Here is a 133,589-nt window from a genome sequence, read left to right as displayed (position 1 = left end):
TGATTCAAATGCTTGTTTGTCACATAACAACTGGAGGAATCGTCGCAGTGTGTGTAGAAGGAAAGTAGCAGATGTTTCAAGATGAACTTCATCTGCAGTTGGATAGTGTGTTGTTGGATCGATGTTCTCTATATCTCTACGAAGAATGCTAGCAGCTTTGTAAAGAATGTGATCCTCATTCTCATCCCAATCTGCACTAATGTTGGCATCAGTTCCAGTTTCAATATTTTGGATTTCTTTCAGTACATGTCCTATAGACATCATTGAACTTTTACATACAACATCTGCTGACCCTTTTTGACTATAAAATGTCAATTCATCACCATACAATTTCATCAACTTTTGATTAAATTATAAAAAATGATCTTATCGGTGTCTTTACATGTGAATCACTATTCACAAGACATTCATTGTAGAAATTTCGCATGTCACATAAAAGAACAATATTACCATTATCTAAAACAGGTTTAAAATGTTGAAAAGTTGATTTAACTAAGCTATCTACATTGTTTTCCGCCTTAATGTTTAGTGTGTGTGTTTTTGTTTGTATGTTACGTTTACATGTGTATGTTTGATAACATCGCTTGTGATATTTTGCATTTAAAACAAAAATATCCTCATGAAAAGAAAGACGCTGTATGACAGCAGTGTCATTAATTTCACTGGCAATTTCTAATATTTTGTGACGTACCTCTTTTGGCTTCACATTTACTTTTGTTAAAAATACACACTTCTTTTTATTTTCGGGCTTACCACATATGAAACACTGTTCATCCCATGAAAATAATGCGGACTCTTCTCGAGATATGCCGTTTCTTTGCGCAAGTGCACGCTTCCGGATATAATATCTGTATATGATGACCTACCCTGAAAGTGGAATTTTATATTTGATATTGGTTGGTATTCCGAATATGTTTGACCCTTTCGGCCACGTCATCCTGACGCTCGTCGCAAGAGTTAAGGAAAGTACTTAATCCTTTGTTTGTTATGTTGAAAGTCAATTCTCTGTCACTAACCTCAACTGTTATACTTTACTAAGTATTTTCTTAAAAGAATGTTCTGTACCACGGTGTTTAAATATAATTTCTGTTGGAGAAAAATATAATAACACATTACTTGTATGCTAACTATAGATATTATTCAGTTTCAGTGGGTTATTAATTGTTTGTTCAAGGAAAAAAAAGTTTTCACTTTTTATTATTTTATATTTAGATCTTACTTTGTCAAATCAATTCATGTACATCTAAATCGATCTTTTAAAAAACTGCTATGTTTGACACTGAAGCATGATCTAGGCTAACATACTATATTACTAAGCACCCCTGAAGCCTAGCATTACAAGATTATCGTCAAGTTAATAAACTTTTTATTTGAGAGAATAAATACTACTTAGCCAATGCGAAGGCTACCGAACACAATGTAAGTCAGTCTAGGCCTAGCTTAAATTGCCTAGGCCTAGATTAGGCCTAGCCTAAAGGAATACTTTAATAACAGAAGGGCCTAAGAATTACAAGATAACTAATTTAAACTTTTAATAATCATAATTAATAATAGAAAGGTAACAATTGATTTACTTGCCTTTAAACACAACTTATTTTAGTATAAATATTAAAAAACAAGATTAATGTAGGCCTAGCTAGGCCAATTGTTCCAGGCCAGCATTGCTGTTACTTCCTGGTTACGCTTTCCAACTTTCAACCAATCATAAGCCTTCATCTTAAAACTATGTAGAGGGCGCATAGTATAATTTGGGGATGGTAACTTTGTAAATAATGAAAATCATTAAAAAAAATCATACTTAATCGAAAATATTGCGATTATTATGCTTTTGCTCATTATTTCAGATGATTTTTATTTATATAGAATGAAACTAGCTGTACAATTTGTAATTTTACTCTGTAGCTATGGAAAGGAAAAATGGATTGTTGTTATGTTATTAAAAAAAATTTTATTTTGACTATATTTAAAAATACTAGTAGATAGTTTTTATTTGAAAATTGATAAAAAATACAATGTTTATTAATTTAAATAAAAACTTTGTCCCATTTTACGGAAAAATTCTGTGTAAAATCTGTAATGTACAAATATGCATAGCAACGGTTGCTATGGCGAATGGATATTTTATTTTTTTAAATGGTTTTATTCGCTTTCTAATACCAGAGTATGTTTTTAGCAGGTTTCAATGATTATTGGTGACTAGTAGTTTTGGAGAAAAGCAATGTTAAATTATCCTAAAACCATAATTCTTATGTAAAAAATGGCGGCCATTTTGATTATGCGATTTGGACATGTTCCCCCAAAGGGATTCTGGGTCATTTTGAATTGTGGCCTTTCCAAGACCTATATTTTCTAAAAATATAAAAATTAGCCGGTAGTACTTCCATTGCTACCTCATCCTTTTCTAGAGGACTTTTTGGCCATAATCTGCCCACCTAATTCGTTGTAGTATTGAGCTGGGATTTGGCATAAATATACTACAGGGGCATGTCCTCAAATCTATAGATTTTTTAATTTCAAACCGGATGCAGCCATATCACGTCTCGAAGATGGTATTTGGTAGCCAGGTTATTGATGTGTATGTGTGACGTTACATCCGGTCTTATGACGTCATTACAGCTTCTTTTGCTCTACTCCGAGTATCGCACATTCGGGCTTGTTTTTATTAGTTTTAAGTGTAAATAGGCTAACTGCACACTACAAACTTGTGGATGAGCGTTTGGTGTAATGGTTATGTATCCAGCCTCTCGCAGTTGAGATCGCTGCTTCAAGTCCCGCTGAGGTTTTTAAAAAAATTTTTTTGTGGACATTGATTTTTGACCCTGACCCTTCAAAATGTAACCACAATTATATGATGAGTCATTGATCATTGTGGCTAAGTTTGGTGAGAATCGGATAAAAACTGTGGTCTCTAGGCAGTAAAATATTTTTTTTTTTTTTTTTTTTTTTTTTTTTTTTATTTCATCATATAATACATTACAAAGGAAAAACATAATCAAATAAAAAATTAAAATAAAAAGCAACAAACAAAAACAACAAAGATATCCATCTAACAAATTAAATAAAGGTTCATAAAAATTATTCTACTCTATAAACCATTTTATATTTGATTTATAAATTCTTCTAATTTTATCCATTTTCTATTAAAAATACTGTCCTCAAAATTCTGATGATAAATAAATTTTTCTGTTTCATAAAACCTTTTTAACTCGTTCATAACCATTTTGATAGTTGGCTTACATTTAACTAGTTTACATTTATAAATAAATGATTTTACAATTAGAATAATTGCATTAATGGCTTTTAAATTAAAAAACTGATGCGCATCTTGGTATCCGAAAATTATGCTCTCTTTACTAAAAATAAATTGCACTCCAGTTTTTTCTGAAATTTTTTCCTGGAGGAGGTTCCATATCCTTTTTACTATTGGACAATTACAGAACAAATGCTGAATGGTTTCAATTTTACCATCTCCAAATGAGCACATTGAAGTTTCTTTTATATTCATTTTAAATAATTGTTCATTTGTTGCAATTATTCTATTTACAATTTTATATTGAAAATATATTAAAGCAATATTCATTGTACACGTATGTGGAGCTAGGTAGATTGTTTTCCATTGTTCGTTATTGAATACAAATTTATTTTCTGCCCATTTCTTTTGTGCTTTCCATGATTTAAACATTGAGTTATTTAAAACATCATAAAAAATACGACATCCCTTTCTTTGTTGAAAGAGTACTTTTATGTGAAATGGAATATCTGGCAAAACTGTTTTTTTAATTTCACATATCATTAAATTGTTAAATTTTTCCCTAAGAAGCCTTTTTAATCCTATTAATTTTATATAATTTATCTTAATACAAGTAAAATATTTTTTTGTTAGTTGTGACCTTGACCTATGACCTTTCCCCCTCGAACTCGTCCGAACTTTTGGGGAATAGATCTTTGTTACCAAATTTGGTGAGAATCGGCTAAAAACTGTGGCCTCCAGGCTGTTCACAGACACACACACACAAACATACAGGGGTGAAAATATAACCTCCTTAGCGGAGGTAATAAACTTTAATACTGTGGTTGTGGATAGGCTCTACTGTTAGAAATATAAACACATAACATACGAATTTATTACTGGAAGTTGTTTCTCAACGTTTGTATTAATGAATAGTTATAAACAATATAAACGTCGTAGTGATGTATCGTTTCATACTTTACTATTTCAATCGACTATAACAGGGATAGTTTTAACAAAGTATTAAATCGCAAATGTTTTACTGTATTTAGTGGTATATTATTTATAGGCCTATAAAACATGAAACAATATTTCGTTACTGACTGGATAAAGAATATTTATTTAACAATACCTCTTTGTATCCTCTTCCCCATCCCTCAACCCTTAAATACAAAACCCAAATTTGGTAGTCCAAATCAAAAATTTGGACTCATTTTATGACAATTTATCTTTTGGAAGAGGCCAAATTTCCAGGGTGCTAATTTTAGTTGACTACATAAATCATCGTGTCTATTTATTCGTTTTGTGTTGACAAAATTAATTTTGTATTGACAAAATTAATTTTGTGTGCTGAGCCTACTCAAGCGTGAGATAGAACGTTTTAACATGCAAATTAGAAGGCGGAGTTTTTAATGGTTCCTTTTTAAGTGGTCAAATCGTACCCAAAATCAATCAATCAATATCAATCAATAATAATTTATTCTCAAATAAAAACAAAATACAGTTAACATTTTCTAAAATAATAAATAAAAAATGAGAAAATGGGTACCCCACTGGAAGCTAGCTTTAAAATGTGGGGTCTGGGCAACATTAAGTAAGGTAAGTAACATGATAATGAACAAAAAAGGCATTTAACTTAAACGAATGCAGTTATAATTTAACTTAAAACAGATATATTATTAACTTAAACAATAATAGTAATAATAATACAGAAGAATGTACCAGAAAAAACTGGGATGTTAAATTAATAGAGCTAGAAAAGACTTTAAAACAATGGAATGCTAGAAATCTCTCAATTTTTGGTAGAATAATAATCCTGAAAATTCTTGCACTATCTAAATTAACATATGCTGCAAATATCACTGATGTTCCAAAATATGTATATACACAAGTTACAAATCTAATATATAATTTTATTTGGAACAATAAAAGGGAAAAGATAAAAAGAAAAACTCTAATTGGTGATGTTGAGATGGGAGGCATTAAAATGCCTGATTTTACTCTTCATGTTAACGCACTCATGTGTGGCTGGTTAAAAAGAATTATGAATGATGATGGTGCTAAATGGAAAAATATTCCAATGTATTATATTAAAAAAATATGTGATGTTAATGTTTTACTTAATATGTCATGTTATAACATTATTGATGTTAATTCTGATAAAATTCCACTGTTTTACAAAAATATGATAAAAGCCTACATAAATTATAACAGAATCTCTAAAAAAAACCCTGAAACTTATAACGATATAATGAATGAGCAACTGTGGGGAAACCACTACGTTAAACTAAAAAAAAAATCGCTTTTCTACAAGCATTGGATTGACAGTGGCATTATCAGTATTAAAGACATTGTTAATAAGAACACTTTTTTAACATCAAACGAAATACTGGTGAAACTACAATGTAAAACAAACTGGTTAAATGAGTATTTGTGCATTATTAAGGCAATACCAATTCAATGGAAACGTATTATTAAGGAGGTAGATATTTTCAATTGTGATGATAATGATGAATTAGTTGGGACCAAGTATGAGATTAATACTACCAAACTAATATACTCATGGTTTGTGAAAGAATATTTCATTATTCCAATGTCACAACTAAAATGGGAAGAGTACTTCAATGATAACAACATTGATTGGAAAACTTCTTGGTTACGGAAAGTATGTAAAATGAAAGATAAGAAACTAGCACAATTCAATTATAAGATGTTACATAGAATACTGCCTACCAACAAACGGCTGTATCAGTGGAAAGTTAAGGAAACACAAACGTGTGACAAATGTGGAGAAATTGAAAATGAAAATCATTTGTTTTTTAGTTGTAGATTTAATTCAGAAATATTGGAGGAAAATGCTTAGTATCTTTGTAAGTTTAAATCACAATAATATATCATTTAAACAATTAATACTAGGAACGGGAGATAAGCTAATAGATTATATTTACACTTTTGCAGCATTTACTATTTATAGAATAAAAATGTTATCTGCACTAAATAAGCCAGTGGGTAAATCTTTATGGAATTCATTTAAAAGCAATATGTTATATAACATTGAATGTGAAACATATAACAATAAAGAAACAAGTATAGAAAAATGGGTAGCTTTAAGAAATAAGATTATGATAATATAATTTCTAATTTGATACGATTAACCAAAAAAGAATTACAGTGATACGGGTTACTGGTGGTACTGAGTTATTATTGTTTTTTTTATCATGTATATAAATATATTGTATAATCCGGGTTGTAAAATGAAAACAAACAAATGAAAATGTGTGAACTATTTTAAAACGGGATAGATGACAATGATGATCCTGTCAAGTGTATAACAAAATATACGAAAATTAATGAAAAAAGGAGTAATACAGAATTCATATATGTAAAAATGTTACTTATGAACTGTAACGACATTTACAAGTTAAATAATACGATTTTATGTAATATGAGATAATATGAATGTGAATAAAAGTGGTGTTTGCGCCACAAAAGAGAAAAAAAACAATAATAGTAGAAATAAGGTATTCATGTAATTTGGACTTAAAACAGGATATAAAATTAATAATTTTGGGTTCTTCTGGTAGAGTGTCCCATATTTTGGGTCCTTGAAAAGTAATATCATTCTTGCCAACCTCCATATTTAAACAATCATAAGCATAATCTAATTTTGTTCTCTGGTATTATAATTATGAACTGAACTTAAAGTTTGAAAATAAGTATAAAAAATCCTGGGCAGTTGATTATGTTTGAACTTAAACATAAATAAAGCAGCATTTTCTGTAAGTCGTACATATTAAGTGTATTAGATAAAACAAAAAGAGAAGCTGAATTGTGGAGGTAATGTACATTATAAACTGATCTGAAAGCTCTTTTTTTGCAAAATATAAATACGGTTTAAATTAATTTTTTAAGTAAAACAACGGTTATACATAAATATAAATTAAATGAGACAAAAAAAGTGATTTATAAATTAATAGTAAAACGGAGGAAGGCAAGGCATGTTTAGGTTTATTAAGGACACCTACCATACACTCTTGATAGTTTTAATGAAATTGAATTAATATGAGAAGTAAAAGATAAGTATTCATCAATAAAAATGCCAAGAAATGTTGTTGCTTTAGTTCATTCAATTTCACTGATGCCGTAATATAATTTAGGAATGTTAAGAGGAATTGGTTTATTTACTGAACGAAAAATAATAAATCTGGTCTTTTGAATATTTAACAAAAGCTTATTAGATTGTAACCAGTTTGCAATTTTATTAAGTTCACGATTCATTAAATTAATAGCTTGGTAGTAAATGTCCTTATGATTAATAAATAAAGTATCATCTGCAAACATAACAATTTCAGCACAGTCACTTAAATAATTTAAATCATTGATAAATAACAGAAATAAAAGCGGACCAAGGATGGATCCCTGTGGCACACCACACGAAACTGGCCACAGCTCAGAGGCAATATCATTGATTGATGTATATTATTTTATGTCTGTTACTTAAATAGTTTTCAAACCACGAAGTGGTACACCTCTTATACCATAGAAACGTAGCTTATTAATTAAAATATCATGAGAAATACAATCAAAAGCCTTTGACAGGTCAATAAAAACTCCTACAGTAAATTGTTTATTATCAATAGCAGACAAAATATTATGGACGGCATGTATTGTAGAATGTTGTGAACGAAAACCAAACTGAGAATTGCTGAGAATGTTAAACTTTGTAAGAAATGAAATAGTTTGATCATAGACTATTCTTTCAAGTAGTTTTGAAATAGTTGGCAAGATGGAGATGAACCTATAGTTATTGATATTTGAGACCTCACCACCTTTATGGATGGGTACAACTTTCGCAATTTTTATTACATTTGGAACCACACTCTTTACTAAAGACATGTTCATTATGAAAGTTAGTGGTATAGCGAATGCCAATGTACATATCTTTGGTATATGGACTGTTGATTTTAAATTATTGATGTATGTTACTAATTCTTGTTCACATACAGGTTTGAAAAATAATGATGAAGGAAAATTACCCTAAAGGAAATCATTGTAAGGTTGAACATTGCCATTGAATGGAGTATTCGAAAAAGAATTTGCAATATTTTATAAAATGAATTAAAAGCTTTGGCCTTTTCTTTGTCATTAGTATATTCACATTGACCATTTATTAGTTTATCTGGGAATGAATTTTTTTCTTTTTCTACCCATTACATTATTGATTTCGCGCCATGTACTTTTCATATCACCTTTACATTTACCAAATACTTTGTTATAGTGCTCTTGTTTACTGTATCTAATAATATTTAGTTTGTTTCTATAACAACAATATTTTTTCCAATGTGAAGGTGATGACGAAGCTTTATATCTAGCATACAGCTTTTGCCTGGTTTTGATTGACTTGGCTATACCTTCAGTTATCCAAGGTGATTTGAGCTTGTTTGCGCAAGTACTCTCTTAATGTAACAGAGTGAGAAACCACTCAAACTAGAGTGAACTTCCACTCTTTCAAAGAGTTAACTGAGGGACAACTCGTTTTGGAGTGAAAAAAAGAGTGGTCACCAAATCACTCTAAAATGAGTGAAACCAACTCTAAAAAGAGTGAACATTTTCATCACTCTTTTAACAAGAGTGGAAATAATACACTCATAAAAGAGTGAAAGTGACCCACTCTTTCAAAAAGAGTGAAAATAATCAACTCATAAAAGAGTGAAAGGAAACCACTCTTTTTTAGGAGTGGTATTTTTAGCATATTCTTTTTCTACTTGTATCTTCTGTCTGCAAGGCTGCTTCTGAGATCCCAAACTTGGTAGTAGCCTTAAAAACATGCATTTAAAACACAATTGTACACAACCAAATAAATGAAACTGACATTGAGCTATATTAATTTGTTTATTTTGAAAAGCAAATCTCTTCTCTATACATAATGCATAATTAAGAGGTAATTTAAATTCATCAAAAACATTTCATCTCAGTTACTCATCATCGCGAATAAGATGGGAATATAACTCCCTAACAGTTGGTTTGATGTGTGTTGTAATTTCGTATAAGAGACCTTCAAGAAATTAAAAAAGGTCACAAGCGGACTGGCAAATGGACATTAAATATAATTATAATGAATTTGAAAAAAGTCGATCAATTGCCTGAACAATTATGTTACCACCAGGAATAGATGTTGCATCAACAATAATAAAAAAACTCTGTAGGTTCTTTAACATCACCCAATGCAAGGATAAATGGCTGGTCTTTTCCTGCTGCAAAGCTGTCAACATCTGTCCCAGCCTGAAAAATATAAAAATACAGTATAAAAAGCTGAAAAATATGAATTTATCACAAATCCTCCGATACTCAAAAGGTACTTTAGTCTATTATTTATCACATAATAAACACTACAATTTTGTATCTTTAATCACCTTGTTAATATACTGATGAATAATGCACGCTTGTTTTTGATCAGGTGGTTTGAATTTCAATTTGGTATACTGCACATTACAAGTTTACAAAATGTGTGAGCTAAAGGCATTTCCCAGTTGCCTTCCTTCTTTTCTTATTTAACTTCCACATTTCCACATATGCAGAAAATAAATCGTTTTTAACCAGGTTTGATCTCCAGATACAAAATTATGCTGCTGTGAAAAGGGTATTTTATACAACAGTAATCTTGTGAGAAGTAAAGGAGAAGATGAAATTTTATTGGGGCTCATTTAATGTATAATCACATACTGTGTTTCAATTTTGAGATATAATATTTTCATATACTAAGAGTATTTTACAAAGAATGAAACACAAATTTTGTATAGATCTATTGCAATTTAATGATGGAATTATAAAAACGTTTAACAAGTACTCACTGGCTTGTGTTGTACAATGTAATGAAAAGCATCGTAGACTTTGCTTTTCCCACCTCTTGATATTGATGGTAATTGTTCTGAACACATCCAGATCATCTGCAAAAACAGTAAATGCACTTAAAGTTACAGTAATTGTTTGTTTCTGTTTTTAGCATTTTGTAAACCATCTTTTTATTTAAAATGTACTAAGATTATTGTATATTTTTTTAATCAATCAATACACTTTACAATGTAAGGTTTTATATCGATGTATAAACAGGGAAGAGTATATTCCCTGACGCAAAAACTTTGTTGTTACAAAATTAACAACAATTATCATCGTTGGTACAGTTTCTGCTGCTTACTTGGGCTCGAATTCAACCCCAGCCATCAGCGCAAGCTCGGTGGTCTAGAGGCCTGATGATCTGGAGGCTGTGGGTTTCCACCCAAGAACTTGCATATTTTTTCGCAATTGTTTTCAAATGTATTGAATATTCGGTACACATTACGTCAGAGTTGGGCAAAACACCTTCCTATTAGTGTAAATAAGTTATTAAATAAAACAGGTAAGAATTAACACTCTTTATAAACTTACTGAGTTTTGATTTATGCATCTGCACAAACTTGAGATGGTAATATGGCTTCAATTTGATTAACATTTTGAATCTGCATCCTGAATACATCAGTTCAAATTCCAAGTTAATCTGAAACATTGAAAATATTACTACTGTAGGGGCCTAGGCTAATCAACCTAAAATTTTCTGAAATTTATTTTGTTAAATATTTATTTTATATCCTATATGAGAAATGATTCACAGAATCAAAGTAAACTTGAATGAGTAAATTAATAGTACCATTTTACTCTTAAAATAATTATTCAGAAACATGAAACATGACATAAATTTCTCAGAATATATGCCTAGTATCCTAGCTACCTAGCCTAGGCCTAGCTAGGCATAGGCCTACTAGAATAGGCTAGGTCTACAACAGGCTCCTAGGAGGGCCTGGGTCTAGTAAATAATAATAAGGCCGCAGCAGAGGGCCATCCGGCCTAGGCCTATCCGCATTGTTCGTTACGGCCACAAAAAAAAACGTTTTATTTTAATAAGTGAAATTTGTAAATATCATGTGTGTAGCCTAGCCGGGTCTACCTATAATAATAATTAATAAAGAGTGGTTGAATAAAGTGAAAACAATAAAGACAGGTCAACTCGTCGTACCGTACCCATGCCAAAACAATTTGGGTATGGGTCCGCCTACTATAGGCTAGATACGAGTTAGCATATGGTGGGGACGAGTTGGTTTGGGTACGCGTTGCCAGCACCCTTCCCACTAGCTAGGCCTAGCTAGGCTAGGCCTAGGCTAGCTAGTACAGTAGGTAGGTTAGCACACCAGGATTCACACGCAAATAAAACATATTACAAAACAATATAATCATTTCTACAATACACGGTAACAAAAGCTACATTTTAAATGTAAATTTACCATTAAATATCCTGATTAAATGTTGATCTTGTTCACCAAATATCTGGTGTAAAAATTCCTCCATCTCGTTGGAATGCGGCGGCGGGAGAAAGAGAGAGAAACAGTCAATCGGCCGGCCCGGGCGCGCGCGAAGACGATGAAAAGTTATGAAATGCTTGCATTTGATTGGCTGCCTCGATCAAAAGTTTTCACTCCCGGGGAGTCGAGTGGTGGGTGTTTACAGTTCGAGCGGGAATACATGCACACTCGTTGAAGGAGTGGTACGTTTTATGCTTAATAATTATGGCAGTCGCTCAAATTGGAGTGGATTACCACTCATTCAAGAGTGAACATCAGTTCACTCTAAATTTGGAGTGGAAATATCACTCGTTTACATTAAGAGAGTACGTTTTGCAGTGGAAAATGTCTGTTTATACAATCGTTAAGTATGTTATTAAAAATAGAAAGAGCTATGTTTACATCACTTTGTTCAAGTACTTCATTCCAGCTTATGTTAATGTAAATTTTCAAAGAATTCTTGCTTAGATCTATCATTGTAAATAAGTTTCTTAATAAATGTAGGTGACTTTTTTTTAATATGGAAGGACGAGTTAATACAAAATGTGGGAAAATGATCGGATAAATCAACAGTAAATATTCCAGAAGTGAAAGAAGGATACAAGGATTCAATATTACAGTAGATATTATCAATAATAGTAGAGCTATGCAAGGTAATTCGGGTTGGATTAGTAATAACAGGCTGAGAAATGAATAACTGAACATATTATCAACGTGATCCTGGACATATTGATCTGTACTAAGAAGGTTGATGTTAAAATCACTAGCTAAGTATGCAATTTTTTTTTATCTTCATGAATAATTTTCATTCGTTGGTGTCAGGTGAACGGTATATAAGTCCAGCAATAATGTTTTTACCAGAGTCATTCTCAATTTCAATAAATTGATTCAGCTGACGTAATTAGGCTTGAGAGATCATATCTCCTTTTAAAATCAAAATGAGTTGAAAGTGCACCACCACCACCTTTTTTATGTTCTCTGTTATTTAAAATAAGGTTGTAATTTGGAATGCTTAAAAGATTGATGTCGGTAGAATCCTTAACCCAAGTTTCAGTTAGGGCAAGTAGAGTAAAACTATGATTTAAGGACTGAATAAAGTTACAAAATTTATCAAACGTATTATTTAAACTTCTACAATTAAGGTTAAATATTTAAAAGTTAGATGACGTTTCTGAACAATATTATGGTATTAAACAAATCTATATCATAATAACTTGAGCAATGAAAATAACTCGTACCTATTCCCAACTTGGCGAGTGGGGTTGGTGAGCATCATGCCAAAATACGCCAAAAAATTGACAAAATACGCAAATTGAGAGCGCTATGCATAGGCAAAATCAGAGCCATAATTAATTAATTAAATTTCAGTATATCACCGGGCGGTTTAGAATTAATGTTCTTTGCCTGATTTGTTTATATATATAAAAAGTATCTCTTCGGAGATCCCGCCTCGTGAATACCCCAGTGGTCTAATGGTTAGGACATCTGCATATTAAGCAGGCGGTCCGAGTTCGAGTCTCGGTTGGGGCGACTTTTTCTCATTCTCACAGATTTCCTCATCTTTATCGTTTCAAATTAATTAATTAAATTTCAGTATATCACCGAGCGGTTTAGAATTAATGTTCTTTGCCTGATTTGTTTATATATATATATATACACTTGCACTGATGAAGGGCAAATTACTGAACAAAATGACAATGCTGTGGGTATCAGTGGCTGGATCTCAACTGAGATACAAAAATAAAAAGCGAAAAGCTAAATCAAAACGATAAAGTAAACAGCCAGAAAAGTTAGCAGAGCTTTCGGGCAACATCAGTGCAAGTGTAGGAATTTGGATAACGTCATAGTATAAAGCTGGCAAGTGCTGCCTGGGTGGACAGGAATAAAAGAAATATAACAAAGGGAGCCAGGTTGGAGTCTGAATAAGAGTAGAAAACAAAGAAGGTAGCTTGGTAGAGATATAAACAATTTTGGAATGAGACTAAACAGCTTAAATGGTGGTTAATATTGAAACTTAAATTTTGGTAGTCAATGGAATAATTTTACCGATCTGGGAGTATGTTCCTAATGGTAAGTCCAAAAGGTTTTGTGGTTTTAAGTAAAAACATTTTAACTTAGAATATGCTAATAATTGGCTTAAAGGTTTCAAAGAAAAAAACACTATAAGAGATAAGATGAAATGGCTTGAGAATGCTAAGAATTATAAACCATCACTAAGTAATTATATAAGGTATAAAAATGAACCAAAACTAGAAAAATACTTATTAGATAAGTGTAACTACAATGCTTCAAACCTAAAATTTAAAATTCGCTCCAATTCTCTACCACTTGAAGGTAGAAAAGTCACCTCAAAATGCAGGTATATGTTTATTGTGTAATTGTAATGAAAAGGAAACTGTATATCATTTCGTATTTGAATGCAAACGACTTGAGTACGTTAGACATCCAATACTCATGAACCTTAAAGATGAGCTAAACAACAATAATCTATCCATGTTCTGGGAATTGTTTACTACTAGCTCTCTAGATCTTAAATACCACTTATTCTTCGATGATCTTGAAATCCATAATGAATTTAAAATTACACCAAATCAATTGACCCATGATGTATACGAATTAGCAAGTATTATTTTCGACAAACATTGTAAAATTTTTCTGACCATGGCTTGGAACACACGAAATGATATATATATAATACAATTCCTTCTCAAACTTAATTTATTCATTTTCTTAGTATTTAATCTGTTTCGGTTTTCTTAAATTTTTTTCTTAAATTTTTTGTTGTTGTTATTTTGTTCTTATGTCTAATTTCTTGTTTTGTATTTATATTTAAGTGTGTATGTATTATTTTTCACTGTAAACTTGTTGCACATCTCATTGAGACTGTGAGATACAATAAAAGTTCAGTTCAGTTCAGTTCCCAGTGGTTTTCTTTGTCTTTGCGAGTTTTGTCGCTTCATATTTGACATCGTGGTCTATTGCAATAACTCTGAAATTTGCAATCGAGTGACCAGCTGAATTAAAATGTTCGGCTACAGGTTGATCAAGCTTTAATGTTTTGATAGCTGATCTATGTTGTGTCATTCTCATACGGAGAGTGTTTTTTGTTTCTCCAACGTACTGTTTGCCACAAATATTACAGTATATGAGATAAATGACGTTTTTGGTTAGACAATTAAAAAAAAATTTAATATGCCAATAATGATGACTTAATCAACGTTTGTTCTCTTAATTTCATAATAAATCATACATATGATACATACACTTCAAGAAAATGAAATAAAAAATAGGGATATATATATGGCTCTGGCAAAATACGCAAATCATGCCAAAATACGCAAATTGAGGGCGCTATGCTTTGCCGAAATACGCAAATAATGCCAAAATACGCAAATTAAGGGCGCTATATACTTTGCGTATTTTGGCAAAGCAGTTGCGTATTTTGGCATGATTTGTGTATTTTGGCCAGAGCCATATAATATATAATTATATGGCTCTGATTTTGGCAAAAGCATAGCGCCCTCAATTTGCCTATTTTGGGATGATTTGCGTATTTTGGCATGATTTGTGTATTTTGGCAAAGCATAGCGCCCTCAATTTGCGTATTTTGGCATGATTTGCGTATTTTGGCAAAGCAAATTTGCGTGTTTTGGCATGATTTGTGTATTTTGGCAAAGCAGATTTGCGTATTTTGGCATGATTCATTTTTTATATATACATATAGGCCTAATATTCAATTGCCGTTTTACATTTAGCGTCTTCACAACCCAATGAGAAAGAGCTAGATCTTTCATAATTATTTTTGTATTGGAAGCCCAGTTGGCATCAAAGTTATTATTACCATTTCGAATATCAGAAAAAATATCATGTGTACCACAATTATCAATGATATTTTGAACACATAATGGGATGACCAGAATGGAACTAGGCCTAGAAAACTGCAGATATTGATATCTGAGTTTTCTAGATCTGGAAAAGTCAAATATCTGAGTTTTCTAGATCTAGTCTAGATCTAGGAAACTCAGATATATCTGAGATCTGAGTTTTTCTAGACACCCTAAAGATAGTCCCCTTTCATGAATATGGGCCATTGATGTTAACACATTTAATTAACACACTAAATTAATAAAAGGGACACCCCTATTTCCCCATCTTTTTTATAATGGTATAGTCCATACAAGTCGCGGCGCCGGAAACAACAATCCGATCCGATCATCATTTCAATCGCTACACACTAACAATCATCATATCTCTAGGCTTTTCTTGGCCAGGCTTGACCCACCAAGTTAGTAGGCCTAGCTCCGATGAACGAATTGCTGTTTACCAACCGATATTTCTTTTAACTCGGATAACAAGAAAGCAACTCGGAGTCAATGTCGTCTTCAAATCGAGTTGTTGAAGAAAAAACAGTGGAGGTAAGGCCACATCATATAAAAAAATAAAAAATGGTTATCACATCAGGCGATCGGGACCACGGAATCTCCCGTGCTCAAGACGATCGGGCCCAGAAAATGTGGTCTCGTATGTTGGCCCGGGTCGGGACGATTCGGCACACTTAAATTTATCGGCTTTAGCCTTTGATAGGCGCTAATGCACTTTCGTACCCACCCACCCCTTAAAATTACTCAAAATTGTTTCAATACTTCATCTAACCTTCACGAGTTGTCTACAGCATTCTGCAAGCATAAAATTGTAAAATATCGATAACTTTTTTTTATTTATAAATATTTTTAATCAATTAATAATTGAGCACCCTTCAGAAATCTGTAGTGAAAACCTCCAAGGGGTGACCCGAGGTTACGTGCGTTACTGACCGGTGCCGTAGCGGCCTCTTTGAACTCATGACATTGGATGGAACGGACGTAAATCGTGACTATGCTGGATTAGCATCAGCCCTACGCACGTTCCCTGGCCTGGTGTTAGAGATACATTAGTCTATAGGCCTAAGCCAGTTTGTACGGTAATATTGGTGGAACAATAGGTTATAGGCCTATATATATATGTAGTTAAGCCTCATAGTAATTGACTAGTACTGAGGGATTGCTCACCGGGTAGCCACACACATACAGTACACAGCAACGGAATTCTAGTATAGTGATAACATTTGAGTTTGCTTGGAGACGACATAACGGATCAAATCTCCTGCTGCACTTTCACAATTGTGCACGGTGTGGGTTCACCGCGGTTAGTTGATAATTAACAAAGTGCAAGGATTTTTGTATCGACACTATAGGCGCCGTCGTTCATCAAGTGGTACCATTAAGAAGTTAAACTTACAGAGGAAAAAGAGCTTAATTTATTTTCATTATTATCAAATTATTTCAATTGTATTTTTGCATTGCTGAAGTTGATTTACTAAGCGTATCCTCCATTGTGTGATCTTCTGAATTCCTAAGACACTTGTGGGCGGACTTAGCACGTTTTTTTAGCTTCATTTGCATATCGTCTTAAGCAACTGTGATTTCTATTAAGCAGGTGTAATTCGGTTTTCTTTACTATTGCCTTTTAGAGAAAGTTGTAAATTAATTCTATTATATTCTATATATTTTTGCATTTTTTCTCTGGTAGTTTAAGAAGTACAATCCTCAGTTATACACAAGTCGATTTTATATTGTATATTGGTATAGTATTGTTGGGTAATTTCTTGCAATTTGACTCAATTTATTCTTAATTAGGTTATATGCATTATCATGCATATAACCTCTTGATTCTGTCAGGATCTTTATTTATTTATTTATTCTTTCCTTAGCACTATTTTGTCTGTGAATTATCTTGCATCAGTTTCATCTAGCTAAGTCAATTTTTTAGAGTATATTCCTTATGGCCAGGAATCGATGTGGTTATGTTTTCACTGTGCGCAATCAAACATTACGCGGTCTGCGCGCGAATTTAACGAAATCATGTTTGTAATCATATCTTCACAAGCATGAATCACTTTTAAACAAAATTTGGTACTCATAAATTTCAGGTCATATTTCATCATATGGCAATACATTTACATGCTTAGCGCATATAATGCATGCGTACGCGCGCTTAAAATGTTCAAAATTGTCAGAATTTATTTTCGATGAAATTAGAGTACGTTTCAGGCAATTTTAAGCGTTTAAAAAATTGCCATGAGTGCGCAGATTTTTGCACGCGCACTGCGCGTCAAACGTTAATGCGCACTGTTTTTGTCCGATTACTGTTGTATAACCTTTCTTTAATAATATCATATTGTATTCACTTTTCAACACGAAACAGTGTTATACGAGCACGTCAAAAGTGACAGGCTACGCACGTGTAAGTTAACAAAATGGTGAAAATACAGTATGCTAAATTTTTTAATTAATATATATCGTTAGAATGCTCGGGAACATCTATTTCTTATTTCATTTTCTTGAGGTGTATGTATCATATGTATGATTTATTATGAAATTAAGAGAACAAAATTTGATTAAGTCATCATTAATGGCATATTAAATTTTTTTAAATTAATTTCGACAATCAAACAAATTATAACAATTTCTTATGCCGAAATAACAAACTCAACATTAACTTTCTTCCTTAAGAAGTTCATATTAAAGTTAAAATATATAGTTTGACAGTGCATCATTTAAAAAAAATTTTTAAAATGTCATCATAGTAAAACATTATAATTCATTGCGGTATGTAATAATCTATCTGCACCAAAGTGGTTACTGCATAGTAAATACACGAAGGAATCTTTCCATAATTTTTAGTCAGTTGTGTATGGCTCGGTGGTCTGTGCTCGTGTCTATAGCATTCAAGGTACCGAGTTCGAGTCTCACCTTGGGAAACGAAACGAAATAAGATTTTTTTTTATTATCCGTATTGTTTGTTCAATTGTATTTCTTAGTGTATAGATTATACACATGATTTATAATGAAATCTAATAAAAAATATGTTATGTCTTTATTATTATGTAACAAATGTGGTTTATGGCATTATATACGCAGAAGGATCTATGATCGGATTGTGATACCGTTTATAGATTTGTGTATACTGCATTGTACTATATTACTGTACTATCTTTTTGATTCCCGAACATTAAAATCAATATATTATAAGATGTTTGTCGTCCATTGGTCGGGTACCTGCTAGTACAGTAGTATGATTGAGTTGGTTTGAGCATTTAAAAATACATCAATTTTGTGCGCAAGCACGTAATTAATGCAAAAGGTCAATTTTTACAGTTTTTTTAATTACACTGTACATGAAACTGATAGATTATACACATGATTTATAATGAAATCTAGATAAAAACACAAATGTGGTTTATGAAATTATATACGCAGAAGGATATTTGATTACCGGCTATTGTATTTGCGTTAGCAAGATCCATATATTATAAATAACTAAAGATTCTGAGAAAATCAATCAATCAATATATCTTAAATCAATCAATTATCAATTATCTTTATTTAAATCAATGCATATAACCTATAATTCATCATAGTGACGAATTAAATCTAGTTCTCATTTAATTTTGTATTTAATGTTTTTGTAAATGTATAATTGTAATTATTTTTAATTGTCTGAAGTCGACTGATGAAAACCTTAATTAAGAAATTAATGTAAATACTGCAACTTAAATTTAAGATTATATTTTTATACTTTAATTAAGCAATAATGTATACTATATCCTTGCAATAAGACTATATTTTTTATACTTTATGTTTACATTTACATATATTTTGTAATTGCAATAATTTTGTTTAATGATGACTTTTACTTTACTTTCAGTATATTGTCCCTTACCATGCAATTCAGCAGATTTGCTGCCAATTGGTTTGTTTTTTAATAAAGAATAATAATAATCAAATATACGATTTAGTAGTGATTTAATAATTTAGCATGCCTCCAAAATCCCGATTTGTTTCTAAACTATTAATTTTTGCGACATGTTAGACCTAAACCTTTTGCCTGGTATAGGTGCCTCACATGCCCAAAAACTGATAAATGGAAGGAGTGTTATGACAACATCACCCCAAATAACATTGGTAATATAATAAGAGGCTCGGGAAAAGCCAAGTTTATGAAATGGATGGAATTCACTCCAAACTTGAGATGGGAAGGGGGAGATGGAGACCCAACGATTTACCGTGAGCTTCGGGATACCAGCACATCACTTGAGGTTGCTTATCCACCAGACCATTCTGGGTTAGAGTCAAGCTATTCTTCTCTACATGCTAAAACATAGAATTACAATCATAATTACGATACAAGAGTCTCTGATATACTGTCTGATTTACCAGTAGATAATATCGTACAATTCTGGGAGGGTTCCTAAATCAAGCGCCAACAGTCCAATTGCGTATCATGATACCTGGACAACGCTTGTACGTCGGGACACTACTCCAATATCCTCCTACCATGGTACCCGGGTAACACCACCTCAACCGTGTACTCGAGAAACATCTACCTGGCAGGATAGTTGTGGGACGCATTTTAATTATAAAACCGGTGGTATGCCAGTCTATTATCTAAGCCACATCAACATACCAAGCACCACAAGATAGGCCCACTATCTATGATAGGGAAAGAAAAGATTTTTATAGCTCCTATAACACCCAACAGACTCCAGTCTCTTATGAACCATGTTATGATTATAGGGAATCAAGGTATAAGAGATTTCAACCCTCCACAAAGCGTGCCTCTAGAGGTGAACCGCAGACACGACATGTTGGTTGGGCCTGGGATGATGACTCTGATAGTGAAAGTGAGCATGATGCATATTTACAGTAGCTGACTTTAGGGAATTCTTGAGGAATACTGAATGTAGAACCCTTAGGCGGCAGAAGCATTTCAGGCCCAAGGATATTCCCAAAAGTCTAGTATTTAATGGCAGAGATAATTGGGTTTTCTTTAAAGGCCAGGTGCGGGCAAAAAATTTCTATTGATCATACATTCCAATAATTATCGATCTATAGTTTCCCCTATGTTTCATAATTTTTGGGATTTTATTTGTGTTACACAAGCTTGTTGAAAATAAGCACTTTCTTATCAGTGGGGGGATAGTTCAAATTACACAGTAAAATCTCTATTCTTTTGTACACACATTTTGTAAATAGAGAGGCATTTTAAAAAGCTATGAAAAATAAACGGTGTGGTAAAAAATGTTATCAGTTGACTAAATATAGGTAATATAACTTGAATATTACATTTCTGATATTTTTATTCAACTTCAGCTTTTTATTTTCATGCTATAGCAAAAATTATCCACTGTATATCCACCATCTTTTTTCACCGTCTAGGGAGTCACCAGACATGTTTTACATTAGGTTAACTACCTAACTACTGAAAAAAAGTATTTCTGTTTTTTATGGAAGAATTTTGCCAAATTTTGTATTTGACCATATTAAGGGAAATTCATGTTTTTTCATCTCGATTTCTGTTACAAATATTTGATTTATGTACAATTAACCAGATATTATATTTAAAATTCATGCCTGTACCTGAGCTTTAAGGAGCGCTTCCTCAATTACGCTCACGAGCAAGACCTCAGCAATAAGGGGATTGCGCAATGCTTTCAGTTGGTGCATTACCGGCATAGTTGCCAAGTATTTTATTAATTTAACTGACATGAATGTAGATATCTCTTTCAGACACATCGTACAAGCTTTTGATGAACACTTTAAGGCCGAGGAGTTACCCGAGGTCTTGCAAGTGAAATTCGAAGCTGCTGTACAGTATGAAGGAGAATCTATAGAAGATTGGGGTGACAGAGTTCTCACACTGACTAGAAAAGCCTTTAGCAATCTCCCGCAAGGTTGGATATACCAAAGGGCGGTAGTGAAATTCTGTGTGGGTTGTCTTGACGCTGACGCTGGGCAGTATATACTTCACCAGAACTATACCACCCTGACTGAAGCAATGGCAGCCTACGAGAAGTACACTGGCCTGAGAGAACTCTGCATTCGTACGAAGGGTAGACAACAGAAGCAAGTGATGCCGCATGTCCGGTTTACCACCATTCCTAAACATCTGGAACACCCAACCACATCCAGGTATAGAGCGGAATCTTTCGATGGTGGGGCAGAAGTAGAGGTTCGGAAGGTAAGTAAATCTAGCAAGGGTTGAACTCGCCCGGCGAGCCAGCAAAAACCTACCGTTCCTAAGCTAACGAAGAAGCCTGATCCCAAGAATCGCCGGTTACCTTCACAGCCAAACCAAGATCCCACTGATGGAGCCGTCGAGTCTAAAATAGTTCAACGGGATAACAGGTTCACTCAACTAGTGAGTGAGTTGTCAAACCAAATCAACCAGTTGACAAACAAATTTGATATTCTGCTATAAACTACACTACAACAGCAACCCAGGGCAACACCAACACCGGTTAGACATCCCCACCCCGAGTGTGCGTTGAAGGCCAGAAACCCAGTCAACAGGTTTGCCAATTTGGGTCAGAAGGTAAAGCAGACGTCAAACTAGAGCAGGCTGGGAGCGTAGCCCAGCTTCTCAACCTGTCATCTTCTATGGGCTCTGACTCAAATGCTGAAATACATAAAAAGAATAATGTTAATAATAATGTCAAAAATGATAATGTTTCTATGAGTACTTTTTCAGAGAACACGCTGGCACTACTCCCAGATTGCAAAGATTCATCTGTAGGCGCTACTCCGACCGACGATCTGTTGGAGCCGAGTGCAACAAACAGAACTCAACCCGTAAAGGCAGAGACCAAAGCAGATGAGACTGAAAAAACCATCATTATCAACAGAGTACAATCCAACCGTGCCTTATACACCACTGTCTACATAAATCAAACCGAAGTGACAGTTGTTGTGGACACGGCTGCGGAACGGACAACACTCTCAGATAATGTACCGTATACTCACGTTTTTATTGTCTAAACCACCTATTGTAGCCAAGCTTAACTTTACTCTAGCAGGTAGAGGTACATCAATGCCTGCTTACAAGGTGGGACCTGTAAACTTTAGATTGGGATCGGATGCCTACACTGAATTCTTCTATGTATCACCGATTCATGATGAAATGATTTTCTGGTAAAAAATAAGGCCAGGATAGACTGCGGACAGTTGCTGTTAACAATAGGCTCAAGCACGGTGTCTGTGAGGAAAAATCGGGAATCCGAATCCCTGAGAATCGCCCATGTCCTTGTTGCCAGACGTAGAGTGATACCACCACACTCAGTAATGCATGTCCAATGTCAACTCGTACCTAACAATTTACCATTACTGGATTACATCATAGGTCCAGCGATGAAGTCTTCGTTGGAAATTCCAGTTACCACACACCAGGGTTTGCGGAAGTCGCACCTGTGTGTGGTCAACACTTATAATCAGTACATCACATTGAAGAAGGGCAGGAACATTGTCCCAGCCACGGAGACCAAGCCGATGGAAGGGGGTGCCGTTAACGCTGCTGACGTGTGTTCAGTACCCAGCAATGATGTGCCTGTTTCGGCAGAACCCTGTCATCTGGTCAACATACTCAGCGCATTGTGTGCCCATCCCGCCTCCATTAAGGATGCAGAACTGTCTTCTCTTTACCATTACTGGATTACATCATAGGTCCAGCGATGAAGTCTTCGTTGGAAATTCCAGTTACCACACACCAGGGTTAGCGGAAGTCGCACCTGTGTGTGGTCAACACTTATAATCAGTACATCACATTGAAGAAGGGCAGAAACATTGTCCCAGCCACGGAGACCAAGCCGATGGAAGGGGGTGCCGTTAACGCTGCTGACGTGTGTTCAGTACCCAGCAATGATGTGCCTGTTTCGGCAGAACCCCGTCATCTGGTCAACATACTCAGCGCATTGTGTGCCCATCCCGCCTCCATTAAGGATGCAGAACTGTCTTCTCTTGCCACTCAGGGGAAAAGTTCAAGCCTGAATACAGTGTATTGTCTGGAGGAATCCGAGCACCGCATTGTCACTCTGGAAGTTGCTCAGATTCGACACACAAGTGGCGAGATAGGGAGTGAGGGTTTTGTTTGGGACCCAGGAGGTTTAAGGACCATTACAGAAACCCGGGCCCCAAATGGATTAAATTACTTTTATATTCACAGGACGAAGGTTGTATGGTCATGGCAGTTCAGCCTGAGATACCGACTTTAGGAGCTAATTCTTTCCAGCCCAAGTTTGAAATTCTTTTGGTTGAATAAAGCCGGCCTACACTCGTCCGATGATGGACTCTCATTTCGTATAAGTTTATTAGATTTACCTGTGGGGAGACGCAGCGATGCATGGAAAGGGATAACGATTTCCGTGTCCTCACCTGACAAGGGCTATGTGCTATACCTTAGCCAGCCACAACAAATCCACGAAGCTGTGTCCCCTATGGACCAGTACTGTTATCAAAGTAATTAGCCGAGGACTGTTTGTCTCGCTGAGAAGAAGGGTGAAATAACTCGAACCATGCGACTGGCAGCCCTGGGTAGTTAACTGACCGTTTACCACATTCCTATCCTGAAATGGATCTGATCCACTGTGGAGGATGTATAGGATGGTTAACTTCGCTTTGTTTCTTTGCAGATTTTCAATTGGAACGGACTTTTCCTCAAATCCTCATAATTAATCATCAGTCTCAATTGCTACCAGGCACTGGACTACATCAGAACACTGGGCTCGGCCTTTATAAAATTGGGGAGAGTGTAGTGAAAATCCCCTTATATCATAATGGGTCGACCCAAAGGGTGACCCGAGGTCACGTGCGTTACTGACCGGTGCCGTAGCGGCCTCTTTGAACGCATGACATTAGATGGAACGAACGTAAATCGTGACTATGCTGGATTAGCATCAGCCCTACGCACGTTCCCTGGTGTTACATTAGCCTATAGCCACCAGGGTTTCCTGTGTAAGCTTCCCAGCCTCGACTGAGCGATATATAAGCCAGTTCTACAGTAATATTGGTGGAACAACAGGTATTCACTGTGATTGAATAGGTTATAGGCCTATATATATAGTTTAGGCCTCATTAGTAATTGCTACTATTACGAGGTACGAGCCACAAGGGGTCAAGCTCAACCCTACTAGCCTAGCTAGTACTGAGGGATTGCTCACCGGGTAGCCACACACATACACAGCAACGGAATTCTAGTATAGTGATAACATTACTAAAACACTTAATTTGTCATAAGCTCCTTGTTTATTGTGTTATAACAATAACAATGTAGCTCAGGACTGAATGAAGTAAAAAACAGAGGAAAATTGGTCAGTAGTACTTAAATCTTGAAGTCAGCAGTCCCATACAATTTATCTTCTTTCCTGTGTGAAATTCTACTATTAAAAATGAAAAACAAATTAAAAACATAATATTTGGTGATACCCACAATGATGAATACAATAATTGTATATTATTTCTTTATTAAAAATTCGAAATTCATGTCGGAAATAATGCAAAATGCAGTGCTTTAAACATATAGTAACTACACCCTCTATAGAATGCAACTGTGTACTCTATCAAGAGTTGATGTCCTGTGAGGCCTCCGTACTTTTATCGGCAGGCCTTGCGATGATTTTCGCGAAGCTTAGCTGGCGATGTATTTCTGAAGAGTGCTCAGTAAATTGATTAAAAATTAGTTATAAATAAAAAAAATATCGAATTTTTACAATTTTGTGATTGCAGGATGTTGTAGACAACTCGTGAGTAGGTTGGATGAAGATTTAGAGTAATTTTAAGGGGTGGTTACGAAACTGCATTAGCGCCGCTTTGATATGGATAGAATAAGCATAAAATAAGCTTTTCCCCCCAAACTTTATTTTCAGAGAGACTATCTATGGGTTAGTACTAACCTGGTCCGGTTTACAATAAAATCAGTCCCGTCTGAAATCAGTCCCGTCTGAAATCATTCCCGTCTGAAATCGGTCGCCTTTGAAATCGGTCGCGATAAAATCAACTTCCAGTATTTTGTATGGCGCGCCGCTACAGCTATACTTTTGATGATATCGGTCGCGTTTAAAATCGGTCGCATTTGAAATCGGTCGCGCTATTTTGTATGGAGCGAGATGCATGCTACAGTAGCGGGATATACATTTTCTTCGTTTATATAGATTTAATTGATATTTTTTAGGAACTAGATTATTTATTTGGATATTTTTTATTTGGTTATTAAATATTTATTATCAATCATTAATTTTAGGAGAAGGTGTCTTTTCAAAATGGCTATTTATAAACATGTTTAAATATTATATTAGTAGGCATATTATAATTTACCTCTATTTATAATATGTACTGTAATTAATATATTATATAGAGAATATACGTCTGTGTCTTTTATTATGCAAACAATTACGTAAAAGAGAACAATTTATTTTAAAACAATAATTGTTACAATGTATAGCCCGTAAAGCCAGCGTATCCATTTTATACTATGCATACTGTGCGATATCATATCCATGTCTATTCGATCACCTTATTTTTATTAGGTGATCATTTAGAATAAAATGATCACCTATTGTTATTGTACAAAATCTTTATTGTTATTGTTATTAGTTATCCGCTTAGTAGCGGATAACTCCTTGTAATTGTCCTGTTTCATCAAATTTTTTTTTTTTTTCTGTATTATACTTCTTTCTTTCTGTCATTTTTGTGCGTCGCGTTTCTCTAAAACGTGTAAACAGAACATATCGTAACTTTGTCAACACATCGACATTTACGTGAACTTGTGCACCTCCTATTTTTGAATGACGTCAGAGTTGCGCAACGTGACGTACGCGCGATTTTATGAATTTCAATGATTGATCATAGACTAAAAACCAAACATAATTTTGTTTTGACACTTTGTGAAAATTTAAGTCATATCAAGCGCAAACTTTCTATGGATTAAAAATAGCATGTTTCACAAAAAGTTACGCGCGTACGTGCGTTTAAAATTTTAGGATGCGAAAAATCAACTTCTAATCAACTTTCTATGCGTTTCATGTCATTTTGAGCATGTCAAAAATTCCCACGCGCGCGAAAATTTTTACGCACGCGGTGCACACGTAGCGTTAAAAACATATTTTTTTCGCGTGATTTATGTTTTTTCAGCCTTTTCTAGTAATGTTACCAACTTTTAAACAATTTCGACTTAAAATTACGTCATACGAGCACGTCGAATTACATAATTTGCACGCGTTTTTGGTGAAAAAGTTCAAAAATTTGTCAAAATTATGCCTATTTTTAAACAGTCATAGATTCTAAACTACATGGAGAACTTTTTTTTAATTACATATTCTGGAAGTTGATGAGTTGTAGATATCGGATCATGCATTAATATGGGTAACCGGACATTGTGACGTCATCGTATGGCCACGCGAATATAAAATGTAGGATTTTTGTCTCTTTCGTCATAGCTCATCACATTTAATAGAGCGCATCTCCACTTATTCGTTGTCTATTTTCACCCCGATTTTAATATATTCTAGGTCAATCAACTATCTTTTGCATGAATTAAAATTTTTTTAATTTTTTTAACGTCATCATGCCTAAAAATTTAAATTACGTTGGTCATTAATTTCATCTTTACAGTAAATTTTAATCTGTTATACCTCGTAAGAATAAAATGTGATAATCACGATTAAAACGTTTTCAGGAAGCTATTGTATTGTAGATACAAAATCATGTGTAAATTGTGCCAATTGAATGTTGTGACGTCATCATATGGCCAGTTAAATAAAAAAGTCGTATTTTCATCTTTTGCATTATATTTCATTACATTTAAAAGAGCGCGCATCAATATTTCACGTATTCAAATTTCTTCTACACGTTAATATGTTGTTGCTGAGATAATTTCATTCTGAAATTTCTACTTTTGCATTTCATTTTGAAACCGTCAAGATGTTAAAAATTACAATAAAATACGGGTCCCGTAATTTCACCTATTTTACACTGTTTGTGATATGTATACAGATTGTACTGTGTATACTATATGACACAAAATAACAGAATTCAGAAATAACAACATATCATATTCTTCAGTTCAGGTCATAATGCCTTAATATTTTTCTGTGCGCAATATTGTAACGTATGACGTGCACGTGGCGTTTGTCGAGCGGATAACTAACTCGTCAAAGTGACGAGTTTCATGTCTAGTTATTATTCTTCTTTCTGTACACTTTTTGTTCGTCAAATATCTCAAAAAGTTGAATAACAATGATCACAAAAATTTCACAATGTCTTTCAAATATTTTAACTTAGCCATAATAAGCTTTTCAGCATGATCACTCAACCGTGACGTCACGTATACGCGATTTTGTGAAATCACATTATCAATCATATGTCCATAATTGATTATCACATATTTATGAAATTCACTACACGTAAACTTCAGGTCAAGGGTAAAAATATTAGCAAATAAAAACGCACGCGCACGTAGGGTCAAGCGCGTGGAATCGCGCGTTAAAAATTTAAAAAGCTCAAAATTAAGTTTTGATCAATTTAGAGCATGAATTAGGCCATTTGCGTGTTTAAAAAAATTACTGCGCAAAAAAAATATTTTGCGCGTGCGATACTTACAAAGCGTAAAAATTGCAATTTTTTTTACAAATCGCATTCTACTCACCATCCTTAGTACATTCACCAAATTTGAGTCAGTTCCGACTTAAAATAACGCTATACGAGCAGGTTAAAAATGACAAAATGCGCACATTAATTTCACAAAAGTTCTGAAAATGGTGAAAAATATGTCTTTTTTAAAATGAAAATAACTCTTCAGAATGCACGATGACCCCTAAGTTTTTTAACTTATTCGGGAAGCCATTGAGTTGTAGATATAAATGTATATAAACATTAGACGTACAAAATGGTATTACGTCATCAAATGGCCACTTGAATTTAAAAATTAGGATTTTTTTCCGTTTTGTGTAGGTTATCACATTCAATAGACCGCATCTCCGCTATTTGAGCTCGATTTTTGCACAAATTTCAGTGTGTGCTTGCTTAATTATTTATCGTTCTTATAAGTTGTCATTATTTTCAATTTGATGACGTCATCACGCGTAAAATCTTGAATAACGTAGATCGTGTAATTTCACCTTCGCCGTAAATTTGAATATCTAACAGCTCTTCAGAATTGAAGGTTACCTTGATGATTATAATTTATTATGAAAGCTGATGAAATGTAGATATGAATTCATATAAAAACCAAGCCTATCGGATGTTGTGACGTTAACATATGGCCAGATGAAGTTAAAAAGTAGTTTTTTCATCTTTTTCGTCAAAGTTATACAAATTTCAAAGAGCGCGCACAGCGCTTCTACGTGCCAGATTCTCTTCCAATTCTTATATTTATTTGCTCAATTCATTATCTTTCGAAATTGTCATCTTTGAGTTTATTTTGATAATTCCATCATACCAAAAATTAGAACTTGATGTGGGTCCCGTAATTTCACCTATGCTACACTGTATTTAGATATACAGTATATACTGTACATATTGTGTATGACACATAATACGTACAACTCAGCGCTATAAGTGTATATGCATCATGTCATAGGATGGCGTACATCAACTTTTTACGATCGTATGTTAACGTACGTGCATGTTTCAAAAATGTTAATTTCATTAAAATGATAAAAATGATCACCTATAATTCGTCAAAGTGACGAATTAAATTCTAGTTTCTATTTTATTTATGTCCGTACGTTATGTAGGATAATATTAAGTATATAATGATTATTGTTGAGGCAAATCACATGTTTATTTCTAATGTTTAAAATAGTTTTTAGTAAACATGATTATTATATGCGGATTGTTAAAAGGCGAGTTACTGAAATAAACCCCCAAATAAGCTATATCGGAGATGCGCCTTCTATGATCGTGTACGTTATTTTTTATTTTAAAACAACACGCACAGTGTGTCAAATCATGCAAAAAACACGTACGATTGTTGTCCATGGCCACTAATAACCATACGGTTGAAACATCTATAGGCCTCCTGCACGTGTTTTTGTGAAACGATGTATATAATTTACGTATCCCTCTGCCCCCCCCTTGAAATATTGGTTGGTTCGATTCACAAGAAACAAGTGGAATACGTATTAAATCAGACGAACATCTTATACGTCGGCGATACTAGGCCTATAGTACAGTATTTAATTTGAATATCTTTTATTTCTTCATTTATGATAATCATGTAATGTAAATACAGTAATTAAGTACAACTCAGTGTCTCACATCCATATGCCGTTCGTATCTAAATGTTTAAATATCAGTGCAGATTACCTTATTATTATTCTCACATATATCATTGTATAGAGCTGTATAGACCCGGTAGATTGATTTATAACGGCATACTTTTATCTATATAGTTTAATTTTATTATTATCCTAAAACCATGCTCACGTCAGAGTGGCAGATATCGAACGTAAAAATCATCGTCATGCATCATCTTCCTTTTTGCATAAACCTCATTGAGCTGGTATCCACTTGCAATGTATAGAATGAGTTCCGTAATTAACTGTGATTAAAAAATACGCAATAGGCGCGTCTACTTGTTTAACTATTAAATTCAACATTTTCAAAACTTTAAACAGTGGCAGCCAATCTTTTCAAAAATTTAAACAAAATTCAATAAAACATTTTCAAAACGATTTTTGATGAACGAACACATTACAATTCATTGACATCTGTAAAATAAAATGAAAACACAAATTATTTATAAATAATGAGATAAATATTTATATTTACTGTACTTAAAAAAACGATTGAGGTAAACAAAATGTCAATAGTATTATTAGAAATTCTATATTCAAAATTAACTAAAAACATAATTAGCGTTTTCATTAAAAATGTATCTACGTGTGTCCCATACAAATTAGCACGACCAAAATAAAACGTGATCGATATCAAACGTACTGTAACTAATATGATAAAAAGCGTATCTAGCAGCGCTTCATACAAAATACCGGATGTTGATTTTATCGCGACTGCTTTCAAACTCGACCAATTTCAAGAGCGGCCGATTTCATCTGACACCCCTGGTCCTACAGTAAGGTCCTACTAGGCTAGGGATAAAGATGCAATAAAGCAAACAATTTAAAATATTGTCAAAAATGATCATTTTTTAGTCATGCGAACGATGTAAACAAGTTTTCGAAGTAATAAATTGAATATAAAATTACGTTTTTTTTTGTAATTTATTTTATTTATATATTAATTATTATTATTAATTAGCCTATATCAACAATTTCAATATCAATAAAATACGGATTGTTAAATACCTTTAAAAACTTTAATAAAAATGAATATGAATTTGATCTAAAGTGAGACGTTTCGGCCCACAAAGTGGGATGTTTGGGCCGAATCGTCCCGGATTTGATCGTCTTAGCGCAGGTAGCGATAGTCTTGTGTTCAATATGGTAAATTGATTTTATTTTGGCAACGATAAAAATCAACATCTGGTATTCGGTATGAAGCGTCGCTGATACGCTTTTGCGGTTGTAATTGGTTCCGTGGTCAATGTTTGTTAGTTTAATAAGGGATGGATGTTTATTTAGGCCTAATGTATATAATGTTTGTTTTCAATTTATTTTACAGGTTGCAAGATGTTTTATGAATGTGTGCTCTTTGAAAATCATTGTAAAAAATGTTGTTTCTGAAAAAAAGAAATCGGAAATTAATACAGTAGTTAAAATAGTTTATAATTATAATGAATATAATATAATGAGTATTTATTACCAATGGGGCAATCTTTCAATGCCTACAATACAAGTGGAATACCATAGTACATGTTTTAACCGAATATTATAATATGATACTGTTTGATGGAAAGATGAATGTACTGTACTGTATCGTAGCATATTGACACTATGGATATGCATACGTGTACATGCTACGTTTTATTTAAAGGGGAATCCCTGGATTGTATCACAGTAAATTATACGGTCATTATATTAAAATGATTACATTTAAGCAATGTAAACATTTAATTAGTATAATTATAAACATATTTTTACAATAACGGTAATTTGGAAAAGCACATCCTCTCCTCGCCTGTAATAAAATAAATAAAATATATAATTTGCATAACAAATACTCATCGTCTAAAAAAATAAATCTACAGTAGGCATACCTAATAATAATAAAAACGATCACGCAATGTATAATAATCACGAAAATGTATTTAGTGCGCCAAAATGGCGCGACGCAATAAAACCCAATCGATTTTAAAAAACACGAGATATGATAAAAAAATGTATAGCCAGACTGAAGCGCGGCATAATGCATTCCAAAAGTTGGTTTAATTGTAACCAAAATAAAACGTGCCTGATCGTTTAGTTTGTTGGGCCCAATCATCTCACACTTTGGGCCCGATAGGCTTACAATGGGCCCAATCGGCTGGGCCCAATCGTCCGTGGTCCAGATCGTCTGTTCCCCTAAAAAAATACTTGTTGCCTGACCAAGCCCCCCCCCCCAATTTTTTTCGGCCAATATACTGTAACAAAAAATTGATTTGTATTGATATACGGTAAAGGAAGCATTGTTAACATAGTTTTCTAGAGGGTGCAGGTAACCCCTTTCTGGCTCCCTAAACTAGGCCTACCTTTTTAGGTCAGTAGTTTTTATTATTGTTTTTTACTATTATTGAAGCCAGTTCTGTAACTTCTCGAACACGCTTTACCGAGTTCCGGTAGAAATAATATATTATATGTTAAAGTGTCATTGACTTTGTCCATATATGTACCCTTGAAAACATCCTTCATTGCCAACTCCAATCTGTGGGCCATACAGTGAATGCTGATCATCTAGGGTGAGCTTTCCTGTAGTGTGCTCACACTCCGATTTCTGACGAGGTTTACTGCAGCACCATCTACTCCAAAACCAAAAAGGTTTTTTCTGTACTCATCCGATGTGAAGCCATATGAAAGATACGCTTCATCTATTGCAGCTAAGACTCCATTGGCCTTTGCATTCTGTACGTCAATCATTTAAAAAAAAACCAGATAAACGATTTCTTTCTCAGATTCAGTTCTATCCGTGCTACCATCAGACAGTACACTAAAATAGTGACATCCATGCATTTACTCTTTCATGTTGTCCTCATAAACACCTGCAATATGTTTAATAAATTGTCTTGCTGCTCTGCCATTTGTGTATGTTTCGCCTAGACTTGTTTTAATAATAATAGTCTGTTCTTATATGCACTTTACATAAAAAATGCAGCAAATGTTAAATTAATGAAAAGGTTGTTGGAAAAGGAATGTCTTGAGTCTTAAATAAGTTAACGGAAGTGCACTGTCTGATTGTGATTGGTAGGGAGTTCCACAAAGTTAGCGCTGCCACTGCAAACGCTCTCTGACCGTAGGTAGATGTCCTTGTCCTAGGAATCACAAGCAGGCATTGGGAACCGGACCTAAGAGATCTAATGGTCTGGTAACTCTGCACAAGCTCAGATAGGTAGCCAGGTGCCAAATTGTGCTAAGCTTTGTAGGCCAGGATTAACACCTTGTACTGTATCCGTTGTTGTACTGGTAACAAGTGAAGATCTGCAAATACTGGGGAGATGTTGTCAAATTTACGTGTCCTTGTTATGCGGGCAGCAGTATTTTGTAGATGCTGCAAAATTTTCAGACCAATGAAAAGCGCATTACAGTAGTCAAGCCTGGATCCAACAAACGCATGCACAAGTTTTTCTGTGCTATGTTGATCGAGGTACTTTCGCAGTCGGCCAATGTATCTAATGGAAGCAGATACAGATCGAGCAATGGTTTTCAGGTGAGCGTCCATTGTCAAGTTACAATCCAATTGTACACAGAGATTCTTTACCGTCTGCGAAGAAGTGAAAGTGATGAAATCAGTCTACTCTTGCTATCATTGAGCTTAAGCTTGTTTTTTTTCATCCATGTTTTGATGTCACGGAAGCAGTTCTCAATTCTTGTGAGCGAGTCATGCTGCATGGATACATAAATCTGAGTGTCGTCTGCATATGTACCTACTGTAGTTTTGTAGCAATATGAGATATGGGAATTTAGAGAATGGTCTTTTCATTATGGCCAAATACATGGCTGAATTAAAAAGTTTCTCCATTTTTTCATAGGAAAGTTCATCTAGTTTTTGCCAACCTTTTTCTAAAGGAGGCAGTTTATGTTTCTGTATCTTTTCTGCAACGCTTTGTGATGCAACAGCTGCTTTGTGGGTTTTGGTCTTCTGATGATACAAGAAACATTCACATTTTTTGTCCCCACCACGTACTGTGCTGTCTTGTCACTTGAATGCAGTTGACGCACACTACACCATACTTTTTCTACAAATTCTTGCCGATTTTCAGAAGTGGCATAACATAACCAATCTGCAGCATGCAACTGATTCATCCAACCCTTCACTGTCCACACATGAGCTGTATGTGGTTTGCTGGTTCTTTTTTATGCAATGACATGAGGAAGAACATCGGGTTCAAAATCAGGTTGATCAAAAGTATCATCGATATCTATAGTGTTGTTAGTGCTGAATTCTGTCTATTTTGCGTCATACAGTATAAACCATATACAGTATAGGTGAAATTACGGGACCCGCCATTTATTCCAATTTTTAACATGGCGACGGTATCAAAATGAAACACTAAGATATTCAGAAGGCTACTACTAAGCGGATAACTAATTATAATACATTGCTAGTAATTTGGGACTAAAATTATAACTTTCTGACTAGTGGTTGCTAAGATATTTATATGGCCATTTTGTTGACCAATGGTCAAAATTTAAGTTTCACGGTCGTCATTTTTGGCAAAAGTTGAAATATGTATCTTCTCTGAGTATTTTGACACCAACTACTGTACGACCATATCCGCCCAACAATTTCTGAGAAGTGTGCTCTAAGCCAAAAATGTTTGTGCCGGCTACAGTATATGTCAAAGGTCAAAATTAAGGGTTTATTGACCGATTATGATTTTTATTACATTAAAACAAATACAAACATATACTTTGCAAGTAATTTGAGACCACAATTGAGATATACTGAGATATTCATATGGCCAATTTCTTGACCAGTGGTCAGAAAGGTGGATTCCGTCCACTTTTGGCAAAAGTTTCCGATTAAGCTTGGTTCCCACTTGAACGTAACGCAAGGACGTAAACGCAACGCAAGCGTTTTAACCAATGACAAGCGAAGTTATAGACAGTTAGCAATCACAAGCAAATAAGCCATCGCTTGTGATTGGTCAATTCACTTGCGTTGCGTTACGTCCTTGTGGTGCGTCGCTAGTGGGAACCACGCTTTAGTGTGAATAGAAATATGGGTCTTCTGAGTAGTTTGGCACTTTGGCAATATTCCAATACACCCAGTAGTTACCAAGTTGACGCAAAGTCTTAACCTTGACCATATTGACCTTTTGGACCCTGTACTAATCAAGCATCCCAATTTTTTTCCGGCCAACAGCATCAAATTTATTTGTACTGTATTTATATACTGTAAGGAAGCAAAAAAACATTGGCATAGTTTGCTAGAGGGTGCAAGTATACCCATTCTTGCTCAACACAGTAAATATCATAGTAATGCATCTTTTCCATTTAGCAGCTAGTTCACCCAATAGGTTCAGATCTATTATTCTGAGGAATCAGGCCTTATCTGAGGTCAAAGGTCAAATTTTAAATGTCCTCAAATATTAAAAGTTGCAAATTTTTTTACATGTTGTCATACCAAAGTTCATGCTTACTAACCAAATTTGAAGTATTGACCTTTTTTTGGAGCTAAGGAACCCTACTATTTAACTTTATGTACAAACAATACCTCTATGGTACAAATAAAGTACTATTATTAATTAATAATTATAAATTTGCAGAGCCTGTCTGAGGTGTTTCGATGTTTCATCTGTATGGAAAAGTTGAGAGACGCTCGTCTGTGTCCACAATGTTCCAAGCTTTGTTGTTTCATTTGTATTCGGGTAAGTTGTTTTGGTTCGTCATTTCTTTTAATTTTTGTATGTATGAAAGTAATAAATGAACAATTAGCATTATAATAGTACTGTATGTAACCTTAGATTTAAAATGATTTTTGTTACTCAATTTTTTTTTAGATTTACATGTTTTGTATCTATACTTATACTGTTATTTTTTAGAGCAGGTCATTATTTAAAATAATTGTTCAATTGTTTTGACAGAGATGGCTTTTGGAACAGCGTCAGTGCCCTCACTGCAGGTCAGTCATTTCTTTATAATATAGCCTAGTCCAGATAGTCATAGACCCCATTTACACTTTTAGCGAGCCCGAGGCCGGCTCTGAGCCAACAGTGTACAAGTGTAAACACTCTGGGAACAACCAAGCCGACCTCGAGCCGGCGCAACTTTTATCCTAGTCTAGAGTAGGCTTTGGGCCGGCCGGCAATTGTGGGCTTCGGGCCGGCACTTTGTATTGTGTAAACACTCGCGGTCATAAAATGAACGTTCCTTCCTACTTCTTCTCACTCGAAGCCAGGCTTCATCTACTAGGCCTATAGGCCTAGTTTCTTCGTTGAAATTAGATACTATTCTTCAGAAAACAAGATGCAAACATTAGTAAATCAGTAATCATTTTATTTTCCACACACTCGTAAAATACATGGATGGAAGGAGACTATATAAGTTAAAACAATAACTTTAGGTCATAGCCACCTTTAACTGAGTTGAAAAAAATTTACGAAGCATGACTGAAAGAATAGTTTGAAGACAATCTAAATCATAATTCTTAAATAATTAAATTAAATTATAAATAAAAATATCAAGTATTAATTACAACATACACACAAAGTAAGTGAATAAAAAGATTGCAGAATCTTAATTGACCAGAGATTTCTTTACGCAGTGTTTAAAGCTATTTAAAGAGAATTTGTTTTTTCAAGTTATCGGAGAGTTTATTCCATATAATTGGACCATAATAAAGAATAGAACGACGTTTAATACTTGGTACATAATTTTTAAAAGAAAATCTAGTATTATAATGGTGACGTTCAGAAGCTCTGTTAAAAAGGTTAATAATGTGAGGAGGTAAAGTATTATTAGACAATCTGAACAATACATAAAAGCAGCGGTTTGTAGTTTGTTTATATCAAATACATTAAGAATTTTAAATTTGTGAAAATAATGTTTTGTGTTTGCTCTATTACTCTAGCGCATATACGAAGAGCCCGTTTTTGAAGACGGAAAATATGATCAATATTGGTTGTTTCAAGGCTTGTCCAAGGACATAAAATATTAAATATATTCTGAACAATTTACCACCAAACTTTAATAACAGTATATTTGGAATCCTCACAACATATACAGTATACACCATTAAATCCTGGCTGGTTGTGTGAAGTGTTTAAACTGAAATTATGGGAAAGTGTGGAAACATGTTTATATTTGTGTTTAATACATTCTTATACCAATTTCAAGCCATTTTGATTTTATGCAAATTAGGCCACTTATAATTTGCAGATAAGGGTAGATTTTAGATACAGCATTCTCTTACATATTTTGAACATATTTCAACAATAAAGCAAATTTTTGCAATTTGTTTGACTCACATGCTATTTTTGAGCTATTTCCACCCATCTACTGCCTCAATCTGGAAGTGGTGGTTGTAATAATTTATTAAAATGTTAGTGGGAAAAAACAGACCATTAGGTTATGCTGTGTATTTAAAAAGCTCTTCATGGTAGCGAGATTTTAAAATATTTCTGTGAATCTTTGTGTATTCCCACACTGTAATAAGCATCTTTGAAATCTATTATTGAGGCCGTCATCAGAAATACTATGATTTGTGGTGCCTATAGTGTTTGCCTCCTGTGAGGCTGGTGTGTATGCTTCCATATAGAAGGCCGGTGGCATGATGATGAGGCTGATGTATTAATACAGTAATTTTGTATTAAACAGTAACAAGAATTGGTAGTGCATTATTCGAATATCAAATCCCAACATACAGAATACAGAAAGATAAATATTCCTTAAATCAAGTAAAATCTTATTATTGTATATATATATATATTATTGTTTATACTAGAGCTCCTCTACAGATGCACCAGCTTGTTAATTGCAGATGGGCCGAAGATGTGACCAATCAACTGGATACATTGCAGCTATGCACACCACAAACACGACCAGAACAACCTGCCAGGGATAAGTATGTATTACAACATTATAAATATAGCCTATGTAAATATGTGAACGTGACTGATTGAAATTGCATCACATGTCTACAGAGGAGCATAATGTCCTTACGGATGTTGATATTGACACTGTAGTGTTATTTTCTAGTTTCTTCGTGTCCTCGTCATTAGACATATAAATTTCAGCGAATTGAAGAGGAGTTTGATATTGACTGTTGAACTTTTTGTGTGGCAACTCACGTGACAATTAAAAAATCCAACATCAGATTCATGGGGTTTGAACTCAACCCTCGAAGACATGACTAAACTACTGTATTCATACATGGCATTTTGTTATAGATGCGATGAAAGACCGTTTTTGATTGGTCAGTTTGGTAAGTGTGGTGCCCTAAACATCCGGCGATTCGGCTCGAAGAAGAAGACGAATTATTGTATCAGTAATTTAATTCGGGCTACAAGTAATATTACTGGAAAGTGTAGAATTATTGATGGAAATTCCTTTGTTCATGTACAAGGCATAGGCCTAAGTGAATATTTTATTGACTCATTAATTAGTTATTACTTGCCTTTAAATTATACATTCATTCTTTGCAAGGTAAGGTGAATTCTATGCCTAACTAAGGCTGGCTTAGTTACTTTTAATCATTCATGAATGAATGAGGCATCTAGCCGATCCAGCAGATATTCTACAGAGCCATTTCCTATGGGATATTGTCAAATCTTATATTTCAACTAGAAAGCCACTCCGAGAGGGCATACCTCCGCCTACTGTAAAATTCTCCTACATAAGATTTCTCCGGTAAAAAAAAAATATATATATATATTTGTGTGTGTCTTAATGCTCTTTGTGATTTAGGCTAATTTCATTACAAGCATGTGTATGGGTCATTCCATACCAAATCACCCAAAAAAAATGACATTTTAAACCCTACTTTCTTCAAATTTGCTCAAATTTGGTTTTTGGGTTATTTTTAGCCAAAAAACCTGAAATTTTTAATTTGAGTGCCATACGACCAACGGTTCGCGCGCTACGCGCCGTCGTTTCTTTGCGATTTTGCGCAAAATCGACGAGGCGGGCTATACTTAAATGACCGTATCTTCGTAACGTGTGGACCGATTTTGTTTTGACAGGTATCTTTGAAAAGCTAATTGTTAAAGCTATCCAAATCTTCTATTTACTTTTGAGATAGAACTATTTAAAAGATGTATAACTTATTCTATTCCATTTGACCTAGGATTTGACCTTGTGGGACAAATTTTTTTTAGATGAAATTTTGTGAAAATTATCTCCTACATGTTATTTACATAATATAAAAAAATTGGAGATATATTATTTTTTGTTTGCTTTCTAGCTCATTTCAAAGTTGGCTTACTTCAACAATTCTGGTATTTCTATACAGTGTAGATGTATTGTCGACATTATATCACTACCAAATTTACCTCTTAATACTATGGGTTTCACTGTCAGATTATTTAAGACTATAACAATGCTTTAATTATATTTTCATGCTCCATACAAAATAATTATTACTTAGGTAAACATCTGTACACCATTTGACTACCCCATTTGGTTAGCCAAGGATGTACCATCAGTTTATGGCACTCTTTTCACACTTTCAAGCAAATTGAATCTTGAATTTTTTTTGTTTGATGATATAAACTTTGAAACATTGATTGTTCTTTGCTGTTAATCATTATTTTACATTTTTGTTCATTGTATTTTGTTCACTTATTTCTTCACTCATAATTAGGCTATAATTACGTTATAAACGGCATGGACCGGGGTGACGATACGTGGGTTGGGGCAAGTAGGGTCCAGTAATTTCAAGTAAAAATACCACTTGCCCTGGTCCATGCCGTCTAGCTGCCATTTTATGCAATTTTACAACATTACTACAATTTTAACATTTTTTATAAAAAATGCAATATAACCACATCAATTTATAGGGCTATAATTACGTTATAAAACGGCATGGACTGGGGTGACGATACATGGGTTGGGGCAAGTAGGGTCCAGTCATTGCATAAAAATACCACTTGCCCTGGTCCATGCCGTCTAGCTGCCATTTTATGCAATTTTAAAACGTTACTACAATTTTACGTTTTTGTAAAAAATGCAATATAACCACATGATTTATAAGGCTATAATTACGTTATAAACGGCATGGACCGGGGTGACGATACATTGGTTAGGGCAAGTAGTAGTAGTCAATGCATAAAATTACCACTTGCCCCAACCCATGTATCGTCACCCCGGTCCATGCCGTTTTATAACGTAATTATAGCCCTATAAATTTATGTGGTTATATTGCATTTTTTATAAAAATGTTAAAATTGTAGTTATGTTTTAAAATTGCATAAAATGGCAGCTAGACGGCATGGACCTGGGCAAGTGGTATTTTTCTGAAATGAGTTTACCCTACTTGCCCTAACCCATGTATCATCACCCCGGTCCATGCCGTTTATAATGTAATTATAGCCCTATATATCATGCATTTATATTGCATTTTTTATAAAAAAAATTTAAATTGTAGTAACGTTTTAAAATTGCATAAAATGGAAGCTAGACGGCATGGACCAGGGCAAGTGGTATTTTTATGCAATAACTGGACCCTACTTGCCCCAACCCATGTATCGTCGCCCCAACCCATGTATCGTCACCCCGGTCCATGCCGTTTTATAACGTAATTATAGCCCTATAAATTTATGCATTTATATTGCATTTTTTATAAAAATGTTAAAATTGTAGTAATGTTTTAAAATTGCATAAAATGGCAGCTAGACGGCATGGATCGGGGCAATTTTTACTTGAAATGACTGGACCCTACTTGTCCCAACCCACGTATCGTCACCCCGGTCCATGCCGTTTATAACGTAATTATAACCTAATTATGAGTGAAGAAATAAGTGAACAAAATACAATGAACAAAAATGTAAAATAATGATTAACAGCAAAGAACAATCAATGTTTCAAAGTTTATATCATCAAACAAAAAAAATTCAAGATTCAATTTGCTTGAAAGTGTGAAAAGAGTGCCATAAACTGATGGTACATCCTTGGCTAACCAAATGGGGTAGTCAAATGGTGTACAGATGTTTACCTAAGTAATAATTATTTTGTATGAAGCATGAAAATATAATTAAAGCATTGTTATAGTCTTAAATAATCTGACAGTGAAACCCATAGTATTAAGAGGTAAATTTGGTAGTGATATAATGTCGACAATACATCTACACTGTATAGAAATACCAGAATTGTTGAAGTAAGCCAACTTTGAAATGAGCTAGAAAGCAAACAAAAAATAATATATCTCCAATTTTTTTATATTATGTAAATATCATGTAGGAGATAATTTTCACAAAATTTCATCTAAAAAAAATTTGTCCCACAAGGTCAAATCCTAGGTCAAATGGAATAGAATAAGTTATACATCTTTTAAATAGTTCTATCTCAAAAGTAAATAGAAGATTTGGATAGCTTTAACAATTAGCTTTCCAAAGATACCTGTCAAAACAAAATCGGTCCACACGTTATGAAGATACGGTCATTTAAGTATAGCCCGCTGCGTCGATTTTGCGCAAAATCGCAAAGAAACGACGGCGCGTAGCGCGCGAACCGTTGGTCGTATGGCGCTCAAATTAAAAATTTCAGGTTTTTTAGCTAAAAATAACCCAAAAACCAAATTTGAGCAAATTTGAAGAAAGTAGGGTTTAACCCATTGGGTGATTTGACATGGAATGACCCGTATGCGAGTTTGGTGTAATGGTTATGTAACAAGCCTTTCAATTAACAATAGCTTCAGTTGACTAACAATAGAACAGCAACGCGAAAATCAAACGAGTGAATTTGAAAAGAAATAGGTTTTTTAAACTACTCGCATCAAAAAACGTGCACATTAAAATCAAATTATGTTTTAAAATTACAAATCAAAAATTATAACTCTTGCCTCTTGTTCAAAAATGAAGTTTTTTGGACAAGTAGTTCTCAAGAAAATGCAATTTCAGTTTACTTGTTACTTTAAGACTGCTCGCCAGCTTTTGAAAAATTCTGTCCTATCTTTTAACACTAGCAGGTCTAAAAAAGTATACTAAAAAGTGGTCCAGAATTGGGACTGTGGTCCCAAAATTTAATGGAATGGTCCTTGACCACATATCTATCTGTCTATTCATTTTGGTAAAGATCTTGTAATTACTTTTTGAGTAATCCTGCTAACAAACAAACAAACAAACAAACACACGCTACCGATTACATATACCTCCTTGGCGGAGGTAAATAAGCAGGCAATCTGTATATGATAATAATAATTCAGATGATATAGTTGTTTTAATTGGTTGCTATTTGTAGTTTTCTAAAGAAGAACGTTTTTTCTCTTAGATGTGATCTTCACAAGGAAAAGAAAAGTGTGTATTGTTGGACTTGTCGTGCTTGCATCTGTCATCAATGTGCTCTATGGGGAGGAACGGTAAGCTTCAATCTAAATACATATTTAGTAAAACATTTATATACATATTATATTTAATGATTTATAAGACATCTGATTGGTTAATTAGTGATAAGAATCGGGTCATAAATAAATGTATTAAACTCTTTTTATTTATATAACCAATAAAACTCAATAATTGACCATTAATTTAACTGAAATGCATTGTACTATATTCTCAGAATGGTTTGTCTTAAATTGTTTGAGTGGCAAAAAAGGGTGTAAATCGACACCTATCAAGCATGTATAAAACTGTGTCATGCTAATAAATATAAACAATATTATCTAGTTCGTGATGATGAACACATGAACATCAAGATAAAATGCAGTAGCATCAAATAATTATAAGCAATAAGATGCAGAATAACATAATTAAACACCGATCAATACATATTATGAACAACATCATGTAAAACTAAATAAATAAACTAGATTTAATTCGTCACTATGACGAATTATAGGTTATATGCATAAAAAGATAATTGATTTTTAAAAGATATATTGATTGATTGATTTTCTCAGAATCTTTAATTATTTATAATATATGATAGGACCTTGCTAACGCGAACACCATAGCCGGTATCACAATCCGGTCAAAGATCCATATGCGTATAATGTCATAAACCACATTTGTTGTTACATAATAATAAAGACATAAGTTAATTTTTATCTAGATTTCATTATAAATAATGCGTATAATCTATACACTAAGAAATAAATTTGAACAAACAATACGGATAATAAAAAGAAATCTTATTTCGTTTCCCAAGGTGAGACTCGATCTCGGTACCTTGAATGCCATAGACACGAGCACAGACCATCGAGCCATACACAACTGACTGACTGAAAAATTCCTTTGTGTATTTACTATACAGTAACCACTTTGGTGCAAATAGATTATTACATACCGAAATGAATTAAAATTTTTTACTATGATGACATCTTTAAAATATAAACAAATGATGCACTGTCAAACTATATACTTTTAACTTTAATATATGAACTTTTGAAGGAAGAAAGTTAATGTTAAGTTTGATATTTCGGCCTAAGAAAATGTCATAATTTGTTTGATTGTCAAAATTATTTTTTTAAAATTTAATATGCAATTAATGAAGACTTAATCAACTTTTGTTCTCTTAATTTGATAATAAATCATACATATGATACATACACTTCAAGAAAATGAAATTAAAAATAGGTGTTCCCCAGCATTCTGACGATATATATTAATTTTAAAATTTAGCATATTTTCACCATTTTGTAAACTTATACGTGCGTAGCCTGTCACTTTAGACGTGCTCGTATAACGCAATTTCGAGTTGAAAAGTGAATCAAATATGATGATATTATTAAAGAAAGACTGTAAAACAGAAATCGGGCAAAAAAAGTGCGTATTAACGTTTAACGGCAATTTTTGAAACGCCTAAAATTGCCTGAAACGTACCCTAATTTCATCGAAAATAAATTTTGACAATTTTGAACATTTTAAGTGCGCGTACGCAGGCGTTATATGCGCTACGCACGTAATTGTATTGCCATATGATGAAATATGACCTGACATTTATGAGTACCAAATTTTGTTTAATTGTGATTCATGCTTGTGAAGATATGATTACAAACGTGATTTCGTTAAATCGCGCGTAGACCGCGTAATGATTGATTGTGCACCGTAAAAACATAACCACATCGATTCCTGTCCATAAGGAATATACTCTGAAAAATTGACTTAGCTAGATGAAACTGATAACAAGATAATTCACGGAAAAAATAGTGCTAAGAAAAGAATAAATAAATAAATAAAGATTTTGACAGAATCAAGAGGTTATATGCATGATAATGCATAACCTAATAAGTTTTGAGATGAATACAATAGTTGTAACTGCTGAGCTTCCATACAGTATCAAACATTGGAGACAAACTATAGAGGGTGGTATGCATACAGAAAAAAAAAACACAATCCACAAGAACATTTTCTGCCATGACTTTGGTGCTTTGGTGCATTTTTGAAGTGTTATGAAATAAAAGAAAACCTTATCTGAGCCTAAAAGGGGTTAGTTGGTTTGTCAAAAACTATTTAAAACCTTTCAGTTACCAATATGTGGCAAAAGGAATAATATATTACAAAGGCAGTTTCCAATAACAGTAAAGACTGCAATTATGTATGTTTTTTTTCCATTATTTAATGTTTGTTGTATTTTCATAGCATTCTGGCCATACATTCAAACCTCTTGAAGAGGTGTATGAACAGCATGTTTCACAGATTACTGAAGAGGTCGCTGCTCTCAGACGCCGCTTAATGGAACTTATTAGCCTGGTTCAAGAAGTGGTAGGCAAATGCCATTATAAATCAAAAATCATTTAAAAATTGTATTTAATTTTAAAGGTTCTTTTCTCATTGACTATTGACCAGGCAGTTTGAGTGAAATGTTTATGAAATTTAATTATCAAGCTTAAAGTTTCATTTTCATGTGTATACAAATTTAAATAAATGCCAATTCAATTAATTTTAAGAAGAAATCTACTATTTATCTACTGTTGTGTACTAACACCATTTAAAGATGTATTGTCCCCCTGAAATAATTTTAAACAATATTTTTGTTAAATAGACCATTTTAATGATACATAAAAGTTATTCACTTTGAAAAAAAATTTGATCGAAAAATGTTTTTATTTACCTGAGAAAATTGTAATTTAAAGTAAAAAATAATCAACCGGAAGTCGGTTGGCTGGCAGCCAGCTGGCTTCCAGTTTAATTTAACCCTTGACCTGAATTAGCTTATGAATTATGCATATTGTATGATTCTTGTGCATGTATGTGACCTCTAGGTCATCACCAAAAAAATACGACGTGATATGGCGAGACGACGATGCGGGAAAGTTCTGTAGTTTAACAACAAAAAAAACACTCCTAATCCTATCTTGAAGAAAAGACTATGGCTAGGCCCTAGCAGATTGGTAAGTAAGAACTGTAGTTTCTATTGTGCAGCTTTGTTAGTTAGTATAGGAAGCCTAGCTAGCCCAGAGTACAGCTGTACTGGCTAGTGTACTATCCTCTATCTATGATGGGCTAGGCCTACCATAGAGTAGGCCTAGCCTAGTAGTAGCTAGTCTACTAGTACTAGTTGTAGGCCTGAGTGAGTAGTAGGCCTAGCTAATACTAATAGATACAACTTGTAAGCCATATTAATAGTTATTGCCATCCTAGCTTTAAATAGGATTAGGCCTACAACATTACATTCATCTGTGAGCATGGAGTAAAGAATAAGGTTTTAGTAGTCTGAATTTTGACACCACCACCTCGTCTTATTTTTAGTATACAACTCCCTGGTATAATAGGCTACTATAATAATAGTCCTTCATCATTATTCATATCACTTTTCATTCATTTCAAAACATTTAATTTTCTTTTCTATGTAGAGTTTGTGATTAAAAAAAATTATACATAAGAGCAGCGAAACCCAAAAAGCAAAAACTTGTGAATGACTGCCAAAAATAAAAAATAAGGTCACCACTAGAGCTAGGAGAGATTATGGTGCTTGGTTTTTCCTTCATGATTAATTAGATTTTAATGCTAATATAAATTTGTGAAAATTGTAACTAGGCCTATACTGTACATCCAATAATGTAATTATTTAGAGAATATGACCAAATCATCTAAGTTAAATATTTTTTGGAATGTGTACTTTACATAGAGTACTTTAGTACCGTTATGTTGAAAATTCTTCCAAAGCAATAACGTTCAAACCAACATTCACACAATTAAACTTTTTATGTAGATATTTTAATAAAAATGTCTTTCTTTTAATAGGTATTAACACACTAATTGAATGAACAATATGAGCAAGTAGTGGAAAATGGTGAAGAAATCAACACAAAATGTGGTAGCAACATTCACAATATTTATTTGAACGTTTCTTACTATGAAACTTTAAAATGGATGAATTACAATCACAGAAGAAAAGCTATTGCTGTAATGCCACAATCAACACATCAATTAATAGTTGAAAATAAATTGTCAACAATAATGCAGAAATTCAATGACATATCTATATATAAATTTACGTAAGGGCAAAATTCGGTAAATCGCGCCTTACTTCTAGAATTTTTACTCGATGGTATATAAAGTTGGTTCGTACTTTCGGTACTGATTTTAACCACCTGATGTAACCCTGTTTACTAATTAAATTGAGTTAGATAATTAGTTATTGACAATTAAAACGAATTTAGGTTCAACGATTTGCCCCAAATAGGGGTGTTTTCCGATCGTGGTATACGCTGTCTAATGGTTGTCCAACTTGAAAAATACCCGCACACAATAATACGAGGACTCTTCGCATTTTCCTATCTCCTCCTACGATAATTGTTTTTAATAGCCGAAAACCGGTTGAACTGCTCGAGTACAGCATCATTATGTTGAAGACAGGCCGATTTTCTTTAAAAAATACTATTTTGATAGATTTAATTTACGTTTTTACAAATGTATTGATTTGCGATGAATGGAACATTCCAATCTCTCAGTCTGCCAGTTTGGTTTAACACAAGTAGGTAAATTTATGAGCCCTTGGAGAATAAACTTGCAATACTTTGACAATACAGTACTGCAAATACCTATTAACCATTTTTGGTCGTCATTTGAATCGAACATTTCTTACTGTAAATAGATGTAAACAAGAAATATTTCTTACAAAAAACCCTGCTCGCTTATTGAAAAATAATTTTTATTTCAACTGTTTTTGAATGTGTCATTTTATTGTCACATAGGCCTAATAGTTATTTTACCTGAAAAAATGTAATTTAAAGCAACAAATACTGAAATTGTCTGTCAGACAATGGTTTTTGGGTTTCTTTTCTTTTTTTATTTGTGAATAAATATTATTTTTTTGTTACAGAAGTGAATACTCAATTTCTGTCACTTTAGTTATTTTATTGCTAAGGTCAAATCTGGGGGTCACTTCATCACCCTAGATATTTCAATTGTGAAGTATCTTATTACAAACACAAACTTTAATAATAATAATAATTCAATGAATATCTGACAGTGAATATACCAGAAATGCTTAGGGATTTGTAATTTTAGCATGACATGTCCTAATAGACTCTTTCCCAGACGTTTTTTGGGTCTACTGTAGCAGCTGGAATCAATAAATCATAGTGGAGTTTCCATTTTCACAAAACTGTCTGTCCTTAGAACTATAACTGCTGCTTGCTTTAGCTTCTGATTGAGTAGTCCTAATGGGACGTAGCGGGCTAGAGCAGCAGCGTGAAAAAATATTCAAACATTTCTTACTGTGAATACTGTTAGATGTAAAAAAATATATACAAATAAACTTTATTACTGTGATTATGGGTAGGCTCTACTGTTAGATATATATAAACACGTAATATACAAATAAACTTTATTACTGACAGTTGCTTCTCAATGTTTGCATTAATTAATAATTACAAAAAATATAAACGTCGTAGTGGTGTATCGTTACATGTACTTTACTATTTCAATCGACTATGACAGTGACAGTTTTAACAAAGTATTAAATCGCAAATGTTTGACTATATTTAGTCACCGTTAGTGGTATATTATTTATAGGCCTATAAAAAATGAAAACAATATTTCGTTACTGACGTGGATAAAGAATATATTTAAAAATTGTTCCTCTTTGTAGTACCTATCCTCTTTCCCATCCCTCAACCCTAATTGGGTTTCTTTAAATGAATAAACAATTTGGACTCATTTTGTGGTAAGTTTCTCTTTCGGAAGTAATTCCCAGGGTGCTAATTTTGGTTGACTACATAAATCATTGTGTCTACTTATTCGTTTCTGTAAACGACAATGTATTATAGTCCTGCGGTACGTGCTTTTGAAATCGCCAGATTTTTTACCCTGAAAGTACTGTGTATTCGAGAACCATTTGTGGGCACGACCTAGATGGTACGCAAGCGAAGCGAGCGTACCATCTAGTACTAGTAATTAACTCATTTTTTACTGTACTGTACTGTAAATCTTCACACATTAAAATTATGGAGATTTTGTCTCATGTACTGTAGTAGTATTTTTTATTTATTTAATGCTGTTGCTATGTTTGCAAAATAATTTATACAAATGTTATTGCTTTTATAGGAAAACTATACAAAATTTTAAAAGCTGGAAAACAACACATTTGCCGAATGCTTTATGATAGTCATCCAACATTTATCTTGTGTTCCACTACCGAGTATTGCCAGTTGCCTTTATGCAGTATGGGGTCTAACCAGTCTTCATTAGCTTAAGTCTATAAATTTAAAAACAATGATGTATAAATACAAAAGTCAAATAGAAAAGTTAATATTTCACAATTTATTGCATACATATAATTATTATTTCTGTACATGAATCTGAAGTTTTCAATTTGGGGTACTAATGTACAGTATAGGAATTCCTGAAAAGTGCATCTCCTCCCTCAAAAAGGCCTAGTCTAATTACTAATTTTTTTAGTTTTCGTTTTGGTTGATATCAACAACAATCTATTCTACCGTCAACTTCTTTGGGTACTGTATCCTGATCATTTTCCAAATGTTTGTTTTTTGTCATCATTGTTAGTCTTTTTTTACACTTTAAAATTAATTCTAGCTCCAAATGTATATCAATGGTATAGCAACATAGTAGGCCTATTTCCTGTAGCTAGTTGTGGAGTGATAGCCTAGCTACGATATATAGGACCTAGCTAGGCCTCAAAGTGGGTTCCCGTCTACTTTTCTGACCCGATTATCTGCCTGCCTACAGCTGCTACACTACACCGTAGTAAACTTCTAACTAGGCCCTAGTGATAGTATTAGTAGGCTTATATTATAGCCCTAGTCTAGATAGCCAAGCCTATACGCCAAAAAACGTAATACTGTAACTTTTATAGGAGGATGTGGCATTCATCTGAAATAAAATTATACTTACCAGCAAATTAACGGCAGAGCTTTTTACATCATGATCAGGGAAACCCCAGCACTTTCTTCTGTTTGTCGCACCATGGAACTATAATATATCATATATATGTATTATTTTTATTTTATTTTATTTTATTTTATTTAATCGAAACCAACAGCGATAATTATCGCCACTAACAGGTTTGATACGTACAAACAAAGCCAGAACTGTTTAAAGCACCTTGATTGGTCCTAACAATGATACTAGATGCAGGGGCTGCCATAAAAGTCAGCAGTGCTGATTTCAAATGCCTAACCCCAGCTCCCTATACAGCACCCGTTATTCCCAGATGGTCTCCCATCCAAGCTCTAACCAGGCCCAACGTCGCTTAACTTCGGTGATCTGACGAGAACCGGTGTTTCAAAATGGTAAAGCTGTATTATAGTTCCATGGTCGCACATGCTTGTTTATGTGGTGAAGATAACAGATCGGATCTCCCCTGTTTGGATGCTCATTAACATATCATGCATATTTATGAGTTGTAGCTAACCATCAAATATTTCTGAGCTTATGAGTTCGAAAATATGGTAAACTTATTTTGATTTTTTATAAGCGAAATCAATATTTTTTTAGGATTTCTTTTTCGGCGAAAGTGAATAACTTTATTATAACTACAAAATGGTCTATTCAAAATTTGATTTTTTCATCTTTATTTTTCATGTTTTGGGGGACAATACAACTTTAAGGTAGAATATCCGAACATAAAAGCTCATCAAGAAAACACACATAGGCCGAGGTTTAGTCATTCTCCATCTTCCCCGCAACCGGGGCTTTATTCATTCTCCACAACACTATACATATAGAGGGCAGGTTACAGTACAAGTAATCAGTATGACATCCCTCCAATCTTAGATAAATCATAACAATGTAGTGTATCCTAAACATAATTACTTTCTCTTTTCATTTAACAATTGCCTCTTTCCTTTTCCTTTAAACAAAAGTAAACACTAACTACTATACTTTACTAATAAACTATTAACAATGTTTAAACACAACTGATCTCACTGAATGCATCTATTGGTATCTGTCTGGAGGGTGTCTTGCTCGATGTGAGCGCCTTACGATCGGAGGTGCGTTTTTTGCTGTCTCATGGTTAGTATTGCTCAAACTAAAAGGATATGATAAGACGTTGTTTCGCTCGTTTCCTTTGGTTCATCTGCTGTTTGTTTGCGAATGTGGTCTACTGTACGTGTCTTTTAAATTTCTATTGATCATACATTCAAATAATTACCGATCTATAATTTCCCCTATGTTTCATAATTGTTGGGATTTTATTTGTGTTACAGGAGCTTGTTGAAAATAAGCACTTTCTTATCAGTGGGGGGATAGTTCAAATTATACAGTAAAATCTCTATTCTTTTGTACACAAATTTTGAGGCATTTTAAAAAGCTATGAAAAATAAACGGTGTGGTAAAAAATATAGGTAATAACTTGAATTTTACATTTCTTGTATTTTTAATAAACTTCAGATTTTTATTTTCATATGCTATAGCAAAAATTATCCACCGCATATCCACTATCTTTTTTCACCTTCTAGGGAGTCACCAGACATGTTATTACATTAGGTTAAACTACCTAACTACTGAAAAAAAGTCTTCCTGGTTTTTATGGCAGAATTTTGCCAAATTTTGTATTTAACCATATTAAGGAAAATTCATGTTTTTTCGTCTTGATTTCTGTTACAAATATTTGATTTATGTACAATTAACCAGATTTTATATTTAAAATTCATGCCTGTACCTGAGCTTTAAAACTCGGCCATCATTTAACTTTAAATGATATAAAACCAGAATAGATTGTTATTACACCCGGTAACCATACACCTTTCACGATGTCTCGTACAAAAATTTTCTCTGACACACTAAATACTCGCTCTTTCGCTTTTGAATCATGTCGCTGTTTCTGCCTGCCCCTTTCTCACTTAGACTCCAATATTTAGCATTAACAAATGAGTTTTAATAGGTCTTCCGAACATGAGCTTGGCTTGTGTTTCTCCTGTAGTTTTATGTTTTTTTCGGTAGTTAATTAAAAATGTTTGTCTCCATGTTTTCAGTCGCCATTCTTCTAAGTCCTTCATTTACAGTCTCTACAGCACGTTCCGCTTGTCCATTTGACGCTGGGTGATAAGGCGTAGTTTGAACATGTTTTATACCGTTACGCTTGAGAAATTCTTCACTTGTAAAATTAGATCTATTATCTGAAACTAACAGTTCAGGGATTCCAAAAGTTGCAAACATATTTCTTAACTTTGCTATCGATGCTTGAGAAGTGCTCGTGTCCATTGCTACCGCTTCTATCTACTTAGAATTTGCATCCACTAAAATCACTTTGTTCATGAATGAACTGGCACAGTCAATGTGAATCCTGGACCATGCTTTTTCTGGCCATGACCACGGATTTAGCGGTGCAGCTGCGGGCAATTTTTTATGACACTGGCATTGCGAACAAGCTTTTATAGTCTCTTCAATTTGACTATCCATATTGGGCCACCAAACATATGTGCGTGCAACTGATTTCATTCTCGCAATCCCTGGATGTCCTTCATGTAATTGTTTTTTCCCTTCCTGCACTTGGCATAAACAATACATGCACCCCAAAGAACAATACCATTCTCCGTACTTAGTTCATTCTTTCTCTTATAATATGGTAACAAATCAGTCATTTCCCACATTATCTTTCCATTCCATTTGAACATACTTATATATACTTTACTTAATGTAGGATCTCTACGACGAGTCCATATTACAACATCTTTACTCTTGATTGGTGAATTGTTAATTTTCTCTAGCAACATAATATGTCCCCATGTAGGTATTTCACCTACAGCTCTACTCAATGCATCAGCATTTTGGTTATCTTCCACTGGTTTATACTTTAAATTGTAATCATATCTGATAACATTAATGCCCACTTTTGCATTCTGGGGAAAGCCATTTGTGGAATACTTCCCTTCACCAAAAATCCCTAACAACGGCTTATGGTCTGTCACAATAATAAATTTACAACCATACACATACAGTTTTTATGAAACTTTTTTACACCAATACAATTACAATTATACAATTGCAACTTCTTCTTTATCCAACTGTGAATATTTAGATTCTGTTTCCGACAACCTTCGTGAGGCAAAAGCAACTGGTTGTTCAACATTATCAATGATATGGGAAAGTATGACCCCTACTCCATAGGGTGACACATCACATGTCAACATTAGAGGTTTATTTCTATCATAATGTACTAAAACATTTAGATGACGTCAGTAGTTCTGTAGATATACGAAAGGCATTTTCCTGTCTCTGACCATACCCACTCTGTACTGTTATATATATATATAATTTGAAACGAAAAAGATGATCCCGCCTCGGGAATAAAAATACTGTAAGATGAGGGCGTATCAATTTGATCTCTGGTGCGCGTGCGTACAACTGAGGACTAGTGCTGTTCTGCCGTACCACGCCGAGAATGTTAAAGAGTCGCTATCCAATCGAGTTCGAACAATACCATGTCTAATGGTTAGGACATCCTGCATATCAAGCAGGCGGTCCGAGTTCGAGTCTCGGTTGGGGCGACTTTTTCTCATTCTCCCAGATTTCCTCATCTTTATCGTTTCAAATTAATTAATTAAATTTCAGTATATCACCGGGCGGTTTAGAATGAATGTTCTTTGCCTGATTTGTCATGCTTTTTTTAAATCAATCATTGCAATGCCTATATACTTTCTCTTTTTTAATGGATTCAAGCCACTCTTAAAGGCCAGGTACGGGCAAAAAATTTCTATTGATCATACATTCCAATAATTATCGATCTATAGTTTCCCCTATGTTTCATAATTTTTTGATGTTCAGACTCCAAGATAAATTTATTAAGTAGATGAGTGGATACAGAATAGAATCTTTTGCTACATTTATAAGGTGCTGTAGGCTGGAAGCATATCATTTCCAGTCACCTTTTTTTATTGAGATAGAAGTTAATAGTTTGTATACATATTCACAGTCAATATTTTCAAAGTAAAATTTTTCTGGATTTTCAAAACAAAATAAGAAAATCATCATTATTAATACATTGGAATTTTTTTAGCAAGGTTTGGATCCACATTTGAAAAATACTCATTTAAAGCATTAGCTATATCACTAGAATTAGACTGTGTACCACTCTCACTTTTCAGATTTGTTATATCAGTATTTTTACTTTTATGTTTTCCAAGATCTTTTTCGGGTTTTTAGTATTAAGTTGATCTGAGAAGTAATCCTGTTTGCATTGTTTAATTTTTAATTAACTTAATTAATTCTTTTTGCTCGATATTCATCCCATAAGGGTGCATTGTTCTTCTTTATGGCTTTCCGTTTTAATGCGTCTCTTTCTTGCTTACTTTTTATCAAATCCTTTGTTAACCAAGGGCTTTGTTTATGCCTGACTCTTCTTTTTCTTAGGGGTGCATGTTTATTAGCCACTTTTATGAACTTCAGTTACCTTCGCTGGTGCCAGTAAATCTTTCATCAAACGGTACATTTTTTTCCACATACGTCAGCAACACTGCTCGTTTCTTCTTGTCGTTGTCGATATTGTTCACAACAAAATACTGTTCTGGCCTCTCAACATAATTAGACCGGTTTTCTGCTTCTACATATTCGTGTAGTGTTCCTAATTGAGCCATCCCAAAAGTATGATATATGATAATCCCACTACGTCGCCAATTTGTTGTGTATAACCATTTAAAATGGACCTGAAACGGATTAGGTGACGTTACTTTGCGAATATATTCCTATCCCTCCAATGGACAATTTGCAGTTTTTTGGCTATAACTCTTGAAATCTATGGATTATAAAAACGTAGGCCTATTCAGAATTTTTTTAGATAAAATTATTACCGTATAAACGGTTATTAATCGAGTAAATGACGATTTAAAATCTTCAAATCGACGTTTTTTTTCTGGCAATACCGAAGTTAGCCTGGCAACGTTGTCCGGGATACAGCGTCGTGTGCAATGATGCGTATCCATATTTTCCATTCATGTATTTTGTATATACTGCTAAAATGTGTTAGTTTCTTTAGTTTTTAGTTTAGCAGAATTAAATTACCGTAGTAATATGATAATTTATTTGTCACGAATCAGGCAGTTCTAAAACGAATTTTATTCATTTTACTTTGGCTTGACAATGAGCAGCAAGTTGTTGATATCGCTTTGGTCCTTGGATGCACATGAAACGGAGCCTCGCATGTTATGGGTGATGGATCGACTCCGTGCGCTGGGGGCCTAGTAAAAGTTTGGGAGGTAGGCCTAGGCCTTCTAAATTTGGGTTTTAGAACAAAGTACATTTTAGGGACCTATATTTCAACAACATTAGATATTTAATAAATTAGTACTAGTGTCAACGCTTCGCGTATCTTTCCAGGCCGTCGATCATTCACTGACATTCGGGCGGCATACACGCTCTCGATAACGTCGTGTGTATATGTGACGTCCATTAGGTGTACATCCCCATTAGAACTTTTTGGTCAAAATCCTTATCAGATAAATCAACTAAGCAGGTGATTAATTACCTGAATCCTATTATACCCCTGTGATTTTATTAGCTCTCTTGAAATTGATTGATTAGGACAAGGTACATTCTTCAGTATGCAAGGTCAATGGTCAGGCAAAAACTAGCAGAATTCGGCAATGATCAAATAGTTTAATGACCTGCCTATCAAATATATAAACACATGTCACAGTAGGAGGTTAAGTGACATTTACCCTAAGTTGGGTAAAATTAAACACATTCTCTAATGGGGCTGTACACCTAATGTCGTGAATATAGAGGCTCCCGACGGCCGTTGAAATAGAATATTGCAATGGCGTGAGTAATTTTCGCTAATTTACCAAGGTATCTTAAAATTTCGTTTTTTCTCAAAATACTATACATTTTGTTTTTATTTGTTTAGGCCTGTGTTAATTTGATACATTTTAATAACATGTGTGAATTTCTTGAAAATCTAAAGTCCATTTCAGGTCCATTTTAAGGTAGAATATCCAAACATAAAAGCACAACAAGAAAACACACGTGGGTCGAAGTTTAGTCGTTCTCCATCTTCTCCGCATCGGCGGCTTTATTCATTCTCCACAACACTATACATATAGAGGGTGTTAGACCAATACAATCGGTTACAGTACAAGTAATGTACAGTATATGACATCTACTGTATGTCTTTTTTTTAAACGATATACCATTGCATTCTGAACTAGAAAGACACTCCGAGAGTGCATAGCTCCGCCTACTGTAAAATTCTCCTACTGTACATAAGATGGTTATGTAACAAGCCTTTCAATTAAGCTTCAGTTGACTAACAATAGAACAGCAACGCGAAAATCAAACAAGTGAATTTGAAAAGAAATAGGTTTTTCAAACTACTCGCATCAAAAAACGTGCACATTAAAGCCCCCTTCCCTACGTTTTTTAGATCTAATTTAAGATCACAAACTATATTTAATGTAAAAATAATACTATATGGTCCTATTGCGATAACTTTTTTCGTTTTTAAAGGGTTAAAAATGTGAAAAATAAGTCGATTCTAATAATTATAGCGGCCCGCTATAAATCCCAAAATGCATTGCGCGCGGATTGATATTTTTGTTTTTGTAATTCGCCCATTTTTCGATTGATCGTGAGGCCAAAACAAATGGAAGACTCCTAACTTTTCAGCGAAAATACCGGCTTTTCCCCAATTTGTATCACCGGAGTCTGGCAAAAATAGAAAGACAATTAATGCAGCAACTATACAACGTCAGGCTAGGTATATAGCTAGCGTATGATGTTCGTACGTTACCGATGTTTACCAGCTAGGCCTACAAAACTAAGCCTAGCTAGGCTAGGCCTAAGACCGTCCACGAGAGGTCGACCGCCGCGAGCTACTTAGGTAGTGCATTGTTTCTCACTTTTTATCATAATTTACCATAAAACGTACATTTAAGACAAGGAATGACATGGTTTAATGTTTTTAAAGTGATATATATGTATTATTTTCCAAAAAACGTCCAAAATTGCAGGGAAGGGGTCTTTAAATCAAATTATGTTTTAAATTTACAAATCACAAATTATAACTCTTGCCTCTTGTACAAAAATGAAGTTTTTTGGACAAGTAGTTCTCGAGAAAATGCAATTTTAGTTTATTTGTTACTTTAAGACTGCTCGTCGGCTTTTGGAAAATTCTGTCCTACCTTTTAACACTAGCAGGTCTGAACAGTATACCAAACAAGGCCAACAGCCATTAAGTCGCGTGCTACAATACAATGCATAGTGATACCGGACTGACAGACCGACCGACAGACCGACCGACAGACCGACCGACATAGTGAACTATACTGATCGAAATTACTGAACATGTTTAAAAATGTTGAAATGTTTAAAAACATTTATATTTTTTTAATTTACACGTGCGTAGCCTGTCACTTTTGACGTGCTCGTATAACGTAATTTCTAGTTGAAAAGTAAGTTAAGAAAACAGAAATCGGGCAAAAAGAGTGAGCAATAACATTTAACGCGCAGTGCGCGCGCAAAAATCTGCGCACTCATGGCAATTTTGTAAACGCTTAAAATTGGCTGAAACGTACTCTTATTTCATCGAAAAAAAATTTTGAAAATTTTAAGCGCGCGTACGCATGCGTTACATGCGCTACGCATGTAATTGTATTGCCATATGATTTATGCCCTGAAATTTATGAGTACCAAATTTTATTTAATTGTGATTCATGGTTGTGAAGATATGATTACAAGCGTGATTTCGTTAAATCGTGCGTAGACCGCGTAATTTTTTATTGCGCACCATGAAAACATAACCACATCGATTCCTGGCCATAAGGAATATACTGTGAAAAATTGACTTAGCTAGATTAAACTGATATCAAGATAAGGTCAGAAAGCGATAACATGCATAGTGATACCGGAACGACAGACAGACAGACCGACAGACAGACCGACAGACAGACCGACCGACAGACCGACAGACCGACCGACATAGTGAACTATAGAGTCGCGTCTACGCGACTAAAAAGGGTTCTAGGACACCTACCCCATAGACAGTTACCCCCCGGATGTTTACCACCGGGACAACTACCCCCTTAGGACAACTACCCACTTAGGACAACTACCCCCTTAGGATAACAACCTCCCCAGACAACTACCCCCCGGACAACCACCCCCTTAGGATAACTACCCCCGGTCAACTACCCCCCACCCCCCAATCCAAAAGTAGACAAATATATAAGACCGGTTTCTGTAAAAATGAAATCATCTGTTTTTAACGGGTGTTTCGAAACTAGAGACCCGAGACCAGAGACCTGACACGAGACCCAATACGACCCTTTTCGTATATTAGGGTCTCCCTTTTCGTATAGTGTGGTCTCTCTTTTCGTATAGGGGGTCTCCCTTTTCTTATAGTGGGTCTCCATTTTCGTATATTTGGGTCTCCCATTTTGTATATTTGGGTCTTCCTTTTCGTATATTTGGGTCTCCCTTTTCGTATATTTGGGTCTCCCTTTTCGTATATTTAGGTCTCCCTTTTCGTATATTTGGGTCTCCCTTTTCGTATATTTGGGTCTCCCTTTTCGTATATTTGGGTCTCCCTTTTCGTATATTTAGGTCTACCTTTTCGTATAGTGGGGTCTCCTTTTTCGTATAGTGGGGTCTCCCATTTTGTGGTTATGTGACCAGTGGTTATCGAAGCATTGTCCTGACGCAAAAATTATTATTATTATTAGCGAACCCAGTCTTTACAGTAAATACAGGGAGTACTACTATATAATACGTTCGACTATCCTATGATCATGTGTGACAATCTTCAGTTTATACCAGGCTATATTTATGTTCAATCTTTTACTTTTGTTTACAATAATCTATATATAAATTTACGTAAGGGCAAAATTCGGTAAATCGCGCCTTACTTCTAGAATTTTTACTCGATGGTATATAAAGTTGGTTCGTACTTTCGGTACTGATTTTAACCACCTGATGTAACCCTGTTTACTAATTAAATTAAGTTAGATAATTAGTTATTGACAATTAAAACGAATTTAGGTTCAACGATTTGCCCCAAATAGAGGTGTTTTCCGATCGTGGTATACACTGTCTAATGGATGTCCATCTTGAAAAATACCCGCCACAAAAATGCGAGGAGGCTTCGCATTTTCCTATCTCCTCCTACGATAATTGTTTTTAATAGCTGAAACCCGGTTGAACAGTTCGAGTACAGCATCATAATGTTGAAGACAGGCCGATTTTCTTTAAAAAATACTATTTTGATACATTTAATATACGTTTTTACAAATGTATTGATTTGTGATGAATGGAACATTCCAAATTATTTGGTTTAACCATACAGGTATAGATTTAGATTTATGGGCCCCCTTGGAGAATAAACATAAATCGTATTGCAATGCTGTACAATACTGTTAAGGTATTAACCACTTTTGATCGCAATTTGAATCGCAAATTTCTTACTGTGAGTGTTGGTACTGTTAGATGTAATATAAAAATATATACAAATAAACTTTATTACTGTGTGTGAGTGTGGGTAGGCCCTACTGTTAGATTGTAAACATATAATATACAAATAAACATTCCAAATTATTTGGTTTAACCATAGAGGTATAGATTTAGATTTATGGGCCCCCTTGGAGAATAAACATAAATAGTATTGCAATGCTGTACAATACTGTTAAGGTATTAACCACTTTTGATCGCAATTTGAATCGCAAATTTCTTACTGTGAGTGTTGGTACTGTTAGATGTAATATAAAAATATATACAAATAAACTTTATTACTGTGAGTGTGGGTAGGCCCTACTGTTAGATTATAAACATATAATATACAAATAAATAAACGTTATTACTGACAGTTGCTTCTCAACGTTTGTATTAATTAATAATTTAAAAATATATAAACGTCGTAGTGGTGTATCGTTACATGTACTTTACTATTTCAATCGACTATGACAGTGAGAGTTTTAACAAAGTACCGTATTAAATCGTAAATGTTTTACTGTATTTAGTGGTATATTATTTATAGGCCTATAAAACATTAAAAACAATATTTCGTTACTGAGTGGATAAGAATGTATTTTAAAATGTTTCCTCTTTGTACCTATCTTCTTCCCCCATCCCTCAACCCTTAATGTTACATACAAAACACAAATTGGGTTTGTTTAAATGAGTCCAAATAAAAAAATTTGACTCATTTTGTTTCTCTCTCGGAAGTAATTCCCAGGGTGCTAATTTTGGTTGACTACATAAATCATTGTGTATATTTATTCGTTTCTGTAAACGACAATGTATTATAGTCCTGCGGTACGTACATTTGAAATCTCCATTTTTTTCTCGCTGGAAATACTGTGTATTCGAGAACCATCTGTGGGCACGACCTAGATGGTACGCGAGCGAAGCGAGCCTGCCATCTAGTGAATAGTAATTCGTCAAAGTAACGAATTAAAATATAGTTATTAATTCCTATTATACACTGTTGCAGAGTCAGGTTGTTGAATGGTCTGGGTGGTAGCTGTCCGTCCGGCGGGTAGTTGTTCTAAAGGGATAGTTTTCTGGGTGGTAGTTGTCCAGGGGTTAGTTGTCCTACGGAGGTAGTTGTCCTAAAAGATTATTTGCCCTCGGAGTATTGTCCAGGAAGTAGTTGTCCTACGGGGAGTTGTGTCAGAGGTAGTTGTCCGCAGGGTAATTACCCGGGGGGGGGGGGGGGGGGTGGGTGTAATTGTGCGGGGGGTAATTGTTCCTAGGGGGTTATTGTTCCTAGGGGGTAATTGTTCCTAGGGGTAATTGTTCCTGTGGGGTAGTTGTCCAGGGGGTAGTTGTCCTAAGGGGGTTGTTGTCCTAAGAGGGTTGTTGTCCTAAGGGCCTAAGGGGGTAGTTGTCCGGGGGGGTAGTTGTCCTAAAGGGGTAGTTGTCCGGGGGGTAGTTGTCCTAAAGGGGTAGTTGTCCTAAAGGGGTAGTTGTCCTAAAGGGGTAGTTGTCCTAAAGGGGTAGTTGTCCTAAAGGGGTAGTTGTCCTAAAGGGGTAGTTGTCCTAAAGGGGTAGTTGTCCTAAAGGGGTAGTTGTCCTAAAGGGGTAGTTGTCCTAAAGGGGTAGTTGTCCTAAAGGGGTAGTTGTCCTAAAGGGGTAGTTGTCCTAAAGGGGTAGTTGTCCTAAAGGGGTAGTTGTCCTAAAGGGGTAGTTGTCCTAAAGGGGTAGTTGTCCTAAAGGGGTAGTTGTCCTAAAGGGGTAGTTGTCCTAAAGGGGTAGTTGTCCTAAAGGGGTAGTTGTCCTAAAGGGGTAGTTGTCCTAAAGGGGTAGTTGTCCTAAAGGGGTAGTTGTCCTAAAGGGGTAGTTGTCCTAAAGGGGTAGTTGTCCTAAAGGGGTAGTTGTCCTAAAGGGGTAGTTGTCCTAAAGGGGTAGTTGTCCTAAAGGGGTAGTTGTCCTAAAGGGGTAGTTGTCCTAAAGGGGTAGTTGTCCTAAAGGGGTAGTTGTCCTAAAGGGGTAGTTGTCCTAAAGGGGTAGTTGTCCTAAAGGGGTAGTTGTCCTAAAGGGGTAGTTGTCCTAAAGGGGTAGTTGTCCTAAAGGGGTAGTTGTCCTAAAGGGGTAGTTGTCCTAAAGGGGTAGTTGTCCTAAAGGGGTAGTTGTCCTAAAGGGGTAGTTGTCTTAAGGGGGTAGTTGTCTTAAGGGGGTAGTTGTCTTAAGGGGGTAGTTGTCTTAAGGGGGTAGTTGTCTTAAGGGGGTAGTTGTCTTAAGGGGGTAGTTGTCTTAAGGGGGTAGTTGTCCTAAAGGGGTAGTTGTCCTAAAGGGGTAGTTGTCCTAAAGGGGTAGTTGTCCTAAAGGGGTAGTTGTCCTAAGGGGGTAGTGGTCCAGGTGGTGGTTGTCCGGGGGTAGTTTTCCGGGGGTAAATGTCCAGGGGTGAATATCCGGATTCGCAAAAAAGTGGTCCAGAATTGGGACCATGGTCCCAAATGGTTCCAAAATTTAATGGAATGGTCCTTGACCACATACAGTATCTATCCGTATATTCATTTTGGTAAAGATCTTGTAATTACTTTTTGAGTAATCTTGCTAACAAACAAACAAACAAACACACGCTACCGATTACATATATACCTCCTTGGCGGAGGTAAATAAACAATTTCTTTGATATATACCATTATATTTCCAATTCTAATGGGAGGTGACTACTATCAAAACTTTCATTTGAATAGGAACGAAATGTTGAAAGTGTCCGTAGTGCTAAAGATGAACGAGTACGGGAGATTCGAAATGCAGTAGAAATGATGATTGCTAGACTGGAAACACAACTTAAATCAAAATTAATTACATTAATGGGTAAGTCCAAAGAGGGATATTTTATTATTCCAAAACAAATTTTTGCAGGAGTGTATTGTAATCGCTAGGGTAATAAAGTGTAGTGTTGATTTTCATTATTTGTTTTAATTGCTAAGTGTATTCTGTTTTTTAATGACTATTAAAACCAATTAGCATAAAGAAAACAATTAATCTGACATTAGAGAACTTTCCCATCTTCAAACAATTAAAGAACAATAGCTTTTAAGCACAGATTTGATGACTGATATCGATCATTAAGATACCTTAAGATACCATTAATCAAGCCCTTAAAATGTACCTTGATCAACTTAGGACCAATATACCCTCCAGACTTAACAGCACACCTTAAAGCACTTCCTCAGAAGCTCACCCACAGAGACCCACCTCATTCACATCATCATCTATCCTCTGTTCCTGTGATATCCTGTAATATTATCTTATCGTATTGTATAAGAAGCACGAACCTGAATAAATAACTCTGATATTGTAAGAATGCGAGTAGAGTCTCAATACAGTCTAAAAACCTCTCGCATTATATTACAATAAGTTCAGATAAGAGAGTATGTGGTGCAGTGTGTTGGTCGGGGGACTGACAATCCTCGTCTCATTGCTGGTGTCCTTAGGCAAGACACTTTACTTATGTTTGCCTCTCTCCACCCAGGTGTACAAATGGTCAAACAAAGGTAAAAACATGAAGCGCTATACAGTATAAGAATGACATATTATTATTGTTATTAAATGAAATAGTAGTTTTAGTACTTGAATTGTTTTAGGTCAAAAGAACTCTTTAACACAAGAGACTGAGCTACTAGAATCCTTGCTTCAGGAGGTAGAACATCAATTACGACTTTGTACTAGAAGTGAATTAATCAGTAAAAGTGGAGAGTTATTACAAATGTTTACTCAAGTACACAGAAAGCCAATGGCATCTTTTGTTACTGCTCCTGTTGCTGCAGACTTTACCAGGTTTGTCTTAATTTGTTTAGACTTTGTTGAGTTTCATTCAATTCATGATGACTTTTGATTGATAAGAGATATTTTTATTATGTTTTTTCCAGTGAATTGGTACCATCATATGACAGTAGTCAATTTGTATTGACAGGATTTGTGTGAGTGAATCTTCTCATTTTTATGCCACCTCTGTACACACTAAGCACTAAGTTTTTTTGTTAGCCTACACCATTAGGTAAAATAATTGCCAGTGCACATTTACTGCAACCTCAAATCCAAGATGGGTCCAAAATGGCTGTCATTTCATATCACAAACCTATTATTGTTCGTAACTCAATAAATATTATATTTTTCTGAAGACAAAACAATTTTGTTGAAGCTTCAAGAGGAAAATGAATCATGTAAATATAGCTTTTATCAGTTGAGAAACGAATTCTATATTTTTATTAAAAATTATATCAAGGGATAGCTATTATTAACATTATCTTTTCAATAAAATATGAATATTGTTTTCATATTTTTTTAAAAACTCACCTAGTATGTGAGAATAATATGTAGATTAAAGTTAATATTTTCTTGAGGTTATAAGATAGTACATGCCAAAAAAGATGTTGATTTTTTGCTAAAAATTCAAATTTTTTGGTCAATAAAAGCCATTACTCTAGAGCTAGATCAATTAGTGTAGAGGATTAGTTTAATGGAACCTGTGACAGTGTCACTTTTATTCTAGAAGACAGAAACATTTCATTAAAGCTTCAAGAGGAAAACGAATCATGTAAAATAGCTTTTATCAGTTGAGAAAAGAATTCTATATTATTATTAAAATTACCATATTTCGAATGAACCCCTGCTTTGAATAAATTCCCACCCCCCTCCCCTTAAATAAACGACCCCATTCCAAACATCATTTGAAATAAACAATTAAAAAATTTACATAATGTAGGTAGATAATTTTTATATATTATATATTGACGATTAAAACACATTTTGGTTCAATGATTTGCCCCAAATAGGGGTGTTTTCCGATCGTGGTATACACTGTCTGCTGAAAAATACCCAATACAACAATATGAGGATGCTACGCATTTACCTATCTCCTTCCAGGGCGGACGCAGCGGTGTTGCCCTAGGCAACACACTTAATTTCATACTAAATGTTTTTTCTGCCACTAAATTGAAATTTAGTTCCCATTTCATCGTATTCAATATCCATATATCGTTATAGAAGTTCAGGGCTGGAAGAGAATATTCGTAAATTGGCAGACTGCATCGTAAAATATAAGAGTCACCAATACTGTATATGTTTCTCACCATGCACAGAATGAATTTCTGACTGGCTACTTATGGTGCATCCTGGCATGAGACTATAAAAGGAGGCCAAGACACCGCGTGTTCCGGAAAATCCCTTCATATGGGGATCATCAATTTGTACATAATGATTGCGTTTTGCTGTCCAGAGGTTTTCTATAATTTAAGGCCAAAAAAGTAATAATTTTGCATATAGTTTTGTGCTTCCGTGTAGTAGTACCCTGTTTATCTTAATTTTCGTACGTCCGAAATATTAGGCCGAATTTCCGTAGTAACTATGAACGTTCCGAACTTTGAAATAACAGTGTTATACCGGTAGCAGAGTAAAGTTTGGTGCTTTCTGCAGTTGAATTTGGTTTAAGCAACACTATAGTATTGTACAGTATAGTGGATAAATGAAAATTAATTTTGAATTTATTTTTAATTTGTGGTTTTAACTGCTGACTTCATTGATAATAATAATAACAATAATTAATTTGCATTAATTGATTACAGTTATTAGATTTTATTACCGTACCGGAAGTTTCATCAGGGACTTTCCCCTGATTCGCATACGCAAAAAATGTTATCCTTTTGTTAGTTATGTGTGTTTTATTAGGCTACAATCGTATTGGAAAATAGGCTATGATCGTATTGAAAAATAGGCATAGCGCACTATGGAGTGACATTTCCGGCGATCAAGAGGTACCATTTATCATGAATTTTACGTGCAAGAGTTCACAGCCCTGAACTCTTTGGGCAAACCCCTTAAAATAGTTCTGCGATCGGAGATGCCTTTCTACTCAATTATTGTTGATTTGATTTGAATTTATCAGGAAAATCATAATTATAATATAATAATATTTATTCATTTATTTTTTATTTATTCATTTCCCAACCAACAGTGAGCTCATGGTTCACCACTTACAGGAGGGAACACAGACAAACACGAACATATACAATAACAAACATTAAACTAAACTACTAACAATGTTACGAAACTTACGGAAATTATTACTAAAGATATCTAACTCAGGGTTTCTTAAAGTAAAAGAATTATAAGTTTGACTTAATCTACTAATAAAACCATTTTTTAAAACATTTACTCTACTAAAAGGAATATGAAAAGTAGTATTTCTTCTAAGACGACGACTAGGGACTCTAAGATAAAAATTACTAACTAAGTTACAGTCAAATAAAGAATTAATACATTTATACAAAAAAACAAGATCAAAAAAGGTTCTACGAGACTCAGGAGATTGGACATGGAAATGAAAGTCAGCTGATTCTGGTTGTGGCTGATGTAGCGTAAAAAACGGTTATGCAGACGCTGAATGCGCGTAGACTGAGTTTTCGAAATAGAATTAAAAATAACAGAACTGAAGTTGAGAATGGGATGGATAATTGAATAATAAAGGTGGATTTTGGTTTGCCTGTCAAAATGTTTACAATTACGCCACATCAGCCCAAGCAGTCTATTGCACTTGCCAACAAGATAATCAATATGAAAAGAAAAACAAAGGGAACTGTCAATAAAAACACAAAGATCTTTTTGCGATTGCACCCTATTAATGGGATTGTCATTAATTAAATAATTATAAAATAAAAGAATAGGATAAACTTAAAAATCTACAACACATAACATTAATGCATGGTGCTGTTTAACACTGTTCTCAACTTTAACTTTACAAAACAAAACATATAACACAAGTAAAATTCACAATATACAGCAGATAACATTAATGTACGATCCCATTTAACACTGTTCTCAACTATAGTCATTTTGGTATACTTGAGCACAATGATAAAGAATAGGATAAACTTAACAATATACAACAAATAACATCAATGTACGATCCCGTTTAACAGTGTTCTCAATTATAGTCATTTTGATAACAATATACAACAAATAATTTTGATAAATTTTAATAAACTTAACAATACACTAGATGGTACGCGAGCGAAGCGAGCATACCATCTAGGTCGTGCCCATAGATGGTTCTCGAATACACAGTAATTCAGCGTAAAAAAACGTGCTGATAATACATTGTTGTTTACAGAAACGAATAGGCCTAGACACAATGATTTATGTAGTCAACCAAAATTAGCACCCTGGGAATTACTTCGGAGAGAGAAACTTGTCACAAAATGAGTTCAAATGTTTGATTTGGACTCATTTAAACAAATTCAATTGGTGTTTTGTATCTAACATTAGGGTTGAGGGTTGGGGATGAGGATAGGTACAAAGAGGAACAATTTTTAAATATATTCTTTATATTTTTTTATTAATAGGGAGGTTTTGCAACCTTACGAATACGATAACGAAAACGGATACGTCATACATTTGTGAAACTTTTGAGCTGATCCCCATTTCATATTCGTAAAGCGTATTCGTGTTGACGAATATCACCAGTCATATTCGTAACTACAAAACGAGTATAGTTTTTGATCTATTTTGCACATTTTGAATTTGAATTAGGAATGATTCATGATTATGATATAATTATAGATTTATTGAAAGTAATTTACTAAAGTAATTTACTAAATGCCAGGTCAATTTTGATAAAATAATAGCAGTTTTTAAAGTCCTCACCGGGGTCCTCACTCGCTTTGATGTTACGCTAGGCCTAGGCAGCCAAGCACCAAGTACCTTCGCTTCGCTCAAATTTACCGCAGTCATATTTTGGACGCGCCTCAATATTTTGTTGCCATGCGAAACAGATTTGTTTATGGCTTACGAAAACGAATACGTGTGCGTGACGTATCCGTTTTCGTTATCGTATTCGTAAAATTGCGAAACCTCTCTATTATCCACTCGGTAACGAAATATTTTTTTAAAGGGCCTATAAAAATATACCACTAAATAGAGTAAAACATTTGCGATTTAATACTTTGTTAAAACTGTCACTGTCATAGTCGATTTAAATAGTAAAATACACATCGATACACCACTACGACGTTTATATTTTTTGTAATTATTAATTAATACAAACGTTGAGAAACAACTGTCAGTAATAAAGTATTATATTATTATGTGTTTATAATCTTAAAGTAGGGGCTACCTACACTCACAGTAATAAAGTTTATTAGTATATTTGTTTATATTATATCTAACAATACCAACACTCACAATAAGAAATTTGCGATTCAAATGGTGATCAAAAGTGGTTAATATCTATTTACAGTATTGTATAGCATTACAATACTATTCATGTTTATTCTCCAAATTTACCTACTTTTGTTAAACTATGAAATTATGCAACCATGGTTAAACCAATAAATCTTCCATTCATTGCAAATCAATACATTTGTATAAACGTGTATTAAATCTATCAAAATAGTATTTTTTTAAAGAAAATCGGCCTGTCTTCAACATTATGATGCTGTACTCGAGCTATTCAACCGATTTTCAGCCTTTAAAAACAGTTATCGTAAGAGGAGATAGGAAAATGTGAAGCATCCTCGTATTATTGTATGCGGGTATTTTTCAAGATGGACATGCATTAGACAGTGTACACCACGATCAGAAAACACCCCTATTTGAGGCAAATCGTTGAACCTAATTGTCAATAACTAATTATCGAACTCAATTTAATTAGTAAACAGGTTACATCAGGTGGTTAAAATCAGTATCGAAAGTCAGTGCGAAAATCGGCAAACGTAAACTGAATTTCCAAATGAATTTACATAATTGTGATGAATTTTCATAGAAAATTGACTTTATAAATGGGAAGACTAAAATTACATCAGATAAGTATAATTTTACAAAAGTAATTGATATCGTCGGAAGATTGACTATTTCACAAGTTTCGTATTCTGTAACCACAGTGTGATTTTGCCGTAGCTGCACTTGTTCTCTGGCCTCATTTCACAGCCTTCGTTCTGCTTCACTGGGCGTGTAACGCGAAATTTGGTCCGGGGCCAAAACTGGTCCGGTCGGATTGATTTTGGCGTTGAAACAGCCGCTAAAACAGGTCCGGCTAGGCCAAAACTGGTCCGGCCTTCAAAATCGCTTATTTATCCTTAAAAATGTCATAAGAAGCCTGGATAACGTCCAAATGGTTGAAGTAAACTATGCTTAGACTAGAGTATATACTAAATATTACCGTAAAATCGAAAAGAAATTATCGAAACGGAGAGATTAAAAATATGAGAATAAATCGGCGCTCGGTTCGGAATCTTCCATTATTCCATTGTAAAATTTGTAGGGGAAAGTATTTTTCTTTGTGGGGGTTAGCGTAGTGAAAAAGGAGTTTTCATTCATTGTATTCATATATTTTGATTAAATAAGGTTTGATTATATATTCTCACATATTTCCTCATTTTATCGTTTCAAATTAATACATTATCAGTATATCACCGGGGGGCGGTTTAGAATTTGTTTTTGATAATATATAACTTTAACTTGCAATGAATTGGGTTTAAAAAAGGGTTCTCATATAATTTTTTTTTTTATATTCCATTTGAATCGATTTTGAATTTGTCATCTTCATGTTTGATTTTGATAACGTTATCATACCAATGATGTGTTTCGTAATTTCACTTATGCTACACTGTATATAGTAAATACTGTATATATTGTATTTGACACTAGGCATAACTCAGCACTATAATAAGCGTATGCATCAGCTCATGGGATAACATACATCAACGTTTTGCAATCGTATTTTCACGTACTGCATCTGTTTTAAAATGAAATGTCAGTAAAATTATAAAATGATCACCTATTTATTCTTCAAAGTGAGGAATTAAATTTTAGTTATTCTTTGTCTGCATACATATTACAAAATTTAGATTTCAGAAATACCCATGGTTTAAGCCGATACGATAGTAAATGAATTTGACAAATTTAGACTAGCATGACATAAAAGAACACTTTTGTTGTTTTTTTAATTGATGAGGACTACTGAGCCTGCCTTTCCACAAAAAAAAAAAAATGTTTTCACTTATATTTATAAAAAGAAAAAACAAACGGTTATATTAAACCAAAAACCCATTGGCTGTTGGTACAGTTTTTGCAGGAAAACCAAATTGTTTTGATACATTTTTGTCAAAGTGAATAACTATTATGGAACATTACCATTTTTTTCAGTGGACAATACATCATCAATACATCAACAAATGTCCCTCCTAAAACTTTAGGGTTTTTTCAAAATTATTTCGCATTTAAAAATAGCTAGATTGTGTCGTTAATATGATTAAGTTTGCCAATGCGCCATCTATTTCGTGTAGAAAAGTACATTAGGCCTATATAATCATCTACATGATAATGCAAAATTACATTTTATAAACATTATACTTTGTGTAACTGCATAAAGTACTTAATATTTTGTATATCATTTATATGATACAATAGCAATACGTCGCATTTATATACAAACATGAATAGAAAAAAATGAATTTACCATGTGTGCCGTTGTTTGGGTAGAGAGGCTATAAACCCAGGGGAGGTCGGAGCCCCCTTTTTCACCAAGACATAAAAATATGAAGTGATCGTAGTAGAATGAAATAGAAAGAAACAAGATATTAGAATAACAGCATGGGATGATAATATAAATGAGGGTTAGGGCCCACGCACGGTGCAAGCTTATAAATTGGCTCTGTGTTCATGTGAGATGCATCGTACCCAAAACTTACATTATTATATTTTATTTGACAATACAGATTTATGTGTTATAGCACGTCCTTTTAATGAGGCAAGGTATGAGAGTTGTTTTCTCTAAAATGTTCTCCTAGAAATGTTCGACATCGCACGAAGATATTTGGCTCAATTTCACAATGTTGTACATCATACTGATTGTCGGTAAATTCGCTTACCAAAATGACAGCATGTGAATCCAAAGCTCGCAGTGTAGCTTCATCTGCGTAATTGTCCACAAGAGCAGCGTTTAAGGTTTCTTCGGTGATAGTCTCAATATTTGCGGGCGAGATATTTGCGTATTGGATGGATGGTCTGCAGATGTACTTTCGTTCCGATGTGTCGAGTAACCCTCCTTGTTTTTCAACGTCCAAAACTGGCTCAAAATGAGCACAGACATTTGAAAGAACACATTTCTTTTCCCATCCATGTTAGATGTGCGACAGCTTTTTCCAGCTGCAGTCCTGGGTTGCGGTGTAGGCCTAAAGATTTTTTTTTTTACATTAAAAATACTACCAGTAGGCCTAAATAATGATATTAGAGCGTAATAATTGAATTCTAAAAAGTTCATATTTTGGATAATTTTGAGCAAATTTAACCCTTATTTTTCGCTAAAACTTGATTACGACACTATAAGATGATGACGCAACCCACCACGCGTACACCAATCAGTGATATTATTAGAGCGTAATAAGTAATTGAATTCTTAAAAGTCTTTAATTTGGGGTGATAAAAAAATAATATCTGTACTATAATTGTTTTACCCTCTTTTTTTTGCTAAGACTATTACGAAACTTGTGTTCATTCGTCGTATAGCCAAATTCGTGAATGTGGGAACCGGTCGTTCCACTGTGGTGTCGTTTGTCGATTTTTTATCTTTATTAATGCTAGTATTGCTACCCATATCGATTGTTATTATCGTTGTTGTTTTATACCATTAATAATAAGAGGCCCTTGGTGGCCACTTGCGTCCCAAAATGTGGACTGGGAAAAAATAAGGCAGGTGTAATTTCTTACAAAGGAAAAAAAAATGATACTGATAGCAGTAATGACAACAACCTAAAATAATAATACTAATAATAATTAACGTTCTATATTTTATTATTAATCATTATTAAATACGCCCAAGACGTATTCAGTTTGTACATAATATCTAAGATCTTAGACGTGACATAATATAAAATTACTAGAGGGCACTATTAGTTTTAAACGAACTGAACAATAGAATATCCCAAAAGGCGATTAGAGTTTCTTTTTAAATTAGTGTTTCAATAATTTCTTTTCGTTTGTACGGTAATATTTAGTATATTTACTTTAAGCATAGTTTACTTTAACCATTTAAACTGTTTGCAGGCTTCTTAACACATTTTAAAGAATAAATAAGCGAGTTTAAAGGCCGGACCAGTTTTGGCCTAGCCGGACCTGTTTTAGCGGCTGTTTCAACGCCAAAATCGATTCGACCGGACCAGTTTTGGCACTTGATTACGACCAAAATCCAATTTTGGCGTGACAGACGCTTATATAAATTGAAACTTTTACCGTTCAAGAGACAAACAAATATATTTTATATTTTTTACTATTCATTTTACACCCGGAACCCCCCTTTAAGTAAATACAAACAAAAACAATAAACAGCTCGAGTACAACATCATAATGTTGAAGACAAGCCGAGTTTCTTTAAAAAATACTATTTTGATAGATTTAATAATAGGTTTATACAAAAAGATTGCTTGGAGATGATAAATGAAAAATTCCAATCTCTCAGTTCCCCAGTATAAGTATTTGGTATAACACAAGTAGGTAAATTTATGGGCCCTAGTGGATAAACTTAAAACCTTTAGGTATAATTGGTTATCCGCAACGAAGTTGCAGGATAACCTCTTGTGATTGTACAAAATCATCATTGGTTATCCGCAACGAAGTTGCAGGATAACCTCTTGTGATTGTACGAAATCATCATCATCTTTTTTGTCATCTTCTTTCTTTCTGTATGATTTTTGTGTAACGCTTTTCTCTAAAACTTGCAAACATAACATTTAGTTAACTATGTTAACATTTTGACATTTATGTAACGTCGTCAAGCGAAGCTTTTCATGATGTTTACAATTGCGCAACGCGACGTACGCGCGATTTAACGATTTTCTTGTATTTAACATATGTCGAAAACCAAATAACATTTTAAAGTGAAACTTTGCAAAAGTTTAATTTATATCATGCGCTAACTGTCTGTTGAAAAAAAATTGCGTGTTTTACACAAAGTTACGCGCGCACGCGCATTTAAAATTTCAAAATGCGCAAAATTAATTTCTAATCAACTTTCTACGCGTTTCATGTCGTTTTAAGCATGTAAAAAATTCCCACGCGTGCGCAAATTTTTACGTGTGCGGTGTGCACGTAGCATTAAAAACAAATTTTTTCCGCGTGATTTATGTTTTTCCAGCCTTTTCTAGTAATGTTACCAACTTTTAAACAATTTCAACTTAAAGATACCTCATACGAGCACGTCGAATTGGACAATTTGCGCGCGTTTTTTATGAAAAGGTTAAAAAATTCGTTTAAAATATGCCTTTTTTTTAAACAGTCGTAATTTCTAAACTAGGCGGTCAACTTTTTGTGGATGGCATATTCTGGAAGTAGATGAGTTTTAGATATCGGATCAGGTATTAATATGGCTAACCGGACATTGTGACGTCATCGTATGGCCACGCGAATATAAAAGTTAGGATTTTTGTATCTTTCGTCATAGCTCATCACATTGAATAGAGCGCATCTCCACTTATCCGTTTTCCATTTTCACCCCGATTTTGATATTGTCTAGGTCAATCAACTATCTTTCGCATGAGTTAAAAATATTTTAATTTTTTTGACGTCATCATGCCTAAAAATTTCAATCACGTGTGGCATCAATGTCATCTTTACAGTAAATTTTAATCTGTTATAGCTCGTAAGAATAAAATTTGATAATCACGATTAAAACTTTTTCTGGAAGCTATTGGATTGTAGATACGAAATTATGTAAAAATGTTGCCAATCGGATGTTGTGACGTCATCATATGGCCAGTTAAATAAAAAAGGTCGTATTTTCATCTTTTGCGTCATAATTCATTACATTTAAAAGAGCGCGCATCAATATTTCACGTATTCAAATTTCTTCTACACGCTAATACGTTGTTGCTGAGATAATTTCCTTTCGGAATTGCTACCTTCCCGTTTCATTTTAAAACCGTCAACATGTTAAAAATTGCAATAAAAAGCGGGTCCCGTAAGTTCACATATTCTACACTGTATGTGATATGGATACAGATTATACTGTGTATACTATATATGAATTTATATATAGATAAAATTCAGCAATAACAACATATCATATTCTTCAGTTCAGGTCATAATGCCAACGTGAACACTTCCTTTTGTCCTCAACCTATCCCCTTAATGTTAATGTTGCACCACTTGCGCGGCGGATAACCAAACTCGTCAAAGTGACGAGTTACATGTCTAGTCATCTTTTTTGTCATCTTCTTTCTTTCAGTATGATTTTTGTGTAACGCTTTTCTCTAAAACTTGCAAACATAACATTTTGTTAACTATGTTAACATTTTGACATTTATGTAACGTCGTCAAGCGAAGCTTTTCATGATGTTTACAATTGCGCAACGCGACGTACGCGCGATTTTCTCGTATTTAACATATGTCAAAAACCAAATAACATTTTAAAGTGAAACTTTGCAAAAGTTTAATTTATATCATGCGCTAACTGTCTGTTGAAAAAAAATTGCGTGTTTTACACAAAGTTACGCGCGCACGCGCATTTAAAATTTCAAAATGCGCAAAATTAATTTCTAATCAACTTTCTACGCGTTTCATGTCGTTTTAAGCATGTAAAAAATCCCCACGCGTGCGCAAATTTTTACGTGTGCGGTGCGCACGTAGCATTAAAAACAAATTTTTTCCGCGTGATTTATGTTTTTCCAGCCTTTTCTAGTAATGTTACCAACTTTTAAACAATTTCGACTTAAAGTAATGTCATACGAGCACGTCGAATTGGCCAATTTCCGCGTGTTTTTGATGAAAAAGTTAAAAAAATCGTCAAAATTATGCCTTTTTTTAAACAGTCGTAATTTCTAAACTGCACGGTCAACTTTTTGTGGATGACATTTTCTGGAAGTTGATGAGTTGTAGATATCGGATCATGTATTAATATGGCTAACCGGACATTGTGGCGTCATCGTGTGGCCACGCGAATATAAAATTTAGGATTTTTGTATCCTTTCGTCATAGCTCATCACATTTAATAGAGCGCATCTCCACTTATTCGTTTTCCATTTTCACCCCGATTTTTATATTGTCTAGTTCAATCAACTATCTTTCGCATGAGTGAAAAATATTTTAATTTTTATGACGTCATCATGCATAAAAATTTAAATTACGTGTGGCATTAATTTAATCTTTACAGTAAATTTTAATCTGTTATAGCTCGTAAGAATAAAATTTGATAATCACGATTAAAACGTTTTATGGAAGCTATTGGATTGTAGATACGAAATCATGTGAAAATTTTGCCAATCGGATGTTGTGACGTCATCATATGGCCAGTTAAATGAAAAAAGTCGTATTTTCATCTTTTGCGTCATAATTCATTACATTTAAAAGAGCGCGCATTTATGTCACGTATTCAAATTTCTTCTAGATGTTAATATGTTGTTGCTGAGATAATTTCCTTCCGAAATTGCTACCTTCGCGTTTCATTTTAAAACCGTCAACATGTTAAAAATTGCAATAAATAGCGGGTTCCGTAATTTCACCTATTCTACACTGTATGTGATATGGATACAGATTATGCTGTGTATACTATATATGAATCGAAATAATAGAATTCAGCAATAACAACATATCATATTCTTCAGTTCAGGTCATAATGCCAACGTGAACACTTCCTTTTGTCCTCAACCTATTTCTTAATGTTAAAAGGTACGTTGTTAAACGTCCATGTTTCACCACTTGCGCGGCGGATAACCAAACTCGTCAAAGTGACGAGTTACATGTCTAGTAGTAGATTTAGTATTGCAGTACTGTAGAGTTATGTAGTGTTTAACAAATTTTGACAATATACTAAGTTTCATAAACCATTTTTGGTCGCCATTTGAAGCAAATTTCTTATTGTGTGGGTAACTGTTAGATAATATTAACATATACAAATAAAGTTTATTACTGACAGTTGCTTCTCAATGTTTATAATTAATAATTACAAAAAATATAAACGTTGTAGTGGTGTATCGTTACATGTACTATTTGAATCTACTATGACAGTGACAGTTTCAACAAAGTATTAAATCGCAAATTGTTTACTGTGTTTAATGGTATATTGTTTATAAAACATGAGACATATTTAGGCTAGGAAATCTATCATTTTGAGTGAAACAAATTGCAAACAGAGATTTTTCTTTTTAAAATGGTCACATATGATGAGATCAAAATTTGAGCATCACACTTCTGTCACTCATGCCGATGATATGCAAATTAAGGTGAAATTACAGGGTTACCATATCTTAAAAACTACTAGTCCAAGAGAGTTAATTTTTTCACTGATTTATTCAGAATGTATATTTATATTTGGTCTAATAAAACATTTTACGAACAAATGACTGGAATACAACTTTTGAACCTTGATCCCATTTCTCAATGTTTGTGACTAAATATCTGTAGAGACTTTATTTTGCTCTCAAATGACCCAGATACAGGTTTCCGAATATCCAGAGACCACTTTGTAATGCCCAAAGTCATACCTACACACCTCAAAAGTATGTAAAATAGCAGTACAAGTTAAATGTGCAAATAATGGGTGAAATTACAGTCGTCCCATGTATATATTTGCTCTAATAAAACATTTTACGAACAAATGGCCGTTAAAGAATAGCACGGGCTATTCCATTTTACTGTGGGTAATTGCGGTCAAATTTATAATAAATATTGAAAAACTGCAGGTATATACAAACGATTTCCTGATTGCTGCCCTCTATATATTTTATTCCGTGGATTTTTAACTGTATTCAATAGATACTATTTGCTGTATATTGTAGAAACCTACTGTAAAGTTTGTTTTCTTTTCTCTCTCGTGTTTTCTTTCACATTTCTACTTTATAAATTACGGTGTATTTTTGTAGTATGATTTAAGGTTTTATTTCAATTGCCGTATACAAGAAATAACACGAGGTCAAAATATGGAGATATAAATTCAAAATGATCAAGGCAATTTTCCATCGACGGTATTAAAAAGAAAATACCCGGCACGGGTCATACTATACTAGATAATTTTTTTAAAGCATACCATGGCACAGGCGTACATGCATAGGCTATAAAAGTGTTTAAATTTCATATAAATATTATTTTGATGATTTGCATCTCTAAGTATGATTATTAAGAAAATCGGTTTTAATTCAATTTAAGTTTCATCTTACTCAATGACAGATTCATCTTTTTAACATGCTCTTTTTATTGCTCTAATTTTGTTCCAATATAACAAACCTAAAATTAAACATAAACAAAGTCCCAAGTTAAATATGCAATTTTTGTTATTTTTAAAGCGAGTTTGTTTTGTTGTACTTATTTTAATACATACAATTAAATACTTAAAAGTATTTAATTGTTGTAATAACAGCCAATTTAACGATGACCACCATACTTACCAACCTGAGAGATTTAAAATGCGTGATCGGACACAAAGTATTTACAGCCCCCACCTCCTCGTGGCGACTTGTGACGGAAACAAATTTAGTTCACTGGCACTCCTGGCCGGAAATATTACTCTCGCACGTAAAATTTATGATGAATGGCACCTCTTGTATTCCGGTACGGCGGTAAACGATGCAAATATTATTAGATTGTATATTACTCTTTTTTTTGTTAATTCAACGTTTTTCATGCTGATTCATGAATTTATTTTATTAAAAAACATTTTTTGGAGGGTAAAAATTGAACTGATCCACCAACCAATAGCAAGAAAATTGGGTTTACCTTTTATAAACGCACACAAAATCATGTCATGTGTAATTGTGATCATGACAAACGTCAAGTGGTTATAGGCCCATCCTCGTCACGGCGAGCGACCACGGACACAGTAATTGTAACTTTCCCTGATATTACGTATTTTATTGATGTGTCATGATGTAATAATATAAATAGGCCTACTCGTGTAATGTTCTATACTTTTAAAATATACCAATTAATTTGAATGCATTTTCCTCTCAAATTGTGTTAAAAAATGATAACGCATCGTATATAGGCCTACTTAGGTTTAAACGCGTGTTTCATTAAAATCACTTGAAATGCGGGACCGTCCCGAACGATGCGAGACGGTTGGTAACTATGGACCACATAAATAATTTTAAGTAGCCCTACCATTTGTTTGTTGGAATTAATGGTATCGATTAATTACAAAACTATTGCATATTATGTAATACAAACAATACGCATGCATACAAACATAGCGGATTAATACAATTTACAGCTTGCCCAGCTTGTTTAAATGGACCCGAACTCATGGTGGTTACAAAATGGGGATTTGAATTGAATGTTATTTAACTAAAAAAAACACGCTCTCAGGGAAAAATCACAGAAATTGCATAACTGTACCTTTAAATTTATTTTTATTGAATGAATTTATTAGTGTTCATCACATAGAACTAAAGTAAAGTCAAACAAGATAAAATCAAGTCTATTTAAGCAATTGAATGCTGTACATTTAAATTTATTTTTATTGAATGAAATTATTAGTGTTCATCACATGGAACTAAAGTAAACTCAAACAAGAAAAAATCAGGTCTATTTAAGCAATTGAATGCTGTTTAATTAAATAAACACGCTCTCAAGGAAAATCACAGAAATTACGTAACTGTACCTTTAAATTAAATTTTATTGAATGAAATTATTAGTGTTCATCACATGGAACTAAAGTAAACTTAAACAAGAAAAAATCAGGTCTATTTTAGCAATTGAATGCTGTTTAATTAAAAAACACGCTCTCAAGAAAAATCACAGAAACTACGTAACTGTACCTTTAAATTTATTTTTATTGAATTAAATTATTAGTGTTCATCACATAGAACTAAAGTAAACTCAAACAAGAAAAAACCAGGTCTATTTAAGCAATTTAATGCTGTTTAATTAAAAAACACGCTCTCAAGAAAAATCACATAAATTACGTAACTGTACCTTTAAATTTATTTTTATTGAATTAAATTATTAGTGTTCATCACATAGAACTAAAGTAAACTCAAACAAGAAAAAACCAGGTCTATTTAAGCAATTGAATGCTGTTTAATTAACACGCTCTCAAGAAAAATCACATAAATTACATAACTGTACCTTTAAATTTATTTTTATTGAATTAAATTATTAGTGTTCATCACATAGAACTAAAGTAAACTCGAAAAAGAAAAAATCAGGTCTATGTAAGCAATTGAATGCTGTTTAATTAAAAAACACGCTCTCAAGAAAAATCACATAAATTACGTAACTGTACCTTTAAATTTTATTTGATTGAATGAAATTATTAGTGTTCATCACATGGAACTAAAGTAAACTCAAACAAGAAAAAATCAGGTCTATTTAAGCAATTGAATGCTGTTTAATTAAATAAACACGCTCTCAAGAAAAATCACATAAATTACGTAACTGTACCTTTAAATTTATTTTTATTGAATTAAATTATTAGTGTTCATCACATAGAACTAAAGTAAACTCAAACAAGAAAAAACCAGGTCTATTTAAGCAATTGAATGCTGTTTAATTAAAAAACACGCTCTCAAGAAAAATCACATAAATTACGTAACTGTACCTTTAAATTTATTTTTATTGAATTAAATTATTAGTGTTCATCACATAAAACTAAAGTAAACTCAAACAAGAAAAAACCAGGTCTATTTAAGCAATTGAATGCTGTTTAATTAAAAAACACGCTCTCAAGAAAAATCACATAAATTACATAACTGTACCTTTAAATTTATTTTTATTGAATTAAATTATTAGTGTTCATCACATAGAACTAAAGTAAACTCAAAAAAGAAAAAATCAGGTCTATTTTAGCAATTGAATGCTATTTAATTAAAAAAACACGCTCTCAAGAAAAATCACATAAATTACGTAACTGTACCTTTAAATTAATTTTTATTAAATGAAATTATTAGTGTTCATCACATGGAACCAAAATATATATAATAATAATTTTTCCTTGATAGTGTGTTATATTAATATTTATAATATGTGAATAAAAGATACTGTACATAAATTGACCCGATTAAATAATACTGTAGAGTAACAGACAAATATACAACATCTTGCACCTTGATATTTTTGTATCTTTGCAAATTTGTTTTAACAGATGCTGCAGTTTGTTAAGGAGCCAACAAGCTATGGAAGACAAAATAATTCAGCTACCATACACTCTAAAAAGAACAAACAAATATTAAATGTCAACCAGGAACTAGATTGAGCACCAAAAAACAAAAGTATTATATCAGCCACAGTTTCTCTTAATATCATATAAATAAAACTAAACATTCTTATTCACCAGGTTTTATTGTAGGACATTTTGATATTATAAATCCATTTACCTGAAAATGTATTTAAATTTCTTGGGTAAAATCACAAGTCCTTACGGCATTATCAACTGCAAGTCCAATCAAGGTCAGGAAAGTGTTTTGGTACAGCAGATTTTTATTACCCTATGGTAAAAAGAAAAAAAATCATAAAATATTCTATATAGAAGTCTGCAACATGTATACAAATAACACACCTATGCACTTGTTCTGACCAGTATGATGATGATATGAATATTAATTATACCATAATTAATTTTTTTTTTTTTTAAATACAACACGACCAATAATTACTTCACAATCTATTTTATAGGTCTAGTAGTAGGTAGTTATAACACTATTTACAGTAAAAGAGATGCTACAATGGTCACATTAATCTTCTATGATATAAATAGATATAGTATCTAGTACATTAATATTAAAATTTAACTTATATACATTTTTCTTTCAAGAAACAAGTTAAAATAAATATTAATATTGTTAAACTTTTTAGTAATCAGTATTTTTACAGTTTTTTACATTGTAAAAATGTATTTATAAATTAAAATGTACATGTATTAAACATTGATTAATAATTGAATGTTAGCTAGCATTTACTTGCTTGCTTCATCCCGCCTAGTAGTACTAGAGTAGTAGTAGTAATGTATAGTAGGCTACCTGCTACTACTAGGGCCAGGCCTATTTTACTATCTAGGCTTACTACTAGCCTACTGCTACACTCTTCTATTTCTAGCTAGTAGGGCTACACTATAGTATAGGCGTAGCTAGGCCTAGGCCTAGGCTAGGCCCTATAGGCTATATAGATAGATCTAGCCTCTACTAGAGAGGCTAGTAGGCTTAACATTAATTAACCAGGCCTAGCCTAGCTAGGCTACAAAAGTTAAAAACTACCATGAATGAATTGAAAAGACAGCCTAGCCTAAACGATCCGCCTAGACTAGGTTTCTTCGACGTTAAGTCCTGCCCATCCAAGCCTTCCTCTAGTCTAGTACTAGTAGGCCTACCGCCTAGGCCCAGGGCTAGGCACTCACCCATTCCTCGAAACACACGGCAACAGTTGCTGCTGTCGCGTTCCTCTTCATCACACACACGATACGAAGAAATACTGTAATCAGATTTATATGACGGTTTGCGGGAGTTACAAACACAAATAGCGACAATAGGAGATGCGGAAATTCACCACCTGATGGAATGTTTAGGGGGCCTAGCGCTTTCTTGTCATGCTTAATTGTTGTATTTCCAGTCTTTCTTTCTTAAAATGTTTCATTTCCAGTCTTTCTTTCTTAAAATGTTTCATTAGAATATAAATATGTACAGTCTGAACAAGTTTTTGAAAAAATCAACTCTCTAGCCTTAGTGGTTTTCGATATATACGAACCTGTAGTTTCACCCCCTAATTTGCATATTTCATGTAACTTGTACTAATAATTTGCATACTTTGGAGGTGAGTGATATAGGTGTGATTTTGAGATTTACTAAATAGTCCTATCTTGGCTATTAGAAACCTGTATCCGAGTCATTTGTGAGCCAAACAAAGTCTCTACAGACATTATAGTTTAGTCCAGCAGCCAAATGTCTATTTTTTCCATATTACTCCGCAATGTTTGCGATATTTTTTTTGTTATGGATTTTTATTCCATTAGAATGAAGAATTCTGAAGGCTGTCAGCATTAAGCAATTTGCATAATGAGCATAAACAAAATTGATTGTAACACTTTGGTATTGTATGAAGAGTCCACATCAAAAATAATTATGTACAGGAAAGGGTCTCCATATGAAGGAACCTATAAAGTTTTTCCGAATAATCTCACATCTCACAACGATTTTAACTTCTATATGAATTTTATATAATCAATGTAAATTTATAGGCCTATGTCATTTGAATATTTAATAAATGGTTTATATACAAGTGACCCCCCCCCCCCCCCCTGGGTTCTTTGTAGAGTAATCAAGGTAAAAACACAATTATTTCAACAATATTGTTATATAGAAAAGGCCTGAATTATTATAGGAATGCCAGAGATTTCAAAATTTATATTCACTTGGTTTCATAAAGAATGTAGACTATACAATTGAACAAAATCGGCAACCCAAAGATCTAAAACCAATTAATACAAATGTATTGTAAACAAATTCTTACACTCTTAGAACCAGTATACTGATTAAGTTTAGTTAGATAATAAATTATTGATTATTGGTTAAATGATTTACCCCGAATAGGTGTTTTTGTCCGAATGTAGTACACATCGTATGTTGTTGATGCTGAAACATACTGCACACATAATACTGTACAAGGATGCTTCGCTGCGGGCTATCTCTGTTTACAATCATTGTTTTTAATTGCTGAATCTCGGTACATAACTCCATCACAACATCATAATGGTAAACTGTTCAAAGAGTTATTCAAAATACTATTTTACTTTGTAAAACCTCTATTCCAAGTGCCAATTTCCCTCAGGCGTGATAAATCAGTGCCCGCCAACAAACATCTATACATATGGGGTATACCGAGAAGTTTCTAAACTATAGTTGAACATTATCCGTCATCTTGGATCCAAGTTAGGTGCCAAAATGTGGTCAAAATGCCCCACTTTCTCTCAGTTTTGATGGGCTATCAAATTGACCAGAATTGTGAGTCGGAAATTTTAACAGAATTTTAATTATCTCTGGAAAGGGGTTGGGAGTTTTAAACGTCTTAAACACATCATCCAGTACAGGGTGTGTTGGGAGGGGGAAGGGCGGAGATACTGGTATTTGGGGATAATGAAGTACAACATAAATGGAATTGCACTAGAAAAAGTTACTACAGGAGTTAAGGTTTGTTGATTGTGGCTGGGATGGGGAAATTCAGCTGTATCACAATTAGATATTTTAATCATTAGCCAATATGACACCTATTCATTTACACATTGTGCAAAGTACTTAAACCATGATGCCCATGCTAATTTCAATTATGAAGCTTGTTGAATTAAAATTTGTACTGGGAAGAATTTATTTGTAACAAGTCACCCGAGTATTGAAGAGGATTGGAGGTTGATGAGTATAGGGAGATACTGGCGTCCAGGGGTTATGAGGTACATCAAATTAAATGGTTGTATACTAAAATTGAAATCTGCTCTGTGGCTAAATTTTAAATTCTTTTCAATTTCTTGAGTGCAGATCATTTATTGTTTACTTTGGTATACATTATTCTTTTTTTCCACAAAAAGTCCTATTATGGACAATTTCAGTTTTTTGGTTAGTATCCCCAGTGTCCATCAACACTTTGACTGGCAGAGGCATATTTAGTGAATTTCAATGTTTTTACTAAGCTGATTAAAACTACGTATGTGATCTGATTGATATATAATTTAGAATAAAATTAAGATAAGATTTTAACTTTACATTGGTACCAAGAACGTTTTTCAAATCACAATATATAAATCGTAACAGTAAAATTAACCCACTTTTTTAGTCTTTTGTAGTTTCCCACAAGAAAGTCAAGATATTCGCGATTTTGTGCAAGACATCACAATATGAAAATATCGCCCGGTTAGGTCAACAAACTGAGTAAACATACTTACCAACAAATTTTATAAATCATAAATCTTAGGTCAAAAATCCACATAGTAAAGACACCAGGCCTAGCCATTCCTAAAGTTGATCCGGAATCATTTAATTCAAAATTTGTTCATATTCAAAATAGCACCATTATCTTTTTATTCAGCCGATACACAATGCGCCTCCAAACCATCGCTCTATGTGGGGTATGTTGATGTTTCGACAGGTATTGTTTTTGACAGTCGTTCGTAACCAGATTATTTACTTTCAAATAGTAAAATATTTTCTGTCCAGACCGAATACAGTGTCAACATTTGTAGTATACCAATAATTACGGTAACTTATCCACCGGATTTAGTAAAAAAACATATTTGCATTAAAGTGTTAGGATTCTAAACACAGAGATCTCTGTGTTTGGCATTCAAAGTGTTAATAGAGATTCTAAAAATGTATTTGAGAACCATCTAATAAACAATAATTGTAATTATAAGTTATAACTCAATATTTGTTTTTAATGATTTACAGTGCACTACAGCATAAAGCGGATCCTGTATACAGTAATGCACTTAATGTATGCGGACTGAGTTGGAGACTTAAAGTTTACCCTGTAAGTTATATTTTTCTTTTTCAAATGACAAGTTTAGATTTTTAATTTGCTTCCTAATGTACAGTATATACCATACATCAATAGAAATGTAAAAGAAATAGTTGTACAGTAAAAACCCTCAATTACGAACCCCAATTTTACAAATTCTCAATTTATGACGTCATAATAAAACGTACATAAATATTTTCATAATACTAATTGCAGAAAAGTTATTTTTTATTATTAGGGAGTTTTCGCAACCTTACGAATACGATAAGGAAAACGGATACGTCACGCACATGTATTCGTTTTTCGTAAGCCAGTAAAAATCTGTTTCGCATGGCAACGAAATATTGAGGGCACCATATGACTGCGGTAAATTTGAGCGAAGCGTAGGTACGTGTTGCTTGGTGCTTGGCTGCCTAGGCCAGCTATCGTAACATCAAAGCGAGTGAGAACTTTAAAAACTGCTATTTATCAAAATTGACCTGGCATTTTAGTAAATTACTTTATAGTAAATTACTTTATAGTAAATTACTTTCAATAAAAGTATAATTATATTATAACCATGAATCATTCCTGATTCAAATGCAAAATGTGCAAAATAGATCAAAAACTATACTCGTTTTGTAGTTACGAATATGACTGGTGATATTCGTCAACATGAATACGCTTTACGAATATGAAATGGGGATCAGCTCAAAAGTTTTACGAATGTGTGACGTATCCGTTTTCGTTATCGTATTCGTAAGGTTGCGAAAACTCCCTATTAAATACAAGATAACTAGATTTGAACTCGTCACTTTGACGAGTTAGTTATCCGCACAACAAACGGCATGTAAGAAAATGTACACATACAAAGATGTTATTATTACGAAAGATAATTGATTGAGCAAAAAATATTAAATCTGAGAGAGATTGGGTTATGGATAAGCAAAATGCTTATGTTATGGCTAAGCAGTGGTTTCTTCATAAATCTCCTTAATTATCAATGTGATTATATTTAATTGTAGTGCCTGGTGATTGGCTAGTGGTAATGTCATGGCAAAATTAATGTTTTTTAAACACAAAGGGTACTACAATTTACAAACAATTTGTATTTATTCTTGTAATTACATTTATTATTAATCTTGTAATATTTCTGGGAGATCGTTTAATTTGAATTCAGAAAAGTTATATTAAATTCGTCGCATAAAGTTTGTTCATCGCCATAGCAGCTAGCGCTAAAAATATGGAATATTAATCATGCCACCAAGATACGACCGCGAAAGCATAGCCAACAAGGTTAAAGGTTGTTGAGCATGTGTAGTAAACAATATATTAGGCACGTGACCGTTTGGTTGTTAACAACGTTTTAAACTGTGTTTATTTTAACATTCATACAACAAAAAAATACGGAACTTTTGCCAATGAGCTATGCTCGATGTGATTATGAGATCATGTTCCCAATATGAGCACTGTTTTTAAAATTTGACAGTATGATTTAGCGGAAAGATCTTTGATTGGATTGTGATACCGGCTATTGTATTTGCACTAGCAAGATCGTATCGTTCATATTAAAAAATAATTATAGATTCTGACAAAATCAATCAATCAATATAATATCTTTTAAAAATCATTTATCTTTATTTAAATTAATGGATATAACCTACAATACGTCGTAGTTACGAATTAAATCTAGTTAAACATTTATTTAACATTTTTCCTTTTTATTTTAAGGATGGAAATGGGGTTGTTCGGGGAAATTATTTATCTGTATTTCTGGAGTTATCATCTGGTCTTCCAGAAACATCTAAGTAAGTTTAACAAACTTTAATTTTTACAGTGTGACAAAGTTTTTCACCTTTTTTGTACACTTTTAAAGTCTGATATTTCAAAATAAAAAGTGTAAGTCTAAATTATTATTATTATATATTAACTAAATTATAATATAAAAATAATATAATTTAATATTTGTCTTTAGTGTAAGCCTAGATTAAGATATCAGTGAAAACATGAAGCAGCAAAACCCGTAAACTTTTCAATTTTCACGCAGCACTTCACATTCGTGTGTCTCAGCAACACTCAAAAGAACCAAGAAGCCATTAACGATTGATAAGAAATGTGTAAATATTAGTGACTTGATCATAGTTTATTTTCAACTTTAACAATTTGAAAATTTAAAACTGAAAAAAAATGCCGTAGTAATTAATTAATTTGTGTTAAAACTAATGTATCTGTTTGAGTTTGTTTAAATGTGGTAATAGTTAGGGGAGATATGGCAAAATCAACAGTGTGGTCCTGTTACAGAGTTGTCAAAACAATATAGATTGTCTGATAAAACTCCTTAAAGTAGGAAGACTTTTGCTATTTTTCAGGAGAGACCCTTATTAAAAGGACACTTTCCTGCAAGACTAGGGAAGATATATGTTGTAACACTACGGCCAACCCCTAATAATAGGACACCCGTATTAATGGGACAATATTTGTTATCTCATCACAATATCTACAAAAAAGAAATATTAATGTTCATTTAAAGATGTATTGTCCCCCAAAAACATGAACAATTAGGGTTAATAGAAACATTCTTTTTGCAGTTTTAATAAAGTTAAAAAAAAATAAAATAAACGGTTAAATTCAACCAAAAACTCACCGACTTCCAGTCAATTTGAATATTTTTTGCTTTAAATTGCATTTTGTTTAGGTAAACAATTTTTTTTTCAATCCAATTTTTGTAAATAACTATTATGTGACATCAAAATGGCAACAAAACGAATAATTTAGGTCAAATTATAATAACTTTTAATCAATCGCTCAAACACAAAAGCAAACAAAATAAAGAAAAAAATTCAAGACCATTTTTAGGATCAAGATTATTCGACTTTCCTCCAATTTTCATAATCTCCATCTACCGCTAGATGGCAGTATCATATATTCTTACCACTACATTATGCACTGAAAATATTATCTACTCTAGATATGAATACCGTGTTGAGATGATACACCAAGCTTCTCATGATGATAGTAAAAACATAGTACGTGAGTTCGCCTCGGACTTTGAAGTTGGTGAATGTTGGGGTTATAATCGTTTCTTTAGAATTGATCTTCTTGCGAGTGAAGGTTATCTTAAGGATGATACCTTGATTCTACAGTTTCAAGTAAGTTTTAATTCTGATATTTCTTTTATGGCTTAAAAATGGGGATTCTGGGTTTAAAATTGCTTTTAAATATCGTCTATTTACTACTGTACATAAAAACTATTATAACAATATACCGTAAAATAATACCCCCCTGGCGGATTTTACCGGGTTGAGAAGCGTTCGATCGGGCTGGGTAACAAGTAAAAAAATACAATAAAATAAAATACAAAGAAGGGATAGAAGAAAGAAAAAGAAAGAAAATATAAGATAAGAATAAAATATACGATATATGATATGGCTTCAAATGAGTCACAGTACAGTATGATATTCAAGTAAGATGATATGAAATACACAAAATCCTGACTGACAACTCGTGGGAAGACGCACTGCTTATCAGTACATTAACATGCGGTCAGTTGACTGTGGTTTTTGGCGTCTTTTATCTAAGCCGCCATGCATTTGCCGAATTGCCTACCTGTAAGGGCATTACAGCATTTCATTCACTCCCGGACAGGCATTCACTTTCTTTTCGCATAGAATAAAATTATTATATTCATTCCGCGATGTTTTCAAAAGAACGAACAATGTGTTTTTATTGTAAAAAAACATTAAGAAGAGATAGGCTGCTAAGCCACATTTAAACTGTCCACGGTGCAAAGTTTAGGTACAGAGAGTCAGTACCACCAGGAGGAGGGTTGCACAGACTTACAACAAGATCAGACAACAGGCCTACGACTAATCTTAGAGAGGAAGACCAATCTGTGACTCATTTGCAGCCCCAAACTATTGTGCCAATGGAAATTGAGGTACTGTATAATAAAGCAAATTGTATGATAATATTAAATAGGCCTACATCATTAAAACAAAATTAAATAATAAATTATTGTAGGAAAAAACGGTTAATGTTTTGTAGTCAGTTGATAGTGAAAGTATGTAAAGTGACGTGTATAATCTATGGGACGTAAGATCCGCTTATCAGAACGATTCTCAAAAATGTTAACAATAATATTATATTATTATATTTTTATACAGGTCCAACCAGAGACGCATGCGCATGACTTCGGGACAGTTGGGGTATCGTATTTTTCAATTTCTATACACTAGTGCCAATAATAACAATACAGTATTGAATTGGTTATCCGGTCTTTTGATAGTATAGTTATTAAGTTAAGATAAATGTATAACTCTTCTCGATTCATCATTCGTCACATCACATATCACTATTGTAAGGTAAATATCTGAGCATCGGAATGATTAAATTCAATAAGTATACACCTTATTACTTTCAACAGGACCTGGACCAGCGGAATGATAGCAGTGATGTAGAAACCGACACTTTAAAAACATCAATCGGAAACGTTTCCAAACTACAAGACGACAAAGATGCACAATTAAGTGAGCCAACAATCGAGCCTAAGACATGAGCATACTTTAAATAGAAGAAATCCAGAAAGAATCGATTTCACTATTGCTCGATCTTACAAATTCGTTTCCAACAGATCCAGCACTGTTTGTGAACAAAATAAGAACACCAGTGTTTGTTCGGGCAGTATGGAAAAAGGTCCTAGTCAACCAGGACTACATGAACCCTTTAAATTTCCTGAAAATAAATTAATGAGATCATTCCGACCGTCCTGGTATTACAGGGATATGAAAAATGGCCTTAAATCTGTTAGAGATTGGCTAGTATATTCAGTAATAGTAGTAGTTGGCTGTTTGCAGATAGATTAGATAGTCATTTCAATCTATCATTTATAGAACCTGCGCATGGATTCGTCAAGTGGAAGAAAGCTACAGAGAAGTTTCGCGCTCACGAACAGTCATCTATTCATCACGATTCTGTAAGACAATTTGTAGCGAAAACGTCTTAACATTGGCATGACTGTAGACAAACAGCAACTCAGAGTGTATGAGCAGCAAATTGCGCAAAATAGAGCGGTGTTGCACCGTCTGCTTGATATAACATTCTTTTTGGCCAAACGGAACCTTGCATTTCGGGGACACAGAGAACTTCGATTTAGTAAAAATGAAGGCAACTTTTTAGAATTAGTTAAGCTTCTTTCCAAATACGATGGGGTATTGGCAAAGCACATAGCCACAAGTCCTCGACATGTCATGTACATGAGCCCTAAGATTCAGAATGACTTTATAAACGCACTTTCTGAGGAAGTTACACGAATGATACTGTCGCATGTCACAAGTGCTCACTTCTATGGTGTTATACTTGATAGCACAATTGATGTTTCACACAAAGACCAGTTATCGTTCTGTTTGCGATACGTAGATGATACCTTTGTTATTCAAGAACACTTTTTGCAGTTTGCAGATTTAAAGTCTAGCAACTCAGAAAATGTGTTCAAACAATTAAAAGTGCTTTTGGAAAAACATGGATTAGATATAAAGCGGATTCGTTGTCAGTCATATGATGGAGCCAACAACATGTCTGGTCATTTAACTGGTTTGCAGGCTCGCGTAAAAAAAGAAAACTCGTCTGCTACATATTTACACTGCTGCATGTGCACATAATTTAAACTTAGTACTGGTACACGCGTGTAATGAATGTGTTGATGCTGTAACTTTTTTTGGGACAGTGCTAATTAAAGCTCTATACATTTATCACCGGGAGCCACCCACGACTGGATATCTTTCAAGATGCTCAAGACGAGCTTAAAATGAAAAGAAAAACTTTGCAAAGGTTATGCGAAACTCGATGGTACTGTAAGTACAAAGCAGTAAAGGCTGTTCAAGATACTTACCCAGCAATGTTATTAGCTTTAGAGAAGATTGTAGGAAGGGAGAAAACTCCTGAAAATGTAGGGGAAGCACAGGGCCTATTAGATGCCATCAGCAAGTTTTTGGTTCTATTGGAAATGTGGATAAACATTTTAGCAGACATCAACATTCTTTCTCAATACCTTCAGAAAATTAAGATATACGTGGTTACTGCGTCAGCTATGATTACAAGCACAACTGAAATAGTAACTAAAAGACGATCAGAAGAGCATTTTAGGGAATGCATAAATACACTAACGTCCATTGCTGCAGAAGAGGAACTCGAACTGCGACATTCACAAGGCGAAGACTTCGTAGACGAAAAAGAATGCCAGGAGAACAAGCTACTGATGAACCCCATGAAGATCCAAAAGACAGATTCAGAAGAGACGTATTTTATTTTATATACGATAAGATTATTAATGAACTTTAAAACAGATTTGCTGATTTCCATAACCGGGTTAGACCTTTCGGCTTCTTAATGCCTGCTAATTTGGGAAAGATGGGCATGTTCAGTGATTTAGCTAGGTCATACTCGGAAGATATTGATATTGGACTAGCTGAAAAAGAATATGAACAGTTTTGCTTGCTGTATAAAGAACTTATACCTGAGAAAGGAACTATTGAAACTTTGCAAGATATGCTGCATTGGGTTTTCAAAAATAGTTTACACACTGCATATCCAAACATGGGAATCCTTTTTCGCATATTTGCAACAATATCGGTGGCTTCTGCCACAGCAGAAAGATCATTCAGTAAGTTGAAACTCGTTAAAAACTACTTGCGGTCAACCATGGGAGAAAAACGGCTATCATCATTAACCCTAATATCAGTTGAAAGAGACCTTTCTGAAAATGCAAACTTTGACAGCGTTATCAACACATTTAGTCGCATGACAGTTACAGGAAGACGAAATGTTCAACTTTGAATGCTTATAAAATTCAAATCATCAGACAAAGTGGACAATACTAGTACATGTATCACTTAATGTTTATAGATTACTGTATAGTTTATTATTTAGTTCAAACACACAAGTATATGGCTAATCTTAATATACATTGCGTTAATATGTCGTATTTGTTTTTTTTATATACTTTGAAGAGACAGATCTAGGGGTGTCATTTACCAAAATTCGCTTTGCCACTGGGGGGCTGTGGCTCAAGTACTTGGTGTCTGGAAGGATCAGTCCTGTTTGCCCCCCCTGACAAGACCCCCTTGTTACGTGGCTGCATACCTTGATTGCATTTCTGGCTAGACTTTTCTTGTTTTCAGGTTCCAGTTTACATATCATTTCTTCGTTTATTTCGTAATTGTACTGAAAAACATGGTGTCCTTTAATCCTAGATGAAACAATTGCCACTTAGTGGTGTAGCCATTTTCGTTTACTGTATTATTTGTTTTTATATTATGCACACCAGCTATAAAGCAAAAGTATAAAACCCCAGTAAAAAATGTCTGGGCCTAGATGATACGCGGTACGCACAGCGCATAGTGACGTGCCTGCACTGCGTATTTTTTTCAAACGTGACAGTAGTTGTGTGTGTATTTGCTATTTTTCTTTGCTTTTGCAAAATAGTAAAGACGAGGAAAGTGTATACTCGGAACTATAAGCTTAATGTTTTGCAGTGGCATAGCACTATTATGGCAATTGTGTCGCAAAGACTGCAAAAGAATTTAGAATTGATCGTAAGCTGGTGCGAGAGTGGAAAAAGAAAAAGGACGCTATTGTTGCAATACATTCACTGTTCATTGGCGTGTGAGAAAGAAAGACACCATATGAGACACTTGAAAAAAAAAAAAAAGCTTCTTCAATAGTTCAAAGAAAAGCGGAATAATGGTATTGAAGTCAAACGATGGTGGATAGAGTCTAGAGCTAAGTAAATTACAGTAGAAGAGGGAGCAGTTGGCTTTAAAACCTCAAATGGATGGTTTATGAATTTCAAGAAGAGGAATAAACTAAGCCATCGAAGGAAAACGCACCAAGCACAAAAGCCAAAGACAGCTTTGAGTCCAGCCATTACTTTCTTCCACCAAGCCGTCCGAAGACAATGTTTAATGCGAGACTTCGCAGATAGTGAGATAGCTAACATGGATCAAACACCCCTGCCCTTTATTATGTCTGATGGAAGGACGTATGACGTAGAAGGAAAGAAAGAGATATGGGTGGCGAGTGGCTCATCTGGTCTCGAGAAACGACAGTGTACGGTTCAGTTGACTATATTAGCAGATGGAATCCCTAGGGTACGGCCGATGGTCATATTTAGAGGAATGGGATTAAGAATTTCACAAAAAGAAAAGGTCAGTTAAAATACCGATATTATACTATCTTGAAAACGGATTTTTAATAATAATTATAACTGTCACTAGCAATCCAATAAAATGTAGACTATAATAAATGCTTAAAAATGTACTTCCATTTGTAGAGTGAATGGGACAAGAGAGTCAGGCTGGAATTCAACCTAAAGCATGGTGTGACGAAGGCATTATGAAGATTTTGATAGATGAAGAGTGGGGAAACCGATTTACCAATCCTGTGGCCCCAAATCATAAGCACATGTTGATCGCAGATGTACATAATGCACAGCAAAATGTACCCCCTGGTTGTACCAGCAGAGTACAGCCCCTCGATGTTGTATTCAACAAGCCATATAAGAATGCGATAAAAGAGGAGTTTGAAAAACATATCAATGATGTGTTGGGTAAGATATGCGCAAGCGATAGGCGAATTCTTATAACAAAGTTGGTTGACAATGCCTTGTCCATGATGAACACAAATCCATCGCTGCAAATTTGGTCGTTCAGAAAGTGTGGGATAGATGTAGCCCTTGATGGTTCTGAAAACAAAGAAGTAAACGTAGAAGAGTTGGATATGAGATGCCATCATCGACAGACGACACTCTTGAATATTTCATTGTGAATGATGACGACGATGATAACGAAATGATTGTTTTTGACGTGAATCATAGAACTGTTTTTTGCTTTTTATATTGTTTTTTAATTGGTGTAATAAACATAATTTCATGGTTGAAAAAATGTCTCAAAAGTCATATTATTGTAAAATTTACAGCATTCATTTCGAAAAGAAGCCCCTCTCTACAGTTTGTAAAAGTACTCTCGAAAAGAAGCCCATCTCGAAAAGAAGCCCATCTCGAAAAGAAGCCCATCTCGAAAAGAAGCTCACCCAAGAGCACTAAAAAAAGAAGAAGCCCATGGGCTTCTTTTCGAGGTTTTATGGTAATAACGAGAAAAAAAAAAAAAATGTCATATACATTTCAGAGTAAATCCATAGAATTTCTTTTTTCAACAGCTTAGGAAAGCTCATTGGCGTTACTCATTAATATTCATGAAATCAAGTTGATTCTTCCAAACTCGCATCGCGTACGTTGTCAATCATAAGTGATAATTCTGAAACTAATTCATTTTTTGTATTAGATTTTTGTATTGATTTTGAAGGCTTCCCTAAGCGAAACGAAAAGTGCAAACATATTTCATTTTACGTACATTTTTATGTATTTTTACTAGATAATGGGAAAAAAGGTAATTTTATATAAGTAATTTATATAGTTAGCAAGTACGAATCGTCGAAAGATTGGCCATTTTAGTAATTTCCTACTGTGTAACACGGTGTCACTCGGTGTCATAATTAGCGTAGCTGCACTTACAGTTTTTGCTTCACTTTACAGCCTTCGTTCTGCTTCCAAGAGACAAATATATTATATATTTTTTAGTAATTTTAAACCAGCAAGCCCCTCTTTGTTGCATGTAAAATTTAGTGTTTTTTCATTGAATATTAAAAATTATTTTTAGCAAACACCAGACGTAATTTTTTGCCAAGTTTCTTTTGAAGCCTTTTGTTTTATTTTGAACTTTAATATTTTTCCAGGTACGAGCACCAACCTTCTATCAGAAATGTCGAGATCAACAATGGTATATTGGTCAATTAACATCTGTGCAGCAGCAACATGTAGAGCAAATCAATGACCTCAAAGAAGTTTGTTGACCTTTCATATTTTGTTTGATATATTTTTTTTTATTATTATTATTAAATTTTAGGCAAATTGCCAAGGATAACCACAAGTGAACTCAATCACTGTCCTCCTCTCAAAGGTGGCTCTCCTGTTCACACGACAAACATATAATACAAGATGCTCTACATAAACAAAGACTTATTACAAGTCTTTGAGAGTGGGGTTGCAAATTGTCATGAGAAAAAATCCTGAGACTAAGTTTGTATCTCAATGATATCCTAAATTTGTTATTTTTGTATGTAATTCTTTCACTCTAATTTCTGATTGCAGATCTGTGATCCATTGCTCTTTTTAAGACATTTCCTGACCTACCATAAGTTACAGTATTCACGGAGCCTAATACACTTTTACTGCTCACTTTCTTGCATTAGTATACTTCAATTCCTATGTCTTAAGTGTTGTTTTTTTTTCAAAATAGCCAGATTGACCAATAAGCCCATAAATTGAATTATAATTGTGCTTTTAAATTATGCTTTTATTTTATTATTTGTACTAATTTCTATCTTGTCACTAGAGGTTAGCCATAGAGTTATCTAGATCAAATATGAGTCATGCTGAATGTTCAGGTAATTAGATTTAGTTTTGTTTTAACTAAATTGTATTGCTTGTTGACAACCATACCAAGATATCGATTTTAAATTTAATGTAAATAAGTAGTATTTTTAAAACCCACATTTTGATTTGAAGACCTAAAACAAAATATTTGTTATTTATGTTTGCTGTATGTTTTTAGAAACAAGGTTTTATATCTATCCCAACCCCTATAGTGGTGTCTTTACACCTTGCCACTTAATCAAAATGAATTAATTCAAGGCGGCAAACTCATAATTTTCTTATTTAATACGGAGCTTTCGCATCAGGTAGGTAAATAATGGGGACGGTAATGAATAGAGAGTGATGGTTATTTCAAGACAAAGGCAATCAGACCCTGTGCACGCACGCTTGGTTGGTGTGTATTTGAAAAGTTTCTTCGTTAGCCAGGCTAAGGTTAGCGAACGGAATGAAGAATACTGGGGGTATATGCATGCACAGATAAATGTTTTGTATAAATTGCTTTCATATCTACCATCCCCTATCGTCGAACGTCCCGATGCGAACACTCACTAATAGCCTAACATTATAAATACCATGCAGTTTCCAACAATTTAAGTTAACATTGGCTTATGAATTCTTTAGCAACTTCAGACAAAACAGAAGAAAGTTCTAGCCAAGTGATGAGGCGAACATTGGGCTCAAGGACAAACTTTAAATCAGATTGTAATCATCATGCTCAGATCGCAACCATAACAACAGATTGTGATCTTTTCCAAGACAATGGTGAACAAATACAAAATACACAGCATAATGATACAACTGTGGTAAGTTTTATAAACTTTAGGGTAGTCTCCAGTCATTTACAAGCAATCAATATCACTACTGATCAAAACTACAAATACGTTTAAACATTTTAATTCAGGAGGCAGATGAAAATGTAGGTGGTGATGATACTGCAAGTCCGTCTTTGTCATCTTGTTCATCAGGTGATGAAACAGAGCAAGAAGAACAAATGGAGAGTACCATGGAAGAAAATGACATTGATGAAGAAACAATGTAAGTAAATAAAGTTGTAAGAATACTCATATCTGGATATCATGTAAATTAATATTACAATAAAAGTAAAGCAAGAGTCATCATCATCTATTACACTATTCATCGTAGGTAGACATTGCATTCACTAATCGTTTCCGTGATTCTTTTTCAGTGGCCCGATAGGTATTTACTTTTTAAGTTCTGTGTTTATGTTTCCTATACAGCTAGTTTTTGGTTTTCTAAACTGGTCTTTTAACTTTCAGTGAAAATTGTGTGGAAGCCAGATTTGCCGGAGTATCCATCGAATTATTGTTCTTCTTTCTCTTCTATATTACTACAGTATTAGTTTTTGACAAGAACCATATTCACTGAAAATAATTCTGTAACTGAACTTGATATTTTTGCATGCTTTTCAGGTCTGGAGATAATGATGTTGAAAATTGCTCCAATTGGGATCTGGAGGAGGGGGAATTATCTCCCAGAGGAGCGGTTGGAGGTCAAGCTGCTCGTCAACTCATTGACCAATCATATGCAGGCCAAGATGATAACAGTATTTTGATGCAGCTCCTAGATTTACCAGAAAGAGGACAAGATGATAGAGTTGCAAAGTGTCTACCACATCCTCCAAATAGGCTCAAGTCTGGTATGTATGGCAAGTTTTAAGATGTCGTAGCATAAAAACCAAAATGACATTCTCAACCTTATTTTGTAATCATGTGGTGTACGACAAACTTAACTTTTACCAGTGTTTATTCGCCATGGATACTTTAAAAAATAGATAGAAATACAGTATGGGTTTTTATATTTTTTTAATTACTTTAATTATTTTTACTTATGTATTCTTTTTGTATACTTTGTCAAATGTTAAATCAATGAACTGGAACTGTTAAAGCAAATGTTATTCCAGTTTTTAAAGAAAAGTCTAAAGATGATATAAGCAATGGATCAGCAGATGCTATACTTGAACGTTTATGGACGCAGTTTTCAGGATTAAATTCACTAGGAGCAGTAGCGACATCTTCATGTAGTATATCAGCACCATCTACTCTATTAACAACTAGTGATGCACCTGCTTATTCTACTGCAAGTAAATCACAATCTGATCTTGGTAAGGATTGTTTTACCATATCAATATATATGATAATGTTATTCAAATTATCTTTCGAAATTGTCATCTTTATGTTTGATTTCAATGCCGTCATATACCAAAAGATGAATGTGGGTCTTGCAGTTTCACCTATGCTACACTGTATATAGTATATACTGTATATTATGTAACACATAGGCCTATACAGACACAATCCAGCACTATGCTTCATATCACATTTCTGCACACATGTTGTGTTTGCACAGATTTTTATTTATTTCACACGCATCCAACAGCAAGTAACTCACAAATCCAATTTCTTTTTTATAATTTTTTATTGTTGTGAGTTACAACCCTGCATTAGGTCAGAATTGAACCCTGGACCTTGGAATTGGAAGGCAAGCTTAACCCCCAAGCTACACTACAATTTTTTTAATTAAATATAATCTGTCAAAGTGACAGATTAGATTTTGGTTCAAATTATGCTTACTCTTTGTTGATAGAAATCTCAAAACCTGTTGTACATTAATTATTCCATAATCTTCTATAATGTACAGTCAGTAGTCTTTTATAGTCAATCTAAGAATTGCAGAAAATCAAATCAGGAGCACAACTACATACGAGCAGAAAAAAATGAATTCTTGACAATTCCCATAGGCTATCCCTCTACAGAAAGCGATATAGTGATATATCTGAAGTGAGACTTTGTAGGTCAAGTTTCACACCAACAAAATTAAACACAATTTTTAAACACATTTTTATTGTTTGAATAGATTGTAATTTAATTTTATTTTTATTTGCAGGTTTACTGAAGTCTCTTACAGAGGAATTTGCAAACTTGGCTGGGCTGAATGTATCTGTAGATTCATCAACAGTTAAGAAGAAGAGTAATGATAAGAAGAAAAGTCCACGTGAAAAGAAATCAAAACATTATAGTAATTAATTGTTCAAACATTGTTTCAGAATTTACTTTTTGGATTTACAATTTGTTGTACCATTGTCATTTAATTTTCTGCCTATTGGAAGTTTGCTGAGCCATAAAAAGTTCAAAAACTTACATTTGTGTAACAACCACCGTTGGGCAAACTTTATGCCCTTAAATGTGCAGACAACCACATTTATGCAAACATAGCACCCTGTACCAGACATTTATTATAATATAAAATAAAATAAATTTTTCAGAGTTTGTTTTATATTATCATATATCAAACTTTAATATTAGTGGAATTTCTGGTTTTTGATTGTAACAATTATAATTTGATAGACCCAAATGAAAATAATTTTTAAATTATTTAAATGTTTTTGGTTATCCTGGTTCAATTAGTTTGTATACTGTACTGGCCCTACTAATGTTTCACACCTACCTTGTATTTTGACTCCAAATGTGTAGAGTTACAATGACCTCCCAAATTGTTTATCGTTTTCTTCTATGGATATGTTTGCTGATGATACTATTATTTACAGCGCTAGTAGTAAAATTGACTATATTGAAACTAATCTTAATTTTGAATTTGGCTTTTTACTTGGCTGCTTGCTAATAGATTTGCTCATAACACTAAGGAAATTGAAGTTCTGACTTTCTTCACTTCGACCAATCAATGTCTCTATTAGCAACTCCCCTATCAAACAAGTTACCTAGCACAAGCATTTAGGTGTCATTTCCGACCATCATTTTACTTTCATTCCTCAGATTGATAAATTATGTAAAAAATTAAGTTCTTCTATTTTGAATCTCTCCCATACTTTTTTTTCCTCTTTTGTGGCGCAATCACCACTTATTCACATTCATATTATATGTCATTACATAAAATCCTATTATTTAACACATTCTAAATGTTGTTACAATTCATCAGTAACATTTTTACATTTATGAATTCCGTATTACCTCCTTTTTTCATTATTTTTCTTATATTTTTCTATACACTTGACAATGATCGTCATTATCATTTATCCCGTTTTGAAATATTTTACACATAAAGAATTTGTGAGTTTTTCATTTTCATTTGTTTGTTTTAATTTTACAACCCTGACCAATGTATTTATATACAAGATAAAACAAAATAAAAAACATAATACATAGATCAGTACCTCTCTCCCGTACTTGTAATTTAATTGACCAAGCTACTTTTCTTATGTTAATAATGCTCTTGTCTTGCCTCATATTGATTATTGCTGCTCTATCTGGGGCTCACAGCCATTTTCCTACGTCACAATTAGGTCATAAGCAATATCGAGACAGCAGGCCATGTGATCAGCGCAGCTACAGTATACACAGTAGTATAGCAACAGTGCTTGCTAAAGAGAGGCTTCTAATTCCATTATGATATAAAATATTGTAAAGTAAATTATGCTAACATTATGTTTTGTTATTTTTTTGGGAATTTTAATTGTTCGTTGTATGCAATTTATTGTCAAGGGGTGTAGACCTATAAGGAGGTACAAACAAGGAGGATGATGTTGCAATCATATTTACTTCTTTCTAATTAGGCCTAAACCACCAGAAAACTTATATTTAAAGACAAACCTCCAAACATTCTTACCACCACAAATCAAGACATTTAACTGAACAACAGCAAGAATATTCAACCAGATTCAACTAAATCAATATATTTATTAAAATAAATATACAATCTACGATAATTTAATTGATATAAAAAATGTATTAAAAAAATAACATCATTTGAATAAAAGAACAAAGCACACATCTACACATAATCAAACATCGTATACTCTATCTAAACAATTTGTTCAATCTTCTATCGACTAAAGCCAAAGTATAGTCGTTATCTCGAGACCGTTCTATGGTTACCACCAGGTAGGCTTACTTCATTAAAGCTTCTATGAATGGATGTACTGGTTGGGAGCAGGAACGCTAGTAGACCAAACCCAGTACCGTTTTTATTACGATCAATCGGGAAATTACCTCACGACGTTATATGCATATCATGCATATAACCTCTTGATTCTGTCCGGATCTTTATTTATTTATTTATTTATTCTTTCCTTAGCACTATTTTGTCCGTGAATTATCTTGGCATCAGTTTCATCTAGCTAAGTCAATTTTTCAGAGTATATTCCTAATGGCCAGGAATCGATGTGGTTATGTTTTCACGGTGTGCAATCAAACATTACGTGGCCTACGCGTGATTTAACGAAATCACGTTTGTAATCATTTCTTCACAAGCATGAATCACTTTTAAACAAAATTTGGTACTCATAAATTTCAGGTCATATTTCATCATATGGCAATACAATTACGTGCGTAGCGCATATAATGCATGCGTACGCGCGCTTAAAATGTTCAAAAATTGTCAAAATTTATTTTCGATGAAATTAGAGTATGTTTCAGGCAATTTTAAGCGTTTAAAAAATTGCCATGAGTGCGCAGATTTTTGCACGCGCACTACTCGTCAAACGTTAATGCGCACTGTTTTTGTCCGATTACTGTTGTATAACCTTTCTTTAATAATATCATATTTTATTCACTTTTCAGCGCGAAACAGCGTTATACGAGCACGTCAAAAGTGACAGGCTACGCACGTGTAAGTTAACAAAATGGTGAAAATATGCTAAATTTTAAAATTAATATATATCGTTAAAATGCTCGGGAACACCTATTTTTTATTTCATTTTCTTGAAGTGCTTGTATCATATGTATGATTTATTATGAAATTAAGAGAACAAAAGTTGATTAAGTCATCATTATTATGGCATATTAAATTTAAAAAAATTAATTTCGACAATCAAACAAATTATAACATTTTCTTAGGCCGAAATAATAAACTTAACATTAACTTTCTTCCTTAAGAAGTTCATATATTAAAGTTAAAAGTATATAGTTTGACAGTGCATCATTTATTTTTATTTTTAAAGATTTCATCATAGTAAAACATAATTCATTGCGGTATGTAATAATCTATCTGCACCAAAGTGGTTACTGCATAGTAAATACACGGATGAATCTTTCCATAACTTTTAGTCAGTTCTGTATGGCTCGGTGGTCTGTGCTCGTGTCTATGGCATTCAAGGTACCGAGTTCGAGTCTCAGCTTGGGAAACGAAACAAAATAAGATTTTTTTTTATTATCCGTATTGTTTGTTCAATTGTATTTCTTAGTGTATAGATTATACACATGATTTATAATGAAATCTAATAAAAAATATTTTATGTCTTTATTATTATGTAACAATTGTGGTTTTTATGGCATTATATACGCAGAAGGATCTATGATTATGATACCGGCTATTGTATTTGCAAGATCCTATCATAAATAACTAAAGATTCTGAAAAAATCAATCAATCAATATATCTTAAATCAATCAACTGTCTTTATTTAAATCAATGCATATAACCTATAATTCGTCATAGTGACGAATTAAATCTAGTTTGTATTTAAAATTGCTTGCTGAAAAATACAGTATGCCAGTTAACTTTATCTTCCTTCTAATATAAATGCTGTATAATGCACCTCTCTGCACTATACATCCATTTATAGATTTGTGTATACTGCATTGTACTATATTACTGTACTATCTTTTTGATTCCCGAACATTAATTTAAAATCAATATATTATAAGATGTTTCCCGTCCATTGGTCGGGTACCTGCTAGTACAGTAGTATGAGTGAGTTGGTTTGAGCATTTAAAAATACATCAATTTTGTGCGCAAGCAGGTAATTAACGCAAAAGGTCAATTTTTACAGTTTTTTTTAAATTACACTGTACATGAAACTGTAAACCCAGCACATTACAGTGCGATCCGTCAGATGACATAGTTTAGGCCCCTTATGGCTAGTGTAAATTTGCAAACATTGTGCAAGAAACATCTAAAGTATTTATTTAGTACTTATAAGGCCTAGTTTTGTACTATCCACGATAAAGTTTAACATGTTTGGAGTCTAAATAAAATAGGACCTACTGTACCAATATTTTAATGTAGTTTTACATGTTTTTCTATTACTTGAATAAATCAAATTAAATATAATGGTATTATAACACACCGGATTGTAATACAATTTGATTGGTTAATTAGGCATCACATGTCATTTGAAATTATGCCTCTCACAAAAAAGTGTATCTAATGTTGATGATTAATGCGCTCTAATGCACGTTCAGATTTTTATGCTGATTTTTTATGATGGATAAATTGAATAAAAGTAGGTGTGTTATAAAACAAATTTTTGTATTCGACGAATGGAGAGAATATTACATTCGTTGAAAAATTGACTGCTCTAATTTCAACTGGTCTTGTCAAGCAGTCAATTTTTCAACTCATGAAATATTCTCACCATCCCAACTCATAAACATTCTTTATTTGTATACTATTGACATGTGGTTGAACTATTATCATTTATTGGTAATAACACAGTACCTTAAGAAAGGAGTAATATCCTTGTTGTGTTTGCACGTTTTTTATTTATATTATTTTCATTTACTAGATGACGGCAAAGACAGCACAAACGAGCATGGTAATGGAGATCTTGATACATCACTTAACAACTGTACTCTTGACGAATTTCCTTTATCAGATCTAGATGACCTAGAATCATTTAACAACACTGCTAGAATTGGGAGCCGGTAATAATGTTTTTGAAATATTAATTTATTTATTTACTGTATACGGTACCATCTGCTGTTGCTTATCAATTCATGAGCCAAACAAGGGAACTAAAATCCCATTATATATCACCCATTATTATTGTTGGTTATCCACAATTTTTTAACTAATTCTGGAAGCCATTGAGTTGTAGATATGAATTCATGTACATTTGATGTATAAGATGATGTGACGTCATCAAATGGCCACTTGAATTTAAAAACTAGGATTTTTTATCGTTTTTTTTTAGGTTATCACATTGAATAGAGCGCATCTCCGTTATTTGAGCCCGATTTTCGCTCGCATTTCAGTATGTGCTTGCTAAATTAAGTATCTTTATCATGAGTTGCCACCATTTTGGTTTCATGACGTCTTAGGCGTAAAACTTGTATAACGTGGATCGAGTAATTTCACCTTCAGCGTATATTTGAATATCTCACAGCTTTTCAGAATTAAATGTTACCTTGATGATTTTAATTCAGTGTGATAGCTGATGAAATTTAGATATGTATTTGCATACAAATTAAGCCTATCGGATGTTGTGACGTTATGATATGGCTAGTTGAATTTAAAAAGTAGTTTTTTTCATCTATTTCGTCACATTTATAACAGTTTTAAAGAACATGATGTGGGTCCCGTAATTTCACCTATGCTACACTGTATATATATATACAGTATACTGTACATATTATATATGACACATATAGGTACAACTCTGCACTATAAGCGTATATGCATCATGTCATAGGATGGCATACATATTCCGATCGTATGTTAACGTACATGCATGTTTAAAAAATTATAATTTCATTAAAACTATAAAAATGATCACCTATAATTTGTCAAAGTGACGAATTAAATTCTAGTTTTTGTTTTGTTTCTCTACACTATTTTGTGTAACAATTATCTCAAAAAATTAAGTGTCTATATGATCACCAAAATTTCACAATATCTTAAAAATAATTTAACTTAATCCTATAATAAGCTTTTCAGCGTGATCACTCATTCGTGACATCATTTATACGCCATTTTGTGAAATAATATTATCAATCATATCTGCATTACTCGTCATCACATATCAATGAAATTCACTATAAATAATTACAGGTCAAGGGTAAAAACACACGTGTACACAAGGTCATGCGCGTGAAATCGGGCGTTAAAAATTTAAAAAGCTTAAAATTATGTTTTGATCAATTTAGAGCATAAATTAGGCCATTTGCGTGTTTTAAAAAATTACTGTGCAAAAACATGTTTTTGCGCGTACATAGAAAGCGTAAACAATACCAATTGTTTGTACAAATTGCATTCTACTCATCTTCCTTAGTACATTCACCAAATTTGAGTCCATTTCGACTTAAAATAGTGCTATACGAGCTCGTTAAAAATGACAAAATGCGCACATTAATTGTACAAAAGTGCTAAAAATGGTAAAAAATAAGGCCTTTTTAAAATGAATATAACTCTTCAGAATGGAAGGTGACCTCCCTATTTTCGTAACTTATTATGGAAGCCAATGAGTTGTAGATATAAATGTATACACATTTGACGTACAAAAAGGTATGACGTCATCATTTGGCCACATGAATGTTTTAAATAGGGTTTTTTCCCCTTTTGTCATAGACCACCATATTCAAAAGAGCGCAACTCGCTTATCTGTGATTGATTTTCTTTTAATTTTTAATATATCTACCTCAACCAATTATGTTACTTGTTGTTGTTGCCAATATTTTCATTTTGATGATGTCATCACATCTTAAAATTTGAATAACGATGGTTAAAAAAATTCAAATATACGTTGTAGGTAAAATTACAATACCTAATTTTACCTACAACGTATATTTGAATTTTTTTTCTGCTTCATAAAATTTATACAAATTTCAAAGAGTGCGCTTCTATGTTCCAAATTTTCTTCCAAATCTTATAATTTTTGGCTCAATTCATTATATTTCGAAATTGTGATCTTCAAGTTTAGTTTGACGTCATCAGCATATCAAAAAATTAGAACATGGTGTGGTTCCTGTAATTTCACATATGTTACACTGTATAGATATACAGTACACTGTACCGTATAGAGTATATATGACACATAATAGACACCAATCAGCACCATAAGCATATGCATCAGGTAATAGGATGGCATCAACATTTTCTGATTGTATGTTAACATACGTGCATGTTTAAAAAATATTAATAAATAAAATAAAATTATAAAAATGATCACCTATAATTCGTTACAATGACGAATTAAATTCTATTTTTACAAATTTTTTTTTTTATTTCTGTAATTTGTGTGTCTTGTGATCTCAAAATAGCAAAGTGGAATTTATATCATGCACTAACTTTCTGTTGAAAAAAATGTAATGTTGCACAGAAAGTTACATGCGTTTAAAAATCAATTTCTAATTAACTTTATTTGTCTATGTCAATCAATTATCTTTCGCATTTTTTTTAAAGTTTTGATGATGTCATCATGTCATCATGTTTAAAAGCGTGAATTACTTGGGTCACTTATTTTCATCATTACAGTATATTTCAACATGTTATAACTGCTCAGAATGAAAAATGATACTCATGATTAAAATTTTTTCTGGAATCTGTTGAATTGTAAATACAAATTTATTTACAAATTTTGCGCATTGGATGTTGTGACGTCATATGTCCAGTTGAATTATAAAAGTCGTATTTTCATCTTTTGCGTTATAGTACTTCACATATAAACAAATTCTATGTATCCAAATTTCTTCACGTTATGTTGTTGCTCAGATAATTCCCTTTCAAAATTGCTATCTACATGTTTAATTTTGATGACATCATCATGTTAAACATTGGAATAAAAGGTGGGTCCCGTTATTTTCACCTATGCTGCACTGTATGTAGTATGTATACAGTATATAGTGTATACTGTATATACTAGACACAAAATAGAGAGCACCCCAACAACATTTATTTTGTTCAGGTCACAATGGCATAATCGTTTTTCTGTGCGCAATATTCGAACATATGACATGCATGTGGCATTTGCGCAGCAGATAATCTCATAACTCAGCCATAGTGACGAGTTTAAATCTAGTTATTGTTATTAAACTAAATAAGACTAGCAATATTTAGTTATATTACATAGCCTATGTAAATACGTGTACAGGATTGGTTGAAACTGCATCACATACCGCTGCGAGGATCGTAAATCGTATATATCCTCGAGTATGATGATATTGACTGATCTATTTTCGTGTAATTATCGTGTCCCTGTCATTAAACATATTAAATCCAGCAAATTCTCGAGTACGATGATATTGACTGTGTAATTTTTTGTGTAGCAACACTCGCATTTGGAGATAAATAAACAAAAGTCACCTACTGGGTCTTGAACTTGCGATGAAATTGTCACTCCAGAAGCACATGAAGACAATGCTTCCTGTGCTGAGCCAAGGAACTTGCTTGAAGAAATTAATCAACCAAACTATTTAAACTATGCATACATAGCGCCCTCATTTGTTATTAGTCTTCCCTAGATGTGATGAAAGACCTTTTGTGGTTGGTTTATACTCACAGTAGTAACCGGTCCACCCGCGACGCACTGAACATCCGGTGATTCGGCTTGAAGAAGACGAATTGTTATTTATTCGGCCTACCTGATAATAATATTATTATTAATGTAGGCTTATTGATGGAAATTCTTCTGTTATTATTTAAACGACCTAGGCTAGTGAATATTTTATTGCCAAGGAATCATTAATTAGTAATTATCTGTATATTATTCTTCGCAAGGTAAGGTGTCTGGGCAGCTTGTTTACATACAATACAAAAAGGAGGCCTAGCCTAGCTACCCGACCCAGCAGATATTCTACTTGTTGTTGGCTATGTAATATAACAGGTATCGCCTTTTATATCGGTAAAATATAAGATTTTACAACCCCTTGGGAATGATATTTTGTTCGATGGAATATATTTCCCGAAGCGCGGGGATGTCAAATCTTATTTTAACCTCTACACAGGCAATATCTGTATAGTACATTTTAACATATTGCTACTCCATGTTTTTGTGACCTTTTTGCTGATGGCTTTTCAATCTTCTGGTCCTAGACAATTATTTTCTTGAATGGTGAATAGTAAAGAGTATTTTTACCCTCAATACTTTGATAAATGGGTTGAGTGACAGTAATGGAAACCATACCCTTAGTCTTTCTCTTAAAAATTAATGCTGCAGCTATTTAAAAAAATCAATACAACCATGGTATGTAAAATGTAAATCAATGTGTTGCGTAGCACTGTGTAAATTATATATAAACATACTGTAAATTATAGAAACAGTGCTCATATTCGGAACATGATCTCATAATCGCGTCTCATAGCTCATTGGCGAAAGTTCCATATTTTTTTTAGTTGTATGAAAAAATGTCTCTGGCGGGATTCAAACCTGCAACCTCTCGCTACAGTATCATATGTAATATGTTTTTGTAGAAAACAAAAACAAGTATTGGGTTTTTGTGTGTACAATGTATGCATTTTGCATTAGTACATTTTAAAATTGTTTTCTTCTCCAGAGAATCTTCTATTATGAATCAAATCTGCTCAAGGCACACTAACAAACCAGGTAAAAAAAGTAGTAAACATTTAACTGATTTAGTGATCACCTTTTATTTCACTGAAAACATTTACCGTATATCTTCTAGTATAATCCCACCCCCCTAGAACACTAAATTGGGCAAACATTGACGGTGGGACTACACCCGGAAAAAACCTTGGTTCAGTAAAAAAAATCATTGGTAAGCAAATCTTGTAAAATCTCATCTGAACTGGTTAAAGAGAGCCTTTAACCAAAAGTCAATACTGGAACTGTTTGTGAAATCAGACATAAAATAGGGGTGGGATTAGACCTGACGTGGGATTATACCAGAGGATATACGGTATAGTAATATATTTGTCTACTTTAGTTTCTGATAAATTTTAATATTTTTCCAATTTATAGTGAGTTTGCCTAAATCAATTAGTTATGGAAACTTTTATTTAGCAAGGTTATTGAACAAATCTTCTCCTCTTTTCCATATATAATAATATATTGGTCTACTTTAGTTTCTGATGTATTTTAATATTTTTCTAATTTATAGTGAGTTTGCCTAAATCAAGTTATGGAAACTTTTTAGCAACGTTATTGAAGAAATCTTCTTCAGATGCTTGTGCAGATGTTGCTGTTTGTCAAGTTACATCACCATCAAACATTGTAGAGTCTTCCTATGCCAATAATACTAATTTCTCATTAAAATCTAAAAAGAAAAAGGTGGATAAAATGACAAGTGAACAGACATCTACTCAAAAAGGTAAAAATATCTTCGCTTTCTTACTATTTGCAAATAAATCATATTATTTCTTATTTATTGTTGCAGACCTCTTTTTGAAACAAGCGCAATCATGCTGAAGTTCTTCCATGCTCCTAAGAAGAGGAGAGTGAAAAATATAGACTGGCGCCCAGAAAGGTTATTCATGTGAAAAGCCACAAAAGGCTGATTATGTAGATATTTGGCTAAGATTCAATATTGCTGCCGGGTCATATCCTGTAAATTTACCCTGGGGACACCAAATAGGAGGGGTAAAAAATGGATTTAATCATGTGAAAAGCCACACGGATAAAAATTGTTCCCATATGTGTATACAAAACAGCAATGACAGCAACTTTATCCTGTAAGTGGCTCAAGACAGTAGCCCCAAGTTACCACTCAAAAATAGTGTTAATCATGTCAAGAGCCACACGGCTATCTAGCTATAGTTTTAATACCGCATAATATCTATTTGCTGACATGGGATCAGATCACCAGTTGGTCATAGCAAACTTACGTCTGAAATTTAAAACAAAATCAAAGACAATGTTTCTTAAGCGTTACGATGTTTTCAAACTCAATGATGCCACAACTCATACCAGATATAAAATGGAAATCGGAGGATGATTTGCTTCACCCTTGACTGATAATGATACAGATGTTCATACTCCATGGGAAAACATAAAAACAGCGACACATCAAATAAAATACTTGGAAGCAGGAGAAACCAACAGCAAGACCCATGGATTAGTGAAGAGGTCATCCAACTGGGAGGCTTGAGAAGATAAAGGATCACACCAAGAGAACCAGATATAATTTCCTGAATAGGGAGATAAAGAGAAAGGGAGGGAAAGGGATGCAAATGGGTCCAAGAACTGTGTAAGAAAGTGGACAATGTTACCAAGCTGCTAAAACCAACCAAGGAGATTTATTCAACAATCAAGAAAATTACAAGAAAATCAAACATCTAAATTAAGACAGTAAAGAGTAAACATGGTAAAGTCTTGACAGAGCTAAATGATGTGAAAGAAAGATGGAAAGAAAACTACAGTGAGCTATAAAAAGAACAGTAACCCTGCAAATAATATACCACAAATAGCAAGCACAGAAAATGAACAGCACATACTGAGGGAGGAAGTGACTAGTGCAATTAAAAAGATGTCTGATGGAAAAGCTCCAGGCTACGATCGCATAAAAGCAGAAGAATTGAAAGCCTCAAGGGAAAAAGAAATGCAATTTGATCTGGAACAATGACACATTTCCAACTGACTGGGGAAGAGCAATTATTACACCTATATTCAAAAAGAAAGACTGTTAGAAGTTAGACTGTGGAAATTATCAGTCTGCTGAGTCATGCAGGGAAAATATTTGCATTGATTGAAAACAGAAGAAGTTCTGTCAGAATATCAGGCTAGTTTTAGACCAAGGACCAAGGGCAACAGTGGAGCAGTTGTTTGCTTTAGGACAGATTGCAGAGAAGTACCTGTACTGTTGCTAAATAGATTTTGCATTGAGGGTGAACGAAGAGCTGACACAATGGTTTCAAACAACAGTAGGTGTACGACAGGGCTGTTGTACTGTCTCCTCAACTCTTCAATATACTTCTGGAAATAGTAATGCTTCATGGTATGTATGACACAGATAGAGGAATCGGAATAAAAAGACAATTAATAAACATTCTCTGCTTCACAGATGATATAGCCTTATAGCAGAAAAAAACCTACAACAGCTAGTAGACAACGTTCATCTGTGGAGCTCAAACGGTGGTCTCAAAATAAACATTGGCAAAACAGAAGTGCAAGTTATCAGTAAATCACATCAATCACATCATAGAAGTTGTGTATTTTGGAGGAACCATTACCGAGTTGGGTTGCTGTACAGAAAATTTCAAAATCAGAATTTTGAAAGCTCTTGGCGCAATTCAAAAGCTCAACAAAATATGGGCATCCAAAGATAGTTTCACAAAGCTAAAACTCTAGAAGGTCCTCATACTATCCATCCTCATGTATGGATGAGAAACATGGACACTGCAAAAGGATGACGAGAGCAGATTACTCACTTTCGAGATGATCTGTCTGAGAAAGATCTTGGTCATAACAAGACTAGACAAGATCAGAAACACCAAAATCAGAGAAACTCTAGGGCTGAACAACACCGTAATTGACAGGATAGCCAAAAAGAGGCTCCGGAATTTTTGAAATGTTAACAGGATCACCACCACAAGAGGTTGTAGAAGGAAATAGACCACGAGGGAGACAAGCCAAGAAATGGTTAGACTGTTTGAAGGCAGACTGCACATCAAGAAACCAAGTATCCCTAACAAGAACATCACAAGATAGGAGGATATGGCAAGAGGTTATGAAACAGAAGCCATCACAAGTCTCCCACACAGTCTGGACGGCTTAGGTCAAGGTAGGTCAATATCTATTTCACTGCCTCGTGTGGGAACTGAATTTGGGATGTATAACGACGGCCTTGTATGGCCATCGCTACCACTAAACATTGACAGGGGAACAACCGGCAAATGTTATATTTAATGTGATGCTATGAAGCAAATGCAATGAATTATGTGGTCTAAGGAGTCGAATTTTGGTTATGATACAGGTAGTTGTAAAGTATATCATAGACTATGTAAGCAAATCATGAAATGATGATTGGAGCAAGAAGAAGAAGACGATGATAATTAAGACATTTAGTCATTATTCGACATATTAAATCATTTTAGGCATCTCTGTTCTTAAATGATTTATCTTGGAGGGGACGGCCATTTAAGGGTTAATCTGTGACAGTTCTAATACAATGTATCCCGTAGAGTAAGATCTAATGCCACATGTTTTCACATAATTACCATATCTATCGGTAATTATTATAATTTTACATCTCAATGTGTAACAGTTAAAAAAAAGAATTAGACGTTGTCTTCGATATGGTACTGGAAATTTGAGCCATTGCTGTCAATGGTATTTTCTTATATCCCATAGACTAGGGTAATATTTACAATACAAAATGAACTTTGCCTTGTGACTCTTCGGGTTATTAAATCTTGTAGGGGGAAATTTTTGGGATACTGTCTGGCCCAACTTACTTATTTTCGTATATCCTAAAGGGTAGTTACAATGTAAAATGGATTTTGTTGTGTGGCTCTTCATGTGATTAAATCTGTTATGGCCCAACAGACAGTATTTGGCCTGCTGGGATAAAGGATAAAGTTGCTGTCAATGGTATTTTCGTATACCCCAAAAAGTAAATTTTTTTTACCATATTTAATGAGGGTGATCCATCCAGCACTTGCTGATCATTTGGAATCCTCAAGTAAGTCAATGAGATTAAAGCATCTTGCCTAATGATGCAATTAGTATGGTACAGATAACCTTGAATCCATGCCTATCACATGCTAGTCCGATCTCCGGTATATACAGCACCCGTCGCTATTTCTAGACGGTCTCCCATCCAGAACGCGACCAGGCCCAACGTTGCTTAACTTCGGTGATCTGACGAGAACCAGTGTTTCAACGTAGTATGACCGTATATACCGGTATAAGTAATAGTTACAATTAATTTTCTGTGTGGTTCTTCGCATGATTAAATCTGTTATGGCCCAACAGGCATTTTTGGGCTACTGTCTGTGGCATGATTAAATTCATTTTTTATCCCCCATATTGGGTGTCTCCGGGGTAAATTTACTGGATAGAACCAGGCAGCAATATTGGTTATTGAATCTTGGCCATATATCTTCATAATCAACCCATCACAACTTCTCTTGGCGCCTGGTTTAATACCACTCTTTAATTTTTTATATACGATAAATTATAAGCACTGCTCAACTAGACTTCTGAATATATATATAACAAACTTTCAGATCATACAAAATAAAGGCAAATTTTAGACAGTACCTATTTGACACATTCCATGAAACACACCTCTTCTCTGCCTCCACTCAAAAGTTGTTTCTTCTTTAGATTAATAGGTGGTGTTATGCACAGTCGATAACCTTTATGATTGGTTATTGATTATGAACAGCGCAACATTTGCTGGATGAAATTGGTGGTTAAATCAGCAATTACTGTATGAATAAATAGCTATTGAAATACAGTATAATTAATATTATAGATTTCATTATAGATAAATAAAGTGGACTAAAGATCTGTCCATCAAAAAATTGATATACAAAGTGAGTAATTGACTGAATTTATTCTACAGGAGGAAGTGATATAAATGAGGAGCCTTCCAGTGTCAAAGATATGGATGACCACAACGAGGACCAAATCATCTGATTCATACAATTTTTATATGAAAATGTATTTATATAGAAATGTTCTCAATGTATTCTTACTATTGTTTTGTTACTATAATATTAGACATTAATTATCAATCATTATTTAATATGCACATTGTTGGTGCTAGAACACAAATAAGTAATTGTAAATACTCTTTCAGAATGCAAGTAATGCAAGCTTAATTTTATGTAATATAGTAATGTCAAGCTTTTGTAAAAATCCTAGTTCAACCATGATTTTTTCATAGAACTCCTTGAATCCGGGACGATTCGCCCCACTTTTGGTGGGACGATTCGGCCTACTTTAGACCAAATTCATTTTGTTTTGGTATTTATCAAATTTTTAAAGGTGTTTAACAATCCGTATTTTATGGATATTGACAATGTTGATATAATATATAAAATAAATTACTAAAAAAAACGTAATTTTATATGGAAAATATAACTTTGAAAACTTTGTTTTTTTCGTGCATTCGCCAAGCGGCCAACAGAGAGGCAAGATTACCAAAACATTATTCATTCCATTGCGATTAACAATATATTTAATGTGCTGACCTCACAAACTTGAACCGTCAACCCCGCTATTCAGTAGATAAAACCTGTATCCAAGTCATTTAAGGCCAAAACAAAGTCTGTACATACATTTTAGTTGCATTATATGCAAATATTGAAAAATAGGGTCGAGGGTCAAATGTCCTACTTTCGAAATTTTTTTTGTAAAATGTTTTATTAGAGCAAATATAAATATGTACATTCTGAATAAGGCTTTGGAAAAATCAACTCTCTAGCATTAATGGTTTTCGAGATATGGGAAGACTGTAATTTCACCCCCTTATTTGCGTATTTCCTGTAATTTGTACAACTAATTAGCATAATTTCGAGGTGCATGACGAAGATTTTGGGAATTACAAAGCAGTCCTATGCTTACTATAGGAAACCTGTATCCGAGTTATTTGAGTCCAAAACAAAGTCTCTACAGACACTTTAGTCGCATTATGTATGCAAACATTGGTAAATGGGATCGAGGGTCAATTGTTGTATTTCCGGTCATTTTTTCGTAAAATGTTTCATTAGAGTAAATTAAATATGTACATTCTGAACAAGTTATTGAAAAAATCAACTCTCTAGCCATAGTGGTTTTGGATATAATAGGAACCTGTAATTTCACCCCCTAATTTGCATATTTCATGTAACCTGTACTAATAATTTGCATACTTTGATGGTGAGTGTTACAGGTGTGATTTTGAGATTTACTAAACAGTCATATGTTGGCTATTAGAAACCTGTATCCGAGTCATTTGAGGGCAAAACAAAGTCTCTACAGACATTTTAGTTTCATTATATATGCAATATTGAGAAATGGGGTCAAGGGTCAAATGTCATACTTCTGGTCAATTTTTTGTAAAATGTTTTATTGGAGCAAATAGAAATATGTACATTATGAATACAGCTGTGAAAAAAATCAACTCTCTAGCATTAGTGGTTTTCAAGATATAGGACAACTGTAATTTTTCCCCCTTATTTGCATATTTTATTTAAATTGTACTGCTAATTTGAGGTGTGATTTTGGGAATTACAAAGTGGTCCTATGCTGGCTATTAGGAACCTATGTCTGGGTCATTTGATGGCAAAATAAAGTCTCTACAGCCATTTTAGTCACATTGTGTATGCAAACATTGAGAAATGGGGTCGAAGGTCAAATGTTGTACTTCCGGTCATTTTTTCGTAAAATATAAATATTTACCTTTTGAATAAATTAGTGAAAAAATCAACTCTCTCGGACTAGTAGTTTTTGAGATATGTCATATGGAATAGTATACTGTGTGTATAGGTCAAATTACATATCATGTTGTAATTTGTGGTCATGATGACATGTAATTTGTTAAAAATTTGCATGTATGTGGAAAATAAAATTAGATTGCAAGGAGTTTTTATTTGATAATAATAATAATAATAATAAGATTTTTATAGCGCACATACCACTCCAGAGTGCTCAAGGCGCATTTAAAAATAAAAAAGAAATAAATCATACAAATTCCTGAAAAATAAAATGCAATTTCTTTGGAGGGTCCCCATCCGTTGGATACGGGTTGGGTAGGTTTGGCCAGTATGCGTACCTTTTTATGACCAGCGGGCGTCCCGGAAATTGCGCAATATGGCCAGCGGGCGTCCAATTATTGCGCAATATTTGTTCAATGGCAGCGTCCGCTCCTCCGTGCGTGTGAAATACGTACAATGCGACACAGATGGCGCTATAAATCCAATCTATCTGTTCAGAGCAGGCTAGTAGCCTAAGTTAAACTGATTTAGTAAATTATACTACTGTATTTTAGGGCCTAATTAATAACAATTATTAATAGTTTTAACTATTATAATGTCAATCAAAAAACATTTTTAATGAAATTTCACATTATTTAATATTTTTTTTCTGATAAATAATAATAGTACGTGGCCGGCCGGCATCTCGCGCGGAAAATGTAAATATAACGCCCTCTCTGTCGCATTGTACGTATTTTTCACACGCATGGAGCGCGCGGACGCTGCCATTGAAAACATATTGCGCAATAATTGGACGCCCACTGGCCATATTGCGCAATATCCGGGACGCCCGCTGGCCATAAAAAGGTACGCATACTGGCCAAACCTACCCAACCCTGTAGATCCGTTGCCGTTCTGTCGCGGTCCCGGACCCCTACCTAGGTGACCAAACAAAGGAGCAGGATACACATTTGCCTTGCCACAGACGACCGGGTGCTCAGAGACAACAACCAAGACAGAGGCACCCCAAAGATAATGCTGGCCAGGAAAAGGTATACAAAACAATTCTAAGTCTAAAAAACTTTAAGAAACCTCATGATTTCCATATGCCTTAATGAATAAATGTGTTTTTAATAATTTTTTAAAAGTATCAACAGTTTTGCAAAATCTTATAGAGCTCGGTAGAGCATTCCACAGACGAGGAGCAGTAACGGAGAATGCTCTGTCACCCCATGAGTGGTGAGACTTAGGCTGATGTAGAAGCAGCGAGTCACTAGAACGCAGATTACGTCCGGGAACATACAGCCTAAGCATGTCAGAAATATACTCAGGAGCCATGCCATTTATAGACTTAAAAACAAAGAGTAATATTTTAAAAACAATGCGGTACCTAACAGGGAGCCAATGCAATATTTCCAAAGTATTTGATATGTGTCCATATCTTGGTAATTTTTTAACAACTCGTGCCGCTGTATTTTGAATCAGTTGGAGCCTGTGGAGTTGTTTTTGTGGTAGCCCGTATAGCAAAGAGTTTCCCATATCTAGTCGTGAAGTGACAAAAGCATGAACAAGTTGTTTAGCTGCTGTCTCATTTATAAACTTGCGAATCCTTCGGATGTTTCGCAAGTGAAAAGACGACGCAGAAATAGTTTTTGAGATATGGGAAATCATAGTCATACCCACATCCATTTCAACCCCAAGATTTCTAACCTGCCTAGCCGGGTCAATTTGGGTTTCACCAATGTGAATAAAGCTTGGTGGCAGTTTTTCCAACTGCTGTTTTGATCCAAAGAGAACAAATTCTGTTTTTTCATCATTTAATTTAAGAAAGTTGTTTTTCATCCAGACACGCAATTCATAGATACAATGTTGGAGCAATTCCAAAGAAATGTCACTGTGTTTCATAGTAGGTTTAAAAGAAATATAAATCTGAGTATCATCAGCATAAACATGATAGCACAGATCATATTTACTTATGATATCCCGTATCTGGTGTAAATAAATAGTAAACCATTGTGGCCCAAGAACAGATCCTTGTGGTACCGAAAAGTTTAGAAAAGAAGCTTTTGAAATAGCATCACCAATACATACGTGTTGAGGTAGTTTTTCCAAATATGACCGACACCAATCAAGTGCATTTCCTTCAATACCAATATAAGTACTGAGTCTATTTAGCAACACAGAATGATCAACCGTATCAAATGCTGCACTTAAATCTAATAATACTAGAGCAGTTAGCTTTCCATCATCCATCCCACGTAGGATGTCATTATTTACACGAAGTAATGCCGTTTCAGTACTGTGATGCGCTTTGTAGGCAGATTGATACGGATAAAGTAGGCCATGTTTTTGTACATGCGACAAAATCCGTTTAGAAACAACCTTCTCAATTATTTTTCCTAAAAAACTAAGATTCGAGATAGGTCTGTAGTTTTTCAGAATCTCGGGATCTAGACCTTTTTTTTTCAATGTGGGTCGAACATGGGTGACTTTTAGAGACTCTGGGAAAGAACCACTTTCAAGAGACTTATTAACAATATGTGTGATTAATGGAATAAATGCAGAAGTACATTTCTTAATCAGTGAAGTTGGTACCGGGTCAAGTGCACACGATTTAGAGGGAGAATTTTTGACAATTTTTAAAATTTCCTCATCACTTGCAGGTTCGAACTGAGAAAACCGTATAGACCTAGTTAAACCATAAGATATATTACATTTATCAGAAGCAGTTATAACTTCGGCAGTATTTTCATTTTCTAGTGAATCACGAATTGATTTAATTTTATTTACAAAAAACACAGAAAATCTTTCAGCAAGAGCTTCATCGGAGACAGACGAAGGAAGGACCGATGACTTGGAGTGATGTAAAAGTTTATTTACTATATTGAAAAGTTTCTTTTGATCACCTGTGCAGTCACTAACCAGACTAGAGTAATACCGCGTCTTGGCCTTTTCAATCAGTCCATTTACAACGCATCTTTGAACACAGTATTCCTGTCTATCCTTAAGAAGCTTTGATTTCATCCATTTACGTTCAAGTTGACGACGTACTTTCCTTTCAGATCGAATTTCATCGGTATACCACGGTTTAGCTTCCTTTTGCCTAATTGTTTTGTTCTGAACTGGCGCATGTAAATCAAGTACAGCTCTGAGATCAGAATAGCTTTCTACACTGTCTTCAAGAATTACACTTACATCGGTTATATTAGACACACAGGCTTTAATGTCATTTGTGAATTTCTCAATATCAATTTGTTTTAGGTTGCGACTTTTTCTTACAGTTTTGTGTGTTGTGGGCCGTTTAAGATCAAACTTGCAAAATATGGCAAAATGATCTGACAGGCCAGGGTGTATCTTTACATCCGAGAGCAGTAAGGTCGAGGCAGTGCCCACTACAGTGTGTGGGTTCATTTATATGCTGCTGGAGACCAAACGATCTAAGCAGTGTTTTAAATCTATCCGCTGCCACATTTTTTTTATTATCCATATGGATATTAAAGTCACCGCAGAAAACAATTTCAGACGAAAAGAGAATAAAGTCAAACAACATTTTTTCAAAATCATTTAGGAACTCTGTAACAGACAAGGTTGGTGGTCGATATATGTTAACTAAACGAAGAGATTTCGAGTTAGACGTAATATGCACATGTATAGCCTCAAATGATGCATATGTATGTACATCCGTTTTCAAGTTAACAACTAAGCTTGTCTTAGACAGAATTCCAACACCACCCCCAGTTTTGTCCACCCTAGGGACATGCACAAAGCGATATCCTAGTGGAGTTAATTCTCTAATCACAAGATCATCGTCTGGTCTTAACCAGGTTTCAGACACCGCCACTACATCTAGATTATAGCTAACAACTAAGTCCACAAATTCATCACACTTGTTACGCAGTGAACGTGCATTTAGAACGCCAAAATTAAGATGTGCTTTTTCTTTAGACCTATGCTTTTCTGTGGATTTAGTACTCGTCTCACCATTTCCAGATACTTGCTCCACTCCTTTTCTTGAGGCTTTGCGTTGCGTGGATCGAGCATTAAGTACACATAATTTTAATTTAGAAAAATGAGTACTTATGGCGCTGTGTCCTTTTGCAGTCGGCGGACTGTGTCCAGGTACTGGCTCCACTCTTGGTGTATTTGGTCTCTGTGGGGTTTTATTTGTAGAAATTTATGATTCTCCAATGGACGATTTGCTTCCGTTTGTCGTTGATACATATTCGCACGATGAAAAATCGACGACTGTGGCTTGTGTATGTCAGGCACAGGTACAGACAAAGATTCGTCGCACGAATTTCCATTTATGTGGTTTATAACATTTTTGGCAAATGACCCAACTCCAATTTGGTTTAGGTGAGTTCCATCCGAAGACAGGTGTTTTGACATGATACAACTATTGTCAATAAAGCCCCAATTTCGCTGTCTAGCAACTGCTCGTATCTTGTCATTGGCATCGTTTATACGCTTAGATTCTGTAAGAGATTCATGTTTTCGATGAATTATCGAGGAGATTGTTACTCTTCTCGGTTGTAAAGATTCTCCGAGAGATGATATTTTTACTGCAATAGTGGCTGGGTCATCTGAGGAGTTATTAGTTCCCGCGTGTAGAATAATTCTATCCACATTATGTTCTGTTGACAGTACTGCTGCCTTGTGTGCAATGTCATCAATTTTCGCGCCTCTCATTGTCTGACAGATTACGTTCAGATTTGTTTACCTGCTAAGTCGTTTTGGTTTAAACTGTTTTATCATCGAATCTGATGATGGTGAATATACCCATACTGGAATAATGGTGTTATGATGTTATCAAAAGGATCTTGAAGGTTAGAATTGGGTTGATTAAAAACATCAGAACATTCGTATTCGATAGCTGAAAAATCTTTTGCATTTAATCATACCAATGTCGGTGAAGTCGACAATGCATATTTTTATCTTATCATAATTGATAGGCTAAGATGTACAGATTTATCGGTACTTGTGTCAAGACTTTTAGCGATTTGGTAAATAAGACTACCTATGTAGATTAGAAAATTACACACGATCTCGGCAGACATTTAGAAGCCGAACTCTAGAACACATGTCGTCAAAGCGAAACTAATTACATACGCCCTCTCTCGGAAAGGCATGATGCAACTAAAAGTAGGATCAACACACTCCCCTCTGTTATCTAAAGGATACCATTTACAGTATATCAAAAATAACAAAAGAATATGACAAAATATTATAATAATAATGTTCAATGTAACTCTTAACTAGTCGCCATTATCAGCACCAATTCACTGATAGGTCTTGCAAAGGTTTTCAGTTCTCCACCTCTATAAACAGTCACTTCTACTCTCCTAACTCGTCCGTCTGATCCTGATCCAATTTCTTTAACGATTCGTCCCATAAGCCAATTATTTCTGACAATGTCTTTCTCCTTTAAAAGAACAATATCTCTTATATTCATCTTTTCCTGTGGCCACCTGCTTCTGTTCTGAAGTGTAGGGATGTAGTCTCTTTTTCATTTGACCAAAATGTGTTAGCTAAGTGCTGTACCGTACAAATCAGCATTAAAAAACGCACCAGGAGGTGCTAAGAATTGTTGAGACTTTTGAGTGAGTAGACATTTTTGGTGATATTATTTGTGGTGATTCAGGATCAGTAGAGACTTCTACTAAGGGACGTGCATTAATAATTCCCGATACTTCTGCCATTAGTGTTACCAGGACTCCGTGGGTTAGCTTGGTTTTTCCAAGATCTCTAAACATCCCAAATCTTCCTTGCTACTCCAATCATACGTTCCCAACTTCCTTCCATATGAGTTACATGAGGCGGGTTGAACACCCACTCACATTCACGGGTCAATAGATAGTGTTTAATTTTATCTTGTCCTTCTTTATGAATATTTTCTCCCAAGATATTGCATGCACCAACACAATTTGTCCCACAATCTGACCGTTTCGCAGGACCTAAGCAGACGTCGCCAATAACCATCCAGCTTAGATCAAGTTGTTGGCCCCATGGAGAGTGATTAGGTCCATTGCGTACTTCTGGGACTTTATGGGCTTGAGCAGCATCTCAGCCCAGCAGTATGGTAATACTCGTAAAACCTCGAAAAGAAGCCTATGGGCTTAAACCTCGAAAAGAAGCCCATCTCAAAAAGAAGCCCCCTATACAGTTTGCAAATGTACTCTCGAAAAGAAGCCCATCTTAAAATGAAGCCCCCTGGGCTTCTTTTCAAGATAGTATAGGCTTTTTTCGAGATAGACTACTATAGTATATGTATTAACAGATGTGCATAAAGCACAGCAAACAGACACAGGTAAAGAGCTTTTGGCCGCACACACTGTGCTGGTCAACGTACCCCCTGGTTGTACCAGCAGAGTACAGCCCCTCTATGTTGTATTCAACAAACCATTTAAGAATTCGATAAAAGAGGAGTTTGAAAAACATATCAATGATAACCCCGATGATTATGTGATGGGTAAGATTGCGCAAGCGATAGGCGAATTCTTATAACAAAGTGGGTTGGCAATGCCTGGTACATGATGAACACAAATCCATCGCTGCAAATTCGGTCGTTCAGAAAGTGTGGGATAAATGTAGTCCTTGATGGTTCTGAAAACAAAGAAGTAAACGTCGAAGGGTTGGTTGGATATGAGATGCCATCATCGACAGACGACACTCTTGAATATTCCATTGTGGATGATGATGACGACGATGATAACGAAATGATTGTATTTGACGGTGAATCATAGGACTGTTTTTTTGGTTTTTATTTTGTTTTTTAATTGGTGTATTAAACATTAATTTCATGGTTGAAAAAATGTCTCAAAAGTCATATTATTGTAGTAGAAATTCACAAAATTTACAGCATTCATTTCGACAAGAAGCCCCCCTCTACAGTTTACAAAAGTACTCTCGAAAAGAAGCCCATCTCGAAAAGAAGCCCACCCAAGAGTACTAAAAAAGAAGAAGCCCATGAGCTTTTTTTGAGGTTTTACGGTACTGTATTCGAATTTTCATCCAAGGGTGGTATCTGGTCCGCAATATTCTTCAAGTGGGGAAAATTGCTGGTTCCCAGGTATGTCATTACATTTAAGTAGCGATGGGGCTGCTATTCTTGCTTTGCCACCCATGGACTCAATTATCAGCTTCTCCAGTTTTCGGCCTTGAACTTCAGCTGCTCTCTTGGCCAACGAGCAATTGCTTTAGTCGTCTAGTATAATGCAAGTTTTTATGAAAGTGTTGATGGTCGTCTAAATATATTTTTGCTAAACAAATTTTAGCACACGATCGGCTCAGCCCAATTCCACCGCAGACATCCGTACATGTAGTACTTACTACTTTGTCTCTTTCGCCTTCTGCGACTCTTTCACCTGCTCCCCGCCATTTACTTTCTGCTTTACTTCCATTTGCTCCCCGCCTTTTGCTCTACTTTTACTTTACCCGCCATTCGCCTTCTGCGGACGGTCACCATGGAATACAGTCGAGTGACGATCACTACCGCATTCTCCACACCTGACATTTCTATCACAAATAGAGAGAGACATCGGAAACATAATTTAACTTCTTAGCAGCATAAGTCTTGGCTAGAAAGTTTCTACAGTCTACCAACGGATGCTGACCATCTTGTAGCGGACACATCCCTTCAGATTTATTCACCTCAGTCATTCTCACATTTACGGTTGAACGTTGCGTGACCTTAGAACGGTAACCGGTCAGTGTACGGTAGTTTCCCGGTGTATCAGTTTTGAACTCATCAACAGTTCCTCTTGGGACATCAGGATCACGTTGGATGTAAGCCATCTCACTTAGAAACTCTGCGCCAGTTTAGCGCCCCCTATCTGGGTTGACTCACATACCATGGCTGCTGGTTGTTATGTTATTGTGATATTTGGTTTTGACGAATAAAGATCTTATTCTACTTGAGTCCTACGTGTCCGGTCGTCTTTATTGTGGTGTGCCTTTTGCCTTACTGGCATGGTGGCAGCTATACGATTACGAGCCCATCCACCATTAGTCGACTTAGTACTTGTGAGTAGCCTACCCAATCTAGTAGGCCTAGCCCAACAAATCGAGCTAGCATATCATCACATACTCTACGCTTTCACACGTGCGACTGACAACACCTAGACTTCTGTATACATTTCTTACCATGGCCGGTACTAGAGCACCCAAGCAATGGTGCTTAACCAGAAATGAAACTATAAATACCTTCGAAAACTGGAAGCAAAACCCTATCTACACACTCTCACTTGATGCAAATGTTGCCCCATTTCTCCTAGATGGTTCTGTTTGGCGTCCCAAAACCAAAAACGACAATGAGGAGGTACCTGTTGCACGTCGTCATACCGCCCAACAAAAACTCACTATCCTTGAACTCATGCTCGGTCAGATCGCTAATTTGCCCTACAATTTCCTCTCTAATCTCTCTCATCCACAAAGGCCTTCCTAAGTTAGTAAAGCAAAGGTATGGCACTGAGCTCCGCACTCGAACTCTGGCGTCAGTGAAACCGGAGATTTCTCAGGCTTTATACTCTCTCTTAGAAGAGTTACGAACTGCGGATGATGCGCATGTATTTCCGTCATCCACATTTCGCTCTCCTTCAGCTTTCACACCCCGCTCCACTGATTCACGTCGAAATTCCAATCCTCGGCAGTCATTCTTCCGACCACAGTTTTCCCAACACAAGTCCTGTCCTGTCTGTAAACAGAGCGGCCGATCGGACGACAAGCATTTCCTCAGTGAATGCCCTCATTTGCCCGAGTCAGACAGGAAATACATGACTAAGGCCCGACAAATCGTTGGCATCATCGATGATGATAACACCTCGGGATGAGCCTGGTGATAATAGTGCACCGTCGACAGCTTTACGAGTCCAAGTTCGCAAGTCCTTATACCTTGACACATTTCACTAACACCACACAGCCAGAATCACACTCTACAGTGGGGCTACAGGAAACATGATTGCCTTTAATGCTGCCACTGCCCTTGGCGCCACCATTAAAAGTAGCTCTCAGTCTGCCCATCAGGTTGACGGATCTTCCCCACTTTCGGTCGTAGGCGAAACAACAATTATTCTCACAAGGGACGACAGGGAATTCAAATTTGAGGGTCTCGTTGTCGAAAAACTTGACGTCGACATTTATACCGGAACTCCTTTAAATGATATCGTCCTCCGACCCGCGAAGCGGGAAATTAAATTGCGTGGTGGTACTACGTACATCTATGGTTCCCAGGTACAGGGCCTTCACCATAACACGGTTCGTCGTGCGTGTGTGCTTCGTGCTCCTGCTGAAGGGGAGACCACTATATGGCCAGGAGAATTTATCGCGGTAGCCATTCAAGATGACGTGTTTGCTCTCGAACCACATAGTAAGGGTACGTTTCCTCGAACCTGGCCAAATTTTGACTTGGTCTCTAGTGTTGCCGGAAGGGTATGTATCCCAAACTCCACCGACACACCTCAGGTTATTAAACGACACGAACATTTTTGCCAAGTCCGACCAACCTTTGTGCCACTGTCGACCAAAAACGATATTCCCCAAAAGTCGCCATCTAAGCCCTGTAAGCCTCCTTCCTCTGTCGCGTTTTCTGATTATGTCAAGCTAGATCCAGACCATATCCTCCCACAGAATGTGAAATCCCAATTCCAATCCATTCTTACTGAATACGATGTTGTTTTCGATCCTATGATTAAAGCCTAAAACGGCTCTGTTGGCCCATTCCAGGCTGTTGTTAACATGGGACCTGTACTGCCTAATCAGAAGAAGGGTCGAGTTCCTCAGTACTCCAGAGATAAACTGGTTGAGCTACAGAACAAATTTGACGAGCTTGAGAAAGTGGGAGTATTTCTTCGCCCCGAGGACGTCGGTGTCTACGTCGAATATCTTAACCCACCTTTCCTTGTCAAAAAAGAGAGTGGTGGTTACCGTCGTGTTACAGCATTCGCCGAGGTCGGACGATATGCGAAACTCCAACCCTCCCTTATGCCGGATGTCAACTCCGTTCTACGTAACATCGCAAAATGGAAGCACTTAATCACTACTGACCTCACAAAGGCCTTTTACCAGATTCCTTTGTCTCGCGCTTCTATGAAGTACTGCGGCGTTGCCACACCATTTCGAGGTGTCAGAGTTTATGCCCAGTGTGCCATGGGTATGCCTGGTTCAGAGACCGTCCTCGAAGAGCTGACTTGTCGGGTACTGGGGGATTTGATTAAGGAGGGAGTAGTAGCAAAGCTTGCGGATGACCTTTATTGTGGAGGGGACAGTTTAGAGGAGTTAATTTACAATTGGCGGCGTCTACTCGTATGCATTTACAAGTGTGGTCTGCGATTATCTGCTAGCAAAACGGTGATTTGTCCATCGAAGCTTTGGCTATTGGGGCAGCCGTTAAACATTTTAGTCCTTTTATCATCCAGTCTCGACATAACACATGTGTCCTAACTGACAGTAAGCCATGCGTCCAAGCGCTGGAAAAGCTATGCAGAGGAGAATTCTCAGTCAGTGCCCGTGTGTCCACCTTCCTGTCCACCGCTAGCAGGCACCAGATTTCTATTCGGCACCTAGCAGGCTCAGCCAACGTCCCATCCGACTTTGCTAGTCGCAACGCTCCACCATGCTCAGTTGACAACTGTCAGGTTTGCTCATTTGTCAACGGCGCGATAGAGTCAACGGTACTACGTTCATCGATACGTAATTTCATTACTGGAGACGCCAAACTCCCGTTCACCAGTCGGCCAGCTTGGCTAGCCATCCAATCCGAGTGTCCAGACCTTAGGCGTGTAAAAGCTCATCTTATTCAAGGAACGCGTCCATCTAAAAAGTTAACCAATGTCAGGGACATTAAACGGTACCTTAACTGTTGTTGCATTGGAAGAGATGGTCTCTTTGTAGTCAACCGCACTGAACCACTCTCACTTAAGCATGAATGTATCATTGTCCCTCGCCATGTATAAAAGGAATGTTGACATCACTTCACGTCCGGCTAGATCACCCAACTAGTCACCAACTTAAGTTATCCATTCGCCGCCACTTCTTTGCGCTTGACTTGGACAAAACCATCGATCAGGTGTCAGAATCGTGTCATCACTGTGCCTCGATCCGTACTGTACCCACCATCGCAATTGAACAGTCCACTGATGATCCTCCGTCGAAGCTCGGAGTCACCTTTGCCGCCGATGTCCTAAAAGGCGAGCGTCAACTTCTTGTTGTCAGAGAGACGGTGACGTCTTACACCCTTTCGTGTTTAATCAGCGATGAGAAGCACGACACTCTTCGTGATATCTTAATTCGCTTATGCATTGGCATGTGCCCCGTGGAGGGCCCCTCAGCAACCATCCGCACAGACCCTGCCCCGGGCTTCATGGCACTCGTCCACGATCCCGTCTTACTGAAGGCAGAGTAAAGAGCATCAACAAAAACCCGGTTGGAGAGAAAGCTGTACGCGAATTGTCAGAAGAGTTACTTCGGCAAGGGCCAGGTGGCGGTCCCATCTCACCGACAGTGCTTGCTGTCGCCACATCTCGTCTTAACTCCCGTATCCGAACACGAGGATTGTCGTCTCGCGACACAGCGAGATCAGTTCACTCATGACCAAATCCCTATTTCTGACCGCAAGTTGATTATCAGCCAACAGCACCTCAGAGCCTCTAATCACGCGCACAGCGAAAATTCTAAGGCACCCGTCGCGCCTAACGTTTCTATTACGGTTGGTGATTTAGTCTATACCTGTGGACAGAGCGCAAGACCTGTGCACGAGATCGCTATCTCGTTGTTTCTGTAGATCAAGTTTCAAGTTTCAAGTTTATTGTTTCACACAATACAATACAATACAATATGAACAGAAACATAAATTAATAAATACAATTGTGTGAGGAGGACGCATTAAGCCAAGGCTTTAAGTTTGGTCCTCCAGATAAGTAATATATTTAATTATTTAATTTAAGTGAGAGAACAAAAACAAACTTCTTTCTTTCGTCAAATTTACAAATAAAATTAAACAAAAAGGCACAAAAAAAGAAAAAAAAACAGTCTTAAGGCAATTGTGAATTACTAATGTTCTAAATAGTTTGAAATAAGTGTTTGTTTGTATTTTGTTTTAAATTAATATTAAAATAAATATAATTTGTTTTTGAAATATTCAGTGATAACTTATTTGCTTTAAACCAAAGAGACACTTTGTTAAGTTCATTATTAATTATAGATACAAGATTATTTTTGTTTTCGTGAGAAATAATAACATTTGTGTCATCTGCAAATAAGATAAAATTAATTAATTTTGAAACATTTGGAAGATCATTAACGTAAATTAAAAAGAGTAGTGGGCCAAGGATTGACCCTTGTGGTACACCACAGGTAACATGCAAGAGTTGAGAATTGGTTGAGTTTATTGATGTATATTGTTGGCGAAATGATAAGTAGTCTTTTAAAAGTAGTAGTGGAAAGTGTAGATGGTAGATGGAAAGTGGTGCAACGTCCGAAAGTTTACTCACTCACGATTGAGAAGCGCTACTTATCGTGTAAAGAAATCAGAGTGTTTTACTGTAAATCTCTATAATGTTCCCTATTATGTCATAATTATTCATGAATTATTCATGATTTCTGCCCACGTTCGTCCTGGAAAAAAAATTACGCACCCCGGAAGAATCACCAATGGAAGTTCCAGCACAGTTGTCTCATCGCACATCCACACGTTCACGCAGATTTCCTAGTCATCTCTCTGACTACGTTCTTGATTTATAATGTTTCATACGTAATATAAGTTTCGACCATTCAATTTAGATTTTGAGTGCTTTTGCTTTCTTTGTTTTGTTTTTGACTTTTGTTTTTGTTTTATGAGAAGAGAAAAAAAAAATGATTACGCCAGTCTAGCGCCCCCTATCTGGGTTGACTCACATACCATGGCCGCTGGCGATTTTTTTTTCATACATAAGTTGGGGACCCCTCATGAAACGTCACAAAATAAACTATGAATGAATAATTCATCAGTTAAATTTCTTGTTCCGTGTGCACCCAAGCGTATAGCAACAAGTGATTACAACTGCGATACGATTCTTTCTAGGCCTAGGATTCTAGGTCAATTCACGTGCTTGCCTTCGCGCACTCTTCTTCATTTAACACACCACTATGCAAAATGTGTCGAGGCTAATCGACAGCTAGGCAAGACACATTCAACTAAGTAGTAATTGGAAATAGCCCAACGAAAGCTCAGACCCACGAGAATAAAGAATGTGTATAATTTGTGTACTGTAATTTTTTAATTCTGCTATTTTATTATCAAACAATATGCATTTATATATATATTACTCAAAGGAACTTTTAAAATGCGCGTATATGAACACATGAGATGGAAAGATTAGACCCACGAGAATAAAAAATGTATTTTTGTGTAATTTAATTGTTTAATTTTGCTGACTTGTTACTCGAACTGTGTCATCCATAATACACACACACGTCACACACACCCACTACTACTAGAATAGACAGGTAACGGGACGATTCGGCCCTGGTACGATTCGGCCCGGGACTATTTGGCCCGGGACGATTCGGCCCTGAGACGATTCAGCATACTTAAATTTATCGGCTTTGATTCGCATTTATAAGCATTTTTCCCCAAACTTTATTTTCAGAGAGACTATGGGGTAGTACTACTAGGGATAAAGATGCAATAAAGCAAACATTTTGAAAACATTGTCGAAAATGATCAATTTTTAGTCACGCGAACGATGTAAACAAGGTACGCCCTAGTCTGTTGGCCGCGTGGCGAATGCACGAAATAAAGGTTTTCGAAGTAATAAATTGAATATAAAATTATCTTTTTTAGTAATTTATTATATATATTATATCAAGATTGTCAATATCAATAAATACGGATTGTTAAACACCTTTAAAAACTGTATAAATACCAAAAAAATGAATATGAATTTGGTCCAAAGTGAGACGTTTTTCGGCCCACAAAGTGAGACGTTTCGCCCCAAAAGTAAAGTGGGCCGAATAGTCCCGGACCGAATCGTCTCAGGGCCGAATCGTCCCTGAATCAATAGACATGGGTTTAAAGACTAATAATTAGGCCTAATATTATTAATAGAAACTATAATTCTTTAGTATTAAATTCTATTAAAAAACACCATAAACTAAAGGCTGATTATTTCGACAATCCACACAAAACGCCGCTATTCTTTTATGAAATCGCACGCCGCAACCACAGGACAGCGGAGATAGGCCTAGAATCGTATCGCAGTTGTGTAATCACTTCTTGTTGCTATACGATTGGGTGCACACGGAACAAGAACATTTAACTGATGAATTATTCATGTTTATTTTGTGACGTTTCATGAGGGGTCCCCAACTTATGTACGAAAAAAAAAATCGCTGCCCGCTCGTTGTTATGTTATTGTTGTGATATTTGGTTTTGACGAATAAAGATCTTCTACTTGTGGTGTGCCTTTTGCCTTACTGGCGCTGTGAACATTCTGAGAATCTGGATCGTTTTCATTTTCCTTTTGTGTTTTGCGACCTTTTCTCTCCATTTATTAATTATGAAGCCTGTGGTAACTTCTCTACAATTGGTTTAACACCATGAGGAGTGTTTAACGTAATCAGATGGGCGTAGCTCCTGCATTTCCGTCAGCACACAAATCAGCCAGTTCTTGGAGTGCGGTCAAATCACCTGCTTTGAATCTTCTATATTTGTCTTCTATATAAGTCTCACGATGATTTCAGCTGATATTAAGGTTTGGTTCCCGAATCTGTCTTCTAGCCCAGTCCAGGCCTCATGATAGGCCTTGTCAACATCTTGAACATGCCTTAGTCTGAATCGATCAACCAAAACTTTTGCTTCGCCAGTAGTATATATTTACACAGGGAATGACAGCTTTTCAACAGTGTCCACACAGGCTGTTTTCACCATAGCTTCAAAGGATCTTTTCCACGGAAGAAACATTATTGGATCCCCTAAAAGTAAATATCCGGTTCTTGCAAGGGTAATCGTTGATGTGCCAATATTCGAATGTAGGCCTACTCCTGTATATGATTTGGTTCGTAAGGTCTAGCTCCAGGATTAAGATTAGACGTTATGGTAATTCTCTATCCGCTGACTGGGTCCATCTTTGGAAGTTTGTTTAGCACTTCTGCCATTCGTTAACTGGGTATAGGCCTAACTGTATCTTCGGGTGCGCCTTGCACATCTTCCATCTGATTATTGATTTTTTAACTGTGAAAGCTTAAGCCTCAAATTATTAGTAGTAACAGCCGACGACTTAAATCATAAAGACATACAGTATACGTAGGATTTGTAGTCATACTGATCGATAATAAATGATACTACGATTGTTTTTAACGTCTGTCTACGATTTATTCAATCATTATTCTCATCTGCTACACACAGCAGAAACAACGTGCTCTCACAGGAGCAAGGAATTATGGGTACAAATTATGACGTATAACACAAATATGAGGTGACAACAACACTCCCCCTTCACCTCATAATCTGAACAAACATGTTTAGATGAGAAAAAAAAATTTAAAAAAACAAACACACACAGCTACATGCTGTGAGATTCAATCATATTTCAACATTTTCACTTTACCAGTTTCCAAACAAAAACTTTGTGAATGTCTGGAGTTTTGCCTTACTAAGGGGTTTAGTGAGTGCGCCAGCGACCATCTCCTCGGTTCGACAGTATTGGAGATAAATTTTCCCTTCTTGTAATATTTGTCTTATGAAATGGTACTTTATATCGATATGTTTTGATCGCTGTCGAAACACCGGGTCCCTGCATAGAGCAATCGCTCCTAGACAGGTTCCATTTCTCAAAAAACGGCCTAGAAAACGAATCAAGAAGCATTTTTGGGTAGAAGCTGGGATCCACTTGATTTAGAATCAAAATTCGGCCATCTAAGCCCTTAATTTGCATAATTAAAAATGGCGGCCATTTTTTATAATTACCTTATATCTCGAGAACCACTAGTCACAGATAATTAATTTTTGTCTCAAAATGTTTTAAATATATGTTTTTATATTCACTTTAATGACACATTTTCTCAAAAAGTGGATGCAAGTCTTATTTCTGACATTTTGACCTTTGACCTTGATTTATCGTATCTAAGTAACCAATAATCGGAGAGACACGAAATAGGGCTCAAATTGTTCAGAAACTATACATTCATATTTATTATACTGAAATGTTTTTACAAAAAATGGCCAATTCTACAACTATTGACCTTTGAACTATTAGTCAAATATAATAATATAATAAATAATATAACTTTGAAAATTGTGGTCTTATGAATTTTTTTTCTTTTTAAATTGTTTAAAACATGTGTGTTTCTATCCAGTCTAATGGCACATTTTGTACAAGAATGGCCGATAGTATGGTTATTGACCTTTAAACTACAGCATATGCCTACTGTATACTCATTCATTCTGCTTTTATTCAATATTTCTCTTTGCAGTATATATAAAATAAAACTGAATTGCGAGAGATTTACATATAAAATTGGTACAAGCTTTCAAACATCAAAATTTACAACATTAAAAAGTTAAAAAGTTAAAAAAAAAAAAAAAAAAAAAAAATATTTTTAAAAAGGAGATATTACACATGGAAGAAACTGATGAAAGTACTTATTACTTATTATTATTATTATTGTTGTGTTTATTTTGGTTTATTAATTAGTCTACACAGTGCTGGAAAACATGAGTTGTTGAATCTTTTAGTATTGCCATATATTTCACTTTGCTTCTTAGCATTCCTAAGTATCCTGCCATACTAAATATAATATAATTGCTTAACTATGAAATTATTTATACACTAATAATAATTAGTACAATTATAAAATTCACTGCCATCAAATATGATGTGTTATGATTTATATAGATTTAAAAAAAAATTTGAACACGTAAGTTACATTTGTTGAAATTTGAAATTTGAAATTACCTGCCATCAATATGATGGAGTTATAGATTTTTTTTAATGTGAACATGTCAGCTACATTTGGAAATTACCTGCCATCAATATGATGGATTATGATTATAGATTTAAAACAGAATTTGAACACATCAGCTACATTTGGAAATTTGGAAATTACCTGCCATCAATATGATGGATTATGATTGTATAGTACCTGCCATCAATATGATGGATTATGATTTTATATTTAAAAAAGAATTTGAACAGAAGCACTGGTTGAAGTTTACCATTAGATAGCTCCGAACCAAAATCTGTTGGTGATGGCAAATGCTGGATTGGCGATACAGCTTTTTTCCATACGAGTGCTTGGAAGTGTGCTCTTTTTATATGTTGGTGCACTGCATCGCTTGTTGGAGGTAATGCCTCTGGTTTTGTTTTTAGTAGCGTGGAAGCGACTCTATAGTTCACTATGTCGGTCGGTTGGTCGGTCTGTCTGTCTGTCGGTCTGTCTGTCTGTCTGTCGGTCCGGTATCACTATGCGTTTTATCGCTTTCTGACCTTATCTTGATATCAGTTTAATCTAGCTAGGTCAATTTTTCACAGTATATTCCTTATGGCCAGGAATCAATGTGGTTATGTTTTCACGGTGCGCAATAAAAAAATTACGCGGTCTACGCACGATTTAACGAAATCACGTTTGTAATCATATCTTCACAACCATGAATCACAATTAAATAATATTTGGTACTCATAAATTTCAGGGCATAAATCATCATATGGCAATACAATTACGTGCGTAGCGCATGTAACGCATGCGTACGCGCGCTTAAAATTTTCAAAATTTATTTTCGATGAAATAAGAGTACATTTCAGGCAATTTTAAGCGTTTACAAAATTGCCATGAGTGCGCAAATTTTTGCGCGCGCACTGCGCGTTAAATGTTATTGCGCACTCTTTTTGCCCGATTTCTGTTTTCTTGACTTACTTTTCAACTCGAAATTACGTTATACGAGCACGTCGAAAGTGACAGGCTACGCACGTGTAAATTAAAAAAATATAAATGTTTTTAAACATTTCAACATTTTTAAACATGTTCAGTAATTTCGGTCAGTATAGTTCACTATGTCGGTCGGTCGGTCTGTCTGTCTGTCTGTCGGTCTGTCGGTCTGTCTGTCGGTCTGTCTGTCGGTCTGTCTGTCGGTCCGGTATCACTATGCATTGTAGCACGCGACTTAATGGCTGTTGGCCTTGTTTTTTAAAAGCCTAACTTCATTGGTACTTTTAACTTGACCAACACCATAAACGTAGCAAATGAATCTTTCCGATTTCATAATAACTTGGTCACTGATAGGTTTCTCCCAGGTCTTTAATTAGTTCATAATTTTTTTTTAATACTTCCCATGCCGATGCCTTTGAGTGACCACTTAGATATGAGCAGGGAAGAGTTAAATTACTGCATGTATGTATTAATGTAATTTAACTCTTCCCTGGATATGAGGTAGTATCGCATCCACTAATAGTGTGGAATGGAATCAGTGCTTTTGCATAACCCTCGGGCAAGGCTTGAAAAATGTCTTTTATAGATACTTTCTTTTTTTTGGATGTCCCTGTCATCATCCATTTGGATACCATGCTTTGGTAGTGAGACACTAGAATCACTAGTACGTCTGTATCCCTAGAAGCAACTACAACTGTGTCGTATCGGACATTGGCAGCATGACAAGTCTCGTGTCCGATTCTTCATGATCTGCGACCAGAGACAACGTATTCGTGTAGACTTTTGATGATTTAACAACTGATTCTTTCATAAATCCACCAGCTGTGACAATTTCTTTGTCTATAGGAGCTTGACGAATCAACTCCTCTGATAAAAATCGTGCCAGATCTGCTTTATTATCTTGTAATTCCAAAAAGTTTGACCAGCAATTTGGCAGCGGTATTTCACCACTTTCTATAATTCGACGAATTGGTCTCTGTGTTTTGGTTCATCTTTGTCTGGTGGTGTCCTTTATTGACAGTTTTAAGTTAGGCATGCCATGTTAAAAAAACCAAAAAAAAAACCCAGAGGCATTACCTCCAACAAGCGATGCAGTGCACCAGCATATAAAAATAGCACACTTCCAAGCACTCGTATTGAAAAAAGCTGTATCGCCAATCCAGCATTTGCCATCACCAACAGATTTTGGTTGGGAGCTATCTAATGGTAAACTTCAACCAGTGCTTCTGAAAAATGAAGCTATTCCTACTCCTTCGTTAGAGATGATTTATCGTGGATGCAAGACACGATGCATAACCAATAGATATAGGTGCAAGAAGTCAAAACTACTATGTACAGCTTTATGCCGCTGTAACAACGCTAAAGATGACGGAAACCTTTGCATGAATGATCAAAACTGATGCCCTTAACATGTTCATTCCAAATGTAGCTTACGTGTTCACATTTTCTTTCAAACCTATACAATCATAATCCATCATATTGATGGCAGGTAATTTCCAAATTTCCAAATGTAGCTGACGTGTTCAAATTCTTTTTTAAATCTATAACCGCAAACCATCATATTGATGGCAGGTACTATCATAATCCATCATATTGATGGCAGGTAATTTCCAAATTTCCAAATGTAGCTGACGTGTTCAAATTCTTTTTAAAATCTATAATCATAATCCATCATATTGATGGCAGGTAATTTTCAAATGTAGCTTACATGCTCAAATTCTTTTTTAAATCTATTATCATAATCCATCATATTGATAGCAGGTAATTTCCAAAGGTAGCTGACATGTTCACATTAAAAAAAATCTATAATCATACTCCATCATATTGATGGCAGGTAATTTCAAATTTCAAATTTCAACAAATGTAACTTGCGTGTTCAATTTTTTTTTATTCTGTATAAATCATAACACATAATATTTGATGGCAGTGAATTTTATAATTTTACTAATTATTATTGTGTATAAATAATTTCATAGTTATGCAATTATATTATAATTATTTTCATTTCATTTATTTATTTCACTTTACAAATATATCAATATAAAGTGGAGGAGCCTAAAAGAAAGCAAAGCTTGTGGTGAATAGGCTTCTCAAAACAAAACAAATAAAATATACATAATATAACACAATTAGAAACTCCAAAAAAACGACAATTAAACTAATATCTTTTCTCTAACACATAAGTTTAACATGTTTAAAACTAAAAAAACAAGTAAAAAATAGATTATATAAATTATTTAAGAAATATCAAATATATCAATAATAAAAGAATTTACAAAGAACCTTCAACCAATAATAGTTTAAATAGACGTTTAAATAAAGCACAGTTATGAGATTTTTTAAGAGATAAAGGAAGAGAATTCCAGAGTTTAGGTCCAGTATATACAAGGGTATTCATTTTAAGTCTAGTTCGAGTAAATGGCAGGTGATACTGATCCTTTTGTCTTGTTTGGTGGGTGTGGTATTGTTTATTTTGAGTGAATTTACTGGATATTATAGGTGGTAAGTGTCCGGCGGTTAATTGAAACATGATGACACCAACATTAAATCTATAGAGATCCTCAATTTTTAATATTTTATTTTTTTGAAAGAGATCTTGGGTGTGAGCACGAAAAGTTACCCCTGAGATAATTCTGACAGCTCGTTTCTGGATTAATAAAATTTTAGTAATAATTGATTTTGAAGCATTTCCCCAAGCAAGAACACCATAATTTAAGTACGATAAAATAAGAGTAGAATATAAAATATTTAATACTTTTTGAGGAAATATTGATTTCAATTTATACATCATGCCAACAATTTTTGATAATAATTTGCAAAGGTAATTAACATGGGCTTTCCAGTCAAGTCTGTCGTCAATAAATATACCAAGAAATTTTGTGTTGGTTATTTGATTAATAGGAACATTGTTGAAAATAATATCTTTTGGTAACATACTATATTTGTTACTAAACAACATAAAATTGGTTTTTAGCATATTTAGTGATAGCTTGTTTGCATGTATCCAAGTAGTAACCTTTTTTAGTTCTTGATTAACGATGTCACAGAGACTATCTGGATCATCATATGAATAAAACAGACTTGAATCATCCGCAAACAGTATTGACGACATGACATTAGATATATTATTGAAATCATTTGCATAAATTATGAAGAGAAGTGGGCCCAGAATCGAACCCTGGGAGACACCACATGTAACAG

The 133,589-nt window shown here is 34.5% G+C and overlaps 2 protein-coding genes, 2 long non-coding RNA genes, 1 other non-coding gene and 2 pseudogenes across 6 annotated transcripts; 2 read left to right on the top strand and 5 right to left on the bottom strand.

Moving 5' to 3' along the window:
• Positions 1–8,775: 8,775 nt before the first annotated feature.
• LOC140043667 (uncharacterized) lies at positions 8,776–11,636 on the bottom strand. Its single transcript, XR_011844345.1, has 4 exons — positions 11,545–11,636; positions 10,655–10,763; positions 10,081–10,176; positions 8,776–9,511 (listed from the first exon to the last, which is right to left on the bottom strand). It is a non-coding gene; the product is annotated as an uncharacterized lncRNA (long non-coding RNA).
• Positions 11,637–13,059: 1,423 nt separating this feature from the next.
• Positions 13,060–13,131, top strand: Trnan-auu (transfer RNA asparagine (anticodon AUU)). Its single transcript has one exon. It is a non-coding gene; the product is annotated as a tRNA-Asn (tRNA).
• A 2,695-nt stretch (positions 13,132–15,826) lies between these two features.
• Positions 15,827–112,794, top strand: LOC140044976 (E3 ubiquitin-protein ligase TRIM37-like). Of its 2 annotated transcripts, XM_072089694.1 has the most exons (23): positions 15,827–16,016; positions 35,329–35,430; positions 35,647–35,684; positions 37,506–37,625; positions 41,987–42,074; positions 44,296–44,418; positions 61,251–61,374; positions 62,148–62,340; positions 62,433–62,483; positions 82,908–82,989; positions 84,688–84,764; positions 85,925–86,105; positions 92,743–92,850; positions 93,402–93,453; positions 94,064–94,245; positions 94,344–94,477; positions 94,873–95,099; positions 95,364–95,564; positions 96,347–96,478; positions 100,981–101,119; positions 105,686–105,735; positions 106,250–106,459; positions 110,657–112,794. In XM_072089694.1, the coding sequence occupies exons 1-23, from the start codon at positions 15,975–15,977 to the stop codon at positions 110,728–110,730; spliced, it is 2,730 nt and encodes a 909-aa protein (XP_071945795.1). In that variant the 5' UTR covers positions 15,827–15,974; the 3' UTR covers positions 110,731–112,794. The 2 variants fall into 2 exon arrangements, with proteins under 2 accessions (XP_071945795.1, XP_071945796.1); XM_072089695.1 differs by lacking the exons at positions 15,827–16,016; positions 35,329–35,430; positions 35,647–35,684; positions 37,506–37,625 and adding an exon at positions 37,734–38,138.
• LOC140045647 (5S ribosomal RNA) lies at positions 49,309–49,426 on the bottom strand (annotated as a pseudogene).
• LOC140043666 (uncharacterized) lies at positions 78,432–79,873 on the bottom strand. The gene is made up of 3 exons (XR_011844344.1): positions 79,734–79,873; positions 78,858–78,968; positions 78,432–78,689 (listed from the first exon to the last, which is right to left on the bottom strand). It is a non-coding gene; the product is annotated as an uncharacterized lncRNA (long non-coding RNA).
• On the bottom strand, positions 109,867–109,987 carry LOC140045732 (5S ribosomal RNA; annotated as a pseudogene).
• Positions 112,795–113,659: 865 nt separating the features above from the next.
• LOC140044089 (uncharacterized) lies at positions 113,660–117,942 on the bottom strand. Its single transcript, XM_072088569.1, has 4 exons — positions 117,766–117,942; positions 115,851–116,640; positions 114,170–115,708; positions 113,660–113,796 (listed from the first exon to the last, which is right to left on the bottom strand). The coding sequence occupies exons 1-4, from the start codon at positions 117,940–117,942 to the stop codon at positions 113,660–113,662; spliced, it is 2,643 nt and encodes an 880-aa protein (XP_071944670.1).
• Between the last annotated feature and the right edge of the window lie 15,647 nt (positions 117,943–133,589).

The sequence above is a fragment of the Antedon mediterranea genome, chromosome 3 (genome assembly GCF_964355755.1).
Source record: "Antedon mediterranea chromosome 3, ecAntMedi1.1, whole genome shotgun sequence".
In the NCBI taxonomy this organism is placed as follows: domain Eukaryota; kingdom Metazoa; phylum Echinodermata; class Crinoidea; order Comatulida; family Antedonidae; genus Antedon; species Antedon mediterranea.
Note: the sequence above shows the minus strand (reverse complement) of the source record. Positions and strands in the feature narration are given on the sequence as shown.

Excerpts from the sequence above, each read along its gene's own strand:
- LOC140044976 (XM_072089694.1), top strand. The coding sequence starts at position 15,975 with ATGTCGTCTTCAAATCGAGTTGTTGAAGAAAAAACAGTGGAG. Across the intron at positions 82,990-84,687 it reads GGAGACTTAAAGTTTACCCT|GATGGAAATGGGGTTGTTCG; the intron begins GTAAGTTATATT and ends TTTTATTTTAAG. Across the intron at positions 92,851-93,401 it reads AAATCAATGACCTCAAAGAA|AGGTTAGCCATAGAGTTATC; the intron begins GTTTGTTGACCT and ends TCTTGTCACTAG.
- LOC140044089 (XM_072088569.1), bottom strand. The coding sequence starts at position 117,942 with ATGAATATAAGAGATATTGTTCTTTTAAAGGAGAAAGACATTGTCAGA. Across the intron at positions 116,641-117,765 it reads CAAGACCTATCAGTGAATTG|AGACCAAATACACCAAGAGT; the intron begins GTGCTGATAATG and ends AAAACCCCACAG. Across the intron at positions 115,709-115,850 it reads CGACCTTACTGCTCTCGGAT|CCTGTGTGTCTAATATAACC; the intron begins GTAAAGATACAC and ends ATGACATTAAAG.